Consider the following 144179-nt stretch of genomic DNA (forward strand, 5'->3'; position numbering starts at 1 on the left):
GGGCTCAGGGGGTGTCCCTCTGAAAAAGAAATAGCACAGCTGGGAGAAAAGCAGGTGCCAATTGCTGTGCCAGAAACCTATCGGAACCATTCCTGATTAAATATCAAGATCGTATTTTATACGCAGCATCTGATAATTTCTAGTACCTTATTGTTGTCATAGAGGGTAAGTAGTCTACTCATAAAAAATTTCCTGCATACTGTTAGACTGTTTGTGTTTTAAACAGATATACAATGATGTAAGATCTAAAGTGACCAGCAGGAAGGTTGTTACTAAATAAATTCCCTTCTTTATGAAGTCTGTACTGTCTTTCTAGTAAAACAGGAGGTTTAAAACAAATGGTACTATGAAGGGATTTAGATACATTTATATTTTCTGGAGAGTACTAGATAGATGCCACAGTGGGTCTCCCCAGTGTCTTAGTAGGGTTAGTATGCATCTTGGGAAGAAGATAAGGCAATAATATCACTATATTCTCTGTTCTAAGGAACCAATATTCATCATAGTCTAGGAGGTCTTTATCTTTTCACTCCCAAATAATGTAATTTTATGTATGTATGGTATTCCTATATTGTGTCAGTTTTACACTGGTGTAACAAGTTGTGTCCCTACGCTGATGGGAAGCTTTTTCCCTATAGTCCTCTAGCCCCATTTGACTATGTTACTCCTTTTATCTGAGGGTTTAATGATCATGGTATTGCTTTCTTGTAGGCTCCTTAGTGGTCTTCTCTGTGACCATATGAGATTGCCATGTTGCCTATGTTTACCTCTCTTCAGTTTATTCTTGTTACTGTTATTAACCAGGTCTTGAAAACATACAGATTGTCTCTTGGTAGAGTTGGGCTATGTTTTGATTTTAACTTAAACACACTGCCACTGCCCTTATTGATCTTTAATCCCATATACAGCAGCACTTGCCATTTGAGCAAATCCCTCTTTCCCCCCGCTCAAGTGCCTGTAGAGACAAAATACCTTCTACATCCTCTATAGTCAACTCTACAAGAGTTCATGTGTTTCATCTATAGGAGTTTCTTCTTAGGGCACACTAATTGAGTTTTCAACAGTTTTAACTTTTAGACAATGAATAATAACTCCTTATTCAAACAGAACAATAAGCCTAGTTCCAGCACTCATCTTTCAATGTCAGTCAGTGTACGTTGTGACAAATTATACACTGTAAAGTTTTTCTAACCATGAGGATGCTCCATTATATATTCTTCTGTTGTTCCTTCCTTTTCCCATCTGGCGTAAGGTATCTCTGGGAGATGTCCTCCGCCGGCTTTTGCATCCTCTTCCTCTATTTCCCCCTTTTCCTTTCAGTCTTCCTTTGGTTCTTGTAGTTTCATGCGAGTTAGCAATGACGAAACCCTTTTGGCTGCTGATGGACCCCTTAGAACTGTGACGTAGGTGTTAGAGCGTAGTGAAGTGAATGCAGGTTTAGAATGTTAAGTTTGTGGTTACACACAGATGAATAAAGATGTGTAATACTAAGCTCTGTGTGTGGCATAGACATTAGCATGTACCTAGGCTGAGCAGGACGCTACAACTGGTGATGAGATGGGGGATAAGTAACCCAATGACCGATAGTGCTCTTCCAGAGAGTTTGCCGTGGTCTAGCAAACTGCTTATGCGTGCCACATGTGCCTCAATCGAAGTACAGAATCGACGTCTGGCATATGTGGAGTCGAAGCGCAGCTCAAGCCAGTGTGAAGCATTTGAAAATTATGAAATCTTCATTGAGAAGTCTACACAGCATTTGCCAAGAACCTGCTAGTAAGGGCATAAAGACAGGAACCACACTACTACGCAATCTAAAGCTGTACATCATACGGAGTAATGTTAAAGGTGGATTTGACCAGGTTATGAAAAAGCATCAAATAGAGACAGCAAATTGCATGATTACGCGGTGATCAGAAGCTCTGCGAGACAGAGATCAACCAGGTGTCAGACAGTACAAAGAGATGCCTAAAAACAAAGTAATTCAAATACAATAAACGGTCATCTGCTTACCAGAACTCAGTAAAGAAAGTCATCATGTCACAGCATTGGGTGGCGTGGCCCCAGAGGAAGTGCCCGTGGTTGTGTTCATGGAGCTGTCCATACACAAAGTGGCACACCACTAAAGCTATTGGATGGCAGCTCAGAACATCTCCAAATATCTCCAGAAAAGTGAAGGGCTCCAAAGGAGACCAAGAAAGAGGTCACGTTTCCAGTAATTATCAAAGATGACCCAGAGACCAGCACGTCACAAGGTCTCAGAGATGGTTTGCATAAATAAGATCACCAAGCAGTGTCGGAAAACTACTTTCCACATCATTAAGTTCCACCAATGGTTGCAATGGCGCCGCCTTCTTTGAAACCACCATCACCATTCAATACTGCCAAAAAGCAAAATATTGGTGACAGATGGACTGCTTGTATAGAGACATTTGAGGATTTCATTGATGCGATAGTAACAAGAAGATTGCCAAATACCTTAAGAATCTTGCTGGTGAAAGCCTAAAAGAGGTCATTAAAAAAAATGCAGCGAGCTGACAAAATGACTTAGTGTCAAGTCAAAGCAGCCTTGTATCGCAAGTTCAACCCAATGCCAAATGTAGATTACGAAAGGTACATTTTCAGTCAAGAACATCAGAGAGTTGGTGAAGCCATCACCAAATGTGTTGAGAGACTAGATAAACTCATCAAATGCTCTAAATTAAATGAATTTAATGATGACGAAGCTGTACATCTTAGAGTCATTGAAAGATGCCTGTCAGATTCATGTAGGCGATGATTCCTGAGAGAAACACTTAGTCTGGAGCGAGTTCTCATGGCTGCCAGAGCTGAAGAGTGTGCTGATCGACAAGCTGCTGATGTGGAGACTGGAGGTGCCCATCATGAGTGAGTCATGAACATGAAAAGTAAGCAAAAGAACAAGGCAAAAGGACACAGAGTGATGTTTCCACGGAAAAAGAATTTGTGCTTCAGCTGTGGATTTTCATTTCAACATGATGGTAAATGTCCCACCATTGGCCAGATCTGCAAATGCTGTGGGAAGGAGCCTTGCAAACCATTTTGTAATGGTTTGCAAGGCAAAGGAAAAAGTAAGTTTGTCAAGGTGCGAAGTCAAAATGGCCATCATTCTAGAAGCGACGTTCGACGCCCACCCAAAAGGCATAGTAACCAAACCATTTGAGGCAAGTTGACACTAAATGAAGTCGTTCATCATCTAAGTCATCATCAAACAGTTCTTCAGTATTAATATCAGGGTAAAGTGAAGAAGATGGATGTGCAATGTTGATGTTTACCTCAGAAAAACGTGCCCATGTTGTACTGGCCACATGTGAAGAAAAATAAAGGCCAAAGAAAAGTCGACATGAAAAAGCATCAAAGTCATTCAAACAATGTCTGAAGATTACACTAAAAGTAAACAGTTGCTCAAAATCTTTTGTTATCGACAGTGGTGCATCGATAAACATTATTCCTGAGGAGAAATACAGTGAACTATCTCGATTGTCACGACTTACGCCATCAAAAACCAACGTGTATACATGGGCTGTATCGATGCCATTAAAAAGTCAAGGTTCATTTGTAGCAATGATGAAACACAAGAAAACAAAAGTACAAGCACCCATTCATGCACTTTAAGGAACGGCTTCAAGTGCCTGTTTACAGCTGCTGATGTGGGACTGATATCAGTGAACTATAACATCAATGCTCATCTCGAAATAGTAAGTCAGATCCCTTTGTTGCTTCACTGGTTAGTAAAACTCAAGACAATGAATGAACAATTACACATTAATGAGCACGTCTGTACTATTGCTCAAAGACACAGACAAATTGCATTTCATCTACAGGAAGCTGTTGAAAAAGTACTGGAATCCTTACTCAAGCATGATATCATTGAGTGTTCCACTGGTCAAACGCCATGGGTTTCTCCCATAGTGGTGCTACCCAAAAAGGACAGTGAAGGAGCTGTACGCATCTGTGTTGATATGCTTCAAGCGAACAAGGCAATTGAAAGAGAACAACATCCAGGTCTGCACATTGCCGACATCATAACCCAATTGAATGGTGCAAAGGTCTTCTCTTGCCTTGATTTGAACAAAAGGATATCATCCGTTGGACCTTGAGGAGAATTGCAAGTACATTACAACCTTTTCTACGCATATTGGCCTTTTCCATTATAAAAGACTAAGGCCCTATTTTAGATCTTGGCGAACAGGTTACTCAGTCACAACCGTGATGGATATCCCATCCTCTGAAATATAAATCCTATAGAACATAATGTGATCTCTATTTCGGAGGATAGAATATTTGTCACTGTTGTGACTGAGCAACCCGTCTGTCAAGATCTAAATCAGGCCCTAAGTTTTGGTGTGTCATCAGCTGCAGAGCTTTTTCAAGAATTCATTCAACGTACCATGCAGCCTGTCATGAATGCTTTCAACTATAGTGATGACAAATCGGTTTTCAGAGATACTTAGACTGAGCACGTTAAAGCTCTCATGCAAGTGTGTTGTTTGCTTGATGAAGCAGGTTTAACTTTGAATGCTGAGAAATGAGAGTTCCATAACACAAAGCTAAAATTATATAGCCATATCTTTTTTGATGGTGTGTGACACCCAATCCAGATAAAGTGCAAGCGTTGGCAACTGGCAGTCCCCCACACTATGTTTCCATACCATTCCTTGGCGTGGACAGCTACTGTTCTAGATATACTCAAGAGTTTGGCACCGTAAGTGTTCCCTTACGAGACTTGACGAAAAAGGTGTTTCATTTCATTGATCACATGAATGTGAGCAAAGCTTCAAGAAGATCAAACAAGCTATTGAGAATGCTACTGAAATAATTTGATCTAAAGTTTCATGCCGAGACTGTTGCTGACACTAACCCCGCCAGGTTAGGCGCAATGCTTGCACTGCACAGCGAACAACCAAATGCTTGAAGACATATTGTGGTATATGCAAGCTGAAGTTTGTCCCAAACTGAATGTGCTTATTCACAACCTGAGAAAGAAAGTTTAGCAGTGGTGTGGATTTGTGAATGTTTCAACGTATTCTTATATGGAAATCCTTTCACGCTTGTGAGCGCTCATCAAGCATTGTTGCTCATCTTTGTGAATCCAAAGGCAGAGATGCCTCCTCACATTGAACGCTGGGGTCTAAGATTACAAGAATACAACTACATAATCGTGCACTGTCCAGGAAAGGATCAAAACCCTGCTGACTATTTCTTAAGAGTGCCCCTGCAGTGTATCCTGGTTCCCCTTCCAAGACAATTGAAACCTACTTAAATTTCATTGTAAAATCAAGGCAACACCAAAGGGGATGATGGACGGAGTGTTGAACATTGCAAGCACTCACCCCCAGCCAACTGATCTGGGTTTAATCCATCATCATTCTTTAGCTCACTCCGCCACCCCAGTTCAGACATGGCCATATGCAAATCAGTCTGACCCTGTGCCTCATGGGAACAGTCGAGCCCGAACTGCCAAGCCATGTCTTCCCCGGACCGGAAACAAGCATCCTGGGACCGGTTTCTGGCTAATCAGCCATCATCCGCCAGGCTAGCTTGAATCCAGTGGGCAAGGGACCCATGTCTGGGCGTACCCTGCCAACTTAGGGCAAACAAGGCAAAACCAAAGGGGGATGATGGACGGAGTGTTGAACATTGCAAGCACTCAACCCCAGTCAACTGATCTGGGTTTAATCCATTGCATAATGAACTTCCCATTGTAAAATCAAGCACACCAACTGCCATTTCGTTGGAACAAATTGTCACTGCCACAAGTCAAGATAGTGACATGTTAAAACTAAAAGACATAATTACACTACATTTATGGAACCAGCACCCTCGACCTCTTACCAGTGACAGTGAATACCAGAACTTTAAAAATGTCAGAGATTAACTGTTTGTTACTCAAGAAAGCATTATCCTGAGAGGTTTGAGAGTTGTTATTCTGTAGAGACTGCGACAACAGATAATTGAAGTGACCCATGAAGGACATCATGGAATCTTTACTGCACAACGAGCAAACAAAGTCTGGTTTTCTCATCTTGATGAGAGAGTTGAAAGAGAATTGAAGGCATGTCATCTATGCAACAGCCTTTCATCAAAAACCACTCAACACACCTTAAGCATGTCAGAGTTGCCAATGCATGTATGGGAAAGATTTGCTGTTGACTTCTTCCGTACTCTTGACAATTGACAACACTTGATGGTGATTTTTGATGAATACTCCTGTTTTCCACTGATAGAAGATCTTTCATCTATCACTCAAGAAAGAGTCATTGAGAGATTATACTACATCTTTACGACATGGGGTGTTCCTGCAATCTTAAAATCTCACATCGGCCCACCTTTCAACAGTCAAGAATTCAGAGACTTTCTCACTCATCATAATGTGAAGCATCAGAAGAGCACACCTCTTTGGCCACAGGCCAATGGCCTTGTTTTACTTTTCTTGAGTACTCTTGAGAAAGCTGTTCAACATGCAGTATTGGAAAAGCTCAACCTTAAAACTATCTTAAATTCTACTCTTCAAGCTTACCTTTTTACCCCTCACTCGACCACAGGTGAAAGACCTGCAACCTTGATGTTCGGTAGAGCCATGATGACAAAGTTACCTCAATGGTCCAACAGTAGCACGTACGGGGGAAAACACCGATATAAAAGGCTTAGGGCATGATTTAGATTTTGAGGACAGGTTACTCCATCAGAACAGTGACGGATATCCTGTTCCCCGAAATATATCATCACTGATGACATCTCAAATGACATCATTGATGACATCACTGATGACATCATCCAGTGAATGTGTGTTTTTCTGAAAATTAAATATGTTTTATATATGTATATCTCAAGGTCGATGGAAGAATAAATGGGTATATAAGTGTCTAAATGGATGATTTTTTTTAATGAAAAATTGATTGTATAACTGACTGATTAAGTGTATCGTAGTGAATACATGTGTTATTGAGTAATGTTTAAATATGTAAATATCTGTATCAGTCTTTCACTTTGTGTATATGTGACTGCATGGGTTGGTGAGTAGCTAAATGAGTGTCTATATGGGTTATTACTTGGTTTTTCGAGTACCATTATGAATGTCAGTGTCTGTATGGTTCGGTGGGGGGTATTACGTAGTGCATAGATGCATGAATGAGTGACTCACTGTTTGTATGTGTTGAAGACAGCATGTGTGCAGGGCTGTATGGGTGTATGAGTGCGTATATGGGTGTGTTAAAGCGTGAATCACTGTGTCAATAGTGTCTTTATGAGTAACTACATATGTTTTAAACTAGTATATGTGAGTATTGGTGTATATAAGTGAGTATATGTGAGAGTGAGAGATTGGAAGAGTTCCTGTATAAATTAGTATGTGTTTCTATAAGTGATTGCTTAAGAGAGTAAGTATGTGTAAGTTTCTGTAGAAGTAAGTGTGGTGGTGTGTGTATAACTGCATATGCAAGTAAATAGATGTTTGATTCTTTATTAGCATGAGTGACTATGTGTGTGAGTAACTCTATGAATGAGTGGCGGTGTGTATCAGGATGTATTGGTGTATGAGTACATATGATGAGTGAGTACATGTATGAGTGACTATATAAGACTGTTGGTGAATGAGTGGATGTGTATATAGATCTTGGAATTACTGAATAGGTTGTTGTAACTGGTATTGGTATGTCCATTTTTTTGAAAATTTTAGTTTCTATTTTTGAATGTGTGTATCAAAGATTATATTAGGGTGAGAGGAGGTCTGCCACTCTATCACAAGGATGATGCCATCAGTGATGTCATCAGTGATGTCATTTGAGATGTCATCAGTGATGTCATGAGTGATGTCACTGACCATGTCATGAGTGATGTAATATGTGACGTCATCAGCAGTGTATTGCGGGCGCGCAAGTTATAGTCAGCTGAACTAACTATAACGGGGGAATTTCAATGGTTTTGTACGAGTGAAATGTCCAGCTAACTATAACGCCCCTGAAACCTATGGTTTTTTCAGTGAATTTCTAAGGTTTTTTAAATGCTAATTCCCAACTATAACGTGCGGGAAACCTATGGTTTTATCAGTGAATTTCCAAGGTTTTTTAAATGCTAATTTCTAACTATAACGTGCCTGAAACCTATGGTTTTTTCATTGAATTTCAAAGGTTTTTTAAATGCTTGTTTCTAACTATGCCTACAGAGGTAGGACATGTGAAGAAAGAAGAAAAAGCGCACAGAAAGAAGCAATGGAAGTCCACAAAGACGAAGAAAAGTGGAGGAAGAAGCAAGACATGTGCAGGAAGGACCAACAGAGGAGCAGAAAGAAGCCTTGTAGCAAAATCATCCTGTAGCCTCAACTTTTTCAGACAGATACTGGTCGTAACTGAGTCTGACTAACCAGTCCTAGAGCCAGTGCTATGTTAAAAGACACTTAGAATACAGTGAAAACACCTACATACACTAGGGAACACTATGCGTTGGGGTCTCCCTGTGATAATAGCATGACCTCCTCTGTAAGCCCCTAGTATATAATAGGGCTGGGGGATTAAAACTACCTCTTAAAACGCGCCACGGGGTGCATTTGCACACTGGTGAAGGGAGGGGGAGAGCCCTGTGGGCCTTTTAAGTTGGGGGATAAAATCCCCTTGAATCCTGAGGGTCCCTGGGGTCCAACTAGCCCACTAGGTACCTCCAGTAAGCGCCACAGAGCTGCGTTGCAGAGAGGTGTAAAAAGGGGCACGGTCTAGACCACCTCTCTGTAACGCAGCGTAGTGACGCTTACTGAAAGCACCTGGTGGGCTAGTTGGCCCCCCGGGTCCCTCAGGATTGAAGTGGAATTATTTCCCCAATTTAAAACGCACCACAGGGCGTGTTTGCACACGTCACCTCAGGCCCATCCCCTCCCTTCACCACTGTGCAAACACGCTTTGTGGCCGTTTTAAGTTGGGAGATTAAGTCCCCTTGAATCCTGAGGGTCCCTAGGGTCCAACTAGCCCACTAGGTACCTCCAGTAAGCGCCACAGAGTTGCGTTGCAGAGAGGTGTAAAAAGGGACACGGCCTGGTCCACCTCTCTTCAACGCAGCGCAGTGGTGCTTACTGGAAGCATCTGGTGGGCTAGTTGGCCCCCAGGGGCCCTCAGGATTGAAGGGGATTTATTTTCCCAACTTAAAACGCGCCACAGGGTGTGTTTGCACACGTCACCTCAGGCCCCGTCCCCTCCCTTCCCCACTGTGTAAACACGCCCTGTGGCCGTTTTAAGTTGGAAGATTAAGTCCCCTTGAATCCTGAGGGTCCCTAGGGTCAAACTAGCCCACTAGGTACCTCCAGTAAGTGCCGTTGCAGAGAGGGGTAAAAAGGGGCATGGCCTGCACCACCTCTCTGCAACGCAGCGCAGTGTCACTTACTGGAAGCACCTGGTGGGCTAGTTGGCCCCCAGGGGCCCTGAGGATTGAAGGGGAATTAATTCCCCAGCTTGAAACACGCCACAGGGCGTGCTTGCACACGTCACCTCAGGCCCCGTCCCCTCCCTTCACCACTGTGTAAACACGCCCTGTGGCAGTTCTAATTTGGGAGATTAAGTCCCCTTGAATCCTAAGGGTCCCTAGGGTAAAACTAGCCCACTAGGTACCTCCAGTAAGCGCCACGGAGCTGCGTTGCAGAGTGTTGTAAAACCTGCAACGCAGCTCCCTGGCGCATACTGGAGATACCTGGTGGGCTAGTTGGCCCTCAGGGGCCCTCAGTATTGAAAGAGAATTGATTCCCCAACTTACAACTCGCCACGGGGCTTGTTTGCACAATGGTGAAGGAAGGGGGCGGGGCCTGAGGTGACATGTGTGCAAACACGCCCTGTGGCGCTTTTTAATTTAGGGAATTAATTCCCCTTCAATCCTGAGGGTCCCTGGGGGCCAACTAGCCCACCAGGTACCTCCAGTGTGCACCAGAGAGCTAAGTTGCAGAGAGGTGTTCAGAGGCCACGCCCCTTTTTACAACACTCTGCAACGCAGCTCCGTGGGTGGCGGTCCCAATACATATTTTGCCCCCGGGATTTGGCCCACCCGGGGGCTGAATATTAACGAAGCGCGGGAGTCCCCACTTCGTTTTTTAAAAAAAATTTGTCCGAAATTCGCGCTGGGTGTGCGAATTTCGCCGATTTAAAAAAAAATTTTTTTTTGGGCCCTGGGGGTCAGGGTGTTTCTACCCTTCCCCCTTTTTTGCGTTTTGCGCATTACTTTTTCTGTTTTCTTGTGCCTCGGTTCTACCGAGGCACAAGATGGCTGCCAACACTTCGTGGTTTGGAGTGTTGTCAGCCAATTAGCATGCAGCTCGTGATCGGGAGGATGCACGGATCCTGCGCGGCCATAGATATATATGTGTTTTTAATTTTGATTTTCTCAGCAACTACTGAATGGATTTACACAATTTAACAAAAAGGGTTCTTTCTAAACCAAGAACTGCCTCTTTGCCAAATTTGGTGTAATTCCGTTCAGCAGTTCGGGCTGTAGCCCCAGCTAAAGTTTCCTATGGGAAATTGCATGGGGAAAACACGTTTTGGGGCCCCCCTTTTTTCTCGGCCCCGCTCGACAAATCATCCTGAAACTTTCAAGATAGGAGCGGACCGGAGGGTCCCACGAGTTTTGAAAATTTCACGAAGATTCGGCAACCGGTGCCAAAGTTATTGGGAATAGAATGTTGCGAATTTCCTATGGAAAATAGGACCTAACTATAACTATCTACTGGCGACTGCCAGTAGATAATATATATATATAATTTTTTTTCACTGCAAAAACTACAGGTTACAGGGATGTCATAGTTAGGGCAAGATTTCACTCGTACAAGACCACTGAAATTCTCCAGTTATAGTTACCTGAGCTAACTATAACTTACACCCCCACCACCACAAAGCACTGCTTATGACCTCACATATTATATCACTTGTGACATGGTCAGGGACATCACTGATGACGTCACTGATGACATCTCAAATTACATCACTGATGACATCAAATGAGTGTAAGTGTTTTTAAGAGTTTATGGGTATTAAAAATATATACTAACCTACTATAAAAGTTAACTTAGGTTACTAGGTGCACTAATACTTAGTGATTCTACTTCTAACATATATTATGTGAGTGGCGGTGTGACTGTATGTATCCTTGTGTGTATGGGTGTTTAAGTGAAAGTATGTGCGTATAAGTTGGTGTGTGAGTATCTGTGTGGGAGAGTGACATGCTGTGTGTGGTGGTATTGGTGAGTGAGTGGATGTGTCAGTGGCTGTATGAGTGAATAAGTGGTAGTATGAGTGTCTCTAAGGGTGGGTAAGTGGGTGTGTAGTGACTGTTTGGGTGAGTGAGTGGGTGTCTGCATGGCTGTATGAGTGAGTGCCTTGGTGTATAAGTGGTTGTGTGGGTGAGTGAGTGGCTGTTTGAGGGGTGTTTGGTTAAGAGAGTTGGAATGTGAGTGGTTGTATTGGAGAATGTCTGTGTGAATGGCTGTATGGGTAAGTGAGTAGATATGAGAGCTTGTATGGATGTGTGACTGGATATGTTAGTGGTTGTGTGGGTGTGTGAGTGAGTGTGTGAGTGAGTGTTTATATGAGTGAGTGATTCGCTGTGTTGAGAGACTATATGGGTGAGTGAGTGTGTGTGTGAGTGACTCTGTAGGGAAATAAGTGAGTGTGCCAGTTGCTGTATGGGTACGTGTGTGGCTATGTGAGTGGCTTTATGGATGAATGACTGGTTGAATGAGTGGCTGTATGGGTGAGTGAATGGCTGTGTGAGTGGCTGTATGAGTGAATGAGTGGTTGTTTGAATGCCTCTATGGAGGAGTGAGTGGGTTTGTGAGTACTTGTATGGGTCTGTGAATGGGTATGTTAGTGGTTGTGTGTGTCAGTGGGCATATGAGAGGTTCTATGGGAGTGTGAGTGTGAGTGGGTGTGTAAGTGGTTCTGTGGATGATGTCATTAGTGATGTCATTTGAGATATCATCAGTGATGTCACTGACCATGTCATGAGTGATGTAATATGTGAGGTAATTCATTTTTAAAGATGGAAGAGGGTGCACGCGGCTCCCCCTCCCAGGTCTTCCTTGGCTCTGGGGACTACGACCTCCCTGGGGCAGGACCTACTACAACAAAAGAGGGGGGCCATGCTCCCCCTCCTGGAGCCACAGACGTCCCTGGGGACAACCACCCCAGGGCCGGCTCCTGCTATGCCCCCAGGTGTCCAGCCCCAGGACAAAACTGTTTGCTGTGGCTTGGCGGAAGCTTTACCGCTCCCTGCAAGTCACAGCAAACACTCTGTTTTCAGCAAGCGAGAGCAGAAAAATGCTCTCACTTGCTGGAAACTGAGTATTTGTTTTTCTGCCCGCTGACAAGACATATAAGGAAACAGAGAAATTGCTTTCAGACTCTGGGAGCAGCATGTTTAGCAGCTCCCCCTTGAGGCTACCCCCATGAACCCAGCACAGACTGGTTACAGGGATGTTATAGTTAGGAAATCAAATTTGAAAAAACAGAAATTCACTGAAAAAACAATGGTTACAGGGACGTTCTAGTTAGGCTCAGATTTCGCTTGTAGAAAACCAGTGAAATTCAGCAGTTATAGTTACCTGAGTTACCTATAAATTACACCCCGCAATGCATTGCTTATGACCTCACATATTACACCACTCATGACATGGTCACTGACATCTCAAATGACATCAATGATGATATCATTCACAGAAACACTCACACACCAACTCACATCCCAATGCAGCCTTTCATATGCTCATCCATATAGTGAACTTCTTACAATAAGAAAAAAGTGTAGTGATAATGTGAACAATGAAAAAGAAAAATACTCTGTGTTAGAGAGAGTGAAGGGCATTCTTTCCAGAGTCACAACTCATGGCAGTCATCAGCTTCCACAAAACCTCCATCTTTCCAACATTCAGGGTTTGTTTTCTACCAAACTTAACTCAATTCATATTTGTACATCGGAAGTATAATTGAAAAGAGACACATTTTCATCAATCTCCATTGATTCTCCAGGATGTGGAAGCTGATTCAGGGTGCTGCAGACCCCACTGAGGATGAAGCTGCAGAGCTGCAGAACAGGATAGCTGAGTTGCCGGAGCTAGAGCCAGAGCTTGGTGGTCTGCCATGGGGCACTGTAAAGCCAGGCAGGTACCTAGAAAACCACTGACTGTCCACTAACTGCCATGGGGGTGCTGAGCCTGCCCAATAGGGTGCAGCACCTTGAAAATTGCCACCCGGTCTCATCTGGTCGGGTTTGCCTGGCTCCACCTACGCTTGGTTAACTGCCCCCGCTCTTGCCTCCACATCCACCCGTTTGCTCACGCATCTGCCAGTTTTGAGGTTGTTGGAAGAGGAATAGAACTGGCTCTATTTCACCACAGGTTTTAAGGCACATTTCCCATTCCCGGTGGGGACAGAAAGCGATGTGCAGGTAGTGGCGAGTGCCTAGCGGCGTTAGCTCTGGCAGGCCAGGGTGGATGCCTGGTGCTTGGAGAAGACCAGGTTGGGTCCTGTTGAGGCTTGTGCTCTCCAGCACTCCTCACCCCCATCGTCGCCTGCCTCCACTGTCTATCTAGGGAGGGCATCCTCTTCCCCACCATTAGGGTACATCTCTTGAGGTGGTCTGGTGGGCACCAGTGTAGACTTGAGAGTTTCTTTAAAGGAGAACTGACTATGACAAATTGAAAGTAAAGTGGAACGTTATCTTGGCCCCCTCCATGTATATTATCAAAAGATCGAAGATTAATTTGTTGTTGCAATGGGTCCAGCCCTGCTCCTTTCTTTTGAAATAACGACAAAAGAACTCAGATCAGGGAAATTAATCTCCACAAGAACTTGTCATAAAATTAAATCGAACCTGATGAGAGACAAATACAACCATATTGAGGCTCTGAAAGGGCCAGATGTTCTCCTTAAATCATCTGAATCTCATACCTGTGCGGAGATTGGAAGCAATATTACCTTAAGAGGTTCTGGTTTATCGGATTTAAATCCCTGTTCCCTACAAGTAATAAGGAAGGAAGGTAAAGAAGTCTGTAACTCTAGTGTTGAATTCTAATTTGTCAGATATTACTCCAACAGTTTTATCTATGTGTGCCAAGTGTTCTCAGTCCCTACAACTCCAGTTCCATCGGCTTCTCCACTGAACAAAATTCTAATGTCTTTTTTGCAGTACTCCAAGCAAACCTTTATCTTCCATTTCCAACTTATCAAGGTCTCCAGATCTCAACTTGAAGGCTTCCATTCATCTCCCAGGGGACTATATTAACTACTCTGAAGCATTCTGCTGTTTGGAACAAATTCTGTCCTCTATTATGAATCCGCTTGAAAAAACAACAGATAATTCAGATTATATGCTCAACACATTAACAATGATTCTTAAAGATGTAGCAACAAAAGTAGACATCATGACTGATGAGAGGCATCTTGAAGTCACTCCAAGTATCCGTAAGGAAGTTGGTATTCAAGTTGGCTGCTCATGCTCAAAGGTTCCTAATAGGGACCAAAACATCATTGGGAAAAACCATGACATTGTTTTTGATTCCATTTTATTTAGAGGATGTCTTTAAGATCCCAGGAAGAACCACACAGGGAGACAGGGAAAATATTAACGCCCCGATCAACTCCTGAGCTTCTTTTCTGATTATGAACAAGTAAAAAAGTGAAATTCTCACAATTCCAATTCAGGGCCTATTTCTATAATTGGGTAAAAGGACAAGAGACAGAGTGCTAAAAGGAAACTTTGTAGCATAAGTAAAAAGGGAAGAAGAAAAATAATATTTCATACTGAGTCTGCAGCACAGCTCATAATTAGGATTGTCTCGTGGAGGCTTCAGTACTTATATGCATTGCTTACTCTGTTCCAACTACAGTATCTCCCTTCCATCAGTGGGGGCTCCTCCGCTAAGGCCTAGGAGCATTGCCCCACTGCTTCAGCTGCAAGCTGAATGCAAAAAAATCTGAGGCTAATAACGTTCTTTATTATCATTTTGTTTTTTATATTCAGCTAGCAGCTGAAGTCAGGCAAGTGGGGCTGGGCTTCCCGCACATCACGCGAGTGGTGGCAGCACCTAAAGTGCGCATGACGCTTTGGCCGGCAACTTTGCATGTTCTCCACCCAGGCTGCATGGAGAACATGCACAGCCTGATGAGAAAAAACAAGGACCCCCTGAACAATGGATAGTTCAATTCCTAGGACAGGGACAATTCGACGTATACAACGCCTTCTTCAGGCAAGCCACACAATTATCTAAAAAAGAAAAAACATACTCAGATTTCATCAGTGGTTATGTATTCTCATGAAAAACATCCATTTATACAATAAATATCTTTTTTTAATTTTTTTTATTAAAATATATCATAAAAAGCACAATATGTATCAGTAGCAACAATCTATATACATAATCTGACGGTCTTCCTATGTATCACACTTTACGATTTTATATTTATTTACGGTGCTATATCTGAGTGCTCAAAAATTAAGTTTAATGAAAGAGGTCTATTAAATAGTAAAGGCCTGTAACATTATATAATCCAGAAACAATAAGATAGAAAATAAGTAGCCAATCACTCACAGATCCCGTTTCAAGGTGATGAGTTCCTAGTGATTAAAACTTGCAACTCCATAGTTGTTGGATGTCTTTAAATCTAATAAATGGCTGAAAAGAATGTATGTATCACCATTATTATAGACCTGTATGATAGGGTCTAATCATCATTAATGTACATGGTAGCTGCTGTTTGTATAAGCTATCTATATGATTCCATTTTGGGAAAGAAATCTGACGAGATTTATGCTCGTAAGATGTGCAATTAAAACTAATAAATCAATGTTAATAATTCAATAAGATCACAAAGAAATAAGAACTGTACTCTATTCAGTAACAGTGTGAGCAATCATCATGCTCCAAAATTCGGACTGTATTAGCGGACCAGAAAACTGAGATTGGTTATGAAAATCAAAGTATCTAGCATTAATCTATCACAATTGGTGTTAATTCACTAATATTATGCATGTTCATTAAGAACAGATAAACCACAATGACGGATTACCTGATTAAAATGCAATGCACCGGATGTGCAATGATGTCTTATTATTTTTAAAAACAGTTTCACGAAAAGGTCTGATGTCTACGAAAGAGAAGAGTAAAAACAACTATTTTTAATAGTAATTAGATTACAAAAAGAAAAAAATATCCTTAACATTAAATAACTTCGTATAGGTATATTGGAAAAGCGGTTTGGTCCTACTTAATGTTAAAATCAGTAAAATGATATTCTGGAAAGCCTCTGAAAAAACAATACACAATCTATTTTCAAAATCGAGACCTTATAAAGGAAAAAAGGACACATTATAGATTGGAGTAACAATGAACCCCGTAATTACCTTGCAATAGAAGAAATTCAACGAAGAAACTGGAACAAGCACTGGATATGTGATAGTGTTCCAAATATGTAGCTCAATAAGCATACACAGTAAAGGACTTATCTAAGAAAGAATGTAACAATATATATCTATGAGTGTGTAAAACTACAGCTTCAGAGTAAATCAAAGTCCCTATAGCTACAAACTAGTAAATACCTGATAAAAGGACAATGTTAAGGATGGCTGCCGGTGACGCCTTCGGAAAAGAGTATCAAATGTGTTGGTGCCATTCTACACATTATATACTCTATGGCTAGTCACATGATAATCATGTGATTCTAAAAAGTGTCATGTGACCGAGTTGGTGGTGGTCAGAGAAGACAGACTGAAGTGAAAATGGTCAGAGAAAACAGACTATATTGAAAACCATGGACTCTTTATTGTTCTGTCTGACAAAATTTCAAAGACATATCAAACTGTTTGGTATTATAGATATCAATTACTATAATAACCTTGTATTATTTCAAAAACCTACTGGCCTGATATATATTATGTAAAAATTAGTGATATATGAAATACCAGTCAAATCTGGTAGGTTGATACCTTCAAAACATTGTCCGACATTTGATATTATTTTTTAATTTATCTTTCGTTTAGTTGTGTTGATTTTACAACTCGGACAAAGTTTTGGTTACTATCTTCATAACTCTCAATTTATCATATATCACTCATTCCCTAGATCCAACAGATGGCCCTTTTAACCCTAAACTGACAACCTGGCATGTCAGTGAGCAGTCTTTTACTTGTTTCCTCCATGTTGACACTTAAATAAAAGACCCTCCTTTGATACTTGATTGTGTTATACTGTTTGATGATTAATTATTTCATTTGATTCACTCTCTCTTACTAAAGTGTATGTCAGAAATAGATCCTTTTAGGTTGATAAGGAGTAAAGATATCTCTACGGTACAGTTATTGAACACCTAAACTGAGAAGAGAACTAGGGCCACTTTTAACTCCAAAGTTATTGCAAACCTGATCTTAGAATTGTTTTTTCCGCTGCGGCATAGAAGATATTCTCTTTTTTCCAGTAAGAGGATTGAAAAGGCCTGATATGTATACTGCTATTGAAAATAATCCCCCCTTGGAGAATTGTAGGATCTCTGTAGTGGAATTATTAAATAATGCTAAATCAACTGGTATTTCAGTTGGGCTAAACGGTTGATCCCTTACTTTTTTAAGTTCAGGTAATGATTATTCCATGGTTTTTGCGGGGGATGATAATATAAATAAGTGAAATTGGCTGACAGGAGCACTCAACTCCAATTACATGAGTAAGAAAAAAGATTTACAGCCATTTTAGTAAGGGCATTAAAGCCCTTTCCTGAAACTTAGCAGGCTGTTTCACCAAGTCACAGAAGTTTCGTTTTCTAGGTCCCCCCGGGGCGGATATAAACTGTCTTCAGGAGACCTGGTGTAATGACCTTTTGAGCACAATAATTATTGTGTAATCAACTCTCCCACAAGTCAGGGAAGGCCTCACAAGTGGAGGAAATACAATTGTACTTAGCACAGCTTACACCTATATTTTTTTTATTGGAAGGATACTATTAGCTCAAAGTCTGACCAGTATCTTCTCGCCAACCTTTACACTCCTCTAGGCCAATTCTTCAAATCTCTTATTAGTTCACTGTTTCATTTTATAAGGGTCAAAACCGCGAGCGCATGCATCTCACTTGCGAGACATTGTTGTTAACAATAGGGCTTGCAGCCTGCCAATTACTTGTCATATGTTGGCTTGAATGGCACTCCTCTTCACAGCCTCACATTATCTCAAGGCAGGCCTAATATCATTTCCATTCCTCTCTGTGGAGAAGGGACCAATCACTGATTGATTCAAGTTTATCAGTGCCCATCCGCTACTCCCAAAATGGGTTGTATAGTTTTCTTTTATTTTGCCAAGCCATCTTTTCTCACTTTGCATTCATGTTTTCTTTTGTTCTCACTCATGAGTGCTGTTATCAAAAGTAGAGGATTATTTTATTTCAAAGTTGGATTGTTTCTTTCTTTAATGTAAGTTCTGAAATTATAATTTAACGGATAATCATGTAGTACACCCCAATCCGCCACACTCCAGTCCACGTCTATCCACCCCACCTCACACCACACCAATCCAGCCCACTCAATCCAATCCATCCCAGACTAATCCAAACCACCCCACCCCACTCCAATCCAGACCACTCATGCCAATCCAATCCACTCCAAACCACCACACTCCAGTCCTCCCTACCCACCCCTCACCAATCTGCCCCACTTCAATTCACACCACTCTAATCCAAAACAACCTGCCCTACTCCAGTCCAAAAGAATCTGCCCCACCCCAATCTCCCGCACTCCATTCCAAAACATTCTGTCGCACTCCAATCCAAAACAATCGGCCCACTCCAAAATATTCTGCCCCACTCCAATCCAAAACAATCTGCCTCACTCCAATTCAATCTGCCCCATTCCAATTCCAAACAATCTACCCCACTCAATCAAAAACAATCTGCCTCACTCCAGTCTGCTCAACTTCAATCTGCCTCCCTCCAATTTGCCCCACTCCAACCCAAGATGATCAGTCCTACTCCAATCAGTCTCACTTCAGTCCACCCTACTCAAATCCAAACCATTCTGCCCCATTCCAATCTACCCCACTCTATTCCCCTTATAATCCACCCCACTCCAATCCAAAACAATCTTCCCACTCCAAACCACCCACTCAAATCTGCCCCATTCCAATCAAAAACAATCGGCCCCACTCCAATCCACCTCACTCCAATCTTCTCCACTCCAATCCAAAACAATCTGTTCCACTCCAATCTAAAGCAATCAGCCCCACTGCAATCTGCCCTACTCCAATATGCCCCACTCCAAACTGCCCCACTCCAATCCACCCTAGTCCAATCTGCCCCACTTCTTCACACCAATCCCATCCACCTCACCTAACCTCAACTCACCCATTCCATCCCCATTCACCCCACTTCAATCCACCACAATCCACACCACTCCAATCCAATTCACCCCACACCAATCCAATCCAGCAGTGGCAGCCAGTATGGCTCAAGGGTGGTAGGGTGGGGCTGGGGTTGTGGGGGGGGGGGGTCGCTGTGGGTCATGGGAAGTAATTGCAGGAGGGTGCACATATATTTACTTACCTTGCTGCCAGGTTCCGCGTCTTTGTTGCTGCTCTCCTCAAGGAACAGGAAGCACAGCCAGGCCTAACTGACCAATCACAGCGCCACAATGCAACATTGTGATTGGCAGGTACCCAGGCTTCCCTAACCAATCACAATGCTACAATGCAGCGTCCTGGTTAGACGCTCAACCTGGAAATGGGGTCCTGGCCATGTTGTCCACACAGGCTGTAATGCAACCTGCATGGAGAACAGGGAAAGTGCACATGACTGGTTTGTGCATTCAGAGAAGGCCCACCAAACAATCACTGCCCACTTAGGAGTGGGCAAACCACTCCTCCCATGCCCAGCTCCGAGAGCAGTTCAGCTCCACCCACCCGCCCACCCACAAAGCTGCACAAACATAAAATCATAATAACTTAAAGTATTATCATTTTATGTTTCTACTTCTCACATTGCTTGAAAGCAGGGGCGATGCTCCTCTGCCATAGCAGTGGAGCTGCCACTGCAATTCAGTCCAATCCACCCTACTCCAATCCACCCTACTCCAATCCAGTCCACCCCATAAATATCCAATCCATCCCATTCCAATTCAATCCCCTCCCCCTAGTCCAGTTTAAACCAATCCACCCCATTCCAATGCAATCTACCACACTCCAATCCAGTCCAATCTACTCCCCTCCAGCCCAGTCCAATCCAGCCCTCCTCCACTCCACTCTAAGTCATCCTACTCCAAACCATCCTACTCTAATCCAATCCACCCCACCCCAATCAAATCCACCCCACCCCAAAACAATCTAATCCCCCACTTAAATCTACCTAATCCAATACACTTCACCCCATTTCAATCCATCCCACTCCAATCCAATCCACCCCATCCAGCCCACTCACTCCAATCAATCCAACTCACTCTACCCCTGTTGTGGCACTCACTGGCATCTCTAGGGCCACAGACGTTTCTAGAGGCCACATGCTAGCCATAATGCCTGTCCCGTGGGCATAGACTATGCGGCAGAGGACATACTGCAAGCATAGGAGGGAAGTTATGGCTAAGCTGCCTTTGTGTGTCTCACTGCTTATATTGTGAGACTCTTGACTGAATGTTACATGCACAAACAGACTATATAGCAGACTGAGCTGCCTAATGTTTTATATTGACTCTTTGAGCTGTTTTTATGTTGCCGGATTATGCCAAGACTCCAGTATCAGTCTGGGACTTCATGTCAAACTCTCCGCTGCTGCTGTGATTTCCAGGAATCCAGGACATTTATCGTTTTGGACTTCAGCTGTTCAGAGGCTTGTGTAAAATGAAGGCAGCAAGACTTGTCAATTCAACATGAGATCGGACGGATCTCTGGGGTAAGTGCACATCGCTGATGTGACTCTGTTGAACTTGGCATTACAAAGTTAATCCCTCCGGAGGCAGGACTTGTGAGTGGAGTTATTTGCTGAATAAAAAAACACAAAGGGGAAATCAGGCAAAGAAAGACCAAGGGGCATATTTACAAGGGCTTTATCTCCGCTTTTTTGGCTTTTAAAGCCAAAAAAGCGGAGATAAAACTATCGCCCTATTAACAACAGGGTGCTAACATGCATTAGCGCATGTTAGCACCCTTTTACCCAACGCCTCCCTTTGCATCTCTAATGAGATGCAAAGTGGGCGTCACTGGGCAGGACAACCTTGTAAATATCGCTGATGTTCACATCGCGATATTTACAAGGCCGCCCCAGCATTTTAGCACACGTTAGTTTTTGGAGAAAACCGCTGTTTTCTCCAAAAATTAACGTCTGCTAAAAAGCAGACTTACCTATCCCTAAAATTGGGGTGGATTATGCTGATACGACCCTGTGGGTCGCATCAGCAAGGTTATCGCCGTTTTGCAGGGAACATCGTTGGAAAACCAGCGATGTTCCCTGCAAAACGGCAATTTCCCCGCTATCGCTGGAATTTTTATCGCCCTGGAGTAACGCGTTGTTAATAATGCGTTACCAGGGCGAGAAATTCCAGAGATAGAGGGCGATAAATAACAAAGCGCTAAGCGCGCTTTGTGTTTATTTATCGCTGTCATTGTAAATATGCCCCCAAGTTGTGATAAAACCTGAAATCAAAGAACATTATTTAATTTTCCCCATTGCACAGATACAGAGGAGAGATTACTCAGAATAATTGTACCATTCATGAGCCAATGCATTAATACTGGGCCATCTGATTACGGATTACCTCTGACAAGACCTACAGCAAAATGGCTTATGTTATGTGATGCTGTAGCGATATATGTGTTACTCTTGCTCCTGTGATTTTAATAATCATCTGAGAATAACCACAGTACTCAGAGGTAATATCGTTCTGTGCTTAATTTCTTAAGGGTTCATGCAACATTTCCAGCCATCCTATCCCTTTCAGGCTCACACACAGGTAACAGTGATATGGGGTGCATTATATATTCCATACTAGGGGGAGATTATTGTGAGCAAGCTTTATAATCTTGTTGATACTCTTTTGCAGATCTCCTTCTCTGCTGTTCCTACCCCAACACCCTTTCACTCGCCTGGCCACTCCAATAGTCTGTGCCATCATAGCAAGCAGACTTGGTGGTGCCTGGAGGTGGACATCTGAATTTATCGTACAAGCCCTGAGGAGCAACTACGCTTATGATAGCCCCAATCCAATCCACCCCAACCTACTCCAATCCAACCCACTATCTCAATACACTCCAACCCACTCCACCCCATTCCACCCCACTCCCCTCAACTCGCTGACACTGCACTCTACGACACTCTCTGCCACTGAACTACTGAACTCTACTCCCCTCTACACAACTCTATGACACCCTACTCCCCCTACTCCACTCTACAACACTCTACACCAACAAATCCAGTCTATGACACTCTACTCCACCACTCCACTCTAGGACACTCCACTAACTTTTAGCCAAACTGAACAGCAGCCACACTGGTGTACAACATGACAGAAACACATTGCCTAAGCCAATAGCTCTTGTACAGGCTAGACCTATTGGTTTTGCCAATGCTTGTTTTTCATATTGCTGATCGAGAGAATATAACTAACCTGATAATTGTGTGAGATCTTAATGCAAAAGTCTCTAATCATGCCATCAGTTTGTTTACAGAAAGGGTCCGGGAAAAAGCCTGAAATATTCTGAGTCCTACCTTTCCGGCATCATGTACATTAGATAATAAGAGGTAAGCATCTTTTACAAATTTGCAGGGATAATTGTTCTCTTATCGTGAATGGAAAATTGGCCAATGATATCCCAGCTAACCATATTTACACATGTGGCAAGAGTAAATCTTTGATTGATTATATTCTTACCTCTTTTTCTATGTTTAGAGTATTAACTGACCTTGAAATATTGAACACCCATTGGTGGGATAGTAAAATAATTCCTCTTAATATTCATTAAAAACTGGAGGAGTTCTTACCTTGGAATTGTAAGGGATGATACAGTGCACCTTAGTGCTGCCAATGGTAAAGAGCTCTAGAACGCTTTAAATAAGGATAATTTAATAGCAGTACTAAAAATTGTCCTACAGCGTAATGTAGAGAGTTGATTAATCATGTGGCTGATTTTGATTAGGATGATAGGTACCCGCTGCTGCTAAACCTTGGAGGAAAGCCTTGCACTGCCACACACTTGCACTGCTGGGGAGGACCACAACTCCCATCACCTCCCAGTTCCTGGACTCGCACATAAAAGGGTACTCCGGCCCCGCGGCGGGGGAACGCGCCCGGGCGAAGTTTGGGCCAAGGGCAGGCCCATCCATGCCCGTCGGAGCCCGAAGGAGGCCCGGGCTGGCCACCCCCTCTAAAAAGTTACATAAAGAATAGGTCAGTCTTTGCTTATGGTAGCCGCCCTTTGATGACTTTTTGTGGGGGACTGAATAATGGGCAAGAGTAAAACAGGCGCTGTACAAACAGGGGGGTGGGGATAGCTAATACTTCAGATGCTTTTTTAGTTAGAGCAGCAAATCACTGAGCATCGACTCTCTTTGGAGGGGGGAGAAGGAGCGCTGACCCCTCTCTATTCCTATCTGGGCAAACTCCTGGGTTATCTGTAGAGTCAGAGAAAGCGCCCTCCCCATCTCCGATAAGCACTCCACTTGGGACTCACATTGAACCTACCTTCTCACCTTCACCTACCTTAAGCATTCAGCCTGCAGCAAAAAGGAAGAGAGGTGGGAGAAATCCGAGGCAAAACCTATCAAGGCTACATGGGGGCCAGCTAAAGCCACTGAACCACTAAAAGACTCAAAGGAAATCTGCCCTGGCACCTGTTTGCAGTCACTGAAAGATGACTTTATTTGGCAAAAACTAGAAAAGGTGATGGCCAGTCTATTGCCGCCCATACTCCATAAACTAACTAAAATTGAAGAGTCTCTATCGAACCGGGGGAAGAAGGATCAGCCCGAGCCATGTACGGTAGACCCCTGATAAGGGGGGCAGTTCAACAAAACCAAGGGAATACTAACCAAGGCGTTCCAGAGATCTACTCTGACCAGCAGACTGTGCGTATGGACCAGTGCAGAGATACACTTCAATCTCAGAATAGGGGGGGCCATAAACCAGACTTGCCACGCAAGATGCAGACGTTTTCCCCCAGTGGTATGAAGGGTGTTCTGATAAAGAGGGGGGAGGGGTCAGAGGTCTTGGAGGGGCACCCTCAAACAGAACGGATAGGCCTACTCCCAAGTGAAGGAAGGCAACTCAATCAGGGCCACCTGTTTTTTGATCTCCCTCCAGCAGCGTCTCCGCTTGTCTTGGTCCTGGTAAATGCCCCGGTATTAACAGAAGGCCAAAGGGAATCGACAATACAGCTGATGGACAAATCCCTTCATTGGCTAACTACCCACCTTGGGTATCATGACAGAAGCCCGTAAGGCTTGTCTAATCATATCATCATAGCAAGGAGAATCGAGTTCCTTCACATAAAGCGTATCCCAGTGATGGTAGTTTAATTGGTTTTATTAACAAAGCGGTACCTAGGCCTCTGTTGACCCAGCAGAATGAATTGCTACCTCTTAGGTCACAGATATTTGCTTCTTCCTTGTAGTTCTTTTATAGACATACACCACTGCACATTAAACCTTCGGCTAGAGCTCCAATTGTGAGACCTTTTGTCAACCCACAATTAACAAACGTAGTAAATGTGGCTCATCTAGACAGGACAGGAGTAACTATAGGAAATAGATTTGCACCGCTCACTGATCTTGAGGCCTGCGATTGACTCCCCATTCCAGGTTTAATCCAAACCATACATGGGGAACCACGGAAGGGACCCCTGTTACTTACACATGAAAGAGCGAATGTTCCTACTCCACGGTGTGAGGTCTATAAATCAGGCTTGAAAATAGCTTCTTTGAATCTGGCAGGTATAGGCACAAAATGAAATAATCCCATGTGGCTAGCACTGTGGCAAAGTCAGGATATTGTATGCTTCCAGGAGACTTGGGCACCCGGAAACACATGTAAAGATAGGCTCCGCTCACACCAAACAATTGCAGTCCCATCTCCCGCAGGTAGAGCAAGAGGAGGTTTGCTAACTTTAATAGCGAATACCCTGCATATTAAAATAAAAAAATGTGTGACTCCCAGTTTACAATTATTATTTATAGAGGGGGACAGCGACCAGGACTGGCTGCTAACACATTTTTACAATAGCAAGTTTGGATACCCGAAATCAGTGGTGGGTTCCCTAGACAGTGAATTAACAAAAATTATTAGAGCAAAGGGGAAGAAAGCTAGTAACATAATCTGGATGGTTGACTTTAATGTGCAACCATGCACATATTCATTGAATAAAATCTGTGGTCTGGTAGACACACAGGGCGAGCCAATCCAGCACTTTACACATCAAGGGTATGGAAATACATTAAATAGACGGCTCTATGCAAGGGATTTGGAAATTGTTAAGAAATGGTGAACTTCACAAGATTTTCATTAGAAATGATTATGAGTCTATAATTGACTATATAATAGTGCCAGCTTTGTTACGTGGAAGGCTTGCCCAAATATACACTCAATTCACCGTTTTTAGTGATCACATTATCCTTTTCGTCGTACTCACATAGAGGCAGAAAGGAATAGGCTAGTGCAGAAAATGGAGAAACCAGGAAAAATGACTACCAGCTAAAATGGTCACAAATTGATAAAGTGAAATTAGTCCCACTGTTTGTAGCTGGGAACATGCAGCTGATTTTGAAATGCCTAGAATCCGAGAGGTATAATTAAGTACTCCCTTCCTCTTTTGAGAGTTTACTCAAGGAAGCAAAAGCAGTTTTGACAAGTTCTAAAGGTAAATCAGAAATAATAGTGAAACAGAGGTTTGACCAAGTTTGCTCTAAAGCCTTAAGGAATTTGCATAGGGCCTTAAAAGAACAACCTAGAGATAGGGACCAGATTAAGTTGTATGTGGTGGCTAGGAAGGTCAGGGAAAGGGTCCTAAGAGAAGAAGCATGGGGAAAGTTAGGGACAGCAGCAATCTCTAAGAATTGTAAAGATTTCTGGAAGGTGATTAACTCTCCCCATTTTAAAAACATTACAGATCCCACTCTCGATTCTCAAGTCAGTGAAGATCAATGGGTGGCCCACTTTCAACAGATTTTTTATTCACATATCACCTCTGGGATCAATTGCGCGATTGTAAAACAATCATCTGCTGAGCCCTTGACGTTTTCAGTTAAGTAGGTATATAGCGGACTGGAAAAGTGTACCTCCGGAAAGGATCCTGGCCCTGATGGTGTTCCCATTGATTTATTTTCATGAGCATCAAGAGTTATGGGCCCCGTTGCTAAATCTACCCCACTAACCTCTTGGACAACCAGCATTATTGTTCCCATATACAAAAAGAGTGACAAAGATAAGCCACAGAATTACGGGCCCATCTCATTGCTGGATACTACGGCAAAGTTAATGGGGCGCCTACTCTTAAACAAGCTGGAAGAGTGGGCAAAAGAAAATCATATTTTGATGCAGGCGCAATATGGTTTCAGGAGTGGTAGAGGCACCATAGATCAGTGTCCCAACTTAACCATGATAACTAATAAATACACCAGAGCCACTTCTGACTTTGGAGTATAATGGAGGAGATGGGGGTGGACCCTGCAATAAGTTTCATTCTGTAACTTTATTTCAATGCTACTGCCAGTTTCAGATATGGGAAAAATGGGGAGTGTACACCCTTTTAACAATAATATAATAATGGTTTTGAAGCAACACCCGACATCCCCTTTTTCGACTCCTTACTTATACCGATACTTGCATATGCAGATGATGCAGTATTGCCCGAACGGGGGGTGATCCTTCAACGTCTAATAAATGCCTATGCTTCCTTCATACCTTCACTGGGTCGAAGGGTAAATTAAGTTAAGGCCTTTGTCCTTATAGTAGGATCGCCTGTGGTAAAGAGAGCGCACCATTTTGAGTTAGGCTCAAGGAGACTAGAGGTGGTAGACTCCTTCTTGTACCTAGGGATCCACTTCGATAAAAACCAGACATGGGCTAGTATGGTGAATAATAGAGCCATGATGATGGAGAGGAGCATGGAAGCTGTAATGGTTTTTGCTAAAAGGCTGGGCTCAAAGCTCTTCACCACCATAACCAAGATATACCAAGCAAAGGCACTTTCAGTAGCAACATATGGGGCAGGTATATGGGTCACGGCTCCAGTAACCTACCTTCAAACCTTGGAGGATAGATTTTACAAGAAAGTACTCTCCCTCCTCAGCTAGTGTTCAAAATATATTTGGCATCTTGAATCACGATCACCTTATATAATAGATACTATTAAGTTTGCTCCGTTAGTTTTGTGGAATTCTATATGGCGTAGGGATACAGTAAATTTAAATCAGATCTAGGTCTGGTTAATACATGGACAATTCCCTGGCTTCAGTACATGAGGATAAATCTGGCTGACCTACGTCTCGAGGAATTATTTACCAACCCCAGTATGTGTAAATCAATTTCGAAGCAAAAGCTGAAGACCACTTTCTTTTCAAAGGCAAGCTATGAGCGACAAAAAGAAAATCATTTAAAGAAATCATTGATATTGTACCATCTGTCACCACCAATACTAGAGGGGAATTACTCTTATTTACAGAGTATAGGAAATGGTCAGCACAGATATATTCAGTTGAGATTCAGACTAAATTTGATTCCATTGATGTTAGACTTCCGTGCAAAGAGGTATAAAAAGTACAAACCTGTCGCCATGCGGCTTTTATGAGAAAAAATGATCGAGATTTATTCTCCCAATTGTAAAGAAACTCAAAATTGGGCAATATCGCCCTACTCTACTGTTCTTAAAGAAATTGTGTGATCCACTCCCTTGCTTTAGGATAGCTTTCTTCCTATTAGCTTGTCTGAGGAGAAGGAACAATGAGGTCCTCAGTGCCCTTGAATAATGCTAAGACAGCTATCTCAGTGTTAAAATTGTACTTTGTCATCCTAAGAAGGTACATGATTGACTGATGATGATGTTTCCAAATTGTTGCAATTATTTTTATACTTTTTACTGTCTCTAAAGGACCTGAGATGCAATGGTGTCACTTATTCACTTTATTAACTTCTAAGATGTATTTGAATGTAACCTGCATCTATTTTTTTTACCTGCATCGTTTTTACATGTTTTTGTATATGTATCTCATATTTTTTTAATTTTATGATATGTAGTTTTTAACGGATGCGAATAAAGAGATTGATTGATTGATTAGGATACTAATTAGGATAGTTCTGGAGGCAAGGACTCAATCTCAGCAAATGCCCTCTTGGGTAGTGAAGAATTTAGTAATAGATTCTCATACATAATTTAGTTTGAATAAATTGATCAATAAATGACAAAGCTATCAATGTTTATCTTTTTCAGTAGAGAGATGGATAATGATTAAACTATTGAAAAGAAGACATCCAAAATGGAAAGCTACAATAAAACATGGAGTCGGATAAGATCTGGATAGTCCTCTGGGAAACTGCTTCACAGAAAGATTATAGAATATTCTGGCATATAAATGACATAGCCTATGGAAGCAATTTCAAGCCTAAAACTGGTATAATCATTAGTGCACACTGATCTTCTACATCTCCATTCTGTATGCTGCTAACCCTCTATGTGAAGAGCATCTATTGCACATTGTGGCCCCTTCGTCAAGGGAGGAGTCTTGGAGGGCCCTTCAAGGGCTCAGATTAAGGATATTATTCATCAAAGGAGAGCTTTGGGGCCCGGGGCCAGACCAAATTCCGATTGCAATTATAAAATTGGAAGAAGACCTTTGGTTAGGTTCTTTGGCCACCCTTTTTAGGTCTCGCCTAGCGGTGCAGTGCATGCAGTGCTCGCTTTGCGAGGCATGCAGTATACACTATAGGTGAGGGAAGCCCCACCCACTCCCCCACCCACTTTTTCATTGGCTTGTGGCTTTCTCCTTTCTAAATACTGCCTTCTGATTGGTTTACAGGCTGCTAGTCCCGCCTTATGACGGCCATGTCTCCTTCCGCGGCTATTGGCCCCTTTACTGCGTGTTTCCTAGGCACTACTTTGGTCCAGTGTCACCCCTCCCGCTGTCCGTGCCTTCTCTCCTGCCCCCCCACTCCCGTTGTTCCTGCCTTAATCATGCTCGCCTGCTCAGCCGCAATCCGCACTCCCGTTTGCAATGCAATAGGTCTCATGTAAATGCGAGTCCTCTTGCATTGCAAATGCTTGTTGCTACTGTTAGTACAGTTATTCAGCGAACGCAACTAGTCGGGCTGAATTAAGTAAGCCAAGCGGCAATGTCCGTATGTGACATTCCAACTATAATTATGACGACATGGCATATTTATCGCTTGCGTTTATACTAAGGCAAGAGCATGTTTTTAAAAATCGAAAAGTACATCTAATAAGTAGTTTAAACGCATTCAGCTTTTTTCTCCCCGTTCAGCCAATCAGAGGGTAGCGCTGCCCGATTCGGTGACGTCAACGCGCTGGGCTTGGTCCTTGTTGTTGGTACTTTTACTTCACGGCATAGCCAAACATCATGGCTGATGATAAGAAGCTGCCTTCTGGGTGGGAAAAACGCATGAGTATCAGTTCAGGCAGTAACAGTGTGATGCTGCTTCACCCGAGAAATGCTGAGTACGATGCAAGCACGGGGTGTAACTGCACCTTCTGTGCATGCATAGGTTCTTTCATCTTGCAGTCGTGCGTTCTGCCATAGAAGAGAACCTATGACTGTGCATTGTGGGCGGGACTCTCGGCCCTGCATCCTTTCCTGGGGTGATGTGTTCTATGGATTTATGTGTGTATTTTATGTTGCTATCGCTTATGTGATTTTCCTAGAAAAGTGCAGCGAAAATACTGATAATTTGGTCACGTTTTGCTGTGAAGTCAAGGATGTTTGTCTGATGTATTAAGGCCCTTATGCCTATTGCGTATGAATCTTACCCACTAAGGAACACGTGATTGCTTTGTAATAATAGCTGGAGCGTAGGTAATGGCACACCTTTTAAAAAAGGTGCATTGAAAGACATTCTGCTGCACTAGGTCTTAGAGCAAAAAAACACAGCAGGACCGTCTTTGGCTACTCAATAAATTCTTTTTGAGCGCAGTTCAGGGCGTGTTGTATCACCCTTCTTCCCCTTTTCAGATGCATTAGAGCACCGTGGCGTGGAGTGACTCTTAAATGTACTGAGAACACCCCCAAGGGCGGGCCGGGGATAAAAGGGACCTCTTTCTGCTCCCCACTGACATACATAGTGAACACTCGCTTACTTCAGAGAACCCTTTCAAGACTTAAAAGTAGATACTACTTCACTAATATATGGATGGGAAAAATGTGGCGTTTGTAGAGACATTTGAGTGCAGTGATGGCGTATGATGCCTGGAGAGCGTCCGCTAAACTTAGTGCAAATGCATGTCCGTTTGTCTTATGCATGTAGTTATAAGCAAATTAATGCGAACATAGGAGTGCACGTGGTAAATACATAACTGTCACTCTTTTTGACCTGAGAAGTTATTGGGTCTTGTATTTATGCAAATCCAGGTCTTTGTTTTTTCCCCTCTGATTTCCCAATGTACATTGGTGCAGCTTGGCAGTAGAAGGCATAGGGAAAATTGTTGGAACTGTGACGCTAGGCCACATCCCCTCCCTTTGTTCTTGGCATGGTTTTCAAGGTCTAAGGTCATTAATGCTAGTATGTTTCCCAGGAGGTTGCTTAATGCAATAAGTGTATAATGTACAATACTTTTATACTGGGCTGTTTCATGTTATACGTGTTTACAGAGTCCCATAGTGAACTCCGATTTTGGAGAAAAAAAATGTAGACCACAACATGGAGGGGCAGAATTGACAGGGTCCAATCGCAATTGCTGCCTATTTTAGTTTTACCTAAAAAGCATATTTACACACGCATTAAATAACCTTTTAAAGACAAATGAAGGCTCTATTGCAGTTGATGGCAGCCCTTCAATTTGTGGCTTTTGAGTAAATACAACGCTCAAGTGCCGCTACTATATTTAATGAATTTAAAAAATAATTATGCAGTTTCTCCTCAAAATCACCTATTTAAAATGTACTGAAACTGGGCCACACCTAACAGAAGGCAATTTGGCTCCAAAATTAGGTGAATTTTCAATGATGTTCATTAGTTTAGCTTTTCACAAAGACGATTCTAGATTTGGGGGCAGGAGGGGATTTTAATGGAAAAGTACACTTCATATTTGTGCTGTTTCCCTCAAATTAATAATGTGGCATCGGGCCTCACGCAACACTCCTAGTGTGGGCAAGATGTTTCTATCTCCAGGTTTAACGATTACAGAACTACAGAAGGCCGCCATGACCTTTAGATCGCTGCAGATATCAGCGGCAAGTGACAACTCAGTTACAGTGACTTCACTCGTTCTGTACCGCACTGCTCCCAGTGCAATCTACAGCAAACCTGCAGCTGTAAAAACAAGTATATGCACGTAAAATACGCTTCATTAGTGTTTACGGAGTTGTAGCGCTAGTGCCCACCGAGGTGCATAAACTTGGACATTTACCAAAAATGGGACAAAAGAGACCTCCTGAAAAATTACTCGTATACATGCACCTACACATTTTTGCGCGCATATAACAATCATAATACCGGAAACGGCCCTGTCTATCATTTGACAACACACCAGGACCAACGCCTGTGCTGACGCACTGGGTGTGAGCTGACAACTGTTCATCTTTTTAATGGCACCTGGCAGAGGCTCTTGTTCAGTGAATCCATCCTTCTAGTTTACCTTCGCTGTGTCTTTTCTTTATTACTGTGTGCAATACATCTGATAATTGTGTCATTTGCAGTCCTCTCTTGGAGGTGGTTAGCGCCTTGAAATCCTACATCACACAAGGCACAATGACAGCGCGTCACTTGCAGCTGGCACTGCTGAGTTTTATGAGGACAGTCGGGCAGAGCTGCCACCCCTGCCTCTTCTGGATAGTGCAATTTTTACTTTTCTGACTTATAATTCATACATTATTTGTATATAAATATCAAGATATTAACCTCTTCTGTGCCCATGACGAGATAGTCTCGTCATGGAGCACGGTTGCGCTGTGCCCATGACGAGACTATCTCGTCATGAACCCCGCCCGCTAATGTAACGGCCGGCACAGGAGGGGGAAAGGGCGGGGCACTGAAGGGGTTAACAGGTGTGTAAATCTTTCTACTGATTTCAGTTGGCAGACGGTAGATACAGAACAACATCTGTCATAAGAAATATGTGCAACGCTTCACGCGTCAGCTGAGTACATTAAACATATTACTAGTAGCTCCGTGTTCTACGAAAAATTCACAAGGAAACACATATGTATTAGCTTAGATATTTTAATTAAAACTGTGTTTGTTTTTTTTTACCATTTTCTCCATGTGCAGGCATTTTACATCTAAAAGGCCTCTGGTATGCTGGGCATGTGACAAGGGACCCTCTTTCATTGACGTCATTATCCTTATCATCAATATACTTTCACTTGCAAGTTGATTCCTCTCAAACAGTGGGGTTTGTAAAATGGGATCGCTCATTGGGGAAGGAGAAAAACACTTTGGCAAACACTCTTGCTAATTTTATCGGTGCATTTCAACAGTTCATCGTTCATAGTCGGAACCATCATGTATAAATATGTTTTGCAAGTGCAAAAGAGTATTTTGTTATCTGCTAAATCACTTTAACTCAGGGCACAAGTCCAAAAAAAAGAAGTGGGGGGACGCTGACTACACGATAGGAAGTGACATCAGGAAAGGTGGCTTGCACCATCAGACTCATTGTCTCCCCTCGCTCACCCCTTAGATGCGATTGCATCAGAGAAGCCAGCGCGTGAGCAGCGTTCTGAATGAGCACCAATCTCGCCCCAGAGAGGCCAAAGAGTGAATGTGTGGCTCCATTTGCTCCAGTTATCGAGCTCCCGGTAAAATAAGTGGGGGGATGCCGTCCACCCGTGTGGTACCCCGATTCGAGCCCTGCTTTTACTGGTTAGTAAAGTTTTTCCAACTTGTCAAAGGGTTAATGCTTCTTATTTCGAATCGCAAATAAAAAGGGGTGTTTAAAAGTGTCGCCGTCCTACTTCACCTTAGTGCTGTGGTGCAGACGCTCAGAGAAAAAACTGCACTCCAATCCAGGAGCACGCACATTTCTCTCTAGGTAGATGGACCCTCTGCTCCATGGTCAGCTGCTTCTAGCTCGTCTTAGACGTTCACACATCCTGCAGGGTTTGTGCACTCCTTCCCTCTCAGCAGGCAAGTTAGCTTCTAGGTTAAAGAACAGTAGATGTTTCAGCACCCAGGCTAATATGCTGCATTGCTAAGTACATATAAGGTCCCAAAGGCGAGACCGATGCATTGCAAATGCTTGTTACCTATTGTTTTCATTCCAACACAATTCCAACCAAAGGACGGTATTATGTTGCAATTACATCAGAAGGGTTCTACTGCCCTTCCCAGTAATTATAGGAAATTATGCTGTTTGACTATATTGGGAAAATTTTAGCTAAGACCCTGTTGGATCATCTGCAAAATTGGGAGGATTCTGATAGTATGATACTGCGGACCCAGGCCTCACTGCTCACCTGATGCCACTGGTGTGTCTCCAACCACGTGCCCATATACACTGCAGTCCACCAAGTCCCTTACCTGAAACAGAGTCCAGATTGACGAATGGCAGAATTCCCATAATTGCACCCGCCATCATTGCTTGCTCGCCCCTGCGCACACAGGCTGCTGCACCCCAGCCCCTCCCAATGCCCAGCGGTGATTGCCCACCCCTGCGCACACAGGCCTCACTGCTCACCTTCCGCCACTGGCGTGTCTCCAAGAGGACCCACCACGTGGCGTTGAAAGCTCCAAGCCCTGGGCCCGCGACCTTGGCAGCCTCCACATCATGAAGCCCCGCACCGCGGGCCACAATGTCACACGTGTGATTCTGGGTCTTGATTTCGCAATGGCAGAGAACATATTAGTGCACACGGCATCATCACAGGCTGCTCACCCACTCAGCCCTATAGGTGCCACTAACTCTGTGAACCGCGAAGCCATGCCACGTGGTGGTGTGCATGCGCAGGCTACTGGCTCAGGCCTACACTGCGGTCCAGCAGGGCACACACAAATCTTTACCAGTCCAGACCGCCAGGACGGCGTGCTCCAGCGTGGAATTTCCTATCCTCCCTTCGTCATAAACCAGATACCATACTAACGCTTTCACTCAATACATTCATTGGTGGGGCCCATAACACCAACACTCACACACTCCCATTTGTTCTGCTCTTACAGGAGAGACAGATGTTCCAAACGCTGGCGTCAAAAGAATATCTTATACTCTAATGAAATTCTATTTATATAAACATACACTAAATATCCTTAATCCAGCACATCTTGATCTTGAATCTCAAGATATTCCTTCCACTTAGTCGATGGATCAATTTAGTTGAATTTGGAAAAGTGATTCTAATCCTTTTCATTTATATTCAGATAATAATAATCCAACACATTTGCTTGTTAATCAATAATAATTTTATCTAATAAATGCAAATTTTTAGTAAGAATTTTAATCAGTCCACAGAACATCATAGTTACCTAATCTGGCTATTAATCGTCCTCTTAAGTCAATCAATTCGTCATGCAGCACGCTACAGTTCCCAAGATCGGGTCTGGGCCATAAACGTGTCCACATCAATAAATGCCCATCAGTCTAAGAGTCCTCAGTTCATCAGGAAAATGGGCAGCAATTTAGTCTGTCAAAGATTCAGGGAAACAGCTGTCCTGCAGTGTCACCGTTCTCTCCGTCAACATAACGTCAAGAAAAAGAAAAAGGTCCGCGCAACTCACTATTCTACCATCTTTTTATAATAAATGTAAAGACAAAATGTAGCAAAAGTCAGTTTTAGGCACTTCTGATTGGATGGTTAAGATCATCTGTTTCAGTTTCCCATAGTCTATGATGTCACACTGTCAGACATGATCCATCCGGTTTTGTTAAGATTGTCCGTTGTTAAAGCTCTTGGCAGTAGTCCAGTCACGACCATTTTCTGGTACAGTCTGTGTAGGTCATCTTGAGGCCACTTGTTCAGGAGCCTGGAGCATGCACTTAGTCAGAAACCTCGTGGAATGGTAGCTGTTTCGTTGCGTCCATGAGTCGGCAATTTTGTCATAGGCCAAATTGGGCAACTTAAGCAAAACAAACACAAAAAGTAAATAAACATGGAAATAACGAATAAAATGTTTAACCCTCACTAATTCCCGTATGTGTGTGTAATTATCTAGCATATTGGCGACATTTAAAGCGTTTATACTCACCCAATGATGTAATCTGGTGGAACTTACAAAATTTAGTTTTACCCGTTCCATCAGGCGCATCATCGCAGGCTGCACACCCGCTCAGCACTTAGGTGCCCCTACCTCAGTGCACCGAAAGTCACCGTCCAGTGGCAGTAGGCCCGTGCTAGCCGCAATGTATTATGTGCCACCAAGTCTGGGCCCTTTGTGATTGAGTCCCGTGGTGCGAACGCCATAATGTCACCTCCGACAGTGGGGAATGTGATGTGGTAGTGCCCTAGGCCCTCATGCATCAATAATAACCACACGCATACACCCAGATAGAGAGTGGAAATGGCTACCAGCACGTGCGTCCCGCCCTTTTTATTGGCAGGGTCACATGTCCTGTGACGTGTGTGCTGGATGGGTGTGGCGTGGGTGTGAACCAGCCGTGAGGGAGGGGCTGTGGCATGCTGACAACTAGACCTGTCATCAGCAGATCACTACAGGGAAGACCTGGGACATGTAGTGTTGTCATCCCCCCCTGTGAGCGTGAGCCGATTGTGCTGGCCTGGCTTATGCCAGTCCAGTGTAGGAGAGTGAACAATGACCCCGGGGCACTGGACGTGGTTCCGTCCTGGCCTGGACAAGGAAGCAACTAATGCGTGTGTCTCTGTTGTAGTGTCTGCACCACCCGAACCGCAATCGGCAATGTCGCACCCTGTGACTTGAGACCCACAACATGAGCAACATGGACGTAAGGGGGACTCACTGACCCTACAGCCAGAGTCCTTTAGGGAATGACAAGTTCATCGGAAAAGGAAGAGTCCAGTGCGCAGTCTGATTGCTGTGTCATTGGTAACGAAACAGAACACGGCAGTCCATGTTGAGGTCCAAGTGGAGTGTCGCAGAGTGTATCGGGGGACAGTGGAAGGTGATGATGCAGAGTGCAGAACCACGCAGGAACCGGCCATATGGCGGGATGAATGCTACTGCTTCCTTCTTACCACCAAGGCAGATTCATCTGCATCTTCATCCTCTGCTGTTTCATGTGCCTCACATGTGGGTGTTGGTGTTTTGTCCCCAGCACTGTGTGGCAGTGATACCTCAGGGGCTGGAGGTGGAATGTCTGCCGCACTGTGTGGCACTGACACTTCAGGGGCGGAGATGTGGATGGAGTGGTAGCCTCAGCATTCTTCCGCACCAGGCCTTGTGGCACCAATGTCATGAGGTGGGTCTTCTGGCCATTGAAGAACCCAGCTACCTCTCATTGGTGTGCAGCCGTGGCAGCCGCTCTTTTCACCTGTGTCCGCTCCATGTTCTCCATGATCCTCCGCATGTGTCCCAACTCCCAGGTGACATCCCTGGAGCCACTCCGACTAGACAGTTCTTGTCTTCGAGTCAGGACTCCAGCGATGTCAGCCATGGATCATTGTAGAGCATGGAGCGGACTGTGAGTGTCCGTTAGGGACTGTGAGTGGTCCCTGATAGGACTTAGACACCCACGTATGGCATCTAGTTTGGCAGCCATGCGGTCGAACCCCACCCGCACCTGTTCAGCCATCTTCCCCTAGCACCCCAACACACAGCTTTGGAAGGGTCCTGGGAGGCAGCCGTGGAGGTGGGTGCTGACTGCTGTGTGGTCGGTGCAGGGGGTGGGGTCTCATTGATGCAGCTGGGCTGCCCTGCTCCTGGAGGGGAGTTGACGTAGCTGTTGATGAACTCTTGGAGGGTGTCGGTGTCGAAGGTGTGGAGGTCCTCTTCGTCATCAGAGAAGAGAGTTTCAGTCTGCTCAGCAGGAGGTGTTGGTTTTCCCCCTGCAATGTGAAGGGGATATGCAGTTTAACATTGTGTTCACATGTGTGTTGACGCATTGCACATGTTTACATACAGACTGCATGACAATGTACATTGTGACTGTTTGGGAGGAGCTGCCTATTTGATGCGGGACAGCGGACATTTAGACAACATCACGGATGTGTGTTTGTACTTGTACATCATCAACTCACATTTCCCTGCTATGCCAAATGTAATTGGCCAGTTTCTACAGACAAGCGGCCCGAGTTGTGTCCCCTGTTCTGTTTTGGATGTGTTGCGGTTTGTACCACATTGTTGTCAATGTTTATGTGCTCTGCATGTTATGTGTGTGTGCTGCATTTTGGGAGAGTCGGCCCTGCAGCCCTGATTTTGCTGCCCCTTATCCCTTTCATGCAGTGTGGCTTTGCCTTCTGTGCTTCTACAGTGCTGAGATGTTGCATACTTGGGTACATTGGTCTATTGGTGGGAGTTGGGGGTCTGGGTCATGGTTTGTCCACAGATTTGTTGTTGACATCAGGGATTGTTTGTACACGTGGATGTGTCAGAGTGTGACCAGCTGGTTTACGGATGTGGTCTACACTCAGCCACCTCAGTGTCGTTGCATGCAACATTTCATGGTATATTGACTGTAGCAATGCTATTTGTCATGCAGTGTCACTTGCATTGTCAGTGTTGCTAACAGACACACCGCATTGCTGGGTTTGGCACATGTGCATGGGTTGGTTGTGGGATTGGTGGTGTGCGGGATGGGCCCCCTCTGGGCACATACTCAACGGGGGCCTACTTGCTGTTCCTATGTGTGCTGCAGTGTGCCAAGGGGATCAGGGACATGCTCCAGAGTCATTGTGGGTGTGCACTGTGCTATGCCTAATTGTGCATGTGTTCTATTGTGCCCATCTCCCCTTGTCCCCCCAGTCCCTGGTCATTACTCACCCTGTTACTGTTGTGTCAGGTCATGTTGAGCAGTGTCAGGTCCCCCAACTCCTGCCCCCGTCTCCCCACTGGTGACTGTGGACACCATTTCGTTCATCTCCTCCAGCTCCTCCTGTGGCGCGGGACACCCACCTCCAGTCTGCATTGCTGAGTTTCTGCTTGGTTGTGCGCTTCACATCATTCCAGCGCCTCTTGACACCTTCCATTGTCTCTTCAGCACTCCGACTGCATTCACCTTGTCCACGATGGACTGCCATAGCCCATTTTTTTTGCCAATGACACAGTGGCGGTGACGAACTATAGTTGATGGTGTTCTATCATCTCCGTAATCAGGATCCTGTTTTCCTGCGGACTGAACCGTGTCTTTCTATTCTTCTTGTCCTTGCCTTTCCCTGACCCCGAGGTCCTGGCCTGGGACCCCGGGGTGCTTGTGGGGTTCTGGTTGTCCTCTATACTTGCTCCAGCTCCCTCCATTGTGCTTTGCAGTTGTTTTGCTTTTGTTTGTATTTTGTTTTGTACTTTTATAGTGATTTTTCCTGCGTGACGTGTGTGAATTGCAGGCCTGGTGCAGCTTCACGCTGATTTTTGTAACGCGATTGGCCACATCACAACTTTGTTCGAATTCGTGTTTCATGTTTTTTTGGGCTCGTGTTAATTTTAACACTGTCATTTGCCACGTTATCGTGAGACTATCGCATGGTGCCGCCGGGTTGAGAATACTACGTTAACATGGCGTTGTTTTCCGCGATAGGCTGCGATATGCAAAGTTGCGTTAAGCTAATTTTGCGATAATTATCACACGTTCTTGAGAATATCCCCCATAGAGTTTTGCTCAGCAGGGAGCAATCTTTTAGAGACCTTTTCTGCTTAGACAGGTTAAAGCAAAGCAGGAGGGAATCCACATTTTACAAAAATTTTAATCGAACACTTTTGCATGTTAGACTGAGTAGAGCTGATCCAATGGCAATGTCCCATTGTGCTCTAACAAACCATCTGAAACACAGTATTAGCATCAGTTTAATGAATCAAGGTATGATTCTATGTAGGGGAAAGAGGAAGATGGAGACTTGAGCTTCTACATGCTCGGAGGTGCTGCCCCAACCCTACTTTTTTATGAATATTTTGCCATTAAAAGCTGTTACAGTGCTTGGGGTTGGACCACTCCAGGAAATAGACTGTGTGATCTTTGTGGGGATTCTCGACAAACCCTTGAGCATGTCCTTTTCGATTGCCCCACATTGCATGTTAATTGATGTTAGTTGTTGAAATATGGGGTTCGCTCGTCAAAAGATGCATTGCTGTTATTATTCAATACAGTGAATGAAATAATGTGTTTTAAAATGTTTACCTTATATATGGTTTGACATCCACAACTACTAGAAAAGGAAGTTTCTTTTATTGCACCGCCTGAATGGGCCACGTGGGATGCCAGGTTGTTGGCTAACATCAGAACAGCAATTTAGATTTTTTTTATATGCTGTGTCACATACCGTAAGACCTATTTCACTAAGCCCCATTAGGAGCTATTATTTTTAAGCAGGAAACTTTGAAGGTTGACATGTTGCTAACCAATTTTCATAATGATCGTACAGTTTGTTTGTCCTCATTTAATGACCGATGACTACCTCGAGCTGGATAAGTCGCATATACCTCTACTCCTGCCAATTTTTCCACCTGACCAAGACTCCTTCAACAGTGCTTGAGAAAGATCAATTCATAGTTACACAGTATGCTTAGAAGAGACAAAGATTATTCAGCGTGCCATGCCATGTTATATTATTCCCATCAGTAAAGCTTGTGTTTTTAAAGTTCCCTCGATTGTTTATTCATTGAGCATTAATTATTTCTATCTGGACTGCTTCTCTTTGCTAAACAAGGCAGGTGATAAGACTACAAGTAACTGCACAATATTACATCAAGCAAGGTGAATGTAATTTTTATTAAATTTTTCATGAACATTTGGTTTATGCCATTGTGATTGGGGATATCACTTTTATCCTATGCAGAGTGTTCCTTGATGGCTTATTGAGTAGATTTTTGACAGCACTCTTGAAGATAATGGAGCAGCATCAGACTATAGACACAGATATAGGTCATTTCTATGAACTTTCCAATGACCTAATCTGCAGCCTCTGTCTCTCCCACTCCCTTAGATGAGGGCACACAGTGAGCCTTCCCCCCTCCTTCCTCCTGTACCTCACAGTGCCACTGGCATCTCAGAAGGGGTAACTACCATTAGCTCCTGTTATGGCATAAAAGCTGGTTATTCTTTACATAACACAAATCCTGATAATGAAAATGAAACTCTAATGTGTATTTTGCACATGTTTTGAAAAATAACACTGAAACTAAGAAAAGCTGAAGTACCAGCACCGAAAAGTGTGCTTAATTGTTAGAAATAGCAAGGTTATTAAAATAATGAATTTAACATGTATATTAACAGCTTACCATATATTTTTAACAAAGTCGTTATGAAAAATGATTGATGAAACTTAGCATCTCTATTGCTTTCATTGTAATGCAACATAACAAAATAAAAATGTGGTGCTAGGTGTGGATATATAACGGAATCCTGCATTCCGTTGTAATGCATCCTCTTACAACACGGCCGTTACAGTGCTAATGTCATTACCACGCATACCCTTTACCACGTTTGTTTTTACAACGATTCACCTTTATCATGCCGCTTTCTGCTTGTTGCTGACCTTTTTTCTGCCTCTTTCTGCTAGCTTCTGACCTTTATTCTGCCTCTTGCTGCTCATTTCTGACCTATAGATGCCTCTCTCTCCCCTTTTTTTCGCTCTTTCTGCTAATTGCTGACCTGTATTTTGCCTCTTTTTGCTAGTTTCTGACCTTTATTTTGCCTCTTGCTGCTCGTTTCTGACGTCTATTTTGTCTCTTGCTGCTCGTTTCTGACATCTATTTTGCGTCCTTCTGCTCATTGCTGACCTTGAATCTGCCTCTTTCTGCTTGTTTCTGACCTTTATTCTGCCTCTTTCTGCTTGTTTCTGACCTTTATTCGGCATCTTTCCGCTCATTTGTCTCCTTTATCGTGCCTCTTTCTGCTCATTGCTGATATTTATTTTTCCTCTTACTGCTCGTTCCTGACCTTTTTCCTGCCTCTTTCTGCTCATTTCTCACCTTTATCTTGCCTCTTTCTGCTCGTTTCTCACCTTTATCTTGCCTTTCTGCTTATTGCTGTTGTTGTCAGAATGTACAAACTTGGTCCAGCTGGGCGAGCTTACATCGGCATCCACAATTCTAGATAAGGGGCCACCACAGGGCTCATTTCTGAGCCCCACTGTTTTCAATTTGCATGTGGCCCCCCTGGAAAGACTAATAAGATCATGTGGTTATGAAACTATCTCTTACGTCGATGACACACAACTGTCAGGATGCAGATTTCTCAGAACTTGCTCGATGTCAGAAAGGTCCACCTCCAGGCAGCTCCAACTCTGTTATGTCGTCATGACACAGAGGATTAGAGTGGCCAGGTGGGGGAAAGGGTATTGGGAAAGGAACAGCAGGGAAGGAGATCTGCAAAAGAAGCATAAAAACGTGAATCACTGAATAACAGCTTTTTATAATGTGTTACGTTTTCTCTGATCAAACTCAGGAGGAATAATCACCTTTCAATCCTTGCTGTAGTATCAACTATATGCAGAGAGATGCTAAAAGAGAAATTTGCAATGATTAATTATCATAAACCTTAATACCCTTGTAAATTCTACCATATAGTTCTTATGGTTTCGGAGTAATAAGTCACTGACATACCATTACTGTATTTTTATACTCTTGGTAATGCTCTTAAATGGTGCTGGTCCAACTGAATCCAACTAAAAAAACCGCTGAACACAGAGTTCAATAACGTCTTGAAAATCCGATCTCTGAATTCTTTGAGTTTTTGCTCGTAAAGAAATCCCAGGTCAAGAGAGCTTTCCAAACCAAAATGTTAATGTATCTTACCCAGATTCAGTTGACTGCTGTATTTCTAACAACTGCTTGCTTTAAGAAGACTGCCTTTCGTTTTCGACTTGCTGCCTTGAGAAGTTCCGTTTTTCTAACGATGTCCGCGATACCTGCTTAGCTGCTCTCTTCGGATCGGCAAAAATAATAAGCACGTTGTCTTGGGTGTGGTGTCTTTTTCTAGTATTACCACACCCTATGGAAATGAACACGTGCGTATGGAACGGCATAACGCATACACGCGTTGGAAAGTAAACACCAGATTCCATACACGCGTTGGAAAGTGAACATCAGCTTCCTTACTGCTGAAAGCCTTCTAAACATCTACAATAGCGTATAAAAAACAAGTGTTCATATTCCCTTAAGCGGCCTCATAAATGTTCCTGGTTCTAACAAGAAGCATTGCGAATGCATAGATCTTACATAACATATAAGGTGGAGACTTATGCGCATACAATTATTACGCGCGCATTGACATGATCAGGATAATGCTTTACACAATGACATGAGCAGAATAATGCTTTACGCGCGCAATGACATAACCAGGATAACGCAAACATAAACATATGTATTCAATACAAATCTGCATAATACTGCATCTGGATGTTGAAACAAGGCAAGGTATTCTGTCAAAACATTGACGTGCATGAGAACATTGCCACCAAAAGCGAGCCGAAGGTTTAACGCTATGCATTTTTCCACACAATGTTTGCGACGTTCGTGAGTAGGTGGTAAAGTCCCTAGAGCCGCAACCCAAAATCATGACAACAACAGGTCATCACCATGGACCAAGACCCTACTTTGACCAAAGCGAAAGTAAAGAAATGTCTATTGACAGTAGCCACATGGATGCTCAAAACTGTCTTCAACTGAACATGACTAAAACAGAAATCCTTCTGTTCGGGAAGGCACATGCAGCCTGGTCAGCCGACTGGTGGCCATGAGAGCTGGGCCCCCCACCTGCTCCCAACAAATATGCAAAGAACTTAGGAGTACTGCTTGATGACAAGCTCACTATGACTGAGCATGTCAAAGTGGTCACTTGAACCTGTTTCGGCCTAATGCAAGCTGTTAGACTAGTGGGTCTCTAGTTGACACAGGTATGCATTTGTGACAAATAGGGACCCACGCCTCTAGTCAGGGTAAGGGGGTACACTCCTAAAATAACCCCTGCTCACCCCCTTGGTAGCTTGGCACGAGCAGACAGGCTTATCTCAGAGGCAATGTGTAAAGCATTTGTGAACACATACAGTAATCAAGTGACACACTACAGATGGACACCACACAGGTTTTATATAAAAAATAAGTATTCTTTATATAGATTTACCACAAGACCATTAAACGACAAAAATCAACAATACTGTTACTTTAAGATGGTAGAATTTAGCTTAGTTCTCTTTAGTTCTTAAATGCAACACTTTAAGTCAATGTACCTTTTAGATGCGCACGCAGGGCAACAAAAGTGTTGCAACGATGTAGATGCGTTGAAGATTTTGGTGCAAAGAAATAAAGACGTGAAGATCTTCCAGCTGCGGCACGCTTCTCCGATGTTGCGAGACGCTTCTGCTCGATGCGACAACTACAGTGGCAACACCCCTTTACACGATGCGAAGACAACAGCTCAGACGCCGGCACGCTTCTCAGTGGATGCGGGATGCTTTTCTTGATGCGGTGCAATGCGACAGCTACAGCGGCGTCATCCAAGATGCGACGGCAGCGGCTGCGTCATGCTTCTTCCTCGATGCAAGACTCTTCTCTTGATGCGGTGCAATGCGCCAGCTACGATGTTTGCGATGGCGACACGCTTCTTCGGCGTTGCGAGACCCTTCTTCGAAGATGCGAGACGCTTCCACTCGATGCGACAACTGCAGCGGCGACACCCCTTTACGCGATGCGACGACAACAGCTCCGACGGCGGCACGCTTCTCCTTGAGTCGCGCTTCCAGCTCCTTGCAACACACAGTCCCTCAGAAGGCCCCAGAACAGCAGCAGGCACTTCCAAAGAACTCTGGGGAGCTGGTGGTTGAAGTCTGTTGTCCCTGATACTTCAGCAGGAGGCAAGCTCTTTTCCAAGCCCTTGGAGATCCTTCACAAGTTGAGCAAAAGTACACACAGTTCCTTTCTCCTCCCTTTGGCTGTAAGGCAATCACTGCAGGCCAATCCCCCAGTTTCAGGGATAGTTTCTCCTCAGCTTCTTCTTGGTTCCTCTCCTCAGCAGAGTTTTCTTCTTGTTTTCCCAAAGTGATCTAAATTCTTGGGATCAGGGTCCCAATACTTATACCCCAAAATCCTTTGTCCTCTGAGGGCAGAGGGGCCTTAGCCTTGTTCAAACCAGTTCTGGTCAGTCCTGGAGCACTTTGTGTACCTGACTCCTTCTTTCCTTTCAGAGTGCAGGGCAGAGACATCAGACGCACCACAGGGGGTGGAGCCAGCAGTGTGGAGGGAAGGCACAGCCCTATTCAGGTCCCAGATGCAACTCCTCCCTCCCATCTAGATGCAGATCTCTCTAGTCACCACTGGGCTACCTCACCCTGTCTCCTGGAATTCCCCAGCCCTGTCACTCAAACTCCAGACAAGGAATACACAACCTAGCAGAGTTTGAATGGTTAGACAAGAAAATACCTACTGTCTAAAAGTGGAATTTTCACAGAATGTTAAAACCAACTTCACTAAAAGATGTATTTTATCATTCTGAGTTCAGGCATACTAAATTCGAATTTCTACCATGTTCCCTGAGTCAGGTAGGATTATAAAACGTAATAATCAAACTGCCCATTCTGGCCTATGGAGAACAGGTAGCCTTGCAATAGTGAAAAATGAAAATGGATGTAATTCGCTATTAGAACATGCCACACACACCAGGGCATGTCCTACCTTATCCTTACAATGCACCCTGCCCTTGGGCCTACCATAGGGGTGTCTGATATGAAGAAAAGGGAAGTTTTAGGGACTGGCAAGTGGGTGCACTTGCCCAGTCAGCATGACAGTACCAGACTGTATGCAGGCTCTGCAATGGCAGATCTTAGACACACTTTTACAGGCTGCTTCTGTGGGTGGCAAAACCAGTGCTGCAAGCCCACCAGCAGCATTTGGATTTACAAGCCCTGGGCACTCCTGGTGCACTGTACTAGGGTCTGACAGGTAAACCAAACCAACCAATCATGAAATCACAAATTCATACATCAATTTACAATAGGGAGCACTTGCACTGTGGCACTGGACAGCAGTGGCACAGTGCCCTGAGCATCTAGTACCAGCAAAAACACATGAGGCAACAGCAAAAATGGAAGGGAGACCCACACGAAGGTGCCAGGTCTAACACGTGTCCCCTCTAGCTGAAATGTGGGGAGAACTACCCTACCTCCTGGGAGTTCTCATCACTAAGGCAGAAAAATCTTAACAGACCATCAGCATTGGCGTGTTCTGTACCAGGACTATGTTCCACCGTGAAATCCATCCCCTGTAGGGAAATGGACCACCTCAAAAGCTTTGGATTCTCACCCCTCATCTGCATCAACCATTTGAGGGGCCTGTGGTCTGTCTGAACCCAGAAGTGAGTACCAAACAGGTATGGTCTCAGCTTCTTCAGTGCCCAGACCACAGCAAATGCCTCACGCTCAATAGCACTCCACCTCTGTTCCCGTGGCAGTAACCTCCTACTGATGAAGGCTACGGGTTGATCTAGGCCCTTCTCATTCATCTGTGATAGAACAGTCCCCACTCCATGCTCTGAAGCGTCTTTTTGCACTATGAACTCTTTGGAGAAGTTGGGGGCCAGGAGCACAGGCGCCGTGCACATAGCAGTTTTCAGGGTCTCAAAAGCTTTCTGACAGGCGTCAGTCCAAATCACCTTCTTTGGCTGCTTCCTGGAAGTCAGCGCTGTCAAGGGTGCAACAATGACAAACCCTCCTTTAGTAACCCGTGAGTCCTAAAAAGGCTCTCACCTCTGTCTGGGTTTTGGGCGGCTCCCAAGCCAGGATGGTTTCAATCTTGGGCTGCAGGGACGCCACCTGGCCGCTCCCCACTTGGTGTCCCAAGTACACCACGGAACCCTGCCCAATCTGACACTTACTCACCTTGATCGTGTGGCCTGCCCTCCGCAGTGCCATCAACACTTCACAGAGGTGGGGCAGATGTTCTTCCCAACTGGCACTGAACAATGCGATGTCATCCAGGTGGGTAGCGATGAACGAGTTCAGTCCAGCCAACACCTGGTTGACCAACCTCTGAAAGGTGGCAGGGGAATTCTTCATCCGAAAGGGCATCACCCGGAACTGGTAGTGCCCATCTGGTGTGGAGAATGCTGACCTCTCCTTTGCCCCATCGGTCAAGGCGATCTGCCAGTACCCAGACGTTAAGTCAAACGTGCTGAGGTGCCGTGCAGCCCCTAGCCGATCTATGAGCTCATCAGCTCTGGGGATGGGGTGCGTGTCAGAACTGGTGACTGAATTGAGCCCTCGGTAATCCACACAGAACCAGAGTTCTGGTATGGCACCCGGTGCGGCAGCCTTTGGGACCAAGACCACTGGGCTGGCCCAAGGACTGCTAGAGGACTCAATCACCCCTAACGCAAACATCTTGGAGACCTCCTCCTTGATGCAAGCTCTTACCCTGTCAGTCACCCTGTAGGATTTGTCCCTCACAGGTGTACTATCCCCAGTGTCCACATCATGGACGCACCAATCAGTGACACCGGGAACCAGGGAGAACAGATCAGAAAACTTTCCCAGCAACTGGCGACAGTCATTCTGTTGCTCAGGGGTCAGGGTGGAAGAGAGGTTGACACCATCCACTGACCCATCTTGCTCTGTCGCCGACAGGATGTCTGGAAGCGGCTCGGTCTCCTCCTCCATTCCACCATCTGTCGCTAAGAGCATGCCCACTTGGGGCCTGTCCAAGTGGGGCTTCAGGCGGTTGACATGCAGGACCCTCAAGGGGTTCCTGGGAGACCGCAAGTCCACCAAGTAGGTAACCGGACTTTTGCGCTCTACAACCTCAAATGTTCCGGTCCACTTATCCTGGAGCGCGCAGGGCTCCACTGGGGCCATGACCCACACTTTCTGACCAGGCTGAAGCTCTACCAGAGTGGCATTCTGGTTGTACCACTGCTTCATATCCTCCTGGCTGGCTTCCAGATTCACCTCAGCGAGTTGCCTGAAACGCCTAGTTTGGTTCCTAAAGGCCAGCATGCAGTGCTTAATTTGTAAAATATGAAGTGCAGGTGCTCAAATGTTTTTGGGAGGCCACACCTACTTTTTTCGGCTCCACCCATTTCCTCCACCGGCTCCACCCACTCTATTAGCTCCTCCCACATCCTCAACTGGCACTGCTAAAAGTCAGATGTAATCAGTGGTTAATTTGTAAACAACTTAACTCCATAATGCAGGGGCTCTCATTAGGAGGCAGCTTGCTCCAGCTCATTTCTCCTGTTAGCGCCGCTAAAAACAGATTCAACTGCTAACCATGAAAGTGGGGAGAGGATGTGGCACATTGGCCGGAGCTACCGACTTCAGAATTGACTGGTGCTCAGGAAAAGTGCCGGTGTTGGTGATTAACTGCAGTGCTGAGCACTGGAAACAACCGGCTCAAATTAAGCACTGGCACTAAGGTTCCAGGCACCCTACATTCAAATACCCTGCCTGCAGCCAGTCAACAGCATTGCTATGAGGGGGAGGGGGGGCCTTTACAACTCTAGAGCATAGAAAGGTCCTGGCAGCTCACTCAAGCCAGCAACAATTTGCAGCTGTAAGCAGAGGGCTCAACCGGGTCCTACTCAACCCCATGAGCATGGGTGCCTTCAGAGGGGGTGGGGGGATGGGGAGTTGAGGGTTAAAACAGGAACTACCCTGGCATTTTCCTGAAGGTAGGATCCTTGTGCAGACCTCAGATGGGACAGTAGAACTAGTCATTCTACTCCATCCACTTCAAACCTCAAGGCCCCCTCATAGGGAGCCAGTTTCCACTGCCCTGAAGGCCCTACTGTGATGGCACCTCCTTGCCATCCAGGGAAGCTGGGCCACATAGCACTGTACCAGCTCTGCACAGCTAACTTCACTCACATCCAACATGCCTTCTATCTCAAACACAAGGAATTAACTCAAAAGCACCAATACCGCTGCAGCCTGTTTTAAACCCTCAGGCTAAATAGAGTTACATGGAGGTTCAGGAGGTATAGACCAGTAGATCGGAAAACAGCCCTGTCCTTTCAGCAGTCACGTGTGGTCGCAGGCTGGTTAGCCAAGGAAGGTAAACACTGACAAGGGCAGTGAAGAGATACAAGGCCAGGAGACTGTCAGGAGCAGGATGGTCCAGAGGTGTGTGAAGGTGCATGAGATGTGTTGCTGGACAGGAGAGGGAGCATTAGAGTCAGGAGAGGTCCGGGCGGCTGATGTGTTTCAGGATGGGGAGATAAGAAAGAGATTGATGCATTTGTTTATTACTTTGGGATTATATTATTGTGTAGGGCTATGGGTCAGAGGATTTGATTTTGAGAGTTTGTCGTGCCTCGACAAAAACATCCTTTAACCAAATGTAAAGACATCAGGGCATGTCTATAGCTCCTTCAAAGTTTCTCCCAAAAACGTCCATACATACCTACGCTCCCCAATACACCGAAGAGACTTTCAGCCGCCTTGTGTTCTCAAAAAGAGATCAACAGAAGAAGTGATAGAAGGAAATATTCCGGAATTAATTCTTGCAATATTCACCCTAGAAGCGGAGTTGGGTGGGACACCCAAGAACCAAACCCAAGCTAACATATTCTAGTAACATTCACCAGTCTAGCAGGAACTACAATTATTGATCCAAGGTAACTCTGGTGACACCTGAAATTCCCCTAACCCATACATGAGCAAGAACACCAACGCCGAGCTTGCCACCACCAATAGAAATGCATAGCTTCCCTTGCCCATGTATGGGCAAGCAGAGTTTACCACCATCAGTAGAAATGCGTAGCTTCCCACCACCCTCTTCTATATCCGCCATGATATCTCTCTATGTATATTTTTTCACTTTTTTCTGCAGACGTAAGATGGCCCAATTTGTATAAAAACGTTTTTCTCCTGTCACGGCACATATAGGTTTGGTTTTGCTCTATATTTCGTTGGGGTGCTAAATTTGAAAACCCATAGACTACTGCTGGATGCTCTCAGACTTCGTGTGGCCAAGTGGCCCTTTTTTTGCAGTTTTGTATAGTGCAAACTTGCCCCGAAGTTATTGTAGTGCTTTACATTAGCACCAGTTACATTTCACCAGAAAAGATTCATTTTTTGGAAGGCGAGGGGAGATTAAGTGATTTGCCCAGAATCACAGGATAGTCGACCCCGAGACTCGTAACCCGATCCCGGCAACTCTTTCCACTCAGTGAAGGCTTCTTCGTACAGTTTTCACATTTGTGGCCGCAGCCTGCCAGAGTTTTTGCGAACTACCCAAAACGTTTGCAAGGTTTTTCGTGAGGCCCAACAATAGAAATTTGAAAGCGCACGTGCCAGAGAACACTCTCTCCCGTAAATCCCTCTTTGGTTGCATATTTACATAGCGCGAACTCGACCCGAAGGTATGTGCTTTACATTAGCACCAGTTACATTTCACCAGAAAAGATTCATTTGTTGGAAGGCGCGGGGAGATTAACTGATTTGCCCAGAATCACAGGATAGTCGACCCCGAGACTCGTAACCCGATCCCGGCAACTCTTTCCACTCAGTGAAGGCTTCTTCGTACAGTTTTCACATTTGTGGCCGCAGCCTGCCAGAGTTTTTGCGAACTACCCAAAATGTTTGCAAGGTTTTTCGTGAGGCCCAACAATAGAAATTTGAAAGTGCACGTGCCAGAGAACACTCTCTCCCGTAAATCCCTCTTTGGTTGCATATTTACATAGCGCGAACTCGACCCGAAGGTATGTGCTTTACATTAGCACCAGTTACATTTCACCAGAAAAGATTCATTTTTTGGAAGGCGCGGGGAGATTAACTGATTTGCCCAGAATCACAGGATAGTCGACCCCGAGACTCGTAACCCGATCCCGGCAACTCTTTCCACTCAGTGAAGGCTTCTTCGTACAGTTTTCACATTTGTGGCCGCAGCCTGCCAGAGTTTTTGCGAACTACCCAAAACGTTTGCAAGGTTTTTCGTGAGGCCCAACAATAGAAATTTGAAAGCGCACGTGCCAGAGAACACTCTCTCCCGTAAATCCCTCTTTGGTTGCATATTTACATAGCGCGAACTCGACCCGAAGGTATGTGCTTTACATTAGCACCAGTTACATTTCACCAGAAAAGATTAATTTTTTGGAAGGCGCGGGGAGATTAACTGATTTGCCCAGAATCACAGGATAGTCGACCCCGAGACTCGTAACCCGATCCCGGCAACTTTTTCCACTCAGTGAAGGCTTCTTCGTACAGTTTTCACATTTGTGGCCGCAGCATGCCAGAGTTTTTGCGAACTACCCAAAACGTTTGCAAGGTTTTTCGTGAGGCCCAACAATAGCAATTTGAAAGCGCACGTGCCAGAGAACACTCTCTCCCGTAAATCCCTCTTTGGTTGCATATTTACATAGCGCGAACTCGACCCGAAGGTATTGGAGCGCTTTACATAGCATGCTTAATTTATTCATTTTTTCCCCACAAAGCAGTCTCAGTCTAGGCCTTGAGCTGTTTACTACTACCAGACACAGCACTGCTACTTACTAGCTGATCGATGCCCGCAACGCCACGGTCGTCGGGGTTCGGGCCGACTGGAACGAGATGACTCTTCGTGAGCTGCTGCGCGCTGCGGTGGTTATGCTGGGGCGGGGCAATGTGAAAGAAATCTGCGCACATTGCCGCACAGCCCCTACCCCAATATAACCAAAATCCAGCCCAAATCTGTGTCCTCCGGTGCTGCGGCCCGCCCACAGGCACGTGGCTAAGACCGCCCTGGCGCGCAGTGTGCCGCCATCAAAACAGTTAGATATTTAAATGTATCTGAATAATGAATTTCCTCTGCAGCAGGTTAAGTGTCTAAGTCCCACAGCAACACTTTTAACCACCAGCGTTGTGACCCACTCAGCAGATGTGAAAAACACGCAGCGGCTGCACGAGAGTACAGTAGTAAGTTAAATTCAAAAATAAATGTGACTTGCGCAGCCGATGCATACTGTAGACCCGGCCCTGTCAAATAAGTGCCGGTGCTAAGCACCGGAAGCACCGGCACAAATTAAGCCCTGCCAGCATGTAGCTATATACATCCTGGGGAGGTTTCCTTGGAGATTGCTCCCAGTCTTCTTTAACCAAACTCAGAGGTCCTCTCACTGGGTGTCCATAGAGAAGCTCAAAGGGACTGAACCCTAGAGATTTCTGTGGCACCTCGCGGTCTGCAAAGAGTAGGCATGGTAAGAGGACGTCCCACTTACACCTCATAGGTTCCTCAAGACCCATAATCATGCCTTTTAGGGTTCAGTTGAATCTCTCAACCAAGCCGTTTCCTTGGGGGTGGTAAGGAGTGGTGAACTTATAGGTTACACCACAGTCCTGCCACAGGGACTTCATATACTTGGAAATGAAGTTGGTTCCCCGGTCAGACACAACCTCACGAGGGAATCCCACTCTGGAGAAAATTCCCATCAGTGCTCGTCCCACCACGGGGGCCGTCACTGTCCTCAGAAGTATGGCTTCTGGGTACTGGGTGGCAAGGTCCTCCAAGACCAGGATGAACCTGTTGCCCATGGCTGTCTTGGGGTGCAGTGGCCCCACAATGTCAATATCCACCCGTTCAAAGGGGGCGCTGACTACAGGGAATGGCTGGAGGGGAGCCTTGCGCTTCCTCCTACTCTTTCCACTTGCTTGGCAAGTCTGACATGTCCTACAGTGAGTGTCTGAACTCCTGCGCATTTGGGGCCAATAAAAGTGGGTGACAAGCCTTTCAAAGGTCTTTTCCTGCCCCAAATGTCCTGCCAATGGAACATCATGAACCAGCCCCAGTAGGAAGACTCTGAAGCGCTGGGGTACCACCAGCACACGGGCTGACCCAGGTTCAGCAACCTTAGGCTCTGTATACAGGAGGTCATTCTCCCAGTAGATCCAATGTGACCCAGACTGATCACCTGCTGCCTGGTCTGCAACCTGTTGCCGCAGACCCACAAAATAAGGGCATTCTTTCTGCTCCTTGCAGAATTCCTCCCTGGAGGGTCCTCCTTCTTGCTGCCAATGGGTCAGCTCAGGCAGGTCCCCCATTTGGCTAGCTGTTCCCCTGTAGGTTCCAGCGCATCCCCCTCAGGGTCTGCTCCCTGGACCGTGGGAACTTCGGGGGGCGGTTTCCTGCACCCCCTGCATCTGCTCTTGACGGCAGGTACCTGGGCCTCCCTCTCAGGCTCCAGGTCCTCTTGAGCACCTTTACTCGCTGCCATGGACACAAACGCCCAGTCAGGCAAACCCAACATTTCTAAATGAGCACTCTGCTCCACCTTCGCCCAAGGGGAGCTCTCCAGATCACTCCCCAACAAACAGTCAATGGGCATGGTGGGCCTCACAACTACCTGAAGAGTACCAGAGACCTCCCCCCACTCAAAGGGAACCTGAGCCACCTCGCAGTGACTCTCTGTGTTGTCAGCGGCAACAACTGGGTAGAATGCACCAGGGACAACCTGCTCTTGAGACACCAGGTGGCACTTGACAGCTGTCACACTGGCCCCTGTATCTCTAAGAGCCTCCACTCTATGGCCATTGGTGGTCACCCACTGCCTGAATTTTTTAGTGTTATCAGGTAGCTGGGTCCTGGGGACCACCTCACAGTCTCCTAATTAGACAGGGGACATCTCTGCAGGACCCCACCCACCTTGGGCACCCATCTCCTCACCCAGGGCTTCACTAGCCATCTGCCGTGGGGCTGCACCAGGGGGTGCTGGTTTTCCAAAAAGGCGACACTTGGGATCGTTGACACAATGACCCAGCTCTCCACATTTGCAGCATTTCGGGGGCCCTCTTTGAACAGGTGGGCCTGTCGGGCCCCTGACGGTTTCTGGGGGGGAGACTGAGAACCTTTCCCTTGGTTCCCTTGGGGATTACCTTGGGGCCTCCTATGGAACTCCCTCTGTTTACCCTTGTGCCCCTCCACTCTTCTGAGGGGGAACCTGCCCACTCTTGGCTGAGTCTTCCTTGTGACCCTTGTGGACCCTGGTACTGACCCAGCGGTCCGCCTCCTCAGCAACCTTCCTAGGATTAGTAAGCCTACTATCAATCAGGTGCTGGCGTAGCTCAGGAAAACAGTTACTTGACAAGTGCCCCCATGCAATTAAATCAAGAAGTCCCTGAAAATCATCAACTTTGCTATCCTTCACCCAACCATCCAATGCTCTGCAGAAAAAATTGACATATTCAACATAGGTACTGTTCGCTATCTTTGTGCAACCCCTGAACCTCTGTCTGTACATCTCAGAAGTCAAACCATATCTAGACATTAATGCATCTTTCATGTGGGAATAGGAATTATAAACATTAGAAGGCAAGTCTAGCAGTGTGTCCCGCCCCTCACTAAGGAACCACCCCCACAACCCCGCTCCCCAATCCTACACAGGGACCCGGTGGGAAGACATGGCTACCTCATAGGCCTTGAACCACTGCCCAATATCATCATTTTTTTTAAATTCCTTCACCACATCTTTAGGGATATACACTCGAGATTCCACAGGCATTGACGGTGTGCTGCCACCAGAGGGAACAATATCTAAGCTCTTGGCCTTCAACTCCAACTCCCTCAAAACATTTTCATGTTCAAACTGCATTTTTTTCTCTTCTAGGGCTAACTTTCTAGTTTGCATTTCAAATTCTAACTGCCCACTTAACTTGAGATTGGTCAGCTCCATTGTGTGCATCCTATACTCTTTTCCATCTGCCAACTCCTCTGGAGATAGACTCTTAACAGAAACACTGCTACCGGTAGGGGAAGGGGTTCTCCTTCCTCTTGGACCCACTGGCCCTTCCAGCTGCTCCTCTGCATTATCATCATCAGTGGCATTCCTTGCTTCTACCCAGGCACTCAGCCCCTTGTAGAACTCTGCCTTATGTTTAAATCCAGTAGTGGAAACCTTGAATTTCTTGCAGAATAACTTCAGCTGTTGTACTTTGTAGCTTCCCACTCCCACTCATTATCAACAGAGACTATAGATTCTGCTCTCTCCATCATGGTTAAGCTTGGCAGTACTCAAAAATAGAAAGTCCCCCCCAAAAAAGTATGTGGTTGCGTCTTGGTCTGCACTCACTAGTAGTGTTCACCAATCACTGTACATGAGTCACAAATGCAAGTCTAGAATCCTCACCGCTGCCCACCAATGTTAGACTTGGGGGTCTCTAGTTGGCACAGGTATGCACTTGTGGCAAATAGGGACCCTCGCCTCTAGTCAGTGTAAGGGGGTACACTCCTAAAATAACCCCTGCTCACCCCCTTGGAAGCTTGGCACGAGCAGACAGGCTTATCTCAGAGGCAGTGTGTAAAGCATTTGTGAACACATACAGTAATCAAGTGACACACTACAGATGGACACCACACAGGTTTTATATCAAAAATAAGTATTCTTTACATAGATTTCCCTCAAGACCATTAAACGACAAAAATCCACAATACTGTTACTTTAAGATGGTAGTATTTAGCTTAGTTCTCGTTAGTTCTTAAATGCAACACTTTAAGTCAATGTACCTTTTAGATGCACACGCAGGGCAACGAAAGTGTTGCAACAATGTAGATGCGTTGAAGATTTTGGTGCAAAGAAATAAAGACGTGAAGATCTTCCAGATGCGGCACGCTTCGCCGATGTTGCGAGAAGACTCTACTCGATGCTTCAGCTACAGCGGCGACACCCCTTTACGTGATGCGACGACAGCGGCTTTGGCGGCGACACTCTTCTCCGACGGTGCGAGATGCTTCCGCTCGATGCAACAACTGCAGCGCCGACACCCCTTTACGCGATGCGACGACAACAGCTCCGATGGCGGCACACTTCTCCTTCTTGAGTCGCGCTTCCAGCTCCTTGCGACACGCAGTCCCTCAGAAAGCCCCAGAACAGCAGCAGGCATTTCCAAAGAACTCTGGGGAGCTGGTGGTTGAAGTCTGTTGTCCCTGAGACTTCAGCAGGAGGCAAGATCTTTTCCAAGCCCTTGGAGATCCTTCCAAGTTGAGCAAAAGTACAAACAAAGTTCCTTTCTCTTCCCTTTGGCAGTAAGGCAACCACTGCAGGCCAATCCCCCAGTTTCAGGGATAGTTTCTCCTCAGCTTCTTCTTGGTTCCTCTCCTCAGCAGAGTTTTCTTCTTGTTTTCCCAAAGTGATCTAAATTCTTGGGATCAGGGTCCCAATACTTATACCCCAAAATCCTTTGTCCTGTGAGGGCAGAGGAGCCTTTGTCTTGTTCTAACCAGTTCTGGTCAGTCCTGGAGCACTTTGTTTACCTTACTCCTTCTTTCCTTTCAGAGTGCAGGGCAGAGACATCAGATGCACCGCAGGGGTGGAGCCAGCATTGTGGAGGGAAGGCACAGCCCTATTCAGGTCCAAGGTGCAACTCCTACCTCCCATCTAGATGCAGCTCTCTCTATTCACCACTGGGCTACCTCACCCTGTCTCCTGGAATTCCCCAACCCTGTCACTCAAACTCCAGACAAGGAATACACAACCTAGCAGAGGCAGGTTTGAATGGTTAGACAAGAAAATACCTATTTTCTAAAAGTGGTATTTTCAAACACAGAATGTTAAAACCAACTTCACTAAAAGATGTATTTTATCATTCTGAATTCAGGCATACTAAATTCAAATTTCTACCATGTTCCCTGAGCCAGTCAGGATTATAAAATGTAATAATCAAACTGCCCATTCTGGCCTATGGAGACCAGGTAGCCTTGCAATAGTGAAAAATGAAAATGGCTGTAATTCACTATTATAACATGCCACACACACCAGGGCATGTCCTACCTTATCCTTACAATGCACCAACCCTGCCCTTGGGCCTACCATAGGGGTGTCTGATATGAAGAAAAGGGAAGGTTTAGGGACTGGCAAGTGGGTGCACTTGCCCAGTCAGCATGACAGTACCAGACTGCACGCAGGCTCTGCAATGGCAGATCTCAGACACACTTTTACAGGCTGCTTCTGTGGGTGGCAAAACCAGTGCTACAAGCCCACCAGCAGCATTTGGATTTACAAGCCCTGGGCACTCCTAGTGCACTGTACTAGGGTCTGACAGGTAAACCAAACCAACCAATCATGGAATCACAAATTCATACATCAATTTACAATAGGGAGCACTTGCACTGTGGCACTGGACAGCAGTGGCACAGTGCCCTGAGCATCTAATACCAGCAAAAACACATGAGGGAACAGCAAAAATGGAAGGGAGACCCACGCCAAGGTGCCAGGTCTAACACAAGCTCTTATAAAGAGGTCTTTCAATGGACCCCTCCCCATGTCAGGAAGTCTCTGGTACAAGCACTGATCATGAGTCACCTGGACTACGGCAATGCCCTTCTGGTGGGTATCAGTAAAAGCCTCCTAGCCAGGTTTCAGGTGTTGCAGAACTCTGCTGCTCGCCTGGTCCTGAATCTTCCCCCCGCTATCCATCGAAGCCCTCTCTCCCCTCCCTACACTGGCTCCTGATGAAGAAGTGTGCCCTTTTTAAACTTCTCTGGCTGGTGTGTAAGACCGTGCACAGAAAGGTTCCACTCTACCTTAGGCACAAATTGCGGCCATCCATCCCGGCTCGTCAGCTTAGAGCGAGTGATCTATCACTTCTATGCCCCAAACGCATTAGAAGGAATAGGTTTGGAAGCCGCTCCTTCTTGTTCCTGGCCCCCCATATCTATTTGAGCATGCTCTGACTTCACCATATTCAAAAAAAACGTTTGAAAACATGGCTATTCACTCAGTAAGCTCTTTATTTACAGCTTGCCCTCACATTGCAAAGGCGCCTACAGATCCCTTCGGGGATGATTTGTGCGCCTAACAAATGGAATAAATAAATAAATTGCGGGCCTTTAACCCCTTCAGCGCGGCGCGGATTCCCGCGCCACGCTGAAGGTTCGTTGCGCGGGCGGGCTCATGACGGAACGGTTCCGTCATGAGCACAGCCCAACCGACGCTCATGACGGAACCGTTCCGTCATGAGCGTCGAAGGGGTTAATCTGCCTCTTCTTGTGTGTTTCTCATCTTTATTTTGCCTCTTTCTCCTCTTTTCCCACAATGACCGTGCGGGGAGCCTCAAGGCGCCGAGGTCCCAGCTGGCTCTACGCTCCCTGAGGGAGCCGGCATTCCTCTCATAGACTCTCTGTGAGACCAATCATTTCACCTGTTTCCTTGCCCGCTTGACAGTGGCCAGGGAAAAAGATGAAACATCCGCTTCCAGCAAGCAAGAGCATTTTGCCAGCTCTCGCTTGCTGGAAGAGGAGTGTTTGCTCTGACTTGGCGGGAACTGTCAAAGCTCCCTCCAAGTCACAGCAAACAGCTATGTCCCGGGGGTGGGTACCCAAAGACACATCAGGAGCTGGCCCTGGGTTGTGGCAGAACCCTAGGCCATTCTTAGTTCCAGCAAGGGGACCGTGAGGCCCACCTCTATTGCACAACACAGCCCGGGGCAGTGGTGGTCCCTGGGGCTGCAGAGGGCCGCATGGTCCCCTGACTTTAATTCCCAACAGGTTTCCTGGGGAAGTGGTTATCCCCAGGGCTGTGGGGGGCCATGTGGCACCCCGCATTAATGTCATATTTAGCCCCGGGGAGGTGGTGGACCCCGGGGCTGTTGGGGGCAAGCGGGCCCTCCTGCATTAATTCCACATTTGCTCTGGGGAGGTGGCGGTCCCCAGAGTATGGGGTTGCTGAGCAGGCAACCCCGTATAAATTATGAACAATACCCCGGGGAGGTGGTAGTACCCAGGGCTTCATGAGCCCTAGGAGGTGGCCCCCATGAAAAAACAAAGGTTACATAGTCGTTATAGTTAGGAAATAGAATTTGAGCGGCTCTATTGGTGAGTGAGTGGGTGTGTAAGTGGCAGTATGGGTGAGTGGGTGGCAGTGTGAGTTGCTCTAGGGGTTGTTAACTGGGTGTATGGTGATTGTATGGGTGAGTGAGTGGGTGTCTGTATGGCTGTATGAGTGAGTGACTGGGTATGTAAGTGGGAGTATGGGTGAGTGAGTGACTGAGTGTTTGTGTGTATGAGTGAGTGAATGTGTTAGTGCTTGTATGGATGTGTGAATGGGTATGTAAGTGATTGTGAGGGTGTGTAACTGTGTGTGTGAGTGCTTATTTGGGTGAGTGAATGGCTGTGTTGAGAGGCTATATGAGTGAGTGAGTGGGTGTGTGAGTTACTGTGTAGGTCAGCGTTTCCCAAACTGTGGGCCGCGGACCCCGAGGGGTCCGTGACACATTCCCAGGGGGTCCGCGAGCTGGATCGTATTATATTGAAGCGCCCATGCGCTACTTCGGCTACAAGCACTTAATGACAGCGCAGGGGCTGCAGGACCAAAAAAAAATCGGGCCAATCACCATTTCAGCTTTGGGGTGGAAGCTGAAGGGTGATTGGCTTATTATTTTATAGGCACGCACGCTCGCGCACGTTCGCACGGCAGTGCGTCTTCCCTCACGTTTGCGGCCAGCCCAGGACCATTTTGCCGCCCAACGCCCTGTCTCTGCTTTCGCATTCCGGCATCTCGGACCACTCGAGGAGCATGTGAGTGTTTATTTTTTAATTACATTTACAGCTAGTGGGCAAGGGTAAGGCCAGGGGAATTCGGACGCTGTGTTTATTGAGGCCGGGTGTTCTTACCCATACATGCCAACATTTCAGGAGAGCAAAGTGGGCGATTCTGTAAAAATAATCGGGAGAATGGGGCCTTGAATCGGGTTACTGTCATGTATGGGCCTTGGAAGTGTGTTGCTGCAGGATCGGACATTTAAAACGCAAATGCACATGTTTTTCTTACCTGTTAGAAGCATGGAGCGCCAGGGCCGGCTTTAGGGCGGTGCGACCGGTGCCACCTTCCTGGGGGCGCCGTGCTTGAACGTTTAGTACGCTTTTGAAGCACCTGCTGCAGCGTTTCTTTCCCCGGCAATTACCAGGCTCACATAAATGTCACAATAACTCCTGTGATTAATTATCGTCCGAGAGAGATCAGCATTTTGCATAGTTGAGGTTTTGACTTATGTGAAGTTAGTGAAGGGGGTTAATATGCCTTCTGCAAAGAACGTGTACCAAGTGATTACAGAGTGCGTATGTACAGATCAGCATGTTACTGCTTTCAAAAGAAACCTCCTTTTATTACTTGCAATTTATAACTTTAAGAAGCATGGAGCGCCAGGGCCGGCTTTAGGGCGGTGCCACCGGTGCCACCTTTCTGGGGGCGCCGTGCTTGAACGTTTATTACGCTTTTGAAGCACCTGCTGCAGCGTTTCTTTCCCCTGGCAATTACCAGGCTCACATAAATGTCACAATAACTCCAGTGATATCGTCCGAGAGAGATCAGCATTTTGCATAGTTGAGGTTTTGACTTATGTGAAGTTAGTGCAGAGGGTTAATATGCCTTCTGCAAAGAACGTGTACCAAGTGATTACAGAGTGCGTATGTACAGATCAGCAGGTTACTGCTTTCAAAAGAAACCTCCTTTTGTTACTTGCAATTTATAACTTAAAGAAGCATGGAGCGCCAGGGCCGGCTTTAGGGCATTGCCACCGGTGCCACCTTCCTGGGGGCGCCGTGCTTGAACGTTTATTACGCTTTTGAAGCACCTGCTGCAGCGTTTCTTTACCCGTCAATTACCAGGCTCACATAAATGTCTCAATAACTCCTGTGATTAATTATCGTCCGAGACAGATCAGCATTTTGCATAGTTGAGGTTTTGACTTATGTGAAGTTAGTGCAGAGGGTTAATATGCCTTCTGCAAAGAACGTGTACCAAGTGATTACAGAGTGCGTATGTACAGATCAGCAGGTTACTGCTTTCAAAAGAAACCTCCTTTTGTTACTTGCAATTTATAACTTAAATTCCTAATATAGAATAGTGAGCTATTGACTTTCATCCCAGAACTGCATACACACTGCAAAGAATACATTATTAGAAAATTGATTAATGTTGCAAAAAGGATTAATTTGGCTAGAAATCGATTCTTATTATTAAAGAGAACTCCCAACTATGCAGTTTCTTTTTCGACTCTGAGTTTGGGCTTCTCCACACCAAGTACTCTTAAACTATACTGCCTACCAGTATGGATGACATGTGACTCCTACACTTTTAGTCTTTTGGCTTATGTAACCTTTCCTATACACTGATTTACACACGTATGATTGATTGTCTCTGTGTAATGTGTGTGTGATGCAAAGTGCTCGAACACCCTGCACTGGTATGAGTGGCGCTATATAACTAATTCAATGCATCAGAGAGAGTGTGGTTATGGAGACTTCGTCACTGTTAAAGGGTGCTAGTGAGAGACTCCCTGGTGGAGGTGGTCATTGGGGGGGCGCCAACAAACATTGTCGCACAGGGCGCCACCAGCACTAAAGCCGGCCTGTTTTAATTTTTTGACATTTAAATTGTAAAAATTGCTTGGGGGTCCCCGGACTCCAGTAGTGATTCAGTGGGGGTCCTCAGGAGTCAAGAGTTTGGGAACCACTGGTGTAGGTGAATACGCGAGCATGAGTAGCTGTATGGCTAAGCATGTGGCTGTGTGAGTGAATGCACGGGGGAGTGACTGGTTGTATGAGTAGCTGTATGGATGAGTGAATGGTTCTGTGATTGGCTGTATGAGTGAGTGAGTGAGTGAGTGGGTGTGTGTGTGAGTAGCTCTATGGAGGAGTGAGTGGGTGTGTGAGTACTGATATGGGTCTGTGAATGGGTATATGAGTGGTTGTGTTGGTATGGATGCTTTCTATCTGTTTACGGGTCAATTGTGTATGTAAGTCACCATGTTCAGGTTTTTTTTCAAGTGAATCTGCTTTTTCATGTGTTTTTACTTTTATCAGTAAACTCAATATATTTGAACAGTGGTAACGTCCTACTCCATGGGATCCCAAACTCTACACTGGCTCCCTTTAGGGTCATCATACAAGCTGCTGGAATGTTTATGCAGGGTTCGAAAAAATATGATCACATCAGCCCCATCCTGATACGACTCCATTGGCTACCTTTGCCAGTCTACACCATTTTCAAAACCAGCTGCATCATTTACAAAGCTATCATGAGCAACTCCTACTTATCTTGCAGACAAGCTCGACACCTCTAGTGGTTCTCTGCACACCCAACAGTCCGGCCACCAGCAGACTGCTGACTAAGAAGTGTAAAAGAGAAACAAGACAGTAGGCCTTTCCATCTATGCACTCAGGATCTGTAACAACATCCTCAAATCTATCAGGACTGCCCATGATTGTGGGGACATAGCTCCAAGTGAAACCTAGTGAGGATCCAAACATCTGCTACTGCAGCTATATCACCAGCAGGCATAAACACAATCTATTCTTGATGATGAAGAGTGAGCATGGGAGAAGAAAGTGAATTGTTTAGTATGCTCTTGCCACTGACATCAGTTAGGCCAAGGAAGGAAACCCACTCATGCAATTTACTCCATCTGTGAGGGGGGGCCTTGTTATGCACATCCATTTCTAGGTCCATGACCAGGTTGAAGTCGCCCACACCACAACATTACGGATCGGCAATTAAGTAATGTATCAGAGAGGGACTGGAGTGTGGTCTCCTGAAGGCCCAGTGGGGTGTATGCACTGATCAGCGTCCATCTAACAACCTCCAGCAGGCCCCATAAAATGATGAAGAATACCAGGGGATCAGGACAACCTATACTAGAAGAAAGAAGAAAGTTTTTTTCTGCTGTACAGACTCCATTGAGCCTCAGGCAAACCCTGATTGAAAGACTCTTTTGTACCTGTAATAACCCAGAAAATTACATTGTGCCCCCAAAAGGTGTATCTCTTGTAGCATGAGATCATCTGGCAGGTGGTGTTTATCATAGAGCAATACCCCTCCCCTTTTTATCTTGTCCAGGAGGCCATTTACATTCCCGAAAATGAATAGTAAACAGTTTGTGTCTATGTTGTGCAGATCAATAGTGGATAGCTATGCTCAGCCAGGTGGGGATGGGGACTGCAGTAAGCCACATTGGGTCCGTCTGCATGTGCACAACTGGACGAGCGAACAGAGAAGTGAAATGGCCTGCAGTCCTGGGCCCTGCCAATGAGACATGTGTGTCTGAGTTGAGCCTAGTGTGTCTGGAGTAGTGCTTAGAGGTATGCTGACAGCTGATTCAACAACTAAAACAACTAATATTGGAACTCAATACCCCCAAACTAAACCCGCCCTATACGTCAGCCCTTAAAGCATCTGTCTTCCCCAACTCAACAGTTAATCAAACACTCTGTCCAAAAATAGATGTGTTCTCATTCAACCTCTGTCCCTACCCCCCCCAAAGGTAACTGTCCTGTCTGTTACCAGGATTGCATGGCTTTGTTGCAGAGTCACACGCCAGAATGCTCAGTACAGCCTGAATCTTAGTTGCACTGTGGAGTGCGGTAGTGATGGAGCGGGTAGTTCAAAATTTTGTATACCCCCCCATTCTGCATGTTTATATTAATCTGAATAATTAACTAATAGTAATTTTATTAATTGGTTTGCAGTGAAATATTTACCAATCATACTAATAAAAGAATTACAAGTGGGAATTGCACTTTGCATGGCTATATTAATTTTAAACTAACTTGAGTACCCATATTAATAGTAGAAAATTAGGATATTGCATGCTATATGTTGCTTTGGTGATGTATTTGTGATTTGTGCTCTATTAAGTGAGTATAAACCGCTCTGAAAGTTGCTTCTGCTAGAAAAAAAAAAACACATATGGGTATTAGCAAGGGGATAACATTTTATTAGTCATTTCTATGTTTTAATTACGTTTTTGTGTTTCTTTTGCTTAAGTTGACCATTTCGGCCTAGCCAAGATGGCTGAACGAGACGTTGAACGTGACTGCCCTGACTAACACGAGGTTCTTGGTGAAGTGCGCATGCATCACCGCCAGCAGCAGTGGCATGGACCTGACCCCGGGAGAACATGTACCCTTCAAGGTCTCTCCGGGAACGCCGCCAATCCCAAAGACAATGACCGATTTAAAAACCGGAACCAGCAAGTGCGATGAGTTCATCTCGCAGATACCCTGAGAACTTCAACTCACGACCCCAAGTCGACCAATCAGGACTTCCTAAACCCCGATCTTGATACTTTTTGACATTATTTTCATTATGAAAGTAGGTAGGGAATTGAACAAATTGCTGACGCAAACTCGCTCTTCTTTGACAAACTCGATTTCCTGACGTTATGCTGACGGAGAGGACGGTGACACTGCTGGACAGCTGTTATCCTGAATCTTTGAGAGACTGAATTGCGGCCTAACTTTGCTGAATAAAATTCTTTCGACCTGACTGACTTAGAGGATGACTTTTAGCCAGATTAGGTAAATATGATGCTCTGAAATGCTGGTGATGATTTCTAACGATTTTTGCAATATTTCTTAGATAAAGAATATTTGATTAATTGACAAATGTGTTGTGTTGGTTATTTAATGAAGAATATTTAGTTTAGTATGTAAAGTGTAGTTAAATGATTATCACTAAACCAGAGAGAACAACTAAATGATTCATCCCCTTATGAGAGGAATATCTTAGGGTTGAAGTCAATGTATTTAGAGTGAGGTATAGATATTCCTTTCATGTCAGTGTTTGGAAGCTTATTCCTCTAGGATAACAGATCAATTGAGTGTGAGTATTGGTGTTATGGGCCCCACCAATGAATGTCTTTGAGTGAATTTGCTATTGAGATATTTGGTCTGTGGTGAAGGGGGAATTTGATGTTCTACACTGCAACAGTAGGCCGGCTAGTTCATTGATAATGTTTCTCTATTACTTGAGGTGGGGTAGGTTTGCTGTGAATCGGTGAGCTTCACAGGATCCCCTGTTGGGGAGTCACTCATCTCGACTGCGTGTGCTCCATCCCCCCAGGACTTCCCATCCAGAATCCGGTGCATTGGCGGGACTCAGGGGAACCCAGGTGGGTGGCTATAGCGAGTGGTGGTGCCAGTCTGCCACCAGAGAGGTGCAGGACCTTTTTTTCTTTCACCCAGTCCCATGCCTCCTCAGGTGTGTCAAAAAACAGGATTGACCATTAATTTGAACCCTCAACCCGGCGGAACCAGCAGGGTATAGGTGAGTTCCATAGCACTTAGTTTTTGATTAACTTCAACAAAGGAGCAGCATTGGTGTTGTACCTCATGAGTATAGTCTGGAAAGAGCATTATCCTAGCATTTTCATACTACACTGCCCCTTTCATTTGAGCTGCCTTGGTGGACAATGAGGGGCCTAAGAGGTACATCTTAGGGAGGTTTCCGCAACAGCGCTATGTGTGCCTGCTGGATGACAAAACATGAAGAGAGAACCTTAGAAGGCACCCAGGAGCACAGCCATGCCATGAGGAAGGTCTCATCATGTTGACTCTCAGCACCCTCAGGAAAGCCAACAAATCTGATATTGTTACGCTGTGTCATGCCCTCCGTCTTCTCAATCCTGTCTTTCTGATGCCTGGAGGTGGCTGATAGTTGGGTTAATGTCCCTTTAATATCCCAAGTCGTATCCTCAGCCACTGATATGCAGGTTTCTGCCTCAAACACTCTCTCGGTTGTGTTGCACGGGTCCTTGTAGATCAACGCCACATCAACGTGGAGTTCCTTAATTTTATCCTCCAGCACCTTTCTAGCATGTCTAATAGCTTGCACGATGGCATCTGTACTCGATGCAACGTCCACTGCTGCACCCTACTCCAAATTCGCAGAGAATGCCATATACCCTTTTGCAGCTTTTGTGTAGCGGTTCATTTATATCTGGGCATGCTGGGTCGACCCTCTTCTCACCATCCCAGGATAGGCATCCCCAGTCTCTGGGTATTGTAGGGTAGTTAGGAAGTGGGTGAGGGGAGGTTTCCAGGGGCAAAACACACCATGGTGAGGGAGATTTGCTCCTACAAACTTGTTCTAGGTCAACAACAGGAAGCGGCAGTGCAGGTTATGGCACTAGGCCATCCCCTCTCTTTCCCCAAAGTGTCAGTTGAGAAGTCGTGGACACCTCGGGGTCTCAGATGCAAAGAGGTTTAGGTAGCCATCTCCTCCGTGGTCAAGCCAGTGACTGTGGTGTGCACCCTCGTGTCCCTATAGATCTGACTGAGGTCGCTGTCCAGCCAAGTCTGCCTCCCTCCAGGAGACTCTCCTCATGGGATTTCCCAATTTTATTGTAAGGACCCCATAACGTATCTCACCTCCAGCAGTATTTGTTGTGTTGTTTGGAGGTAGGGTTTTGGATATGCCAGGAAGTGTGGCACCTAGCTGTATGTGCGTATGGTAAGTGTGGTGTGTGTGTTGCATGGTGCTACCAGGTCGGAGGAATTATCCTATAACCCCCGTATATATATGTGGGTGTCAACCCTCACATGTTACTGAAAAGCCAAGTCCTGGGCACACGTTTGTACAATAAAAACAATGTTTGTTGATGTTTTGAGCATTTGTAGAGTTGCTATTAAAGTCCACTCAAATGGTAAATGTTTATAGTTTTAAACTCAATAGCAAAGGGACAAAGGACAACCAGCCAACACGTGTTTCGTCACACTGGGAAGTATCCCGTGACTTCTTCAGGGCTATAAGGGATAAGTAGATTTCGTTGAGGAATCACTCTGCTGGTGATAATTCCAACCCGGCTGGTCTGGTTAAAGAAAGTGATGATGAGATCCAAAATAATGTGGTGAGTTTGTTTTGTGAGACGCATCCAAGGTACATTGAGAGTAAAGTGTCGCTTTTACATCTACATTGAACTAAGCTATTGCTACCATTTTAAAGACTTATTTAGATTACAGTATTGTGGATTTTTGTCATTAGATCTTGTGTTAAGTTTAGTAAAGATTACTTATTTTTCTAAATTGGTGCGGTGCCCATTTGTAGTGTTTTCACTGTATTACTGTATGTGTTCACAAATGCTTTACACACTGCCTCTAAGATAAGCCTGTCTGCTCATGCCAAACTACCAAGGGGGTGAGCAGGGGTTATTTTAGGAGTGTAGTCCCTTACCCTGACTAGAAGCAAGGGTCCCTATTTGGACAAAGGTGCAAGCCATTGCCAACTAGAGACCCCCATTTTTAACACAACCCATATCCAGATAGGACTGAGCATGACATTTACAGGCCATTGTTTCTCTACCATTGTCTGCTGTGCATGACGTAAACACTGGACCTTGTGTCTCATGTGCATCATTGATATATTTATTTTTTCTGCAGGCATCATATTTGAGCTTCGTGTTAGCCAACTCTAGTTTAATGTTTCAGATGACAAACATTGCCTTGGACAGAAGACTTTTCTGTAGTGCATCCACGACATAAGGTGAAATAGAGAGGTATAGGAGAGAGGTATATAAAGGTTTTTTGTACAGCAGAGAGCAAGTGCATCTGTTCGCTATAAATTGTAAATTATTTGATGAAATCCGGAGGTCCATTTAAAATTGCTCATTGAAAGTCGTGAAAAAGTAATTATGACCATACTGTAACCAAAGTAAGCAGTTGAATTGTTGTTGCTCCTTTGATAGATGATGTTTTCACTATAAATTACTAAACAGTATCATGCTACTTATGTAACACATTTGACCATCTATTTAGGAATTTAAGCCTCGATATTCCGTCATGAAAGTCATTTTGAAAGAAAGCACTTGGAGATCTCTACACGCTGCTCCCAAGCTGGGTGCATACTTTACTTGTTACACTCATAGGAAAATTTTTCAAAACCTCAATAATTTTAAAGTGTTGGCACCTAGACTCTGATATTTATTCCAGAGTCCCTGCACCAACGTCTTTGGCCCCAAAACATAAAATTAAACAGGACAAATTACATATATTGAAAGTTATGATGTGCCCTGGTTGATCAAGAGAAAATCCTGGGATGCCATTCCACCAACATCAACTGGTGCTAACGCCTAGATGGGTATACCCAGGGCTTTAAATGGGCCGGGTCTCACCGGGTCTGAGCACCGGCCGTTTTTTAAAGGGGGGACTCGAAACGGGTCTCTATCGGGCTCTGTTTTGTGCCCTGGCACAGGTGGTCCATTTTTTTCAGGACTGCAGTGACAGCAGGCACATCAATGTGCCCCTGCTCACACTGCTCTTCTCACTGCTCTTCAATGGGAAGAGGTGTGGCGCCATGGCCAGGGCGAATGACTCCGGAATCTGGGGATCACAGTTTGATCGCCAGAGGCAGATTAGCCCAGCACCATGTGACTCTGGGCAATAGCTTGCTTAATCTTTCCGACGGCCCCCAACGCCTAAAGACCCTTACGGGTGATTGTTTGCGCTTTACAAATGTGGATTATATCATTATTATTATATTATTATTATTATTTATTATTACTGTTGAGAAGTTATGGCATGACGTCATGCCAGGTGAGCGTTGTAAGAGAAGGGAAATCCTTTCATTTTCTCTCTGGATTTCCCTTCTCTTTTTGAAACGCACGAGCGGCAACATCATAGTGGTGACAGCAGGGCTTTACGTGGAAGCTTTTTCAATATTATATACAACAAGCCATAGTTGGCTGCTTATTTATCTTATGCAACTAACAACCATTGATAATGCCAATAGTTCTGCCTTGTTGTAGGTATGATGGGGCATATCAACAAGGCCAACAACGCCGCTTTAACGGCGGTTTTCGGCCGAAAAGCGGCGATTGAATTACCTCACTATTAGCAAAGACGTGCTAATAGGCATCAGCGCGTGTTTCCTAGTGTCAGCCGCCGTTTCACTAACGCCTCGCATCGCATCTCTAATGAGATGCAAAGAAGGCGTTCCCCCTTAAAACAACAGAGAAAAAATCGCTAACCGCTCATCGCGGTATCAACAAGCCGGACCCTGACACCTATAGCGACATAAGAATCAGCGCTAACCGCGGTTAACGCCGTCAGCTAACGTCTGCTAAATTTCAGACTTAGCTATGTGTATAAAAGGAGGTAGATTCTCTGCCTACGACCACCATGGCGTATCAACATTGGATTCCCTATCGCAGTAGTGTTATCGCTGGATTTCCAGCGATAAGCCCGCATTTCGCCGCTGTCGCTGCATTATTTATCGCCTTGGAGATAAGCGTTGATAATTACGCGATATCTCCGCGATGAAATGTAGCGATAGCTGGCGATATTCGAAACAGTGATAATCGAGCTTTGCGTTGATTATCGCAGATCCTTGTTGATATGCCCCGATATTACTTGTATCATATATCTGGATGCAATGACAGAAGCAGCAAAATACAAGTCGGGCGGCACACTATGCTAAGCACAGATTTTTAGCTTATGTATTTTAAGCCACGCCCTTAATTACATTGGCCACGCCCCTTTGAGAGACCCCCCAGTTTTTTCATCCCACTTAAAGCCCTGGGTATACCCGTAACAGTGGCGTCACTAGGGTTGGTGTCACCCGGTGCGGGTAACTCATGGTGTCACCCCCTCACGACTTACCGCATGGACCTCCTCCGCCCCGAGTCCGCCAGTGGACACAGTTGGCAAATAACGGGACCATACAGAATCCTTAGTAACGTTTGTAAATGTAGGTCCTATATTTACAAAATGTGCCTGTTAACAACAGTGTGATAATGATTCGTTAATCAGGTTGTACAGTGGGCGACCTGCTAGTCAACAGTTTATTGGAATTTATAATATCATAGGTATGGTACTTTTTACTGGTGTGGTGTTCCCACTATCCATCAACACGATATATCAGTGGTCGAAGTGGGGGAAAATAGTAGGGGAACTGTGGGCGGAGAATCAAAGGGCGGGAATAACCCAAGGATTGGATCAGTGGGCAGAGCCAGAGGCGTGGCCAGAATGCGCAAACATCCCAATTTTTTGTATTTGTTTGGTTTCACTGCCCAGTTTTATCAACCAATGGATACACATGATTATTTAAGGTTATAATGAGTTATTGACAGTAAAATGTGTTCACAAAGTGGGATATGCTTCTAATCACAGAATGTCCCCAAATACGATAAAATGTGGAAGCACAAGCCATTTGTCTCCGAGCCATGGAGTTTCTGTCATCAGCACTTCTCCCTTTACCAAAACAGCAGTTCAAACATGAATGGCTAAAAATCCTAGTTTGCAAATGTTTTCTAAATAATAATGGCTGTGCCATATTTGCCTCATAATGCAAGATCTGCAGCATGATCTCACCATTTAAACTAATAAATTGTTTGTTGCTCAAACGTATCAAAAGTTAATACAAAATTTGACTTGTGTTGCTGCGGAGTAGATGACAGTTAATAGCTCACTGTTCTATGTTAGGATTTTAACTTATAAACTGCAAGTAACAAAAGGATCTCTCTGACAAAAGCAGTAGCCCACTGGCCTATTTACATTATGTGCACTTTGTGATCTGCATGGTACATGTTCTTTGCAGCAGGTACATTAACCCTCTGAGCTACCTTTCCATGAGTCAAATCTTCCGTTTGACAAAATTCCGATCTCTCTCTAAGAAGAACATTAATCACCAGAGTCATCATGACATTTTTATTGTTACCGAAAATTACTGGAGGCCAGGAAGGAGGCAGCAAGCGCTTTTAAAACCATAATATACTTGCAAAAATGATGCCTCCACCGAAAGTGAGCACCTGGTGCGGTCACACCGGTTGCACCGCCCTAGAACTGGCCCTTCTCAAGGGTCCTGTGATCTCAGTGACAGGGTCACTGTTCTAGGGTGTACTGCTTCATAGGCCTGCCGCAAAACTGGAGATGAACTTCAGTATGAATAGTGGTGGACAAGCCTTGAAGGATAACCCTACACTTGTCATGCTAGGGTCCACCTGCTGGTGCTACGACACCGTGGCTTCTAATGTCTTGCGAAGCCTTCTAAGGTCTAGCATGAGATAGTGCTCTCTCAGGAGAGTGGTCTGGCGGACTGGTTATTAAGGCTGAACCTGGTTCCCCAGTTCCAAATTCAGCAGTTCTGGCCATAGTGCCACATCCTCTACCCCACTGAACACCATACTGCCCCACTGAGAAAAACTCAGACTGCCTTCAACTACAACCCAATTGTTGCCAGCTATAAACGCCTGGATGCGGCTCAATTTAAATTACGCACTGGGCAAGAGCAATATGTGGCCTACAAAAAAAAGTGACAGCATCCTGGAAAAAGCAAACAATCATAGGGAATGCAACATTTTGCAAACCATGTGAAATGTAAGCAGGAACAACATGGTTACCTTAACGCTTTTACACTCACTGTTCAGAAATCAGTGAGTGCTTTTGCCTGAAAAGTTAAGGACATGACAACAGGGCCCTGAATGGACCCATTTCAATGGCCATTGCTTATATCCTTACAAAACGTAAGCAGTATGGTAAAAAAAAGACAACATCCCTAGATACAGAGCAGCAGTACAAATTTTGTTTTTCAATCCTCACATTGCAGTACCTCCAGGATTGGTGCACTAGCTCCAAGCCCAGGGAAAACAAAGCCAAGACAACAAAAATAGCGCTTCACTGGCAAACTCTGTAAAAGTGGCGCTAATGTGTTTGGGTGTGAATAAAAATCAATCTGGACAGTTTGCTACCACTCTGTCTTACTTTATTTAGTTATTTACTTTTCATATTTTTAAACTTTTATTCCTGATGCTGCATTTTGGAATTAAATGTCAGAAAAATACGACATTGATTTCCAGCAGAAGTGATTTTCTTTTTTGGATCCATTTCACAGGGAAGCAAATAAAAGAAAGGAGAGGAGACAGTGTGCACTGCGCACAGGCACGTCCTCTTCCTAAAAGGTTAGGTTGCTCTGCGCACACGGGCCCCAGGGCCGGCTTTAGCGCTGGTGGCGCCCTGTGCGACAATGTTTGTTGGCGCCCCCCCAATGACCACCTCCACCACGGATTCTCTCACTAGCACCCTTTAACAGTGACCAAGTCACCATAACCACACTCTCTCAGATGCATTGAATTAGTTATATAGCGCCACTCATACCAGTGTAGGGTGTCCGAGCACTTTGCATCACACACACATTACACAGAGACAATCAATCATAGGTGTGTAAATCCGTGTATAGGAAATGATACATAAACCAAAGGACTGAAAGTGTAGGAGTCACATGTCATCCATACTGGTAGGCAGTATACTGCTTGGTGTGGAGAAGCACAAACGCAGAGTCGAAAAAGAAACCGCATAGTTGGGAGTTTTCTTCAATAATAAGAATCTATTTCTAGCCAAATTAACCCTTTTTGCAACATTAATCAATGTTCTAATAATGTATATTTTGAGGTGTGTATGCAGTTCTATGATGAAAGTTAATAGTTCACTATTCTATATTAGGAGTTATAAATTGCAAGTAACAAAAGGATGTCTCTTTTGAAAGCAGTAACCTGCTGATCTGCACTCTGTAATCTACTTGGCACACGTTCTTTGCAGCAGGCATATTAACCCTCTGCACTAACTTCACCTAAGTCAAAACCTCAAATTTACCAAACACTGATCTCTCTCCAAGAAGATAATTAGTCACACCAGTTATCTTGACATTTATGTGAGGCCTGGTAATTGCTGGCGGAAAGAAACGCTGCAGCAGGTGCTTCAAAAGCTTAATAAACTTTCAAACACGGCGCCCCCAGGAAGCCAGCACCCGGTCGCACCGCCCTAAAGCCGGCCCCTGACGGGCCCTGTTGGTGTCACCCCACTTGAGGGTGTCACCCGGTGCGGTCCGCACCCCCCGCACCCCCATAATGACGCCGCTGACCCGTAAAATTGTAACCAACTAAAGGTGCAAGTACAGCCAAGAACTATCTGCTGTCATTTTTACCACACAATGAAAATTTCAAATCTGACTTTTACTGTAAATTAACACTTACTGAAATGTCTGCCACAGCAGAAAGGTTACTAATGAAAAAATCGGAACTCGATAATATTTTTTCTTATTTGCATAACTTTATCTTTTCATTAATTCATCATATAATCAGTGCACCATTGTTTGAAATGGTTACAAATATTACATTCATTATCATATTTATTTCAATTCTCGAACTGTATTTGATTAATATTAAATTGTTTCCCTCGCTGTTCCAGTAACTGTATTACAGTTCACGTATGAAAACATTCAAATGTTCTTTTGAGTTATAGAAATTGTAGGGCAAATAGCCCAGCCATTATTAGACACCTGTTTCATAGCGAACTGCAGGTGCTCCTCGGCTTCCATAACCTCTTTCTCCGCTAGATCACGTGGGCGCCATTGCTAAAAAAGCTCGTTCTTGGATTCACAATGCGGGGATATACCGTTCTACTCATTTCACTGATAAGAGGCTTTTGTTAATATTCCTTTTGTGGTGGTAAAATGAACCAAATAATGGGAAATATTCAACGTTTCTTAAAGTTAATTGAATTCGTTTTAAACGGATAGTCGCCATCTTCCAGTGCCATTTCTAGCCTTAGCTGGTCAAGCGTTGAATTATTTATTACACTTCTCAGCTTTTCCACATTTCAAAACCACAAGGATCAGCTCAGAGCTTACTTAAATTAATCTGATCATTGTTTCATTACATCTTCAGTTAGTTATCGATTCGAATGAATTTGCTTTGCATATTTTCACTATATTGTCACAATAAAATATTATGGAAACACGGAATTAGATTCACAAAAATCGAAATTTTAATTTGTAACCTGTGGAGTTGGAGCAGTGTGGGTTCGAAATTACTTCAAGGGATGTTAATCCATAAGTTACGGTCATCAAAATATGGAATGGAGAAAAATAATAAACAAGCCCTGAATGCATACATTTCACTACATTGTACACAATACTGCACAACCACAGCTCAGACACACCATAAAAGGGAGCTGCAGTACTTATTTAGAAAAAGGCTATATTCTGAGTTAACAAGTACCATTGTAGTAGGACTCAAATACTCTTGGACCATTGAGCCTGTGGGATTGTGGAATAGTACAGAAGCACCATCTGTTTGTTACAGAAGACTTAAGGGCATATGTACAACGAAACGAAGGAGCCCGGAGCTGCGGCAAATTTTGCAGTGCTGCACTCATTTTCCGAAACGCAGGGATGCGCCGTATTTACAACCATATGGCACACTCCTGTGTTTTCCTCAGCGCAGGCGCTAAAGATAGCTGCCTAGCGCCAACGTACACACCCTTGCACCATAGGTCAAGGGCGCCTGCATTGCAGAGAAAGATTGTTTGTGTGCAGGAAGCTGTCCCTTCCGGCACATAAACTATAAATAATGGCGATTAGTTTCTTCTATGTGTGCTGCATTCTGCATCATAAAGTAATTGGTGTTACGGTGGAATGCCCACAGCAACAACCACTGTACGCCCCTTTCACGCAGCTACCTGCATGAAAGGGTACCATTTTTACCAAGCGGCATTAAGCCACAAAAAATGGCTTAACGCCACTTTGTAAATATGGTACAAGGCATTGTGCCACAAGAACATCACAAAAAGTGATGTTCCGGTGGGGAAATCCCCTTGTAAATATGCTCCTAAGTCCCTTATCCATGTTTTTACAGCAGGGTCATGATCCCTCTCCCAAGCATTCGACACCAGAGGCCATATTTATTACCTTTGTGGCACAGGGCAGCGCTGTCCTGCCTGACAAGAAAAAGGGCAGGAATCTGCCACATTTATCCAATATGGTGCATTCCTGTCCTTTCCCCTTGCACTGGCGCCATTTGTGCAGCTTAGTGCCATCGCAGGCAACCTTGCACCTTGGTGCAAGAGTTCCTGTGATGTCGACAGGATTGTTTTTGTGCAGGAAGGGACACCTTCCTGCACAATAACAACCCTGAGTTTCTTTTTCCTCTTTCTACACGTGCTGCCGAATGCAGCACACAAAGAAAGAGGAAAAAAAGGAAAAAAATATATATTTCCTCCTTATGCGTCCCTTGGGGACGCTTATCTTTTTGGTGCATTCCCAGGTTTACAAGGTCTTGTAAATCTGGGGATGCATCCAAAAGCCATTGGAGTTGTGTGGGAACACCCACACAGTGCTCATGGAATGCCTACCCAGGGCAGAGTAACGCAATGCAGCGATTTTGCGTTGCATGCGTTACTCCATATTTTTGGAGCCACTCAAAGTTATACAAAGTGGATTTGTATGGCTTCAAAAATATGACACGGTTTGCAAACCGGACCATAAGTCATGCACCAGCTTCTTAGATAATAATATGGGTACATGTGTGTACGGGCGAATACCTTGGGGTGTGTCAAAAGTGCATCCCAAAAAGGCCATCTTTGGAGATAGCACAATGACCATCGCCGTCATGGCAATGAGGGTGCTGAATACCTCAAACCAATATCTGCTAATTGGGGGGCAGTACCAAGCAAGGTGAATAAAATAAGCATCTAACGCATGACATCTTATGCACTGTGAGCCCTCTTGCAGTTTGTTCTTGTACAACTTAAGAGGGACGTGATAGGGCAGGTGCAGAAATTTAAAGTGTCGTTGCTGCAAACAGCCATCAGGGAACAGACTACCGATCTGGCCACGAGGCCACAACTGTAGAACAGCTCCTTGTATAGGATCTCCACCCCCAATTCCTCTCCCACTCGTGCTTTGTATTGGGTATGACACCTGGAGTCTCAGCTTGCATTACGGAGTAAAGCTTGTCAACTATATGCTTATTAGATTGGATAGTAAGAAGCAGCATTAATATTTGCAGGAAATAGATTTCTGTAGGAAGGATGGGTAGCATTCCCTGCACAGTGCATCATTGCAATAGTACATGAAGGTACCAATTGTGGTGAATTCCTCGCCACCTGCAGCCACTGAGCACTCCAGGAATCGATCTTTCAGAAAGATATCAAGGAGCTTGTAGATCCCCCATTGGCACAGTCTTTGGAGTGTTTATTTCTCTTCAGTAAGGTGCATTTGGGAATAGTTGGTTAGAGGTTATTCTGGGGTGTGAAGTATTGGACTTGCCAGTCTTTCAGAAAGCCTGTGTGAGGCCAGTTGAGTACTTGGCACTGAGTTCCTACCAGTATGGCTGAGTTGGGCGTTTGTCCAATCATAGCGTCCAATGGAAGTCTATGTGTTGTGTTATGCTCTATAGCTTTGAGTGCCATAATTGGAGGTGGGTACAGCCAGTAAGGAGTGAAGTGAGCCTGAGCACAATAATAATAAAGTTAAAAATCTGGTGCCACTAGCCCCTCTTGTTCGTGGAGGAAGGTCAAAGTCTTAAACTGTACTCTGGATTGGGATTCATATTCAACCTGAATCTCTTGAAAAAGTGCTGGGTAGATTATAGAACAGGTACAGTAGCTTGAACAGAACATTCATTTTCATAAGGGCTATCCTGTTCATCAAGGATAAAGGGAAGTGGTTTTATCTACTGATCTGCTCTTCTATCTTTGTCATGGCTTCCCCATATTTTTTAAAGATGACCATGGCCCTGTTCCGAATGATATACAGTCTGATGCATTTACCTGGTGTTGGACACCAGGGAAGGAGAAACGCTAACACCCAGACTTTAGTAGAAGGTGTAAGCGGCAAAATCATGGATGTGTCCCAGTTAATCATGATGCCCAACAGTGCCTTGAAGAGTGTAAATTCCCTAATAACTGGGCTGACATTTTGGGCCGGGTTACACAAATATAGCGTGATATCATCAGCATACAGTGATACAATAAGGTTCCTTGGGAAAAGTGAAGTCCTTTATGGCCAAATAGTGACTAAATTACACAGGCAAAAAGGGTTCTGTATCCAATGGGTTCGATGAGGGAGAGAGTGGGTCGCCTCGTTGGTGGCCCCTCCAAATGTAGATGGTGTCAGAGAGGAGGCCATTAAGATTAATCCTGGTGGTGAGTCCCTTGTACAGTACCTGATCCAGTTTATGAAGCTCATAGGCGAGCACATTTTGGCCAGTTCTGCAAACAGAAAGCCCCACTCCAGGGAATAGCACATATTTGTGGTGTCTAAGAGGACCTGCACTGCCTCCAAATCCAGTTCTAGTTGGTGAATACAGAGAAATATTGATCTAAGGTTATGTGTGGTGGATCTGGCTGGGCCAAAGCCAGCCTTTTCTGGGAGGTCCAGATCTGTAAATAGCAGGAGGAGGCAATTGCCAATAACTTTGGCAAGTATCTTGGTTTCCATGCAGATAAGGGTGAGTGGCTGGTAGGATTTGCTTTGGGCCAGAGGTTTGCTGGACTTTGGGAGAGTGATGAGAATAGGTTCTCTATGAGAGGGGGGAGCGTACGGTTTTCTATTTCCTTGCTGTACACCTGCAGGAGTTACAGAGCAAGCAGCTTGAAGTAAACTTTATAGAACTTTGAGGAAACTCCTCATTCCCCGGAGTCTTGCATGTGGTTAAACCAGATATAACTGTTTTGATCTCTTTGAGGGTGATGGGTGTGTTGAGGAATTGCCTGCAGGGGCCCTCTAACCAAGCCAAGGCAAAATATAGGGACTGTTTTTTAGGGGCACCAGAGACTAGGGATGAATACAACCCTGAATAGTATTTAACTAATTCCACCAATATAATGTCAGCCTCATAAATGAGATCACAGTTTCCTCCCTTCTACAGCAGTGTTTCTTGCAGGGACCATGAGTGATGTTTTAGTGAGGCAAGGTTCCAAACCGATTTCTCTGCCTCTCCATTTGCTTATGTTGTAATATGTTTATGAAGGTACTTCCCCTCCTGGTCTTCAGCTTCTGTAAAGTCTGTACGTTTAGTTCTAATTTCCTAAAGCATAGGCACAGGCCGATGGTGTGTGTAGTAAGTTTCAGAGACCATATCTCCTGTTCAAGTTGATTAAGTCTATCTCGTAGGGCCCTACAAACTCTGTGTTGCTTGACAATAAAAATCTCTCACCCATAAGCCTTGAAGTCGTCCCACAAGGGACCTACAGATTGCATCGACTAACTATTCTTTAGTTTGGAAATAATTCACTCTCTCCTACTTGATCTCATCCCTAAAAGACATATCTAAGAGGTTCGAGGGGGACAGACACCAGGTAAATGTGCAGTGTCTGTATGCAGGTGTTTCTACCATCAGCCTAACCGGTGACCGATCTAAGAAGGTGTGTGGGAGATGTTTAACTAATGTAGTCAGCTGAAGAAAGATGTGGGAACAAACCTCTGGATGAAAGGCACCGTAATTGGATGCAGGCAATGCAGACATTTCCTACAATCAGAACCCATGGCAGAGGCATCTAAAACCTGACATTGTTCAGGGCTGCATCCAGGCTGAATAGCTACTGTCCATGAGGCAGCACTTGTTGTACAATCTCATTGACAGTACAAGAGCAAAGTGATGACAGACCAACATAACAGAGATGGCCACCTTCCAAGTGGTCCCCAGATCTGTAAGAGTCAACAAACATTGGAAACATCTAAGTAGGACCAACTTACTGTTTTCTGGCAAATAAAGTAGTTGGAAGAGTTTTTTGCACATAGAGTGCAACCCAATGCCACACGCAAGGTGTGTTTCCTAGAAACTGCTTCTGAACTACATACATGGCCAATATCTGGAAAGTGCAGTTGAGTAATGACAAACATACTCAAAACATAGAAATCCAATGCATGAACTTTAGAGAGAAAAAGTTGGAAACAGTGAGTAGAGATTGCCTCCCACTCTCCTACTTGTACTGTCTTAAGTCCATGCATTAACTGAGAGACATTTTGAGTTATACCTATGAATTTCAGCCACCTCACATGCAAAAAACACAGGTACTCATCTCTTTGTTGAACACACACAGCTCCCGATAGCTTTCTGTAGTCATGTCCAAATTATAGAAATGCATGACATTTCGCCAAACTTGAACGGATTATTGACAGCATAACTGCTGCTTATAAAGAAAATACAGGTATCTTCATCGAGTCATTTCCTTCTAAAATCAGTGGGGCCTATTCACAACCTTCATTTTGTCATATGTGAAGTAGTACTTCAATTGTACTAGTCACTTAATACAAAATGCTATTTACTAACCTATGTGTGGAGACATTCATCTCCGCCGCACATAGCTTTCCTGCGTGGAGGACTCTGCCACTTGCACAGAGATCTCTGCGCATGGAGGTCTATGTTTTAGCAGTAAATGTGGGAGAGTCGGGGTAGTGACTAAAAATGGGAAATATTTACACCTAAATAGGAGAGGTTTAGAGCGGGACATGCAACACAATTGCCCTACCACAAAAGAGTAAAGTAATTTCTATTCACAAACTACAGTAACAACAATCAAAAAGGTCCCAAAAAAGTAGCAAATGTACTCCAGCTTAGCCTTGGTAAAGTCCAGCACCACACTTGGCCTGCAACACATTACCAAAGAAAATTATGGAGGCTGGGACTTAAAATGACACCAATGGGATAGTAGGTTATAATAAAATTATTTTCATCTTCAAAATAAATATATATATATTGTGTTTAATGTTATATTATGCGTATAATAATAAATAACTAATATATTTATATGAAATGTAATACCAAACCAATTTAAAAAAAATGTTAAATTAAATTTTCTAAAAAAAAGTAAATACAATTTAAATTAATTCTATACATAACTTTTAGTCAATTTTAATTAATATGAAATAAAACACAATTTTTTAAATATTCCACACATATTAATTAAATGTAAAGTTCACATTAAAATATTTGTATTTGTTTTTAAAGTTAAATAAACTTTTCACATTGTTCCAATACTTTAACATAGCGGTGAAGGTCTCTGCCTTCGTGTGAAAAGTTACAAAGTAAATTTACACTCATAAATCCTAGTGTAGGAGGCATCTCTGGGGGGTAGAGACGTGTAAGTATACACCTATGAGTGACTTTACACTCGGAAATGGTGAATAACGAAAAAGCGGAAAGTTACTACTAGGTGTAGTAACAAACATACACATAAGTAAATACACCTATATATTTAGCTTTGTGAATAAAGCCCACAGTGCACTGTTCAGACAATCAAGCTACATAACAACCCGACGGATGTATGCACTAGTACAAAAAGCTGTATTCTGCTACCTATTCAATATTGACAAAACATATGCAGTGTACGAAAATTCAAGTCCCGGTTACAATCGCAAGAATATCGAGACTTTGAGATGACCAATGATGCTGTAGTGATGTGCTTGTTCAACAGACTTGTTAGTAAATAGTGGGGTGTTCATTTTAAAAGGGTTGTGTGGGCACTTTTGTTTGTAATTTTGATTTGCTGCAGATTTTTATAATGGTAAGTCACTCAAATCAGTGCCTTGCTTCTGTCTGTTTTGCTTTGTGTTGCTTTGCTCCACTTGCAAAACCTTTGTAAATAACGTAGCTTTGGTTGCGGCTTTACTTGCCGGAACGGTTAAAGGGAATGATTGTTTCCTATTTGTATGTGATTTCTCTTCAAATACGGTAAAAATATAATAAAGTATATAAATTACAAAAAATCACAGTGTTCAAACATGTTTGGCGCATTGTTGAATAAGTGCTATTTCAAGAGCTGTATATTAAAACCAGTGCACTTCAATCAATGTACTGATGTTATCTTGTATGATTTTAATGGTTTTTTAATGTTCTTACTGTCTTTTATTGTTCATTTATCAAAAAACAGATAAAGTAGGTCTGATGCTCTTGTTATGAGTGTATGCAAGTTGTGGTGTAATAATTACCATCTGTTTGCATGTATCTAGCTAGTATACATTTTCATGATAAAAAACTTTTGCTTACCCGTATCTTACGAGGAATGGACCTCACCTCACCTGGCAACGGCTCAGGAAATGAGGCTCCGCTCTATTTCATACCATGGAAGCCAATACATGTGGTGTCCACATTAGGAAATCCCATGATTTTGCCAAAGCAGCACAATGTAGCATACTCACGAGTTCAGTGGATGGACTGACCAACTATTCAGACATAATCCATTCTGCTGGAGTCATTGTGAACATAAGAGAATGAGTTTTCAGAATGAAAAGTCTTCACCCAAAAATATTAATTTGAATATAAAGATTGTTTTTAAGGTAATTACATTGTGATTCACTGCTGCTTCTATGAAAACAGAACAAAATGTTAGGTTGCAAATAAAGATACACCAAGAGCTAAACAATAAATTGTGGCTCTCCCTTCCAGAAAAATAACTTCACCTTTTTCAACTTTGCAAGTGGACCCCATGGAGCGCCAGGCGTGCTCTGTGCGGTAATTGTCAAACTCAAAGGTGATACCAAGGACTAGCATTGATTTTGAAGTTGACCTATCCTGAAAAACAAGCTATGCATTGTAAACTTTTGATCTGACAAGATATTAGGAACAGACGGAATTGAATTTTCATTATTAAATAAAAGATATAAAGATTGTGCTAAGTTCAACAAATATTTATTTTTTTAAAAACCTTAACTCTAATTAGACATTTCTGCCTGACATTGGAGATTCATTGGAGAGAAGCATTACATAATAAAGCTGAGTTAATTTCACAGACTGTGTGATTGAATGTGATTATTAAGGTTTTCATTGGAATATTTCTAGGACTTTCCACAAAGTGTTAGAATATCTGTAGTTTGTGTATTACCTATGATCCTACGGTTTTACACTACGGTCTTAGATATATGATGTATTGTTAAGGTTGACGTTTTTTAAATGCCACTCGTCAAGAGCCTAAGCTCATTCCCAGCACTACTGGAGCAGTTTTTACCGACAGGAGCAGCCCTTCAGGGATAATCGACACCGCTGCCCGGCTAGGAAGCCCCAGCACATCCCGCGGCCGCAGAGGAGGGAGAGGCGCTGGCCCCGGGACTGCGAGGACCAGCACACAACAGCTCCAGCTGGTCCTCTTCCCGTGCGAGCCGCGCCCCCTCCCAGTGCCACGCCCCCACCTGAGCGCGATAACTCCTCGCGGCACCCGCTTCGCGGGTGCCACTCGTCAAGAGCCTAAGCTCATTCCCAGCACTACTGGAGCAGTTTTTACCGACAGGAGCAGCCCTTCAGGGATAATCGACACCGCTGCCCGGCTAGGAAGCCCCAGCACATCCCGCGGCCGCAGAGGAGGGAGAGGCGCTGGCCCCGGGACTGCGAGGACCAGCACACAACAGCTCCAGCTGGTCCTCTTCCCGTGCGAGCCGCGCCCCCTCCCAGTGCCACGCCCCTACTATCAACCACAGCATAAAGGCAACCCCTGTAACGCGTATCGCGGGACCCGTGCGGGGCGCAGTCCGGGACGAAGACCGGACAAAGAGCGGGCCGTTTGAGGCCGTTCGAGGACATAGAGGACTGGCCTGGCCCACCCCCTCTTTGGTTCCTGTTATCTGATTCGTCCCTTCTCCATCAGTAAGTACAATGTGGGCACTGTAACTGATATATCATGAGCACACGGGGCAGTCGCAGCAAAACTGCAATGGGGCTGAGCAAGCCCACCGGGACACTGGATGATTTCCTCGTTAAGACTAACCTAGCAATTGATGCTGAAATCACCAAAATGCAAAAGAGGGTGTCAGACGAGCTTGATGCGGCACGTAGGCTTTCCCAGACTTTTGCTAACTCCAAAAAATCTTCCCTAGGGAAAATAGCGTTTGCTGCATCCCCACAACATGCTTCTTGTCCTTCCCCATTGATAATTATGGCCGATGTTCATCATGCTTCCCCACCATCTTCCCTTTCATTAGACGCAATATCGACATTAACAACTGGCCTCCCAAAAACTCTCGAGGGAGTCACTTCCACTGGACCTGGAACTGTCATCTTTTTGGCGGATAGTCCTGACCCCCCTGACCCCTCTCCCCCAGCAGTACAAAATAAAAACAAAGCTGGTTCAACTCTTAAAAAGAAAAACGACGCAAGATCTGCCTATGCCCGCAAAAAACAAAAAATTGCGAGGTCACAGTTTTTTAATAATAGGCGAACACTAGCCACCACTGGGGGGATCAAACAAGCCCCAAATTTGGTTAATCAATCGACAGGGGTGGATAGCGAACATAGCAATTTTAACGTAGTCCCTGACCCTATCCAAGGGCCTTTCCCCACATGTGGTGAGAAACCTATCCAGGGAGGGCAAAGTGAGTCAGAGAGGGACAGAGACAAGGGGGGTGACGACGAAGACTTTCTTAAGATAGTCTGGGGTACATTAAAACAATTACTGTCACCTCTGGAACTTAGGCTTTCTCGTATAGAGAATAATCTCCTTGAGATGGACAAGACCTTAGTCTCCCTGGCCACTCTTAGCCTAAAACAACTGGAAGCAATTTATCCTCATATTGCTGAGAGTACTTCTCAGGAGAATGACGATGCCATTCACCAGGTACCAGAAACTAATGCTAATGCTAGTTCCCTTGTTCCTGAAATTCCAGCTCCGGCCTTGTCCGTACCCCTACCAAAGCCAATCACAATATCCAAACCCTGTTTTAAGCCAACTGTTCCCTTTCCCCCCTTACCAAAAACCCCAACATCAGTGGTAACAGGCTCCGAGAACCAGTCCTTATCCAACCCTATCCCTAAGGCCACACATAAGCCCAATAAGATTAATGTTCCCCGTACTGCGTGCATAACTAACCAGTACCATGGCCGCCAGAATTTTCGTGGGGGTTACATTGATCTTCCTCCTGATGCCGGGCCTTACGTCGTTATACTGGCTGGTGTACCACCACTTGACCCACTTTCTAGGGAGACCCAGTGGTCCCTAAAGAACAAGGTGATCCACTGGCTTAACACCAATAGGCAGCTCCCCAATACCGTCAGGACGAGGGTTCTAATGGTCAGGAGAGTGCCATGGGTGGGTCGTACCCATAAATCTATCCCAGGTGACTGCATAGTGGTCTCATTTGCAGACCCTCACACAGCCCAGCATATCACTACCTGGGATTCACAGGATACTGACCAATCTATTGTCACCAGACCCCTTACCTTTTTCTATCCTCCAAAACAGACGGTCGAGCTACCTGGGGCCTGGTCAATAGTCCAAAATCGCAGACGGAAAGGACATGGGGATGGTTGGCAACCTTTTAATAACTGGTGGGAAGGAGCACCCACCATGAACAGGTTCGAATGTCTGGATCAGGTGGATTGACTGGGAATTAGTGCTGCTATAATCCCTACTAACGCTAAAAATCCCCCAACGGAAACCACTCCGAGAGAAAAATCAATGCCCATACCCCTAGTCCCAATCCACACTGGGTTAGATCTAAACCCCCCTGTACAGCGCCCTCTTGCACCACAGGTCAAACTATCGGTAGACTCTGAACACCTGCAAGCTCGGATAGGTACTACTGGGAACGCGGGGCCTCATCAACAGGAAATCAGTAACTCAATGCACTCTCTCCTTTCTTGGAATGTCGCAGGCCTCGATAGTAAGATCACCCACAAGCCTTGGCTGGAGATTGTGCAGAAGTACGGCATCCTATGCCTACAAGAAACTTGGCTTATTGAGGAAGTGCATATGTTGGGTTACCGAACTTTGCATACCCCAGCGGCGCCATCAGCCAAGGGTCGCAACAAGGGGGGCTTGTGTACATATATATCCAATATAGGGGACGTAAAAGTTTACGACTTTCAATCTAATCAGTACTTCCAAATTATATCATTTAAATGGGGCACCTCGCAAAAGGTGATTCTTGTGAATTTTTATAATAATTTGCTAATTGGTGAGGTGGAACCAACGCTGCACGTCATGATTCATCATATTCATAAGTTGAGAGATCAAGCTTCGGGGGACTACATAATGCTGTGGGTGGGTGACTTCAATTGTCCCGTCTGTCCGTCTTCTGAGTTAGGTTTGTGCGGCCTTGCAGATCTCGGGGAGGACGGTCCCTTGCACTTTTCCCACACCAACATGGGGTCTCTTCTTAACAATGTTATATTTACCTTTGACCTCACCTTTATTAACCAGGCATGCTCGCCCCAGGTTCCCTTTGCTCCAACGTACCATGGAAGAGGTTGTAAATCTACAATTGATTTTGCCTTGATATCACCCACCTATCCTGATTTTATAACATTCTGGGAAACGGGGGATGACCCCATGAGCGATCATTATCCTATTACCTTCGGGGTAAATCTCATGGAGGGCAAAGTAAAGGAACCTAGTAGGGTTCTATATCCATTTGAGGTTACCCTATCTAAGACCAACGGGTATGTAATTAAATGGGAGAAAATAAATCCAACATCTTTTTTTCAAAACTTTCTATCCTCCTGCTCCACGGATATACTTGCCTGCTTAGAGGAAGACACTGACCCAAAGAGCATCATGGTTGCTTTTTCCAATATTCAGTGCCACATAAAAAATGCACTGACTAGGAATTGCAAAGACAAGGGGAGGCATACTCGGGGTTGGTTTGACTCTAGATGTACATTAACATTAAAAATCTTAAAGAAAGCTTTGTCTGCCGACCCCAAAGATAGAGTGCAAATTCGTCGAGCGAGATATGATTATAAGCTGGCAATTAAACAGCGGAGGGCGAAATTGAAGCAAGAGGCCTGGGAAGCCTTGGGGGAAGCTGCTGGGAATAAGGACAGTTATGCCTTTTGGAAAGTTATAAGGTCTGTTTATAACTTAAAAGACAGAGATAACTCTGTAGAAGTGGCCATAACGGCTGAGCTCTGGGCAGAACATTTTGGTAACCTTTATTCCAGCAACACACAGGGTAATGCCTCGAACCCAGGCAATGTGAATTTACCACCAGATGGCATTACTCAGGATAGTAATCTTACTGTTTCCCCAGCACCTCCCTACCCTATTGAACTGGTATTCACCACACTAGAAGTGGAAGACGCCCTCAGAGAAAGTCCCTTAGGTAAAGCCCCCGGCCCTGACCACACCCCAGTGGATCTCTATAAATCAGAACCGGACTTCTGGGTTCCCTTGTTAACTAATGTACTTAACATGGGAAATAAATGCGGTTTTATTACCACCTGGTCGGATGCAATTGTAGTCCCCATTTTTAAAAAAGGAAATAGGGACGACCCTGCTTGTTACCGTCCTATATCGTTATTGGACGGACTTATGAAAGTCGCTGGCAGGATCATCCTTAAGAGGATACAATATTGGGAAAAAGAGAAGAAGGTTATCTCGGAGTTCCAATATGGGTTTCGAAAAGGACTAGGGACATTGGAGCAATCTTTAAATTTGTCCCTATTAGTTTCAAAATATACACAGGCCAAAAAAGGGGATCTATTTGTTACCTTTGTCGACCTCAGCTCCGCATTTGATTGTGTGGATCATGCGATGCTCTGGTCGACATTGGAAGACATCGGGGTGGACTCAGCTATCCTTATATTTATCAAAGAATTATATAGAGAAGCGGGGGCCAGAGTAAGATTTGGGACCCAGGGGAAATGCTCACAAAAATTTGCCATAAACAGAGGGGTGAGGCAAGGCTGCATACTTGCACCCTTGCTTTTCACATTTTACATAAACTCTATCGCTGTAAGCTTAATAACACTGGCAAGCGATTACCCGGCTGTTAAGGGTAGCCCCGTACCTATTCTTTTATATGCTGACGACGCGGCAATCATGTCTAGGACAAAAATAGGTTTGCAGAGAGCAGTGAATGAATTTTCATCCTACATGGATAAAAGAAATTTAAAGGTGAATATTTCCAAAACTCTCTCCATGCCCTGCTCTCAAAAGAAAAATAGACCATCATGCTCAATATATTTAGACCAGCAAAAGATTGCTATTACAGACACCTTTTGCTATTTGGGCATTGTGTTTGACAGGTGGGGAAGGTGGAAACATGCAGTGTCAGCTAGGAAACTCGCCTTTAGCCGCGCCATAGGTGCTTTAAGAACTTTCGCAGCCAAAATTGGGGGTAAACCCATCCAAGAAATGCTACAGGTCTACCGGGCAAAGTGTATAGCAACGGTCACATATGGCGCAGGTCTCTGGGGTTTTGAGAATGTGTCCGCATTACAAACTTGTGAGAACATCTTTATTTGTTACTTACAAGGTGTGCCCAAAACCACGTCGACTTTTATGATTCACATTGAGACCGGCGTAAAATACCTTAGCGACATCATAAAAATATCACCTTGTCTGCTTTGGCATAAGATCTGGACCACAGAGGAGTGCTATTTGAATAGAAATCTCATAGAAGACTGCATGGGTTTGGACGGTGTAGCAAAAATTAAGTGGCTGCGACACGTACAAGCGATGTTTACTAACGTTGGACACCCTGAATTTTACAACGAACCAGAGACCTTACAAACCTTGACTAGACCGGCCCTCAAAAAGCTATTATCTACACACTTAGAGAGCGCTAGATGGGATACCGAGAAACTTAAAGGCACAACCCTGAACTATCAGCAAATCACCCCTACTGAAGGCCTACAATTTTACCTTGGAACTGAAAAGGCACCCTATGTTCGCATGCTCCTAACTAGGCTGCGCCTAGGGACTTTCTTTCGTTTGGTTACTTTCCCGAAACAGAATGACTGGGCCTCATTGAAATTAATATGTCCATGCGACGACCATTCCACACAAAGTAACATTCACATCATGTTCTTTTGTAATTTGTATACCAGTCCGAGGAAATTATTCCTCTTACACCTACTTAAACGCTGGGGGATAAGAACATGTAAATCTGCATACCTAAAAATTTTGCTTTTAGAAGATGTGGATGTTATTTGGGTTGTTTCTCGCTTTTTAATGTCAGTGATGAAATTTAGAAACTCTATGAGTTAACTAACACATGTCAACCTTGACTGATTAATCCAAATGACTGTCGTACTTTTTTAGCTCTTGCGAGAAATGTTTTTTATCCATTTTGGTAACTTGTTTATATGGAAAATGTTTTTATAATTGTCTGCATAAATTGTATTTGTATGCTTTTATGATTTTTAGATAAATCGAATAAAGCTATTAACTAACTAAACTAAACTAACTAAAATGCAAGTTATTGAGATAATAAATGAGGAAAGTTAATTAGAGGGAAACTGAGTGATGTATTTTCATAGAAAATACTGTAGTGTTGACCATTATCAAACTATAGTAGTGGGAAACACAGCAATAGGAATATTACCCATAAAAGTATGTATTTTATAAAATATATAAAAAATGTTTGAGCATGGGTAAGTTTCAAGGGAAGCCATTTGCGGTATTTTAAGTCTAAATGTTGTTCATATGTGATTTTGTAAAGTTAAACTACATGCACATTTCCCATGTTAATATAAATTCCCCACAGACAGGGCCAGATTTACTAAGGATTTGGGCTGTCGCACAGTCATGTAAAGAGGTGTAAAGTCTTGAAAAGGGCAAAAGGTCTTTTTTCACTGGAAAGGTGCCTTGCTCCCTGGGGGGGAGCTAGGTGGCGCACAGCGGAATGGCTGCCTGTGGTTGAAGCTCCCGCAGCCCAGCGACGAAATCCTACAAAAATCCTGCCTGAGCGTCGTACTTCCTGCTGAAACAGACCTCCGTGAACAGCCCGACGCCTCTGCCGCTGATTGAGCTCTAAAACACCCTGTGTGACTCGGTGGTGCCGGATTGGGGGGCTGCAGCTGACCGCACCGGCTGGTGCGGAAATCCTACTGGAGCTGAGACCGGGGTGCTGCCGCTACGCGAGGGCGGCGCTGCACACGTGGACGGAAGGCCTTACCTCCGGCCTCGGGGTCGCGGATGACTGCCCCGCATCGTGACCGCAGGGAGCTCCTTGTGTCCCGACTGGCGCCATCACCCGGTGACAGGACGACCGCTGCTACGGCGACTACGCCGAGAACGCTCTGCGGGAGTTGGCGTTGAGGAGGCGAGCTTCCAGCTGACGCTGCGACTGATGCGGTCGCCTTCCCTGCTCTCTTTAAGACTTCGATGCAGCGTGGCGCTGCTTCGCCTACCTCGCTCCGTGGGGACCGCCCGACCCCCGCTGGGGTCTGTCTGCCTGCCTGCCTGCCCAGTGAGATTCGGAGACCGGCGGGCTCGACTGCATTCCGTGGCCCAGGGGACTTGCCTACTGGGAGCGGTAGTCGCTGGACTGTCCTGCATAGGTGTCTGACCTGTGAGGCCCGAATTGGGGATCGCGCTGAGGCTGCGGCGGGGCTGTGGCGGGTGCCGTTGGCCTGAGGGCGCTGGACGGCGGGGCCTGGCTTTTCCCCTGACTGGCTCCTGTCTGGTGAGTCGTGGCTGCTGTGCGTACCTGGGGGGTCCGGCTTGGGCCTCTCCGTCCCCCCCTGGTTGGCTCCTGGCGACCGGTGGCCTGGGGAGGGGTCGCCCCTGATAACCTGGTGGCGGGCTGCCCGCCGTGGAGGTGTGTGGCGGGCCCGGGTGATCGCGGACGGTTCCCGGTGGGGGGGGCCTGTTCCTGACGAGGCCTTTCGCTGCTGGTGGTGAGGACCAGATTGTGCAACTGTAGGGGTTAACGTGAGCCTCCGTAAGGACTGGCGGATTGCCTCATCCCCTGAATAGCTGTGTCCTTCTCTTTTTTTTCTCACGGAATAACCTACACTCCGATCTGTCCGGGCTCGGCCTTGCTCCTGTTGCGGACTGCTTGTCGGTGTCACCATGGGGAAGCCGGACAGCCGTCAGCCTCGCCTCACCTTTGAAACGAAAAAGACCTCCAGGTCCCAGCCGGAGGCCGGTGCAGGGGGATCGGCACCATTGGACGCCCAACCGGTGGATGATGTCAAATCCATACTGCTTGACATGCGGCAAAGTCTAGCAACCATAGTGGATAAAATGGACTCTATGCAGTCACGTATGGACTCAATAGTACACAAGGTAGACAGTCATGGAGAACGCCTCTCAGAGACGGAGCGGCGTATTTCAGATTCTGAGGATCGAACATCACAATTGTCTGCCACTGTGGCACGCATGGACAAAGTCCTCCACGTAATAGCGGCCAAGAATGAGGAATTGGAGGCGCGTAGTCGGAGGAATAATATTCGCTTAATTGGCATACCAGAATCGACCCACACGGGCAAGATGGAGGACTATGTGGAGGGCCTACTGCGAGCGGTGGTGGGCACGGACTCCCTATCTCCTCAGTTCATTATCGAGAGGGCACACAGATCGCTGGCCCCGAGGCCGCCGCCGGGGGCCCCCCCCCGTCCCATCATTGCCCGCTTGCTGAACTTCCGAGACCGAGATGCGGCACTTCGGACGGCGAGGGAGAAGAAGAACTTATCCGACTGCAATGCCTTCACTATATTCCCAGACTTCACCCCAGTGGTCCAGGAAGAGCGGAAGAAGTTCATCCAGGTCAAGCAAAAGCTGCGAGCTGCACAAATCGACTATGCGCTACTCTACCTAGCCCGTTTGCGCATCACCCATCAGGGGAAACAGATCTTCTGCACTAAACCCCAACAAGCCGAGAACTTCCTGCAACGTGTCAAGAAGCGTGAACTGGACCGCCCCTCCTCGCCGGCCTCGGAGTGAAGGCACCAAGTCGTCGTCCTGTCGCACCCGTGACAGATGCTCAACAGTTGGTAAGATGGTGCAGGTGTATGCTGCTGCGGGACATGGCATGAGGGCTCGTGGGCCTGGCTGAACTTGTAGTAAGGGGATGTAACCGGAGTCCTGCTCATCTTTGCCGCGCGCTAGACTCTCAGGACTTCTCATTTCGCTGGGCGCCCTTTGTCCATGGAGAGGGCTCAGTCGTTGGCTGGGCGTGCTCTTATGGTTCAAGGGGATACAGTGTCTCCACCTAGACTGCACTCCCACGGGTATTACCCCATTGTTTTCACGTTTGAATATTGATCCCTTATGGCACCGGCTATAGAGGGGTTTTGTTGTGGGGTGGGGGGAAGGGGGATTATCCAGATGGCATGATTGGGATGCTGCTGTGGGTGGGGGGAGGGGGGGGGGAGTTGGGGATTCATTGTGATTGATAGTTTCGATTGGCATGTGGTGGCGTTTGCATTGTCTTCTTTACATCATTTGGGGGGCGGTGGTTGCATTCTGTTGCTGTATCTGAGTCTTATTGTTCCCTATGAGTGTTCCGCAGACAGGTAGGGACTTTACTGGACAGCTTTATTTCCTGACCTGGAATGTGAGGGGTTTGGGAGACCCTAGAAAGCGTAGACAACTCCTGGCATACCTGGATAGACATCATATAGGCGTGGCTTTCCTTCAGGAGACTCACCTGGACCCCTCCAGGCCTTCGCTGTTTGCATCACGCTGGGCTATACACCGTACCTTTTCCTCCTACTCCACTTACTCGCGTGGAGTCGCGATCCTCATTAGGAAACACACCCCCTTTGTACACATGGGTGAGCGAACCGATAGGGAGGGCAGGTATTGTGTCGTCTGGGGACGCATGGGTATGGACACGCTCACTCTGGCATGTTATTATGGTCCCAACTCGGATGATCCGAATTGCCTCCAGACGCTCTGGAGGGAGATTTTAAGCATAGGCTCAACTTATCTAATATGGGGAGGCGATTTTAATATAGCTGTTGATCCCACAAAGGACAGGGCGAACCCTGGCCCTCAACATTATTCCCGCTCGCAGACATATGTCCGCGATCTCCTTCATCTGCTGGATGCATGGCGCTCTAGACACCCGGCGACCCTGGAGGGCACGCATTGGTCTGCCGCACATTCCACGTGGGCGAGATTGGACTATCTATTAGTTTCCCCGGGACTTGCTCCCACGATATGCTGGGTAAAACACCTTGCTCGTACGTACTCTGATCACGCCCCGGTCCTGATGGGCGTGGAATTGGTTGACCTCGCTGGCTCTCCGATGTCGTGGAGACTGCAGCCCTCTGTCCTGCTAGATGAGGTCTTCCGGTCTGAAATTGCACAGGAGATTGAGGTTTTTTTTCAACGTAATGGTGGAACGGTGGATAGTGTTGCTGTAGTTTGGGAGGCCTTTAAAGCCACAATCAGGGGGCTGTGCATTTCGAAGGGGGTGGGAGTACTCAGGGACCTACGTAACACCCTTCGTAAACTAGAGGCTGACCTTAAGGGCTTGGAGACCACTCCCACATTTCACACTGACGCCGGAGCGCAGGCTAAGTTCCGAGACATATTGTCTGACTATAAGTAAACCGCGGATAGAGAGGTCCGTTTTAGGGGAAAATACTTTCAGGCCCGCAGGTACGGGGAGGGGGAGCGGCCGGGTAAATTCCTAGCCTGGGCAATACGACCGCCCCGTTTTAACAACCATGTCCTCGAAATACTAGGAACTTCGGGGGAACTCCACAGAGATACCCGGTCCATAATGCAAGCGTTTGTTACTCATTACACTGACCTGTACTCCTCTGCTCATACACACTCGCCGGAGCTGGGCCAATATCTGGGGGAGATCACATTGGGGTGGCTCTCTGACGCACAGAGAAAGTTCCTAATGGCTCCGCTTGGGGTCGACGAAATTCGAGAGGCCATAATGCAAATGGCCTCGGGGAAGGCCCCAGGCCTCGATGGTCTCCCGATCGAATTTTATAAATCTTACATTGATATCCCCGCTCCGATTTTAAAAGTGGTATTCGAGGAGGCCAATGCGCTGGGGGAGCTTCCCCCTTCTATGAGAGAGGCCCTAATTACCTCCCTTTTGAAGCCAGGTAAACCGGCGACTACTCCGGACTCATACCGCCCCTTGTCCCTCCTTAACTGTGATGCAAAGATCCTTTCTAAAACTTTGGCTAACCGTTTGACGCTCCTCATGGAGGGATTGGTACTCCCGGATCAATCGAGCTTTATACCCGGTAGAGCGACGTCGCACAATTTGCGCACGCTATTCGCAATATTACAGAATGTGGATCCCAGTATACAGATGGTGGCAGTCTTTTTGGACGCCACAAAAGCGTTTGACTCCCTGGAATGGGACTATTTGGTAGCTGTGCTAACTCAAATGGGCTTTCCTCTGGTGTTCCTGGGATGGATAGCTATTCTTTATGGAAGTCCGTGTGCCAGGGTCTTAATCAATGGCAGGACATCGGAGCCCTTCCGAATTGCCCGAGGGACAAGGCAGGGGTGCCCACTCTCCCCACTTTTATTTGCACTGGCACTTGAGCCTCTCGCCTCGAGGCTGCGACAACACCATCAAAACAGAGCGCTGTTCTGCGAGCAGAGACAGATATTACTGTCACTGTATGCAGATGACATTACTTTGTATGTGCGGGACCCTCAAAATAACCTGAATCCACTACTCCGGGAATTCTTGACATACGGGGAGATGTCGGGCGTACGGATCAATTGGTCAAAGTCCCAGATCTTCCATCTGACTGATGGCTCTCGGACATTCTCGCTCGACTATCCCATAGAATGGAGTGAGTCTGAAGTCAAGTATCTAGGCATTAAGATTTTGCGAGATAGGGAAGAGCTAATGCGGTTAAATTACGGTACGACGTTGATGCATGTCTCCTCTTGTGTCGACCGCTGGATTACGCTCCCTCTATCGATGGCAGGGCGTGCCGCCCTGATTAAGATGGTGGTGCTTCCCAGGCTCCTGTATTTGTTTATGAACATTCCCTTTCCCCCGGGTAGGCATTTTTTCGCCCGGCTGCGTTCAGAATTGATACGGTTGGTGTGGGGAGGGAAGAAACCTAGATTGAAGTGGGCTGTAATGACCTCACCATATTCGCGCGGTGGCTTTGATATTCCGGACCTGGAACTATACTATTATTGCGCTCAAGCGCACTATGCGTATTACTGGTTCCACCCAATCGCATTTATGCCCCAACTCGCTGCGGAGGACTGGCTGGCGGCGCCCCTGCCCCTGCATGGCCTACTGCATAGTGTGCTCCCACATAACAATACAAATTACAATGCCTTGCAGGGTACGGTGAGGGCGTGGCTGGAGCTATCAAAGCGAGTAGGAAGTTCGTTCCTGTACTCGCCCCTTCTCCCCCTTGCCTATCACCCACAACTTCCCCTTTTACAAGAGAGACTGTTTCAAGATTTGATTCGCAAATTTGGAATTCAGAAATGGGGGGATCTGTTCTCCGGCGGGCTCTTTCGCGACAGGGAACATTTCTTTGACGGTTGCACGCCTACCCCTCTGGAGCTTTTCACCTACATTAGACTGAGGCATGGGATGAGGGCCATTTTGAAGACTTTCCCGGCTGAGCCCGAAATCGTTGATCCTTTACACACGATCCTACAAGCAACCTCACCCTCCCATTTGGTCTCGATACTGTACCATGCAGTTCGCTCCGACACTGCACCCGAAATTTCACGGGCTCGCGGGGATTGGGAGCGGGAGCTGGGGTTGGAGTTAGGAGATGACAGGTGGGCCTATTGTTGCACACAGACGGAGCAGATTTCTGCGAGCAGTAGACACCGTATCATCCATTTTAAGTTCCTGAACCGTCTCTACTGCACGCCGGTCACCAAGTACAAATTCCAGCTGCAAGATTCGGATAATTGCGAGAGATGTCATGCTCCCAAGGCAGACTTCCGTCACTTATCCTGGGCATGTCCCACTATTCAGACCTATTGGACGCAAGTGTACTCGGCCATTGCGCAAATGATAGAGCTGCCCCTCGCACCTGAGCCGGTACAGGCGTTACTGGGACACACCAAACATATTCCGCGCGCGAGTCGCAAATTTGTCACGACAGCGCTTCTAGTGGCGAAACGGCATATAGCTTGCCGGTGGGGACGGGGACGGGCCCCGAAATTTAAGGAGTGGCTCAAAGACCTTGTCTATTGCCAAGAGCAAATACTGACATACTCCGAACTACTCCCTGTCCGGTTCCGCCCTGCCAATATATGGGGACCATTACAAAGTTACCTACTGCGATGTCCCGGGGATCTGACAGAAGACGCTCCCCCTCTGGCCGCTGACGGCCCACATCCCAGTGCCCATGACATACATCCCGCACAAGGCGGAAGGTGAACTGCTACAGACTCATGGGTGCGAATGCTATGTTTCCCTTTCGCTTTTCTCTCCTTTATCTCTGGGCTGTCTTTTGGGTCGTTTATCCACGATATTCCATACCACGTGGATTGTTTTGTGTGCTCTATGTATAAGATCTATGGGATGTGGTCACGCCTTGAGAGATGTGTGGTGCATCGGGGAGCTCTGTTCAAGGGTCCCCACGCCTATACCAGATGATTATACTGTATATTGTCCCTTTGCCTGCTGTCTCTATCCCATGTACCAGCTACAAGACTCATGCTATACTGTGTAAAGTTGTTCACTTGGCCCCTGAGGTTATAATGGATAAGTTGCCCTTGTGACTTATGACCTGCAATGCCACTTGACCTTGATTTTGGTTTTTGTATGAATGTAATAAAGTAACACAAAATTTCAATAAAAAAAAATAAAAATAAATAAAAAAAAAGGTGCCTTGCTCTCTGTGCACAAATAGTACTTCTCGACTGCCCCATTGTAGCACTTTACTCTCTAAGGGTAGTAAGGTAAAGCACTTCAAGGCCTACTCAGGGGAGGTCGTGTGGGTTGGCAATTACTGTTTGTTATCACACACAGTAGCGGTCCGTGGAGGGAGTTCGGAGGGGCAGTGAGGCGGGGCGGGGGAGGGGCAGAGTGGGGAAATGTAAACACCGGAATATGGATGAACGGAGATAAGTACACATTTACATAAATAAAACAAATTTCGTTGCGCGCGCGGCATCGCACCCATAGGAACAATCACTAGGGGTGCCATTGCTCCAGATTCTGAGAGTATACAGCTCACCTCCTGCAGCCCTCACAACACATGTAAAATCTGTTGGTGTTGCTCCTGTCTAGTTTAGAGCTACCACAAAAAAGCCAAACATATTCAAATTAGCCCTTTTTAGGGCATTATGGGGCATTACTCAGCCCATTTCTTGAATATTTTATGTGGTGGGTTCCTCCACTCTTTTCTCTACCTGTGGTCTTGTATCTTTTGCAGGGTTTTATTTTTTTCCTGTGTGCCCATGCCTACTGGACACCTAAAATGCTGCAATTGGGTAGGGGCAATTCACAACAAAGGGCTGGGATGTGGGGAAGAATACATACACTGCAAATTAATCAAAATGATCACCTCAATTTATCATTTATAAACAGACTAGTTTCATACATTCTTTCATTTAATCAGATTGGGTTGTCTTCATCAACTCTTCTGTACAAAAATATATTTTACTGTATGGTGTCACATACTAAAACATTAAGACCAGACAATAAACGAAAACTATACAACCATTCACCAAACAAAATGCAAAAAACCCATCAATTTTAAACAATCCTAAAAAGGAACTCCCCTTCTTTTCTTAAATATACAGTGAAGGCTGTGCTATAGATTTTACCACAATCACATAAAAAGTTAGTACGCATACAGGAAGTATAGTTATTCTCATTAATTTCTTAATAATGTGTACTTGATGCTGAATACACAGCTGTTATATCTGTGGAGACTTGTTAAAGGAGATGTCGACACATTTCAGCCAAATATTTTTGGCCTCTTCAGGACCGGTGAAAGAAAGAGTGCAAGAGGACAAGAAACCATGCATCCCAGCCACTGTCTGGCCAACAAGCCAGGAGCTCGTGGACCAGATCATGGGTCCCCTCAATTGCTGTCATCAGCCAGAGTCCAGCGATACATAATCCGATGCGACCAGGCGGGCTTACTGATACTGCCTCACCGGGCGGAGGCACAGCTCTTGCAAGATCACAACGGGGTCACTTAAGTGATGAATTTAGAGTGCATGTATTCTTCCCCACATCTCAGCCTTTTGTTGTGAATTGCTTTGGATATAGCCCTTGGGATGCGGGGTGACTAGGGATCAATCAATCAATCAATCAATCACGGCATTTATAAAGCGCGCTACTCACCTGTGAGGGTGTCAAGGCGCTGGGGGGGGGAAATGTTACTGCTCGAACAGCCAGGTTTTTAGCTGTTTCCTGAAGGAGAGGTGGTCTTGGGTTCGCCGAAGGTGGGTGGGGAGGGAGTTCCAGGTCTTGGCTGCCAGGTAGAACGATCTTCCTCCGACTGTTGCTCTGCGGATGCGTGGTACGGTGGCGAGGGCATGGCTGGTAGATCGTAGCTGGCGGGTGGGCATGTAGAAGGTCAAGCGGTCGTTGAGGTATTTGGGGCCCAGGTTGTGGAGAGCCTTGTGTGCGTGGGTCAGGAGTCTGAACGTGATTTTCTTGCTGACAGGGAGCCAGTGCAGGTCTCTCAGGTGTCTGGTGATGGGGCTGGGCCGGGGGATGTCCAGGATGAGTCGTGCTGAGGCGTTCTGGATTCGCTGGAGTCTTTTTTGAAGTTTGGCTGTGGTTCCGGAATAGAGGGTGTTCCCGTAGTCCAGTCGGCTGGTGACGAGTGCCTGGGTGACGGTCTTCCTGGTTTTGGTGGGGATCCATCTGAAGGTCTTGCGGAGCATGCGCAGGGTGTTGAAGCACGAAGACGAGATGGCATTGACTTGTCTGGTCATCGACAGAGAGGAGTCCAGGATGAAGCCCAGGTTGCGTGCGTGGTCCAGGGCCGGAGGCCACCAGGAGTCGTCCCAGGCGGAGGGTGATGATCCCAGGATGAGGACTTCCGTCTTGTATGAGTTCAGTTTAAGGTGGCTGCTCCTCATCCAGTCGGCGACGTCTTTCATCCCTTCGTGTAGGTTGGCTATGGCGGTGGTGGGGTCGTTGGAGAGGGAGAGGATCAGCTGGGTGTCGTCAGCGTAGGAGAGGATGTTGAGGTTGTGTTGGCGTGCGATGGCTGCGAGGGGGCTCATGTAGACGTTGAAGAGGGTTGGACTGAGTGAGGAGCCTTGTGGTACGCCGTAGATGACTTCGGTGGCCTCGGATCTGAACAGGGGGAGGCGGACTCTCTGGGTTCTTCCGGCGAGGAACGAGATGATCCACTCCAGTGCTTTCTCTCTGATTCCGATGTTGCTGAGGCGCTTCACTAGGGTGCAGTGGCACACTGTGTCGAATGCCGCGGAGAGGCCCAACAGGATGAGGGCCGCTGTTTCCCCGTTGTCGATCAGGGTTCTGATGTCGTCGGTGGCGGCGATTAGGGCGGTCTTGGTGCTGTGGTTGGCCCGAAATCCGGACTGCGAGGGGTCGAGGGATCCGTTCGTCTCGAGGAAGGTGGCCAGTTGTCTGTTGACGGTCTTCTCGATGACTTTGGCCGGAAAGGGGAGGAGTGAGATGGGACGGTAGTTCTTAAGGTTGGTGGGGTCCGCCTGTGGTAAATAATTTAATTACCGGTACTTAATTTGATGCGGAAAATCTATAATAATAGCTCAGTAAAATAAGAGGCAGAATCCGTGGTATTAGAGGTTCGGAACGGGCTTTATTCCAAAATCAATTCGAATTGAGGACTCCATATTCCGTCACCACGAAGGTTCAGGAAGTGAAAGACAATACTTTATTGACAGATAATCATATTTATAGAAGAGGCATTATAGTGAAACAGATGCAGGAGGCGTAACAGTTGATAATCAGAGATAAAAACATACATGCGTAACTAAAATGGGTGTAACTAGGCGTAACTAAAGAACATCACTAGGTATGATGTCACAAATGGGTGGTTCCATGAAAGAATTTCGCAATGTCAGCAAAAATACTTGGCAGAGATGCGCGCGCAGCAGCATGACGTGTGATTGACGTGTAACTAGAGGGTGAAGGGGACTTGACATTTAGCTCTACATGTGGAGACAGAAGTCTGGGGTTATGTCAACCTAATCCCAAATCATATCTAACATCCTATGTTTAAAGAACTATGTTATCCAAAAGGAGAGGTCTCTTATGATAAAATCTTATTCTATACTGACTATACTGACTGTTAGTGCGTGTACAAGCGTCTAAGTGTCTACATGAGATGCAAGGACAGAAATCTTCCATAGTAACAGGGCTATGAATTACTTGCATAAAGACAGAGAAGCCGGGCCCTTTCACACGGTAGCTAGAGGAATGTTTACTTAAACTGCTAGACAGGAATGCATTGGATGAGGAGCGGAGCAGAGCAGATAATCTTGAAGGTGAAATACAGTTTTTGGCAGGCAGATAGGCCGACAGGCCGAGTCAGGCACCGTTAGCCGCGCAGGGAGTAGGACAAAGTTCATGGATACAGATGCGAGCTCAGACTGGAGCTTTCAGAGGCAGAAGGCAGGAAAAGGCTTAATGGCAGAATCAGGGCCTACTCGCCTGGACTGTAAAATGGGATAAATGAACCATATAAAGCCGGTGGCCTTTCATACTTAGGAATAGAATATCCGGCCCATTCATGGCGGATCTGAAAGAGGACATGTTGACGGTGGACGCACATGTGTTTGCGTCTTCATAACTGGAACTGGAGGGAACATACATGTACTTGTGATTTATACATGAAACCGTTGGGGTCCAAGATAGGGGACATAACTGATCATAAAAATCCATATTTCCACATTCCCTCCTTGTCCCCTACTTGCCCTTAAGAGATATCAATCTTCATCAATCCGTTGATCTGTTCATATAACATCATTTGTTCTTCTTTCTTCTTCCGGAATCTCGAACGAAAACTTAGATGTGGGATACACGAGGTGGCACACAGACCACAAATCGCTGGCCCACATTGTAGACATAAGCAGCAACTGAATAGTATGAGAAAGCCAATACCTAGGAAGGAGAGCATTCTCCATCCCCAGGCTGACAACACGCCCCAGAACCAACCGGACCAAGTCCAGGTGCCTGGATTCTGGTGTATCTGGCTTACAATCTTATGAAGGCGGGTTATGGCTTTATATACAGACGGCGAATTTTCTGGTATGAAAATGCAACAACTTGATCCGATGACCCTACAAGCTCCGCCCCTATCGGCCAGGATGACGTCAAGGACAAGACGATTTTGAAGCACAACAATCCGCATAGCAGACTGCTCTTCTGTTAAATTGCCTAAGGCGGAAATAGTTTCGTTCACTACTGCTTCAAGGGTTCTGGTTAATCTACGTATCAGCTTACTATTAGTGACTGTACCTATATAAGGAAAGAAACCTTTATTGAAATCTGTGTATTTTTCCCATGCTGTTTCAGTGTAATCGACGATTGGGAGATCTCTCTGCTGTCTATTGTGTACTAAATGAGTATTTCTATGATAATCAGGAGGAGCTAGGAAAACAGGTGGCAGAAGGAATGCTATGTAACAGGTACCATCCCAGTCTAGAGGTAGACGTATATATGCGGTCTGGCCACATATGAAGTAGGAATGACGAGAAGCTCTAAATGTAGACTTGCCTTGATCACTGAATTCTATTACAGTGGTGCATCTACTATGGCCCATATGTATGGAACCAGTCTTTCTTACACATAATTCACCTTTAACTGGAAATACTGACATAGCAGGCAAAATTGGTGCAGCTTCGGATTCAATATTCAGGATCATGAGATTAAGTGTGAAATTACCTAATCCATATACTTCATTTTCTAGATCAGTTCCTGTTCTTTTGGGAAGTCCCTCCTTGTTAGGGTAGCAGACTTTAAGCAAAACTAAGTTCAGGTTTCCCCATACCCAGTTGTCTTGATAAACTGCGGAATTCGAATCTAGGTATTTAATTAAACTAAACCATGCTCCACAGGAGCCATTGTGTGTGAACGGATATGGAAAGAGAGGCAGAATTCCCTTATAGTTCTGATAGGGAGGGAGTCGGCCACATATCCAACAATTTGTAGCATTGCTAGCCTGATGGGAATGATGTAACATACTAATAAAAGTGTTATTGCGCAGCGCAAATCTATAGGACAACTCATGCGGGGGTAATTCACTAAAAGAATGTTCAACAGTAACATTGTAAACATGTTTAGAAATAGGATAATATATGTGCAACAATATACTTGCAGTGATTATTAAAAGACTTAAGAAAAACAAAATTAATAACGTCACTGTGCAATGACTACGCAGTGATTTACAGTACGCATGTTGTTTCAACTGCATCCTTCGGTTTCTTTCTCTATTCAGGTCTAGGGGATACATGTCAGAGACAAATTCGACCGATTCACCTTGGAGAGGACTTAAACAATCAAATTGTCTGACTTGTTAGACCGTAGTTTTAGTTTATATAGTTCCTTATCACTCGGTTCAACCAAAGGAAGCTTTGAGTTAATCGGTGAAGACACGCGAGGTGTATCGTTTACATCAGACGGTAGTCCATGAAATTTCTTGATGTGACTTGAATGTATCCAACCTTTGCGACCTTCGATCTTCACGGCTGTCCTCGTGGTGAGCAGTACAAGTTGAGGCGATTTCCACCTAGGATCCAGCTGAGTCTTCCGGTCAAAATTCCTCACTAACACCAGGTCCCCGGGAACTACGTCATGGGGTTTCACCTCGGTGTTGTCGGGAAAGGCTTCAGCTACCTGTGAACGACAAGATTGTAGTGCAGACATCAAGGAAGCCAAGTAATCTGTCAGCATATTACAGTCAACATCAGTTATTTTGCGTGGTATAGGCGTCCCCCACATATTTGGTGGTCTACCGAAGATCACCTCATAAGGGGATAGCCCTGTTCGAGAATGTGCTACCATTCTCATGTAAAAGAGTGCAACTGGTAAGGCTACTACCCAGTCGACACCTTTCTCTCTACATATTTTGGACAATCTAATTTTCAGAGTTTGATTATGTCGTTCCACGAGACCTGCTGCCTCGGGGTGTCGGACACAGTGAAATCTCCACTGATAGCCTAACAGAAGTGAAACGTGTTTCATTAGTTCGGATGAGAACGGCTGGCCGTTATCTGAGTAGACAACACGTGGTAAACCGTACCGTGGGAAGAATTCTCGAACTAACTGTTTGGCAGTAGTCGGGGCAGTGTAATCTGAAACCGGGTATGCCTCTGTCCAACGGGAAAGAGCACAGACAACTACGAGAACATATTTGAATCCTCGACATCGTTCCATCTGGATATAATCCATCTGGAGGACTTCAAAAGCATGATCGGGAGGTTGAAATCCACCCTGCTCTACGGGGATGCTTTTACCTGGGTTAAACTGACAACAGATCATACAGGTACGAACTTTTTGTTTAGCTGCTGCTCGTAAATTTTTGTTGAACCAAATGTGTTGAATGCTGTCTAGCATAGCTTTTTCTCCTAGGTGGGCTGGACTATGTATTGTATTAATGATAACTTGGACCATTGAGTCGGGAAGAAACCATACAGATTTTTCCTTCGTCATCCATCCTTGATCCGTTTGGATCCCTCCTAATTCAGTCCATTTCTTTATTTCGTCTGGTGTAGCATGTGTCTGTATGTCAATTACGTCAAGAGCGGGATCCTTAACCATCATGTAATGTGATGGTGTCGGAACTATTGTCTTTGTCATGTCAGATGTGTGAGTTTGAGCAGTCTGTTTAGCTGTTCTGTCAGCTAGATCATTGCCTTGGGAAATGATATCAGTAACTTTCGTGTGAGCTTTACATTTCATAATTGATATTGCAGTGGGTAGATGTATTGCATCTAATAAGGCATGAATGAGGGGTCCGTGCTGAATGTGGGCACCGTGAGAAGTTAAATAACCTCTCTCTCGCCACAGCACGCCGAAGTCATGTACAACTCCGAATGCATAACGTGAATCAGTGTATATGTTGACTTTCTTATTTGTGGCTTGAATACAGGCTTGTGTCAGAGCGATGAGCTCTGCTGCTTGAGCTGACAAGGTATTTATGCAATATGTTTCAATGACTTCAGTGTCTGTTGTGACTGCATACGCGGCCACTAGCTCTCCTGTACTTGTTCTCATACATGAACCATCTACATACAACGTCAGGTCTGGATCTGACAAAGGGATATCTGTCAAGTCTTGTCTGGGTTTCGTCGTGATAGTAATAACTTCAATACAATCATGTGCTAGTGGGTCTGTTCCGTTTACTGGCAAAAGTGTGGCAGGATTCAATGTACTACAACGTCTGATTTCTATGTGTGGCTGAAACAATGTTAATTCGTAACCGGTAAGTCTTGCTATAGTCAAGTGTTGTGTTTGCGTTCGGTTCACAAGAACCTCTACTGCGTGTGGTACTTGTACTGTCAATGGATGTCCTAATACTATGGCATTGCTTTGTCTGATTGCTAAAGCTGTCGCTGCCACTGATTTCAGGCACGCAGGCAGAGCCTGAGCTACGGGATCTAATGTACTAGAAAAATAAGCACATGGTTTGTGTGATCCTGCTTGTTCCTGTGTGAGTACTGACAAGGCAGTACCTTCGCGTTCTGTAACAAAGAGTGTAAACTGTTTATTGTAACATGGTGTTGCTAAAACAGGTGCTTGACATAAAGCTTTCTTTAGGCTTTCAAAAGCTTGTGTATGTTCCTGAGTCCAAGGGAGGACAGTCGATGTGGCTGCCTCCTGTGTTGTCAACTGAATGAGTGGTTTTGCTAGAAATGCATACTGAGGGATCCACTGCCTACAATATGAAGTGAGGCCTATAAAAGCCCGCACCTCCTTTTGTGTCTTGGGTATTGGCATGTTAGCAATTAACTGGATGCGATCGGGTGTAAGCTGCCTTCCCTCCTTGGACAGCGAGTGACCAAGGTAAACAACTCGCTGAACACAGAATTGCAGCTTAGAAGGGGACACCTTGTGCCCCTTTTCGGCCAAAAATTGTAAAACCGTCAGTGAGGCTTTTTCACATTCAGGTTCGCTTCTAGCGGTGATCAGCAGATCGTCGACATATTGAAGCAGGGCAGTGTTGACTGGCATGTGTATACTGTCAAGTTCTCATTTCAGTGCTTGGCTATAGATGCTGGGGCTTTCTGTGAATCCTTGAGGTGCGCGTGTGAATTTAAAGCTTCGTCCATTTAAACTAAATCCAAACAAGTATTGGCTTTCCGGATCTATTGGGACGCTAAAAAAAGCATTCTTGAGATCAATTACAGTAAAGAATGTTGCTTCGGAATCAATGGCTGTCAGTAATGAAGAAATGTCTGGGACTACGGGGTATTGTGGTACAATACATTTATTTAATTCGCGCAGATCAATAACCAATCGATATACTGGCGGGGCTTTTGGATCAGTTCGTTTAAGAATCGGAATTATCGGGGAATTACATACATTGGAGTCAGTTTCCACAACCACTCCTTGGGTAATAAGCTCGTCAATGATTTGCAGTAAAGCCACTACAGCATCTGGGGGTAACTTGTATTGTCGCATTCGTGGTAGTACCACTCCTGTCTTTAGTGTGACTCGATATGGTGTAATGTTCATGCAACCAACATCTGTAGGGCCTTGTGCCCATAAATGTGCGGGTAAAGTCTGCAGTCGGTGATCCATGTCTTGGGACACGTAGTGCCCTTTGAAATCACGTAAAAACAATCTTACTCCTTCCGGAGAACAACATATTATAGCTCCTAGAGCTTTCAATGTTTTTATACCTAACAGGTTTTCTGGACATGATTTAGTAAGCAATAAATCTGTAGTTCGTGTCAAAGGACCAATCGTAAGGGGAAGGGGCTGTGATACTTCGTTAATGATAGGTTTTCCTGAAAAAGCAAGGGAAATATTCTGTGAGCCTGAGAGGGGTGCCCCTGGAACTTCACTACGTTTTATTGTTGTTCGGCTTGCCCCTGTATCAAGTAAAAATTTTCTGTCTTGGCCTAATAATTCACTGTGTACATAAGGTCCTTCTTGATCTACAGGGACCTCAATAAGGGGTAAGCCAACTTCCCTCTCTAGGCTGTTTCATGAGTATCGTTGATAATCAGGATAGTCATACTGTGCGGTCTGGTACATCTGTTGTGTCGTTGTCTGTGTGGCAGCAATAGGCTGCGGTGGTGAAGCTGGCATAGACTGTTGCGGAGCTGGCATGGACTGTGCATGCTGCGGGGCTCCTTGTTGGTTCTGATCCTGTCTAAGTGGTCGTGGTCTTTCTTTTGTATTACCTATGGCGATATTATGTTTTAAAACTGGACAATCGTGTACATAATGACCTGGCTGTTTACAATAGTTGCATGTCCCTTTTACAGGACCTGGTGAAACACTGGACTGTGTCATAACCTTTTTATGACCGTCAGCTGGAACTGTCTGGGAAACTAGCATTTTCATTTTCGTGTCTTTCATGCGTCTTTGTTCATGTTCTTGTTCCTCTCTAATTCTATTGTGATGGTACTGTAGCATTTGTAACATTTGTGACGGAGTGTTACCTTGCCAGGTACTCTCGAATTTCAATACTCTATTCTTAACTTGGGGCAAGGAATTTTCAACTAATTTTGTCACAAACAGATGTGGATACGATTCGCTACTTGCTTTTATTCCACTATTTATACCAAAACATTTTTCGAATCGGGCATAGAAATCACTAGTGTCTTCATCTTGCTTTTGTTTACAGGCTGAGATTGCACCCCAGTCTTCCTTTTTCGTAGTTAATAAACGTGGCAGTACCTGTACTAATAAACCTGGTAGTATTTTGGTCTTTTCCCCAAGCCCTAAACCTGGACCTCGAGCTGTTTCTTCGTTTTCTAATGCTGTCCAATCTATCTTTTGGTCTCCCACCTCCCAATCCTTTTCCTTGAGTTTTTCGTAAATGCCCGCAGGCATTAATACCTTTAATATTTTCATAATGTCGGGATAGGTATACTCTCCCATGAGCAACATGTCTTTAATTTCACGGTGGAAACCCGCTGGGTCTTTGTCATGACTGGGTACCACTTTCTTCATTTCTAATAGTTCCATTTTGGATATGGGTGTGTATACAAACACACGTTTAAACTGATTGTCATCACCTTTTATCGGGTGCACTTCGCGTAAGGGATTCTGTCTATCCATATAATACGTCGTTCTTTCCTTGATGGGCAGTGAGACATGTTCGGGGCATACAAAAAGAATGTACTGCTTTCTGGATTCTAGTATTTCTCTAATTAACTCAGTACCTGAACCTCTCCATTTATTCGTGAGTAATTCAGTCAATATATCAGGTAAGGGACCAGGATCGGAGTGTTGGCTTTTATATAATATAAGGAGTTGTTGAATCATATAGATACCAGCTAAACGCTGTTCATCTGGGGTGAGGTTCAAAAACGTGTGCGCTAATGTATCATCACTATATTTTCCGGGACTGTCAACCCAGTGAACGGCTGACCTGGCTAATTCTTGTTCGTCCATAGAATCGAGTATATGATAACCCCTTCGTTCTCGGAGTAATTTGTCAGCGGCTTGGAACGCATGTTCGGGGGACCTTATATTTATTATAGGTGTTTGGAAATTTCTGTTATTATCTGGACGTATCGGACGTATCGGATCAGTAAAGCATCTAGTATTATTGCAAGATCTTCCTCTACCTACATAGGCCATTGTTTCTAACTGTCCTGTGGGCAGTTCTAATTCTTCCTCCTCTTCGGTTTGTTCAGGCTGGTCTACTGCTAATCTTTCTTCGTGTATTCGTTCTACTTCTTTGCGGATTTTTCGGCACATAGCTATTATACTTAATCGTTTATCATGTCTCCCTTCTGATATATTCCGACTCCATGTGGTAAGAATTTGCATTTCTTCCGGATTTACTCCTGGTCGGTCTTGATTTCTGATCACACAATTTATGAGGAAACGTAACAGTTCCCCCTGTATTTCCACTTTCTGGTACTCCATGGCTCTATTAATACTCTCAGGATCTCGCCCTGACTGGACAAAATGATATATATTTTCTAAATGTGTAGTCATTCCTGGTAGCCTCCCTAAATATATTGCAGCTCGTCGGATACGTAATGATGCCAGCAGCATTTCGTCCTCTTTGCCGGGCACAGGATCATATCTACAATCTATTAGAAGTTCCTTAAGCATGTCGGGAGTTACTAGTTTGGGCGTACGTTGGTGGGCTAATTCTTGAAAGGAAAGTTTATTTACTCTGGGTGGCGTGGAAAAAATGTTTGTTGTACCTCCTGTAGCACCGCCTGGGGTGCTGGATGTGAAAGGATTCGTTGAACGTGATATAGCAACCATAGGTGTGGGTACAGCTGTAGAAACAGATGTGCTTGCCGGAACTTGTATCGGAGTTTGTTGTTGCGGAGGTACAGACGGAGGAGGGTCTTGGCGTTGAACCCCCTCGGCAGGCGGTCTATGTGGCGCGGTATTAGCATACTCGGGAGCTGCGTCGTCTAAATAAGAAGAAAGGAAAACATCTTCTGCGGTTCTGGGATGCCCTTTGGGATGTGCTTTTATCGGAAACAATGGGGGTGGCAAGTCTTTTGGTATCTCCGGAGTAGCCTTAGGTAACCCTTCGGCCAGAAGAGGATACATACCATTCATAAGGGCATTTCTTTGTCTGTCTACTTGTTCTGATTTTACTCGAGTACCTTCTTCAATTAATAGATTTTCTCGGATTTTATTTGAATTCTCCTTACTTTTCTCTTCCTGTCTGAGTGATTTTTCTGTACGTCTATATGATTCTTTACGCCATAATTCAATGGCATCTTTCTGTGATTGTCTAGCTTTCTTTTTCCATAATTCTTCCTCTACTTTCATGATGCAATCTGCATCCCAGGTCCCAGCTGCGGGCCACCTCTGACTTTCTGGTAATTCCTTGGTGTAGTCTGCCCATAAATCAAGAAATAATATGGCGTCTAGGCCATGTTTATGATACATGAAGTACCCTGGAGTGTCCCTAGGAGGAATGGGAACAGCTTCTTCGAGTACCCCTTTTCTAGTTTTGATCTGTCTTAATTTCGAAAAGAGCGGCATATTGAGAACTGATCTGATACCTAATTCTGAACACGTTTAATACAACAAAACACAATAATGAACAGTCATTCACACCACAATATGCAGAACGTATTTAAAACATTTTAACATTTAACATTTAATGAACAACAATGATGGCCATTTAGGGAACTAGTCACTAAGCATAATACTCGGCACTAACTAGGTAATTCTGAATTATATACTAGACATACTTGATATACTGCTGAACAGTACAGATACACTGCTGAAACAGTGCAGACCGGATTTGTGTACCCAAACCCGTCTTGACCGGCACAACCTATGTGCACGTCAGAACGCCTCCCCGACAATGGTACTCACCGGGTAGCTCGGAACGGAAGGCCTCGGAACTGAACTGAACTGGACTCGGACCGGACTGGACTCGACTCGAAACTTCGGAACTTCGGAACCTGGTGGGCCTCTGTATACCTCGGATCTTGCTCTCTCAGCTAGGCTCTGGTCGGGATACTTCGCACTTCTCACCGCCTCGTCTGGGTGTTGATCGCAGCCTCAGTTACCCCCGCTCGGCAGGAGGGAGATACAGGAAATCCTGTGGGTACGCGTTGTTGTCCGTCCAGCTGTGGCAGGAGACCGGGCCTGCAACGCACCTCCGGCGCGTGAGATGAGAAAGTGTCCCTATTCGGGCGCCATATATGTGGTAAATAATTTAATTACCGGTACTTAATTTGATGCGGAAAATCTATAATAATAGCTCAGTAAAATAAGAGGCAGAATCCGTGGTATTAGAGGTTCGGAACGGGCTTTATTCCAAAATCAATTCGAATTGAGGACTCCATATTCCGTCACCACGAAGGTTCAGGAAGTGAAAGACAATACTTTATTGACAGATAATCATATTTATAGAAGAGGCATTATAGTGAAACAGATGCAGGAGGCGTAACAGTTGATAATCAGAGATAAAAACATACATGCGTAACTAAAATGGGTGTAACTAGGCGTAACTAAAGAACATCACTAGGTATGATGTCACAAATGGGTGGTTCCATGAAAGAATTTCGCAATGTCAGCAAAAATACTTGGCAGAGATGCGCGCGCAGCAGCATGACGTGTGATTGACGTGTAACTAGAGGGTGAAGGGGACTTGACATTTAGCTCTACATGTGGAGACAGAAGTCTGGGGTTATGTCAACCTAATCCCAAATCATATCTAACATCCTATGTTTAAAGAACTATGTTATCCAAAAGGAGAGGTCTCTTATGATAAAATCTTATTCTATACTGACTATACTGACTGTTAGTGCGTGTACAAGCGTCTAAGTGTCTACATGAGATGCAAGGACAGAAATCTTCCATAGTAACAGGGCTATGAATTACTTGCATAAAGACAGAGAAGCCGGGCCCTTTCACACGGTAGCTAGAGGAATGTTTACTTAAACTGCTAGACAGGAATGCATTGGATGAGGAGCGGAGCAGAGCAGATAATCTTGAAGGTGAAATACAGTTTTTGGCAGGCAGATAGGCCGACAGGCCGAGTCAGGCACCGTTAGCCGCGCAGGGAGTAGGACAAAGTTCATGGATACAGATGCGAGCTCAGACTGGAGCTTTCAGAGGCAGAAGGCAGGAAAAGGCTTAATGGCAGAATCAGGGCCTACTCGCCTGGACTGTAAAATGGGATAAATGAACCATATAAAGCCGGTGGCCTTTCATACTTAGGAATAGAATATCCGGCCCATTCATGGCGGATCTGAAAGAGGACATGTTGACGGTGGACGCACATGTGTTTGCGTCTTCATAACTGGAACTGGAGGGAACATACATGTACTTGTGATTTATACATGAAACCGTTGGGGTCCAAGATAGGGGACATAACTGATCATAAAAATCCATATTTCCACACGCCGTTGGTTTCTTCAGGAGGGTGGTAAGCTCGGCGTGCTTCCAGCTCTCCGGGAAGGTGGCGGTGTGGAAGGATGAGTTGATGATGTCCCGGAGATGGGGTGCGATGATGGCGTCGGCTTTGTTGAAGATGTGGTGTGGGCAGGGGTCGGTTGGTGATCTGGAGTGGATGGAGTTCATCGTGCGGGTGGTGTCTTCGGTGGTGACCGGGGTCCAGTTGCAGAGGGTGGTGGTGGCGGGCGTTGCTTCGGCGGTGGGGTGTGTGGTCTGTGCGTCGAAGCTGTTGTGTATGTCCGCGATCTTGCTGTGGAAGAACGAGGCGAGTGAGTCGCAGAGGACTTGCGAGGGGGTGATGTCGTTGTTTCCGGCGCTGGGGTTGGAGAACTCTTTGACGATGCTGAAGAGTTCCTTGCTGTCGTGGGCGTTGTTGTCCAGTCGTTCTTTGAGTGCCGACTTCTTGGTGGCGCGGATCAGTTGGTGGTGCTTGCGTGTGGCGTGCTTGAGGGCGGTCCTGTTGTCTGTGGTCTGGACGAGCCGCCAGGCTTTCTCGAGGGTGCGGCAGTTCTTCTTGGATTCCTTGAGTTCGTTGGTGAACCAGGGGGTTTTCTTGCTGCCGGTTCTGCTTGGAGGGATCTTTAGCCGTGCGAGGTCGTCGGCGCAGGCGGTCAACCACTTGGCGAGGTTGCTGGCTGCTTCGTTTGGGTCTGCTGTGTTGGTGTGTGTGTTCTGGCCGAGGGAGGCGGTGAGTTGCTCGGCGGTGATCTTGCTCCAGCTCCGGCGGGGAACCTGTTGTGGGTGGTGGTGGGTCGGGGTTCTTCTGAAGCTGAAATGGACGCAGCTGTGGTCGGTCCAGTGGAGTCCGGTGGCGTGGCTGAAGGAGATGTGCTTGCTGGATGAGAAGACGGGGTCAAGCGTGTGGCCGGCGTAGTGGGTGGGAGTGTTCACTAGTTGCTTGAGTCCGAGGTTGGCGAGGTTGTCCAGCAGGGCGGTGGTGTTTCTGTCGTTGTTGTTTTCTAGGTGGAAGTTGAGGTCTCCCAGGAGGACGCAGTCGGTGGAAGGGAGGGCGTGCGGGCTGATGAAGTCTGCGATGTCTTCGCTGAATTGTGTGCGTGGTCCCGGTGGTCTGTAGATGAGGGTGCCTCGGAGGGTGGTCTTGGGGTCAGCATGTATCTGGAAGTGTAGGTGTTCGGCGGTGGTGAAGGTTTCGTCGGCGTTAGTCGAGATGCGGATGGTGTTTTTGTGTATGATGGCGATGCCTCCTCCCGTCTGGTTGGCGCGGTCCTTCTGGGTGATATTGTATCCGTCCGGGATGGCTATGGCGATGTCGGGCGCTGAGGAGGCGTTCATCTAGGTTTCGGTGAGGAAGGCGACGTTCGGCGCTGTCGTGTCGAGCAGGTTCCAGAGTTCCATGGCGTGCCTGTGGACGGAACGGGTGTTCAGCAGGATGCACTCGAGGTGGTTGCTGCTGGTGCTCGGCTTGGCTGGGGTGGTGCCGGCCCAGTGGCAGGTGAAGCGGCAGGCGAAGGGGCCGTGGGTGCGTCTCGGGGTGGCTCGGTGGCAGGCAGGGTTACGGCCGGCGTTGAGTGCGTTGAGGGTGGCGGCATCGTAGGTCAGTCGGGTAGGCTTGCATCGGCGGGGACCAGGGGTCCTGGCGCTGGGCGCGGTCCAGGCACGGACAGGCGCAGACGGGCTTGCCTTTGGCGCGCCTTCGGCGCACAATCGGCGCGCCCGCTGCGCGTGACCGCTGCGTGTCCGCTCGGTCGCCATTTAAGGCTAAGTGGGAGGGAGGAGCAGCTGGGAGGCGGGAGCGGGGAGGTCACAGAACGAAAAAGGGGGAGTGGCCGCGTGGACGGCGGCGGGAAGCGGGGAACGGGGCGGGCAAAGCACAGGGGGAAAAAACAACAGGGTTAATGCAAGGAGGCTAGCAAAAACGACAATAACAGTGAAAAAACGACACAGGGGGAAAAACAACAAGGTTAATGCAGAGAGGCTAACAAAACGACAACAACAGTGAAAAAACGGCACAGGGGGAAAAACAACAAGGTTAATGCAGAGAGGGTAACAAAACGACAATAACAGTGAAAATACGGCAGAACTGCTGGGGCAAGTGAGAGTGAGGCAGGCAGCTAGGGCAGGCAGACAGTGAGGCTGCGAGCAGCAGCGAGGGGTGCACACACAGCTGGTGGCCGTGCGGGGCGGGGGTGTCCTGGGAGCAGGTCGCACTCACCTGTGCCGCGCGGTCGCCATTTAAGGACAAGTGGGAGGGAGGAGCAGCTGGGAGGCGGGAGCGGGGAGGTCACAGAACGAAAAAAGGGGGCGTGGCAACGTGGACGGCGGCGGGAAGCGGGGAACGGGGCGGGCAAAGCACAGGGGGAAAAAACAACAGGGTTAATGCAAGGAGGCTAGCAAAAACGACAATAACAGTGAAAACGGCACAGGGGGAAAAACAACAAGGTTAATGCAGAGAGGCTAACAAAACGACAATAACAGTGAAAAAACGGCATAGGGGGAAAAACAACAAGGTTAATGCAGAGAGGCTAACAAAACGACAATAACAGTGAAAATTCAGCGGAACTGCTGGGGCAAGTGAGAGTGAGGCAGGCAGCTAGGGCAGGCAGACAGTGAGGCTGCGAGCAGCAGCGAGGGGTGCACACACAGCTGTGGTCGTGCGGCGCGGGGGTGTCCTGGGAGCAGGTCACCCCCCTACCCTTTTTTCATAGCAATGGGGTGGGGGCAGCACAGGTAGCCTGTTGTATTGTACATCAGGGCCCACTTAGAGTCTCCATTTTAGTTTCACATTTTAGCTTGACATCTTTTCTGATGGTGACTTTTTTACACTTACACAATAAAGTTATTAGAAACCATTCTACATTCAGTCCATTTCTTAGTAAGCATTATTACCATGTTGCTTGTACACTCTGTCCAAGGCTAGGAACATAGAACACGATGCCCTTGCATTTGGTTGTTCTGCTGTAGACAGCTCTGAGGCTCCAGACAAACAATTGCATCAGCTCTGCACCTTTGATACTGTGCAATTGGAACTGTGCGTTTATTATATAAACAGCCTCTGTGCTACATTCTGCAGAGGAGCACTTCAGCTGGCATTATACTGGAACATGATGTACTGTGACTGAGATGCAGCCCTGCTGACTAGAACCTTTATCTTGCAAAGGATGATAGCCTGTTCTACCCAGACCAGCTTCCTGCCACATCATACTCAGGTATGGGGGTTTAGGCTATCCTGATGTATCTGGCAGAGGGTACTCCCACTATGTTCTTGATAGTATAGGTAGTATTAGATAGGAGTATAATCACATAGTAATGTTATCACAGATTGAACTGTTTATTTTTTTCGCCATTCTTATAATGCTGGTTACAATGCTTTGTTTCATCTGCATAATAATTGCAGCTCATGCTTTCTAAGCAGGAACACGATAACTGTTTGAAGTGTCATATTCGTATATGTCTTGTGCTTACATTAGGCATGCAAAAGTAACAACGAAAGGGTAGATCTGTTTCCACGATTTCCTTGGGGAATAAGAATTGTCATGTTTGAGGTTGCAGACACCATCTGGTACCCTGGTAAGGTCAGGGGTTCAGATGGGGCACTGTGAGCTAGCTAGGAATTGGGCCAACATTTTCTGATAATGTGTGAGCGGAGTACCCATATTCTGAAGGTTATGTTGTCCAGATACACAGTCCTACTTAATTTGTATGAACCACATAACAAGGCCACTCCCATGCTGCCCGACCAGCTCCCTACCAGCCTAACAGGATTTAGTGCTGGCACAGGAGCCGGCTTGTGTATTATCCCGCCTGTACACCTGAGGGTGAATTGTGGTCATGCTCCACTTCCCTGCTCCCCCCCAATCATGGGCATAATGAGTGGGAGGTGGTGCAGTGGGAGTGTATAGGTTCAGGAGCCCTTGGATCCTTTTATTCTCCTGTTCTGAGGGATGGGGACCCCGGGACAGAATTTCCTTGCTGGTGGCCCTGGTAGAGGGGGTATCTAAGGACAAACGTTGGCTCAAGGAATGGGCTCGCCCCAAGGAACATAATTAATTTAGTGATGTGCCAAACAACAGGCTCTTGTCCACCCTGGGGATAATTTTTAAAAATATAGTGAAGCTCTTTGCCCCTATCTTCCCATTCTTTTACTTTAAAAAGTCCAACTTTTAAAGCTGCATCTCTGGCCCCATAGGACCAATTTCCAATATCAAGGGTTAATTTTGCTTCTGGTGGCCTGGCCTAGTCACCAGGAACACTTTCTTCAGGCCTTCTGACCTCTAAGGGGGTGCATTTTGTGGGAGCTGGATTTTCTGGCTCCCTGTGGGAACTCCTTGTGCAGCCCCTCCACTGCCAGCCAGTAGAACACCCTCTTGACCACACACCCCAGGCCCCAGAGCCACCTGCCCAGAGCCGCCTGGGCTTCTGAAGGGCACCTGGGTGAGCAGTGGAGTCCAGGCAGGGCCAGACTGACTACCGGGCATTTTGGAATTCTGCTGAGCAGGGGGCTGATTTCACTGCGGTGGGGGCTGATTTAGTTCATGGACACCTGTGTGTACTTCGAAATAATTAAAGCAAAACGAATTTTGTTCAGTACACGCAGGTCCCCATCAATGAAATCAGCCCCCAGCTCAGCAGCATTCCAAAACGCCCGGTAGTCAGTCCAGCCCTGAGTTCAGGCCCTTTCCCTCAACTGGTTCTCATTTCACATTTGGAGGCCATTGCCACTGGCCCTGTGGAGACCTATTGGAGTCCTGTGGGTCAGCTGGGGCCAAAGTCCTTTGTCCATCCTTACCAGCAAACAGATTCCCCTTCCTGCTGGGCCATCTTTCTTCCATTGCCATCTCCAGGTCTACAATCTTCTCAACTGTCCCTCCCTTGTGCAGCGTTTTTTAAGTGGGGGTGGAAACAATTATGGGTCAGGCACGCCTTGTCAATGCTACAATGCTGTATCATCCCTCCACTGCTCGCCTAACCCTCCTGCACAGCATTCTTGTGCAATCCAAAATGGCGACTTCAAGGTGTCTCTGGTAATAGTTCCTTCCAGAACCTCAGCTGCACAACTAGCTGACAAAGCTACTTATTCCTTCAATCAAAACTTCAAACGCAAGTCCCTCCTGTGTTGTTCTAGAGGCCTGTGCTGTCCCAGCCCAGGAGCAGAGTGAGAAGCTAATTATTAGATGCGGATTTCCTCCTCATCCCTTGCTTTCCCTGGAAATGAGCCAATTACAGTTGATTGCTTTTAGTGGGGGAGGCATTTATTGCCTCTGCTGGGGAGCAGAGTGGCTAACTTGGCTCAGTAGGGGGGACTAAGGCCTGGAATCTGATTATGCACTGAGCCAGAGAACTACAACAAATCCTTAAGTTCCATGAGAAGTGGATATGAGGTATTGGGAACTGCAAATTCAAGCTCAGAAAGTATGTTTTACCCAAGTCTGGTACTTTGCTCTCCCTTGTAGGCCTAAATAGAGCAAGACTATACTTTAGGGCGGATTTTGCCTTAATGTATAATACAGCGAAAACACCAGATGGGTTATAAATGTGCATTTACCATTCAAGATCCATGAGAAAATTGACTCTCTGCTGCAGCAAAAACCACTGAACCGATTTTCACAAAACTTGGCATGAAAGTAGAACTTGGCCTAGAAAGTGTGGGCCTTATTTATGTGGCCCCTACGCTGCCGTTTTGTCACTTTCTGTGATGCTGCTACAGCATAAAACATGCGCAACACTGCGCCATATTTACAAAGTGACACATCTAGGCAGATGCATCACTTTCTAAATTCCTGCACCACATTATACCTGCGACAGGTATAATGTATACAGGGTGGGCGTTCCGGTGCAGAAAAGGCTCATAGAAGTATTGCAGTGAAATTTATGAGATTTCACTACGACATTTCTAGGATGCCACTGCATCAAATCCTCACGCCTGCCTCACAGCAGGCGTTAGGAGTGACTCAGGCCCTTTCACATGGGGCTTGCCCCATGTGAAAGGACACATTGCTGGAGTTGCATCTGTTTTCAGACACACCCCAGCAATGCATCACATTTGTGCCTGCAGATACGTCAGGATTACTGACGTATCTGTAAATCCTTGCAACATAGAGCACCATACAGTAAATCCAGCGCATCCATGGTGTCGGAAGAGGGCACACTTAAAAGTGTTGCATTGCTGTTTTCACGCAGCAATGCAACACTTTTCATAAATGAGGCCCTGTGTTTTTTTGATTTGGTCTAAACCCTTGCAGCTGTTTTTGAGACATTACCTTTTTGAAAAATGAGTTGGAGGGAATCAAAGTGTTAAAATTTAAAGATATCTTGGTTGTTTAATCTCACAAGCAGTAATCCTCTGTCAATTAGATTTAAATTTTTAAGAAATGTGATTGGCTGATAAAAGGCTTCAATTCAATTTTTTCGTTATTGTGAAATTTGTGAATTCGCCAAAACAGAGTTTGTGCTATGGAAAAAATCACACCCAAAGGGGAGACCCAGTGGTCAGTTCTAGGTCATTCTAGGTTACAAAGGGGAGGAGTCAGGTACACTGAGGTGCAAAAAAAATAAACCAAACAAATTGAATAAAGCAATCATTGGATGGTAAACTCAGAGGGGCATATCACCAACAACCGGTGATAATTATCGCTAAGCGCACTTAGCGCTAGGATAATTATCGCCGGCTATCGCTGGTTCCTATCGCTGAGATAGCGCGCTATCAGCGACGCTTATCTCAAAAGCGATAGAAATACCAGCAATAGCTACATATTTTGCGATTATCGCTGGAAATCCAGCGATAATCGTACAACGATCGGCGAAACGTTGGTGATAGGGAAGGGCAGACTTAACCATTATATCCACCTTCCATTGGATATAATGGCTAAGTCAGATTAAAAGTTGGTGTAAGAAAAGTAGCGATAAGCGCGGTTAGCGCTACTTTTCTTATCGCCATGCCAGTTAGTGGGAGGTTTGATAATAGGAGAAATGTCGGTTAGCGACATTTCTCCCTTATTTGGGGGAGGAACGCCCACTTTGCATCTCATTAGAGATGCACAGCTGGGCGTTCAGGGAAAGGGTGATAATGCATGGAAACACACGCTATGTGTCCATGCTGATAGGGCGTTAAGATTATCGCCGCTTCAGCGGCAAAAGTACAGCTAAAGCGGCGATAATGCCCTTGATGATATGACCCTGGAATTCGCAAAAATACACGAGCATCTGGCCACCATTTTGTCATAAAAGGGCGACATTTTCCCGAGCTCACAAATTTCTGTGCTTTTGCAAGTTTCAGGTAGACCAATAAAAATAAGGCATAACTGAAAGCAAGACTGAAGGACAAACAGAGTGAGAGCCCTACATCTAAAATCAAGTGCAGTCCAAACACCAGGCCCCGCTGTCTACAGCCTCAGTATATGGCCGAATGTCATGCATAACACAAATTCGCTGCCCTGGAAGTGTTAAACGTGACTATGCAAGTGGAAAGTTGGATGCAGTATTGTAAAAAAAAAAAAAAACTGAAATTCACTAAAAGCACAGAAATTCGATGCTACGGTACAGAACACTCAATCTACACATAACAGATGCATCTGTCATATTTTGCTACTAGTGGACAGATTGTTTGCATGTTCCTTCGACAAAGGGTTGTGCTGAGCATGGCAGATTCAGAGAGCGAGGATTTAAATTACCTCCTAATGATGATTTTACGCCCTGTAAGTAAGAAAGTAAACGGTGCTCGGCAGCTATGTTTATTGACTCGCCACTGCCTGAATTACTGCCCTAGACTGGAACTTTCAGATTTAGAACATAGTTAGCGATTGCGAGCCTTTAGAGGAGGAATGGGATTTTTTAAAAATTTCACAAACTTGGCAAAATATGAACCTTGCCCAGCTTAAAATACTACAAACTTCTCAGGTAGTTCTCCTGTGCAACTTTATAAATACGCCCGTGTCCAAAACCCTATAAAGCAAGCAGCAAAAATGATGCAACTGGATTGCCATTTTTTTGCACTGAAACAATTTAGTAAAAATTACCAAAAATGTATCTTAAAATTCTCACTCGAGAGCTCAATACTCCAAGATAGAGAGCAAGATATCGCAAACGTTAAATCAGGGTGTCAAATAATTTGAATTCCATGCGTCCAATATTATCTTTTAAAATAGAAGCACGTTTTTTTAAAATATATTTTTTACTTTTTCATATAGTGCCAATATTTCAAGAGCCTGGTGTCAAAGCAGACCTATTATTTTGTTCATCTGCTCAGGTAATATGATAAAATTGCTTTGAGCTTGTAGTGATCAGGTGAATCTCAACATTATGGAATGGTGATTACCATTATACAAAGAAGGTGTCAAAGTCAAATGCAAAAGCGGGCTTTAAATTGGGAAACAATGACCTATGACTTGGTTCGAAACTTTCATTTGCAATTTATCTAGAAACCTTTCCTATGAAATTGCCGATCACTTTTAGAGATGGCTTTTGCTCTTACTGGCATTTTGCATGAAGAACGTTTTTCTTACATTATTTTGATGCGTCCAGTGACAAAAAAATGCTCAACTTCTTAGGAAAATGTAGGATTTAAACTGAAAAGTGAGCTGTATTTCAGCGGCTGCTTACTTGGATACAGCTTGGACCGCCTTATCCACAAGTGTTTTTAAAAAGTTGAATAGTAGTAGTTAGATCATAATTAATAATTTGTTTCAATGTATTAGTGTCTAGTGGTACAGTGGACTAATGCACCAAATGTACAAACCTGTGTTTGACCTCCTGGCCCTTAGGCTCAAATACCAGCAGGTTCACTCTTCCACGGTCGATAAAATGAGTTATATTGAGTACCAAAATTTCACCTCACTTTTGATGATTGTGAACAGGCCCATTTGCACCAACATCCTGCCATCTGCGGTGACTGCCAACGTGAATCTCTGGTGAACCCAAGTCTTCGCGCTACAATGACCGTGTGTGACGACTGGCAACATGAGATCTGCACTTTGTGCTACAGCAGCGACAGCCAAGGGTGCCCACCAAGGCGAATCTCAAGTAACAACTGTATGCAACACCCAACAGGATGTTCGCTCTACAGTGAAGACCGTACGCGATGCCTGGCCTATTCGTCATGCTACAGCGACAACCATCTGCAACACTCTCCCTGCCCCTCGAGGTCTCCTACACCACAAACTGGACTCTCGCAGTACACTTTAGAAAGTAACTTTTTCAGAAGGACTATACTGGTCCATGTTATCTGGCTCGTACTTCATCTCGGTTGGCCTAAACCTGTGACTTTCACTCAGTATCTCAAGACCAAATAACTGCGAGTTGCGCTTTGTACTTTTAGGCGCTATGCTTATTTATGTCTACTAACCCTTCTGGGGTATAGACCATCACCTAATTTCTCCAACCATCCCTGTCCTGAGGTTTTCTTTCAATCTGACTCCAGGTATAACCCATCTGCTTTCAGTCAGCCTCAAGACCTCGGTGTATGGTGATCCTTGGCCTTCCTCCTTTCCTTTTCCCTTGAGGGTTCCAGGTCGGGCTTGCTTGGTGGTGTTTGATGTGGGCTTGCAGAGGGTATGACCTATCCAGCTCAGTGTCTTTTCATGATTTCCTGATGAGCAGGGAGTTGGAAAGTCTGCTGCCATAGGTCTTTGTTGCTTTAGGCGCTATATTTACCTTACATCTTTGAAATTGCATATTACCGGTTCTACTGATTGGATGTTTATCATTTTTGGGTCCAATCATTTACTAAATGATTCTCTATTTTTCTAACTTATTGGGCAATTTTTCTTGTGCTGTGTTTTTACTATATTACTGTTTGAGTGCTGCATCAATACTTTTCACTTTGCCTTCATTAAGCCTCACTGCTTTCGTGCCAAGCCATCAAACTGTTAAGCACAGATTAATTTAGTGACTTTTTGTGATAGTATGGAAACTGAAATAAAGAATAGAGAAATAATACCTCAACTTCAGCTCTCTGTCAGCATATAAGATTCAAATAATTTATTGGAAACCAACAAGATAATGCAAATACGTGCAGCACGGAGACAGTCAGCATAGCCACTGAATGTCCGAAGAGATTAAGTTTCTGACAGCTTTTATTAATATTTGTCCAATCAGGAAAGGCCTAGGCTGAGTTACACCATTTATGGTCCCAACTATACTGTTGCTGACCACGTGTCCTGAGTATGTGGCAGCTTTGGGACTTTCCATTGTAATGCAATGAAAAACCTAGAAATTATGAAATGTTTCTATTATATGTAACATTTCAGTATAAATATTAGTAGTCCAGAGAGAGAAAATTAGGTTACCACCCAACGAGCTGGAGACGCACCCTGATCGATGCTATTCACTACGCTGACAGCAGAGGACGGGACGCTAGACTTTATGATGATTTTCTGAGGACCCGATTCTGACTTAGAGGACGACAATTAGCCAGAATAGGTAATAATGACACAAGATTCTATTGCATTTGTTAGGATTTTAACCTGCAATTTAATTAGATAAAGAAAATTTATTGTTTGAAGAACTGTGTCGGGTGGTTATTTCTTGAAAATGTTTATTTTATTAGTATAAGAATTGAAGTGTTTTGTCATCAAATCTCTAGTTCAACTAAATGATCCAATTGACCTCCGGATGGAGGAATTGTTAGGTTTCCTCCGGTACTTTTCCATAGAAATAATTGCAATATCATAGCACGTACCAGAAATATTTCAAAACGTGATATGCTTAAATACTAGCGGCTAAGCTAGCATCCTGCTCTGTTCTCGTATCTTGCTTGGGCAAGCCTTGTGTTACAAAAAAGTAGCTTTACTTCTAAATTATAGAAAAGTACAAGCATCTATATGATGATTCTTATGTCAACTTTAACAGGGCCTTAGGCATTTGGTATCACTAATGAAAGATGGCTTTCACAATAGATAAGGATTGTTTCTGTGGCTTCAATAGGGTTTCACTTGCCCCCTACCAACAACCCAATTTCTCACACAGATGTTATGATTGAGCATACTTTTCAGATTTAAAATAGTCCCTTGTGCATTAAAAGGGAAGTGATTCCTGGAGGGTAGAATGATACACAACAGCCAATTGCAGGAGGTGATATTGTTATACACCTAGTGGTGAATGTAAAGCCTAATCTATGTATATTGTAAAGTATTTGTAACAATACATCTTGCAGATAGCTGTGCTGTCAAGACAGGCCTCCAAAATAAAATTAAGTACACAAGAGTAGAATAAAAGGAAAAATAGGGTGCCGATTCTGATCCTGGAAAAACCGTGTACGAACCGTCGGTCGGAGCATTTTCTCCGTCCGACTCGTACCCGGGAAAAAAACATTACAAACATGGAAGTACGATTCGCACGGAAACACCATTTCCGTACGAGTCGTAAAAAACACCGACCGACGAAAATATACATACAAATGTGATCCGGGGAAAGCGCCGACGTGACGTCGGGACGCTTTCAGGCAGCGTTTCACGAACCAGGAAGTACGAACCGCACCGACGTCACCCCGCACGGATAAAATTCTCCGCCTGCCAAAAACTGCCGGGAAATCAGGACGACGCGCGCAAGGAGCACCTGTACGCGACGGACAGCCATGGACCCGAACCTACGTGTCATCCCAGCCCTCATAGCAGTCCACCTGCTCTACAGGAACCGACGCAGACGCCGCAGAAGGTCAGAACAACACCCAGGGGCAAAGGGGGGGGCAGGGGCAGGACACAAAACCCCCACACAAGTCACAAATCATACATGCCCTGGACATACCTGACCTTCAGGGCCTGGTCACTTCGAGGGGGTGGGGGCGTGTTCAGCAACGGAAGTGGATGTACATGCGAACCGGCAACACAACAAGTCCAGTACGTACCGTACCCACGCCTTCAGAGCGTGGGTATGAGTCGTACCACGCCCACCCCTACGTCACCCCAATAATGGCGGTACGGCCTGTACCCATGTTCCAAAGGCCTGGGTACGGGCCGCACCCCCACCCGTGTATGTACGGCGCGTACCAACACCCCAACAGTGCATGTACGGACCGTACCCCCACCCGTGTATGTAGGGACCGTACCCACACCCGCGTACGTATGGAGCGTACCCCCACCCCAACAGTGTATGTACGGACCGTACTCCCACCCGTGTATGCATGGAGCCTACCCAGACCCGCGTATGTTCGGAGCGTACCCCCACCACACAGTGTATGTACGGACCGTACCCCCACCCGTGTATGCATGGAGCATACCCAGACCGGCGTATGTTCGGCGCGTACCCCCACCCATGTATGTACGGACCGTACCCCCACCCGTGTATGCATGGAGCGTACCCAGACCCGCGTATGTTCAGAGCGTACCCCCACCCGTGTATGTACGGACCGTACCCACACCCGCGTACGTATGGAGCGCACCCCCACCCCAACAGTGTATGTATGGAGCGTACCCCCACCCCAACAGTGTATGTACGGACCGTACCCCCACCCGTGTATGTATGGAGCGTACATGGCCAGACACAGGAGGGGTGTGTGCAGAGTCCTCCCAGCAGTGCCCAGACACAGGAGGGGTGGGTGCAGAGTCCTCCCAGCAGTGCCCAGACACAGGAGGGGTGGGTGCAGAGTCCTCCCAGCAGTGCCCAGACGCAGGAGGGGTGTGTGCAGAGTCCTCCCAGCAGTGCCCAGACACAGGAGGGGTGTGTGCCTATCATTCCCAGCAGTGCCCAGACACAGGAGGGGTGTGTGCAGAGTCCTCCCAGCAGTGCCCAGACGCAGGAGGGGTGGGTGCAGAGACCCCCAGCAGTGCCCAGACGCAGGAGGGGTGGGTGCAGAGTCCTCCCAACAGTGCCCAGACAGAGGAGGGGTGGGTGCCTATCATTCCCAGCAGTGCCCAGACGCAGGAGGGGTGTGTGCAGAGTCCTCCCAGCAGTGCCCAAACACAGGAGGGGTGTGTGCCTATCATTCCCACCAGTGCCCAGACACAGGAGGGGTGTGCAGAGTCCTCCCAGCAGTGCCCAGACGCAGGAGGGGTGTGTGCAGAGTCCTCCCAGCAGTGCCCAGACACAGGAGGGGTGTGTGCCTATCATTCCCAGCAGTGCCCAGACGCAGGAGGGGTGGGTGCAGAGGCCCCCAGCAGTGCCCATGGAAAGAAAAAGGGTGGAGTACCCACAGATCCAATTGCCACAATTGTCAGTCAGGTGCACAAAGACCCTGCAGTACATGTAACACATGTGTGTGAGGCTGGGAGTACACATATGCATACTGCCTAAAAGGGAACATGTCCACATGAAGTCATGTCAACAGACTACATACACAAGTACAGTGATCACCCCTCATACTTACCTGCTCCCTGCTGACGAGAGGCAATTACCTCGAAACACGTGTCCAGGGATGGCATTATTTTTTATACTCGTGGTATAGGCGTACTCACCGCTGCCACTACATTATCCAGAGTTCTATGGGGCTATTTGCTAGTATGACGAGCAGTGTGCGACCCACTCCGTTTTTGTACTTAAAGCTCTTTCGAGCGACTTTGGGCTGACGAGCCTGGGTTCCGCACCTGCGCGCCGCGAGAGGTACTATACCTTTAATATTTTTGGCAGTCTACTTGGCACCCCTCATACTTACCTGCTCCCTGCTGACGAGAGGCAATTACCTCGAAACACGTGTCCAGGGATGGCATTATTTTTTATACTCGTGGTATAGGCGTACTCACCGCTGCCACTACATTATCCAGAGTTCTATGGGGCTATTTGCTAGTATGACGAGCAGTGTGCGACCCACTCCGTTTTTGTACTTAAAGCTCTTTCGAGCGACTTTGGGCTGACGAGCCTGGGTTCCGCACCTGCGCGCCGCGAGAGGTACTATACCTTTAATATTTTTGGCAGTCTACTTGGCACCCCTCATACTTACCTGCTCCCTGCTGACGAGAGGCAATTACCTCGAAACACGTGTCCAGGGATGGCATTATTTTTTATACTCGTGGTATAGGCGTACTCACCGCTGCCACTACATTATCCAGAGTTCTATGGGGCTATTTGCTAGTATGACGAGCAGTGTGCGACCCACTCCGTTTTTGTACTTAAAGCTCTTTCGAGCGACTTTGGGCTGACGAGCCTGGGTTCCGCACCTGCGCGCCGCGAGAGGTACTATACCTTTAATATTTTTGGCAGTCTACTTGGCACCCCTCATACTTACCTGCTCCCTGCTGACGAGAGGCAATTACCTCGAAACACGTGTCCAGGGATGGCATTATTTTTTATACTCGTGGTATAGGCGTACTCACCGCTGCCACTACATTATCCAGAGTTCTATGGGGCTATTTGCTAGTATGACGAGCAGTGTGCGACCCACTCCGTTTTTGTACTTAAAGCTCTTTCGAGCGACTTTGGGCTGACGAGCCTGGGTTCCGCACCTGCGCGCCGCGAGAGGTACTATACCTTTAATATTTTTGGCAGTCTACTTGGCACCCCTCATACTTACCTGCTCCCTGCTGACGAGAGGCAATTACCTCGAAACACGTGTCCAGGGATGGCATTATTTTTTATACTCGTGGTATAGGCGTACTCACCGCTGCCACTACATTATCCAGAGTTCTATGGGGCTATTTGCTAGTATGACGAGCAGTGTGCGACCCACTCCGTTTTTGTACTTAAAGCTCTTTCGAGCGACTTTGGGCTGACGAGCCTGGGTTCCGCACCTGCGCGCCGCGAGAGGTACTATACCTTTAATATTTTTGGCAGTCTACTTGGCACCCCTCATACTTACCTGCTCCCTGCTGACGAGAGGCAATTACCTCGAAACACGTGTCCAGGGATGGCATTATTTTTTATACTCGTGGTATAGGCGTACTCACCGCTGCCACTACATTATCCAGAGTTCTATGGGGCTATTTGCTAGTATGACGAGCAGTGTGCGACCCACTCCGTTTTTGTACAGTGATCACCAAGGATGCCACGAATGATGCAGGTGGAGACATCGCTCTGCATGCATGGCCAAAGTAGAAGGGGTCCGTCACACACCCAGCTAATGTAGACACAGCTCAGCGCAACATATTGGAAACACCCTGCAGGGAAGATGTCAGGGTACACAGAGGAAGGAACACACCTTGGGACAATTTCACCATGCAGTAACTGCTTACATGAACAAAGAAACTTAGCTAACACCTTGTGATGGCACACAGATACCAGGGTCCCCCCTATGACCAGCACACCACTACATTTCCCACACACCCAACACATGATCACCACCCAAAATCATGGAGCAGCCCCACCAACAGCAATACCACAAAAGCAGTAGTGTTCTAAGGAAAAAAAATGGCTTTATTCAGCAGTATCAAAAAATGTTTGTGTGGATAAAGTTCAATATTTACAAAGCCCATAGGGCAGTCCATTAGTCACAGCTGGATGGGGGACACAGTGGGACGCGTGTCCCCTAGCTTGCCTGCACAGTTCAGACCACCCTGTCTTCCACAGGGGGGGACATCATGTGGGGGGGAAGGACCAGGCACCGCAGGGACAGGAGGGGCAAGGGCAGGCGTTGTGGGTGCAGGGACGGAGGACTCCACCACAGGGGGTGGGGCAGCGCCAAAGGAGGTGGTGAGGATGGCGCTGCATACGTCAGCAAGGTCCCCCAGCGTATCCCCTGCACCCGAAGGAACCACAGGCCCCAAGGAGGGGGGGGCAGAGGAATGGGTCGCAGCGCCCCTGGGGGAGGGTGTGGACAGGGGGGGGCACTCAACTTCCCTGGCCGGGGATTCCTTTGCCCGCTTGCTGGGTGGTGTCACTGTTGGGCTCAGGGACAGAGCGGCCATGAAGGAATCTTTGCTGGATTCGTGGCCAGGAGAGCTGAGGGGAGTGGATTTGGAGGGAGTGGATTTTGCGGAATGCGGACTCCCACTCTGGCTGCGTGACTTACGTTTGCCCCCCGACCCAGTGGGTGTGCCTACCTCACCCTGTGTGTGCGTGCCAGGAGGTGTGCACTTGCCCTGCCCTGCTGGTGTGGTGCCTGTGTCTGGTGGGGTGCGTGCATGCTGACGTCTGGGTGTACGTGGGACAGGCATGGGAGTGGGAAGTGTGGATGGGGCAGGGGTAGGGGCTGGGACGTAGCGCTGCAGGAGACCCACTGCTGCAGTCAGTGTCGAGTCTATGGACCTCAGCAAGTTGCGTTGGTCAGACTACGCGGCTGAAATGCCCTCCAAGTATGCCTCCATCTGGTTCAGCACTTGGCTGTGGCCATGGAGGACATTAAGCGTCGCAGTCTGACCAACCCGCAACTGCCGCAGGATGTCCACAGACTCGGCATTGGTGGCAGCAGTGGAGACAGGGGCAGGGGGGGGTGCGGTGCCTGGCAAGAAGGAGACACGTGCTGACCGAGCACGGCGGGAAGGGACACGAGCAAGTGGGAGGCCGGTGATCGGAATGGAGGGGGCGGGTAGTGATGGAGTGCTGGTGTCAGCTGTGGGATCAGCCACCGCCCCCTCGGAGTGCTCAGCCTCGGACCCGTCTGCGTCAGTCAGTGGTGGATTGACTGGACAGGTCCTCCGCTGCACTCCCGTCGGCCTCCGTGCCACTCGATGTGCAAGACATCTCTGCACTGCTGGCACTGATGCTCGTTCCCTCCGCACGGTCCGTGCCAGTGTCTCCCTCAGTGTCCCCCGACGATGCTGTGAGCAAGGTGAAGAGACAGGAAATAGTCAGACACCTGTATACATATGTCACATGAGTCAAATCCACATAGGTCACAGTGCATAGCCTGAAAAGCAACATGAGTAACATCTACAATACAAGGCACATATGTAGGCCCTGCAACACACAGTTGGTTGACCCACCATGCCACTGACCAACTATGGAGAGCATGACACAATAGCAAATAACATGATATGGATTTGGACAGAGGAGCCAGGCACTGGGGACAATCCAGCACAGCATCTGCAGCACACAGCGTTGGCGTAAAAAGGGATGAGCAGGAACCATGTCTATTAACTGTAGGCACATGCTGCAAAGGCAATACTTAAAACATATCCAACATTAATGGGTCACTGCACCTTGAGTGTATGTCCAGACAAACATCACACATTGGCCAAACCTAGCAAGGAGACATCAGGTCTAGACATGTAGGCCTTGCCCGCACCAACCACCCCCTACATGAGACAATTTATTGAGACACAGGAAGCACTTACATCTCTTAGTCTGGAAAATAAACACATGGCCTGCAAGAAATCCTGATTGGACACCAAATACCCCTGGTGCGCCGGTACAAATACATCATCTACAAATGGCCATCATCAGACCATTTTACCAAGACACACAGGCACTGGCCCACGTGAGTATGAACAAGGGACATTTGGTCAGCCTGTACAGTGGACACATGTAGCAGAGTTTACGTAGACACAAATGGTGCCAGGGTACAATGGCACAGAACACAACCTATGCTGTAGACACAGAGATTGTCGACATTTTTGGATTACACACATGATACCTAGGAAAAGATGCCCCAGGGGATAGTAGTGGCCACACTACTCCATGGTCCTGAATGGTAATGACTGCAACACAAGCCACCATCCCTGCACTCTGCATATCTCACACTCATGCACATCATGTCACAGGCCACAAAATAGGACATGCATGCTGTAAAGCAATACACTTTAGAGACACACTCCTATGTCTGGACTCAGCATCAGTGACAACTGACATGGACCCCACAAGTACTGAACTGGACAGGGCACAGGCAAGGTCCCAAAACCTGTTACACACCACCCCCACACATGAAGCTGCAAGCATTGGGCACATCGATAAACTGGCAGCCTAGATAACCTTGTGCAAGTGTGACTACACACAGACCAGGGTACACATGCCAAGGAGGGGAAGGGAGGAAGGACAGCACCGCTACACTTTGGGGACCAGGAACTGCACTGCACATGTAAACCCTGGCAGTGTATCCATGCAACTGTGCACTTACAAATGCTGGTGACACACAACAAACACACATGTACCTACCCCCTTCCTGCTGCTGCTTTTCCCGTAAGCGCCTGTCCATGTCAGGGAAGATGACTGCCAGCACACGCTTGTGGATGTGGGTCAGACGGCAGCGCCCATGGTTCTTTTGGCTCACAGGTGAGTCCCCCAGCAGGACCCGTGCGATCCTCCGCGTCCAGCACCGGATATCCTGCCAGCGTTTCCTCACCTGGGCTAGGCGCCGCTTCCGACCATCCGTCTGTCTCACGGCACTGACGGCATCCTTCCAGATCTGCTCCTTGGCACAGGCGCCTACCTGTGAGGATGAAAAAGTGAGACAACATCAATACACCTGCGACATGTCACAGAGACACACATTAGAACAAATTGGCTGGTTTTAACAGGGCATAGAATGCATCAAACTCATTACACCTGTGTCATAGTGACACTCTCCTCTGTGGAAGGCAAAAAGCACTAGGTGGCATTGTAGAGTACACAGGTGGCATGAGGGGTACAACACAATCAATCATCCAGGCTCACACTGTGCATCACAAGCGACACCAGGATTATGTGCAGCACCTCAAAGCAGTCACATGCCACAGGCCACTGAGGCGCCCTCAGCAGAGTACACAGACACACACAGCCACAGGACAATCACCTGCCATTGACAACTGCAGCTACACACCTCACTCTGCGCATGTGCCACTAGACTGGGGGGTGTCACAGGTGTGGGGCTGGCCCATCACCGCAGACACACAGCACTGCTCCCTGCTCACATCAGATGGGCAGGGTATATCCATCCCTCATGCAGCTGGGGTGCTACACTCCACATATGCACTCACCCACATGACAGGGGACTTACACACACACACCAATGTCCAGGGGACAAACACATCATTTGGACACTCTCAGCACATGTACACTAAACAAACACACATCTGTGGGTACTGCCACCTGTCACACTGGGGGGGACCACAGATTCACATAAGGACTGTAGTAACAACATTCCCAGGAGGATTAGACAGGCAGAATGTGTAATGCCACATGCAGTGATTGTCACAGGACACACAATTCAAGTGAGGAGAGCAGACATGCACCACAGCATGCTCTGGCTGCGAGACATTAGGCATTCCCCCACCCGGGACCCACCCTACAGTACATTGCATGTGTGTTTCACCTGGACACAATGGCAGAAGTTACAGTCACAAAAAAGGGGCACAGTCTTTGCCAGTGGACTCAGCACTCACCTGAACCCCTGGTCGACCATACTGCATGGGGTGCTGTGGGAGGATCACATCCAGCAGGGCTTGGTTCTCCTCCTGGGTGAAAGGCTGGGCCCTCTCCACAGACCTGGACATGGTGCCAGAGGATTCACGAGCAGCAGCAGTGTAGTTGAATCAAAGGATGTGCAGGCAAGTGCTCTCTCATGGGACCTGGCTGCCTTATATCTACCTTGCTGCCCTGTTTCATTCACAGGAGTACAGAGTGATTGGTCACTCACATTTGCATCCTATGTTTCCTCCAATCCCTTTAAACCTACCACAGTCAGTGGCTTTGCTCTTTTTTTTTTATTGAGCATGATGTCAACTCAACAACCACTTTGCAACAATGTAGATTCTTTCAAACCGACTTTAGCTGGGCACCTGATGAAAAAAATTCAAACTTTAAACTCGGTCTCCATGACAACCAGCATGCATGTAGGGCTTTATACTTGTCCCTCATGTGTCCCCTATGTAATTTGGACATTCACACACAGGTACGGTGAGTTCCAGGGCCCTAGGGCACCCCAAATGCATAGAAACGGCCCGTACACACGCGTGTACGGGGCGTATCACTATGGGTACGCATACGCGAGCAAAGCCATAGTGAAACGGCCCGTACACGCGCGTGTACGGGGCGTATCACTATGGCTTTGCTCGCGTATGCATACCCATAGTGATACGCCCCGTACACGCGCGTGTATGGGCCGTTTCACTATGGCTTTGCTCGCGTATGCGTACCCATAGTGATACGCCGCGTACACGCGCGTGTACGGGCCGTTTCACTATGGCTTTGCGCGCGTATGCGTACCCATAGTGATACGCCCCGTACACGCGCGTGTACGGGCCGTTTCACTATAGCTTTGCTCGCGTATGCGTACCCATAGTGATACGCCCCGTACACACGCGTGTACGGGCCGTTTCTCTATGGGTAGGCCTACGGCAGCACTCCCATAGTGATGGGGAACGTACACACGCCCTCCGAGTGCATGTAAGGTGCTTTCCACACCTGACAGTGGTGACAGGCAGCACACAGAAAGGAATAGAGCTGACATACTTGTCCAAGGCTGGACATCACGGCATTGTCTGTGCAGTACTACATGTGTGGGGCACAGGTGTGTCAGGCTGTAATGTGGCACATTACTCCTGAGTTGTGAAGGCAATAGATGTATGATGAGATGTGTACAGATGTCATGTGTGATGGTGGACTATGTGCCAGACATCCCCTTCACTCCTTTGACATGTGTGCATGTAGTACAGAACACTTGTGAAAAGCGTCACTGCCATGGCACAGTCAACAACACACGCAACTGTCCCCTGATGCCAGCTACAGGGTTTTTCACACCTGACATGTGACTACCCGCGTTGCACGATGTGACTATGTCATGTATGTGTCGTGTGTTCCCATTATCTTGCTGTAGGTGTTTGGTCAAATGAATCTGCAGTTGCGGCAACCAACATGTGTCTGTGTGTAGATGGCCATGGCACAGTGTTACGCATACCAGGCCACATGTGGAATCCGACGTAAGGTGTGTGTGTATGCATCGACATGGAGTTTCAAAACAAGGACATATCTGCATACTCTCAATGTATGTGGGATCATTATTGAAATGTAATCCTTCATGGCAAGGTGTGTGGTCTGTCCTTTTTCCATTACATGTGACCTGTGCCTCTAGTGTTCCGCAACCTGTCTGTACAATAAACATCCTTCCTCTGCACATATTGGTTGTCTGCAACTCCTGTAATGCGTCTGCCTGCTCACTTACACTGGCCCACAGCTAGTTTCATGGCATGGCATTATGAGGATGAGAATAAACGTTTGGAGCTGTCTCTTGGTAGGAATGTCACATGGCTGCCATACATGTCCCGGGCATATTGCACAGACCTGACTCTGTATGTAGCATATGTGTATTGCCTGTTGACCATGTGCTGAGTACATTGACATTGGTGGTGTACTGTACTCACTCTTCGTTGTCCCTTCTAATTCACTGCAGGGCTCCGCCTCTCCCTCGAGCAATTCCGGACTTGGCTGACATGCGGGAAAGTGACTGTATACGCCGCTACCGCTTCCCCCAACATTTGATTGAGGACTTGACGACACGGCTGGCAGCACACCTCCAACCGCTACACAAGTATCCTGGTCCACTGACACCCAAGGTGAAGGTGATGGCAGCCCTACATTTCTTGGCCACGGGTACCTTTCAACATACCATTGCCCATGTGGGTGGGATGTCCCAAACCATATTAAGCCATGTTCTGCATGATTTTTTAGAGGCCATGTTGGAGCACCTTGATGAGTTCATAAAATTCCCAACTCCTGAGCAGTTGACAGCTGTCAAGCGTGAGTTCTATGCCCTGGGAGGGATGCCCCATGTCATTGGGTCCATAGATGGAACACATGTGGCTTTGGTACCACCACAGGCACAGGAGGTAGCCTTCCGTAACCGCAAGCATTACCACTCCATTAATGCCCTTGCGGTGTGTCTTGCCAACATGGTGATTTCACATGTCTGTGCTTGTTTTCCAGGATCAGCACACAATGCGTACATCATGAGGCGTAGCAGGGTGCCTGAAATGATGCTGCAGCTGCGCAACGAACGAGCATGCATTGTTGGTGGGTATACTCTGCCAGTCCTGTATTTAACATCATCTTCCTGTCTTACTGCTTCTCCTGACCCACTCTTGTCCATGATGTTTCCATGTAGGGGACGCTGGCTATCCCAACATGCCATGGCTGATCACGCCTCTCCGCAACCCCAGCACAGCTGCCGATCACCGCTACAACAATGCCCATGGGTGGACCAGGCGAGTGATAGAGAGGACGTTTGGCCTCCTGAAGAGCCGATTCCGTTGCCTCCACAAGACCGGTGGCGCACTCCCATATGCACCGGTGAAGGTCTGCAAGATATTCCTCGTGTGCTGCATGCTGCACAACATGGCAGTGGAGAAAGCTGTGCCACTCATCCTGGATCCAGATGAGCAGGACCATCCACCCGTGGAGGATGAAGGGCTTGGGCACGAGGCAAGTGATGTGGAGGAGGAGGAGGCGGTGGAGGACATGCGGAGTCGGCTCATACGCGACTTCTTTGCTTAGTGGTGAGTTCCAGTGTCTGAGTGTGCACGCATTGGGCTGTGTGTGGCATGTGTTGCAATGTGTGTGTCCATCTGCATGTCTTCCAAGTGAGTCTGAGGTGTGTTTGGATGTGTCACTCGAGTGATGGTGCAATAGAAGAATGTTTTTCCAGAGTCATCATTGTCACCTAGCATGTTCACAACCTATACGTGTCGAGTACATGCACATGCATGCGGATGTACTTCTTTTGGCTGACTTCTGGTGTGTCTCCCATCCACAGGTACTTGCGCATGCTGTCTGCTGGTGGCATTGTTGTGCTCCTGCTATTCCTCATGATCACGGCAACATGTGCTGAATCACCGTTACATGCACGGACAAGTTTGAAAATCTCCTTCGGGTAAGGGATGCAGCACGGCTTTTTGGGAGTGGTATTTGTTTTGAATGTGTGTGCACTGCTCCTGTTCATGTTTGGTTACTTTGCATACATGTAGAATCACCATGGGGCACATGACCTGGAGCAGAATTCACCTGAATTGATGGTCAGACTTGGTGACAGTCATCTGTAATGGGATTGTGATGGAGCCATCAATGTGTGTGACACTGGCCTCGGAAACATACGGGTTGCACCGGGTTGACATGGTGTGTGAATTCCCTATTAGGGGCTCAATGGTGTATAGCAGGCTCTCCGTGAGCAGCAGGGGGTGTTTAGCTGTCACCCGTCACTTGTGTGCCAGTGCCATGGATTTCCAGCATCTGTGGTGCTAAGGGGGGTGCCAGTGTTGGTCCCACGTGTTCATCCACATGACCTGTGTATGTGTAGACAGAGTTGCATTAGCATTCCGACACACATGACTAATAAAGGTGTCCCTCTGCCTCCAAGGTGCTTCATCTCTGTCAATGGTGGTCTGTTGCCAATGTGCATGCGGCATGTCTGGCATTGTTCTCAGAGATGGTGCATATGAGTCTATGTGTAGAGTAGCAAGATGCGAGCTGTTTGTCAGGGATTAGATTCTGTATTGTGCATGATGTCCATGGCTGTGTAGGTTTTGTGGCCTGTCAGTCTCCACGACGGCCACTGTGCCGCATGTGAATCCATTGTGTGTGTGTGTGCCATGTTGAACCAGACATTCCTTCCTTGACATGCACCTTTTGCATGACTCCTTCCTGAGATCCTTGTCTTTGTGTGCTACTTGTGGCATTGTTTCCTTCACATGGCGCATGCTGCTGCAGGCCCTGCTGCAAGGGCACCCAGTGTCCACGCAAACGAGCTGGTGTCCATCATGGATTGCTTGCTGACATGTGCTATGCTGATCAGCAGCATCTGTGCCTCATGCGGCAGCACACTCTGCATTATGCACAAGATCCCCAGTTCCATCCACCTCAAGGCAAGAGGGAGACCATCCCCCAGGTCAACTATGACATCCGTGTCTACTCCTACCCTGCACTCTACGGACATGTGCGTTAGAAATCCCATGATACTTGTCCACATCCAGGGTGCATCTGCACAGCTCTGCTACTACATCCGGCGACCAGGCCACATCAACGTCAAACAGAGATGGGGGGAGTGGATCACTGCCAGCTGCAGGATGACCTTCTCAATCCACGCACACCCTCAGGATGCAGCCCACACCCACAACACAACCTTGTGGCACTGTGATCCAACACCCAATTGTGCCATCTCCATGCATCCAACCTTGGCTGGCCCACCATTCGCCACATCCACCTGACTCAAGCATGCAGGACATGGTTCTGCCACGTGTCTACACATACCTGGGACTCCCACCCCAGGACACTCCACATGATCCCTGACCTCTGCGCATGACTGTTGCTCTTCTAAATAGGTCTGTGGGCACAGTTGTGCGGGCACCCCCTCAGCTGGTTGGACCCATCACGGGTGAGTATGGTGCTCCATGTCTGTCTTGGATGGTACGTTGTGACCCATGTGTGTCCTGTGCCAGACTCAGACCCCAGGGTATGGTGGTTCGGAGTTAATTCAGAAATCAGGCATGGTTTGACTTTACAACACACACATGTAGTGGAATAATGCAAAATGAAGGCATCATTTTGTGATTGTGATGAATTTTATTAGTGCTGGGGTACGTGTTTGGGGGGGTGACAAGAGGTGCTTGGCGGGGGTGTAGAATCCAAAGTTCACAGGGGGAGTTGGTGTCCTTGCCATTGACAGTCATCAGAGTCTGTGCCACAGTCTTTGTCAACATTGGTCAGACAGTGACCAGCAAGGCCATGTGGCAGAGAATGTCCTTTGCTGCTGTGCTGCTGTTGGGCCATAGGGCCAGGTGCCAGGCCAGGTGACCTGGGAGATGGTGATGTTCCGCTGACTCTCACAGTCTTTTGCGTGGATGACCCACCTTCCTGCGGGGACCCTCAGACGCCTGGCTTGACGGTGCAAGGGACGCTCCGTCAGATGATTCCTCCTCCTCCTCCCTCCCTGGGGCTGGTGCTGCTCTACGCCTGCTGGCACAGGGAGGGTTTGCCAGGCTTTGGGCGATCTGACGGAGGGATTGGCTCATGTCCCTGTGCACCGCCAAGTGCTCTGCATGTCTTGCCTCCATCCTGGCATGATGCTCAACCTGCAGGGCCTTCATCTCATTGAGGGTCTCCACTACCTGGGCGATGCCTCTGGAGTCACGCCAGTATGCATCCAGGATGGTTCTGACGTGTGCCATAGCCGGGTCCTGAGCCAACTGGGCAGGTTCGGGCCTCCGCCGTCCTCCACTCCCACCACCCCTGCCCACTTGCGCCTGGCCTGCCGTTGTGGGCACATCGAGTCTCCGGGACCCCTGAGGGATGGCATTTGCGGGGTCGCCTGCCTCCTCCTGGGTGCCCGAAGAACCTTGTCCCTCCTGGACAGACTGGCTGCGTTGTTGCGTGCGGGCAGGGCTCCTGGGTGTCTCCTGGGATGTGGCAGGAATGGGGGTGGTGGTTGGCACAGTTGTACCTGACGCAGGTGCTGCAGGTGGTTGGACACCAGAGGGGCCAGGTTGGTCTGGGTCATCCACGTTGGGGTCCTCTTCACGCAGAGCCTGGTCCTGTGAGTCTTCCCCCCCAGTGTTGGGGGGAGATCGACGACGTTGACCTGTGTGTGAGAGAGACAGTGTTAATTGTGTTACATGCGACATCCATGTTTCATTCTTTTTTGATTTGGCACAGTTCCTCTGGGTGGTTGGATTTGGCTAGCATTCCTCACACAGTGCAATTGTGCAGGGGTATGTCCCTTGGCCACAGCTTTTGACACTTTACCTATGTGTGACACAATCTTAGTTGATGCAGCGTAGCAAGCCATGCAGAGCCGCCTTACGTGTTGCACTGTACGTGGCCAAATGGTGTTTTTTCCATGCTATTTGAGAATGCAGGTAGGTAACTTAACAATTTGTGACAGGGTTCTGACGAACACAGTGGGTAGGTATACTGGGTGTATGGTTCTGTTTGTGCCTGCAGCACGGATGTACTCGTGCACAGATTGACACATGGCCTAGTGTTTATCAAAGGTTGAAGGGGGGGTTAAGGCACTGCCAAACCTTGTCTACATGCACACAGTCCACCTGCTGACGAGCGGACATGGCCACACCACCCAAGGGTGATTTGGTCTCCCTCTGTCTCCCTTACTCCCTCCCTCTGTCAGCCCCCTCCCACTGTCCGTCTCCCTCTATCTCCCTTTCTCCCTCCCTCCCTCTATCAGCCTCCTCCCTTTGTCCATCTCCCTTTACTCCCTCACTCTGTCAGCCTCCTCCCTCTGTCCCTCTCCCTTTCTCCCTCCCTCTGTCAGCCTCCTCCCTCTGTCTGTCTCCCTTTCTCCCTCCCTCTGTCAGCCTCCTCTCTCTGTCCGTCTCCCTTTCTCCCTCCCTCTATCAGCCTCCTCCCTTTGTCCGTCTCCCTTTACTCCCTCCCTCTGTCAGCCTCCTCCCTCTGTCCGTCTCCCTTTCTCCCTCCCTTTGTGAGCCTCCTCCCTCCCTCTGTCTGTCTCCCTGTGTCCACCTCTGTCTCTGTCCCTCTCTCTGCCCCTCTCCCTCCCTCTGTGTGTCACCCTCTGTCACCTCAGCCCAGCTTCCTGGGCACACAGAGTTTGCAGGTCTTGCAAAGGCCATTGGCTTGTTCATGTGGGTTTGTTTCTTTTCTGCGGGCACCCATTGGGCGGAGTGTGTGAGTCTGCGCTGCTGCTGTGGCGGTGTGTGCTGACACTCTTTCAGTGTGCTGCGTCTTCATTGGCTGCTGTTATGTGCAAATTGTGCCTTCATACCCATGTCGTCCTGCAACACAGCCACCATTAGCAGGCAAAACAGTACTGTGTGGGGACACACTGTTGGTATGGCTGTGCCCTAAGCCATATGGGCTGAGGGCATTGTTGTGTGCTTCAGAGTTGCTCTATGTTAGTTTTGAGGCCCACCCTCCCGGCATCGGGGACATCCTGTCTTGTGTTTGTGTTTTGTGTGGCCTGTGACTTGGTCTGGCCTTGCTTGGGGCATGGTGCATGGAGGCGCTAGTGGCATGTGTGTGTTTTTGGAGTGTGGTTGTGTCTGGTGCTGGCTTTGTGGGGGTTGCGTGCATGATTGGTATTTGGGTTGTATATGGCGTTCCCCCCATGTCAGGTGAGTTGTTTGTGTACTCACCAGGCTCTCGGACTCCTTCTAGTCCGTCTACTCCCAATGGCTCCAGCGTGGTCATCACCTTCTCCTCCCAGGGATGGTAGTGTACTGGTCTGCGGGATGGCCCTCCTCCAGTGATGTTGGCCTGGTTGTGCTCGTCCGTCATTTTGCGGCGGACCGTCCTCTGCAGATCGTACCACCTGGCTTGGCATTCATGCCTGGTCCTTCTGGTGGACCCAACAGCATTCACGGAATTGACTATCCTCTCCCACATGGCAGTTTTTTCTGATATGCTGGTCCGTCTGACCAATGTTCCAAAGAGCTGTGGCTCGACTCTGATGATTTCGTCGACAAGGGACTCCAGCTCGACCTTTGTGAACTTTGGATTCTTGTTGGTGGGCATGGTGTGGGGTGTAGGTGTAGATGGTTGTGGGGGTGTGGGTGTGGATGGTAGTGGGGGTGGGGGTGTGGATGGGTGTGGGTGTGGATGGTTGGGGGTGTGCAGGTGTGTGTGCGTGAATGTGATGAGGGTGTGTTTGTGATGGTGGTTGTGTGAAGGAGTGCAAGTGTAAGGTGTATTGATGGTTGAAGTATGGTGCAGTGCGTTGTCTCTGGAGTCTGGCAGCAGTGGATCTGTTGCAAAGGATCATGGTTTGTGTGTGTTGGGCCTTTTTATTGGTCCATTTGTGTGTGTGGCTGTGTTTGAACTTTGGGTGGGTGTGTTATAAGGAGTAGTAGTGGTTTGGGCCTCTGTTTATCTGTTTGTCAGTTGCAGGTCAGTGTATGGGATGTATTATGCCTTGTTGGATATGTTTTGTGGTGTTTTGTGCCTCGGATTGACTGTCCTTGTGTTTTTTTGGTTAGTTCTGGTTCAGTAGGAGTGTTTTTAGCGTCTGTACGGTGCGTACATGGGCCATGTTGTTGTACAGTGCTGTCCTTTGCTATGGCTTAATACGACTCGTACATGCCCGATGTTGGGTGAGGGTGCTGGTGTGTGGGCCTGGGGTAGGGTGCGTACGAACACGGGCAGGGTGTTGGTCCGCACCGTCCATCGGTGGTGGTGTTTCGCATGGTACATACAAGGGGGGCTGGGTGTAGGGTCCGTACATACACGGGTGGGGGTATGGTCCGTACATACACTGGTGGGGTGGGGGTACGGTCCGTACATACACTGGTGGGGGTACGGTCCGTACATACACGGGTGGGGTGGGGGTACGGTCCGTACATACATGGGTGGGGGTACGCTCCATTCATACACGGGTGGGGGTTCGGTCCATACATACACTGGTGGGGTGGGGGTACGGTCCGTACATACACTGGTGGGGTGGGGGTACGGTCCGTACATACACTGGTGGGGCGGGGGTACGGTCTGTACATACACGGGTGGGGTGGGGGTACGGTCCGTACATACACGGGTGGGGGTACGCTCCATTCATACACGGATGGGGGTTCGGTCTGTACATACACTGGTGGGGTGGGGGTATGGTCCGTACATACACTGGTGGGGTGAGGGTACGGTCCGTACATACACGGGTGGGTTGGGGGTACGGTCCGTACATACACGGGTGGGGGTATGCTCCATTCATACATGGGTGGGGGTTCGGTCCGTACAAACACTGGTGGGGTGGGGGTACGGTCTGTACATACACTGGTGGGGTGGGGGTACGGTCCGTACATACACTGGTGGGGTGGGGGTACGGTCCGTACATACACGGGTGGGGTGGGGGTACGGTCCGTACATACACTGGTGGGGTGGGGGTACGGTCCGTACATACATGGGTGGGGTGTTGGTACGCTCCATTCATACATGGGTGGGGTGGGGGTTCGGTCCGTACATACACGGGTGGGGTGGGGGTTCGGTCCGTACATACATGGGTGCGGTGGGGATACGGTCCGTACATACACTGGTGGGGTGGGGGTATGGTCCGTACATACACTGGTGGGGTGGGGGTACGGTCTGTACATACACTGGTGGGGTGGGGGTACGGTCCGTACATACACTGGTGGGGTGGGGGTACGGTCCGTACATACACGGGTGGGGTGGGGGTACGGTCTGTACATACACTGGTGGGGTGGGGGTACGGTCCGTACATACACTGGTGGGGTGGGGATTCGGTCCGTACATACACGGGTGGGGTGTTGGTACGCTCCATTCATACACGGGTGGGGGTTCGGTCCGTACATACACGGGTGGGGATACGGTCCGTACATACACTGGTGGGGTGGAGGTACGGTCCGTACATACACTGGTGAGGTGGGGGTACGGTCCGTACATACATGGGTGGGGGTACGTCCGTAGTTACACTGGTGGGGTGGGGGTACGGTCCGTACATACACAGGTGAGGTGGGGGTACGGTTCGTACATACACTGGTGGGGTGGGGGTTCGGTCCGTACATACACGGGTGGGGTGTTGGTACACTCCATTCATACACGGGTGGGGGTTCGGTCCGTACATACACGGGTGGGGTGGGGATACGGTCTGTACATACACTGGTGGGGTGGGGGTACGGTCCGTACATACACTGGTGGGGTGGGGGTACGGTCCGTACATACACGGGTGGGGGTACGGTCCATAGTTACACTGGTGGGGTGGGGGTTCGGTCCGTACATACACTTGTGGGGTGGGGGTACGGTCCGTACATACACGGGTGGGGTGTTGGTACGCTCCATTCATACACGGGTGGGGGTTCGGTCCATACATACCCGGGTGGGGTGGGGATACGGTCCGTACATACACTGGTGGGGTGGGGGTATGGTCCATACATACACGGGTGGGGTGGGGGTACGGTCCGTACATACACTGGTGGGGTGGGGGTACGGTCCGTACATACACTGGTGGGGTGGGGGTTCGGTCCGTACATACACGGGTGGGGTGTTGGTACGCTCCATTCATACACTGGTGGGGCTTCGGTCCGTACATACACGGGTGGGGTGGGGATACGGTCCGTACATACACTGGTGGGGTGGGGGTACGGTCCGTACATACACTGGTGAGGTGGGGGTACGGTCCGTACATACACGGGTGGGGGTACGGTCCGTAGTTACACTGGTGGGGTGGGGGTACGGTCCATACATACACTGGTGGGGTGGGGGTACGGTCCGTACATACACTAGTGGGGTGGGGGTTCGGTCCGTACATACACGGGTGGGGTGTTGGTACGCTCCATTCATACACGGGTGGGGGTTCGGTCCATACATACATGGGTGGGGTGGGGATACGGTCCGTACATACACTGGTGGGGTTGGGGTACGGTCCGTACATACACTGGTGGGGTGGGGGTACGGTCCGTACATACACGGGTGGGGGTACGGTCCGTAGTTACACTGGTGGGGTGGGGGTACGGTCCGTACATACACTGGTGGGGTGAGGGTACGGTCCGTACATACACGGGTGGGGTGTTGGTACGCTCCATTCATACACGGGTGGGGGTTCGGTCCGTACATACACGGGTGGGGTGGGGATACGGTCCGTACATACACTGGTGGGGTGGGGGTACGGTCCGTACATACACTGGTGGGGTGGGGGTACGGTCCGTACATACACGGGTGGGGTGGGGGTTCGGCGCGTACATCCGCGGCCGGGGGGCATTTTGCGCGTACATGCGGGGTCTGTGGTGGGGTGTCAGGCGCGTATGCGGACACGTGTCTCCATGCTTGCTCTGGGAGTTCGGTCCGTATGGTGTTTTTTGCATACAGTTGTGAAATCGAAAGGACGGGAGTGATCGTACTAGCACGGTCGGACTTCATTTTTCCGATTCGTACGGTAAATCGTCCGGGGATGTGTCGGACACATTTTCCGACCCGAGGACGTGTGGGGAAATGTTCCGGATGTGATTCGTATGGAGTTTTTCCCATGCGAATCGTACTTGGCAGTTTGTACGCTACTTGTACGATTCGTCCGGTAAAAAATCCAGATTCAATTCGGCCGGGGGAAATTTTTCCAGGATCAGAATCGGCACCTAGATGTAGAAGAATTGCGAAGTGCAGACTAAAAGAACTGCATAGGGCAGAGTAGTGGTAGAAGAACCTGAGAGAGATGGAACAAGACAATAATAAAAACAGGAAGAAAAAGTGAAAATGGGTACAGGAGCTTAGAAAGTGATTTTTGTTTATTTATTTATGTATGTTTATATTTGCAGTATTTTGCATGTTACTAACATGCTTTCTGGCTGGCAGTTGATTACTCTTGGTTTTACTGCGTTATCCCTAGACTATTTGCTTTTTGGCCTCCTGTTTTGGACCCTGTTTGTGTTGGTTTTATGCCTCTGGGCACTTTACCACTGCTGATCAGTGCTAAAGTCAGTGCTTAATTTGAGCCAGTAGTTGCCGGTGGGGAGAACAGCACTTATTTTTGGGGACCAGTACTTATTTCGCCACATCAGATATTCCACAAGACAAACAGAGGGAAAAACGAACAAAATAAAAAGACTGAGGAAAAGAAACACAGAAAATCAGTCACCAAGGGAGAAAGCAGACACCTTTAAGAGTGAGATCAGCGGCAGGGATTAACCGGCAGTGAATTAAAGAGACCTGAGGTGGATTCGGGACTATGCACCCCTGCTATTCGTACTCTGACATTTTATAGCATCAGCTGTGGGTATCTGAGCAGTGTTTTGAGAACCATCGCCTATTATTTCACAAAGAAAGCACTGGCTAAAGTGCACATGCTCTCCTTGGAAGTTGTGTTTATGGATTGGTGATTCCATGATTGGCCTATTTGATTTAGTGGTAAGTCCCTAGTACAATGCACTGTGTGTGCTCAGGGCCTGTACATCAAATGCTGCTAGTGGGCCTACAGCACTGATTGTGCCACCTGCATGAGCAGCCTGTAAATGTAACTCAGACCTGCCAGTGCAGTGTCTGTGTGCAGTTTGGTACTGCCATGTCGTACTGGCAGTGCAGCCACTTGCCAGGCCATAACCTTCCATTGTTTAACATGTGAGTCACTCCTAAGGTAGGCTCAAGGTATCCCTGTGGGCAGGGTGCAGTGTTTGTGAAAGGTGGGACATGCCCTGATGAGTGTGGCATGTCCTTTTTTTTATTATTATTTTTTTATTGATTTTGTAGGTTTGTTTTTGTTCTCCATCATAAAAGTTGAATACAAAGCAATAGTACTGCCAATACTGCAACACATAAAACATTAATAAACCAATATTTAAGAAGAGAAAAAGAAAAAAGAAGGAAATGGCCACGCAACATACAATATGGAAGTTGATGATTATACAGTTCAACAAAATGTGCAAAAGGGGTGCATAACACTGTACTCATATCATAATAATCTTTAAAAGGGTTAAATAATTCATTATGTCCTTATTTCATTTAATTAATATTAGAAAAAAGAGTAGATAAATCAAAAATTAGAATAGGGAAATAACACAGATATACAGAGGACTTCCTCGTCCTTTAATCAACCAGATCCGCGATAGGTGCCCAGATTCACTGTCCCAACACTTTCTTCCTACACCCTTTTCATTTGCATATTGATGATTCAATGTTAAATGCAGCAAATAGCCTTGAGCGCCAGTTAGAGAAGGTTGGAGGATCAACACTAATCCATTGAGAGGTAATACACAAACGGGCAATAGCCATAGCTATAAACAGGGTGAGCAGCCAAAATATCGAAAATAAAATATCGAGCTACACTAATATCGAGTTTCAAATATCGAAGGGACAGAATATCGATGTCAAGAATATCGATGGACAGAATATCGACCCTAAGGTAAGTAATATCGATTTTTTTTATATCGATGTTAGTAATATCGAAGTTAGTAATATCGATATCAAATATATCGATGTTACTAATATCGATGTCACTAATATCGATATTTATAATATTGCTATGTATTTTATTATGTATTTAATATGTATGTGTTAATTATTTTTTGTTAAGTGTTGTATTGGTTTTAAAATATATGTATACAATTTTTATATGTTAATAATGTTTTTTTTAAGTTAATTTTGTGTTTTAGTACCGTAGCGGGTTGTGGGTTTATAGGGGAATAGGGTGGGAAGTAATTTAATTATATGAATTTAATTATAAATTTTGGGGAATTATAAATTAATTTTAAATAATTTTTGCGTTTAAATTCTGTAGCGGGTTGTGGGTTTATAGGGGAACAGGGTGTGAAGTAATTTAATTATATAAAATTAATTATAAAATTTTAGGAATTATAAATTAATTTTAAATACTTTTTGCGTTTAAATTCTGTAGCGGGTTGTGGGTTTATAGGGGAACAGGGTGGGAAGTAATTTAATTATAAAATTTGAGGAATTATAAATTAATTTAAAATAATTTTTGCGTTTAAATTCTGTAGCGGGTTGTGGGTTTATAGGGGAATAGGGTGGGAAGTAATTTAATTGTGATTAAGTAATATTTTTATTTATTTATTGGTATTGATAATTATATTATTGTTAATTAAGTATTAATTGGTAATTAATTTTTATTAATTGGTAATTAGTTTTTATTAATTGATTAATTGATAATTATGTTAACTGTATTATTTTATTATTTGAGTGTTTTGTGCGTTTATAGGGGAATAGTGTTGGAAGTAATTGAAATCTAATTAAGTAATTATTAAATTTGTTGTTGGGTATTGATAATTAATTAATTGGAGACTAATTATTAATTGCTAAATATTTTAAATTATAATATTTTGGTTATGAAAAATAATGTATTGTTGATTAATAATCAATTGGTAATTAAATATGTTTAAATATTATTTATTGATATTTCTAATTATTATACTAATAAGTAATTATTAATTGGTAATTAATGTATAATAATTATTATTTTGAGTACAAAAAATATGTAATTGTTTAATATTTTTTAATTGGTAATTAATGATTGATAAATAATTTTTTGTATAACATATGTAATTGTTCAATATTTTTTAATTGGTAATGAATATTCATTAATTATTATTTATTGGTATTTATTAATAATGTATTGCTAATTAATTATTTATTGGTAGTTATGTTTTTAATAAATATTGGTATTTGTAAGTAATTTTGAGTTATTTAATAATCAAATTATTAATTATTTTAAAGAATTATTTTATTTATAAGTATGTTATTTTTAACTTCTAAGCTAGCCAACACTTTCCCTACTGTTGCACTCTCTGGAGTTAGAATAGTAATTTTTACCCCTACGCAATCCAACACTTTCCCTACTGTTGAACTCTCTGGAGTTGGAGTAGTAATTTTTACCCCTACGCTATCCAACACTTTCCCTACTGTTGCACTCTCTGGAGTTGGAATAGTAATTTTTACCCCTACACTATCCAACACTTTCCCTACTGTTGCATTCTCTGGATTTGGAATAGTAACATTTTACCCCTACGCTATCCAACACTTTCCCTACTGTTGCACTCTCTGGAGTTGGAATAGTATTTTTTACTCCTACGCTATCCAACACTTTCCCTACTGTTGCACTGTATGGAGTGGGAATTGTAATTTTTAGCCCTACGCCATCCAACATTTTCCCTACGGTTGCACTGTCTGGAATGGGAATACTAATTTTTACCTCTACGCTATCCAACACTTTCCCTACTGTTGCACTCTCTGGAGTTGGAATAGTAATTTTTAACTCTACGCTATCCAACATTTTCCCTACTGTTGCACTCTCTGGAGTGGGAATAGTAATTTTTACCCTTACGCTATCCGACACTTTCCATACTGTTGCACTCTCTGGAGTGGGAATAGTAATTTTTACCCCTACGCTATCCAACACTTTCCCTACTGTTGCACTGTTTGGAGTTGGAATAGTTATTTTTACCCCTACGCTATCCAACACTTTCCTTACTGTTGCAGTCCCTGGAGTCGGAATAGTAATTTATACCTCTACGTTATCCAACACTTTCTCTACTTATACACTATCTGGAGTGGATATAGTAATTTTTTGCCATGCGCTATCCAACATTTTCCTTTCTGTTGTTTTTTTTGGATCTGGAGTAGTAGTTTTATTCTCTCTGCTATTTAATATTTTTTTTATTATTTTAGCTAATGTAGTATATAATTAATTTTAACAATATTTAAATTAAATGTAATTATTTAATTTGTTATACATAATTATTTAATTTTTATTTATGTTATCGTTTTATGTGTGTAATGTTTTTGCAATTTTAAATATTTTTAGATAATTTATTAAAATAATTATTAAAACATTATTAAGTAAGTATATATATTATATATTTTGGTGCCAATTCCGATCCTGTAAAAAAATTCCCCGTCCGACTCGTATCCGGATTTTTTTCCGTCCGAATCGTCAAAGTAGCGTACAAACTGCCAAGTACGATTCGAACGGAAAAAAGTCCATACGAATCGCATTGGGAAGATTTCCCCACACGTCCTCGGGTCGGGAAAAGTCACCGACACGTCCCCGGTCGAAAAACCCACCGTGCGGAAAAATAAAGTCCGACAGCGCAAGTACGATCCCTCCCGTCCTCCCCATTTCACAACCGTACGCAAAAAACACCGTCCGAACCGAACTCCCATAGCAACCATGGAGACATGTGCCCGCATACGCGCCGAACACCCCACCACCCCCCCGCCCGCGTATGTACGCACCGAACCCCCACCCGTGTATGTACGCACCAAACCCCCACCCGTGTATGTACGCCCCCGAACCCCCACCCGTGTATGTACGCACCAAACCCCCACCCGTGTATGAACGGACCGAACCCCCCCCAGCCGTGTATGTACGCACCGAACCCCCACCCGTGTATGTACGCACCAAACCCCCCCCCAGCCGTGTATGTACGCACCCCACCCCCACCCGTGTATGTACGCACCGAACCCCCACCCGTGTATGAACGGACCGAACCCCCCCCAGCCGTGTATGTACGCACCGAACCCCCACCCGTGTATGTACGCACCAAACCCCCCCCAGCCGTGTATGTACGCACCGAACCACCACCCGTGTATGTACGCACCAAACCCCCCCCAGCCGTGTATGTACGCACCCAACCCCCACCCGTGTATGTACGCACCAAACCCCCCCAGC

Source organism: Triturus cristatus, chromosome 1_2 (genome assembly GCF_964204655.1).
Source record: "Triturus cristatus chromosome 1_2, aTriCri1.1, whole genome shotgun sequence".
NCBI lineage: Eukaryota > Metazoa > Chordata > Amphibia > Caudata > Salamandridae > Triturus > Triturus cristatus.